General features: G+C 44.9%; 3 protein-coding genes across 17 annotated transcripts; 2 read left to right on the top strand and 1 right to left on the bottom strand.

Annotated features, from left to right (window-relative positions):
- Positions 1 to 80,962: 80,962 nt before the first annotated feature.
- On the bottom strand, positions 80,963 to 86,494 carry MRPL15 (mitochondrial ribosomal protein L15). Its single transcript, XM_004011681.4, has 5 exons — positions 86,361 to 86,494; positions 85,666 to 85,820; positions 84,980 to 85,145; positions 82,673 to 82,796; positions 80,963 to 82,242 (listed from the first exon to the last, which is right to left on the bottom strand). The coding sequence occupies exons 1-5, from the start codon at positions 86,469 to 86,471 to the stop codon at positions 81,905 to 81,907; spliced, it is 894 nt and encodes a 297-aa protein (XP_004011730.1). The 5' UTR covers positions 86,472 to 86,494; the 3' UTR covers positions 80,963 to 81,904.
- A 7,009-nt stretch (positions 86,495 to 93,503) lies between these two features.
- Positions 93,504 to 111,166, top strand: LYPLA1 (lysophospholipase 1). Of its 11 annotated transcripts, none has more exons than XM_060419908.1 (11): positions 93,504 to 93,597; positions 94,281 to 94,388; positions 94,580 to 94,611; positions 98,997 to 99,228; positions 99,877 to 99,942; positions 101,446 to 101,493; positions 103,254 to 103,324; positions 104,529 to 104,602; positions 106,502 to 106,603; positions 107,486 to 107,662; positions 109,405 to 111,166. In XM_060419908.1, the coding sequence occupies exons 3-11, from the start codon at positions 94,593 to 94,595 to the stop codon at positions 109,456 to 109,458; spliced, it is 843 nt and encodes a 280-aa protein (XP_060275891.1). In that variant the 5' UTR covers positions 93,504 to 93,597; positions 94,281 to 94,388; positions 94,580 to 94,592; the 3' UTR covers positions 109,459 to 111,166.
- A 6,676-nt stretch (positions 111,167 to 117,842) lies between these two features.
- On the top strand, positions 117,843 to 142,722 carry TCEA1 (transcription elongation factor A1). Of its 5 annotated transcripts, none has more exons than XM_027972958.2 (10): positions 117,843 to 118,040; positions 127,888 to 127,950; positions 129,442 to 129,547; positions 133,206 to 133,293; positions 134,185 to 134,327; positions 135,441 to 135,497; positions 136,444 to 136,598; positions 138,752 to 138,898; positions 139,535 to 139,606; positions 141,198 to 142,722. In XM_027972958.2, exons 1-10 carry the CDS (start codon positions 117,978 to 117,980, stop codon positions 141,204 to 141,206), a joined length of 903 nt encoding a protein of 300 aa, XP_027828759.1. In that variant the 5' UTR covers positions 117,843 to 117,977; the 3' UTR covers positions 141,207 to 142,722. The 5 variants fall into 5 exon arrangements, with proteins under 5 accessions (XP_027828759.1, XP_014953237.2, XP_060249392.1 ...); XM_015097751.3 differs by having other exon boundaries at positions 134,182 to 134,327; XM_060393409.1 differs by adding an exon at positions 125,657 to 125,711 and having other exon boundaries at positions 134,182 to 134,327; positions 139,535 to 142,722.
- Positions 142,723 to 143,481: the final 759 nt, after the last annotated feature.

Genomic DNA, 143,481 nt, shown 5'->3' with positions numbered 1-143,481 from the left:
CAGACCCCAGGTTTATCAAGAAGAAAGAGGGGGCAAAGTTCAAAGATTCGGAAAAATCAAAACAGGCGAGGACCGGATGGAATTCACTTAAATAAACCCAATGTGGGTTCAATAGGCCTGCTGGTGTTAAAGGTTACATCATTACTCAATTTCAGCCTCCTGAAACAATGCAGAAATATGAATAAAATTACCTACTGGCATAAATCACGCAGACCCAACCCAAATCTCAGGGAGGATGAAGGAGGTACCCACTCGGACAATCAGAGATAGATGAGTTCCCGGGGCTCTGAGCAGAAGCAGTAGATATCAGCTGGCCTTAACACAGAAGCTAGGGCAGTGAGAAAGGGCAGGGGGCTGGAGCTCAGAACGGCCCAGAATGTCCCACTGAAAGAAAGATTTTGTCTGATTTCATATTATGCTACTTTAAGAATAAATGAAAAACTTAAAAGAATATAAAATTCTTTATATGAACTTCCCTGGTGGTTCAGTAGTGGTTAAATCTTCCAACTCCCGATGCAGGGAACCAGGTTCCATTCCTGGTCAGTGAGCTAAGATCCCATACGCAGTGCTGCAAGGCCAGGGGGGGTGGGGGGGAAAAAACAGCAATAAATTTTAAAAAAAGAATATATAATAAATATAAAAATGGATATCCTTTAAGCCAACTGTGTTTTTTGAAGGTAACAATACATGGCTAAATAAAAAATTTTCTTCCCAAATTTCTAACAACAAAAAATGTATCTTTTTCAACAACTTTATCAGCAGTCATTATTTCAAGCTTCTTTCAATGTACAATACAAGTAATATGCACAATTATTAGATTAAAAACTTGGGTAACAAGAACTTGTTTTAATATATTAGTTTTTTCCATGCCCATAGTAAGCGTCCAATAAATGTTGTTAATTATTTTGAGTTTTTTCTCTTATAATTTATTATTTAGAATTTTCAGATCAAAAAGAGGCAATGAACTAATGAAACAAGCTTATACCATAAAGGTGTGACTTACCAAATCATATATGCTTACATAACAGAGACGTTTTTATTTTAGACTACTTTCAATATTACTCTTCAAAAATTCTAAGGAAAAGCAACCATATATCAGCTTTCAACTCAATCTGTGAAGTCGTTTAGTTATTCACTCACAGAAAAGTTAAAAGTAGAAGACCCAGGGACTTCCTTGGTGGTCCAATTGTTAAGGCTGTCTGTTTGCAATTCAGGAGACTTAGTTCCTCCCTGGTTGAGGAACTAAGATTCCCACATGCTGTGAAGTTCAGCAAAATTAATAATTTAATAAATTAACTGATTCTTGATATAAAAGTGGAAGACCCATGAAAATGAGATACCACAATCTACTCATGAAGAATTGATGCTTTCAAATTGTGTTGCTGGAGAAGATTCTTGAGAATCCCTTGGACTACAAGGAGATCAAACCAGTCAACCCTAAAGGAAATAAACCCTGAATATTCACTGGAGGAACTGTTGCTGAAGCTGAAGCTCCAATACTTTGGCCACCTGATGCGAAGAGCTGACTCATTAGAAAAGACCCTGATGCTGGGAAAAATTGAGGGCAGGAGGAGAAGGGGGCAGCTGAGAATGGGATGGTTAGATAGTGTCACAGACTCAATGGACATGAGTTTAAGCAAACTCTGGGAGATAGTGAAAGACAGGGGAGCCTGGAGTTCTGCAGTTCATGGGGTCACAAAGAATTGGACATGAGATAATTAATTGTAATACAAACGAATGAAAGCATCTCACTGAAGGGATGAGGAGATTGGTGGGGGAGGTACTGAGCTAAATGGGCTTCCCAGGTGGTTTGCTAGAAAAGAATCTGCCTACCAATACGGGAGATTCAAGTTCAAGCCTTAGGTTGGGAAGATCCCCTGGAGGAAGAAATAACAACCCACTCCAGTATTCTTGCCTGGAGACTTCCACAGAGGAGCCTGGCAGGCTACAGTCAGGGGTCGCAAAGAGTCAACTTAGTGACTAAACAGCAGTAACAACAACAACTGACCTAAGTAACTTTGGAATGAGTGGAGTCTATGAGACAAAAAGCAAATAAACTGTATAGAGTAGTGTCCTCTGGAAACGTGGTTCCACATGGAGGTGCAAGCTAAAAATTCTGATGCTGCTATACACGTACACTGGAACTGAACAATTAAGCAAGTGGAGGTCAGGCAAGGGGTCATGGTTCTCACTGCTGGAGCCAGAGTTGACAGAGAAACCAGAGGAAGGCACGGGAGTAACCGATGTGGTGATATAAGGAAGTTGGAGACTTCAGGATGAACTCACATTCAGTTTCACTACAGGTACAGACGCTTGCATGGAGAAGTACTTACAGATATATGTACACACACAGCTTAATGTACACATGGCTGTTTCCCTGCTCTCTCAGCTAAAAGGATCCATAAGCAACGAATCGTTGATACCAACAAGCACGCCGAATGCCTGGATCCTAGCTTCTGACTTCTCTCACCAGTACCAGGAACTAGAGCTTCTGGGAGAAACAGCTGCTCCCAGGAGCCGTGGGGCAGGGAGAAAATGAGATAAGTCTGGAGTATTCCATAACACCAGGAAAGCAGGAAATGCCTGAAAAACAAAACACCAAACCCACATTGATGGGAATACTCTAAAGGAGCCCAGTCTAAAGCTCTGGTGGCAAAAGTTTGAACAATTTCAACCATGAAGCAACACACAGTTAATAGAAAGCATCAGAACAATTTTATATCAAAGGATAATAGGGGATGTTGTTTGCTTACTGAAGTAACTAATAAGTTCTTTTCCAGAGACTTTGATACTGGCCAAACACCAAACAAAACAAACCAGCAGACTCAAAGGGCTTTGTTAGATACAGTTTCAAATACTGACCCAAAAATAAGATGATAAAAAAATGTTAAAAATATTGATCCCCTGTCCAGGCTTTGAAGACATCACAGATAAAGAGACATCACCCTCAGAAGAAGGTCCAGAATCCAGGAGAATTTTGTTTCCTAAACTTTAAACTTTTTAATTTGTATTGGGGTATAGCCGATTACTTCCCTGGTGGCTCAGAGGGTAAGGCATTTGCCTACAATACAGAAGACCTGGGTTCGATCTCTAGGTAGGGAAGATCCCCTGGAGAAGGAAATGGCAACCCACTCCAGTACTCTTGCCTGGAAAATCCCATGGATGGAGGAGCCTGGTAGGCTACAGTCTGCAGGGTCTCAAAGAGCTGGACACGACTGAGCGACTTCACTTCTCTTTCACTATAGCCGATTAACAATATTGTGGTAATTTCAGGTGAACGGTGAAGGGACTCAGCCATACATACACATGTCTATCTATTCAGGTGAATGCTTTTAATGAGCTTCCCAAAAAAGACTCCAAGCTGATGTGGAAAGATTTTGCACATAAAAAATAGAAAGTAGAAAAAGCCTTGGAGGAGGATTTTAGGTAACAAAGACAAAAAGTCTGGAGAGACCATGGAGAAAGGGGCTTAAGGGTGGATAGCTGACCAAGATGACCGGCTCTGTTACCCAAACCCAGAGCCGTCCAGCTCACCCACTCCCCTCCATGAGGAACTGTCTTCTCCTCTGCCCCTGTGAACTCATAACAAGATTTTTTTAAACCCACTAATTTCATCATCATTTCTGGCTCTAGTTTCAAGGCTGTTTTCTAGGAGACTTGAGTTTGGTTTTCAAGAAAATGACAGATACACACGTTCTACTGAGGTTCCCTGACTGCCTCCCAGGAGAGACTGTAATGTTCCAAGAGAAGAGTCAGACATAGAATAATCAATTTGAAAGTGGGTGAGATACTTCCAAAATCCAGTCAGTAAACGTTGTCTTCCTTTTTTTTTTTTTTTTTTTTTTACTAAATAACATAAAAGGAGGGAGGGGAAAAGTTCCACAATTCAGTGATTCCTAAGATTTGACAGACTAAAACCCGCATTTCATTTCCATCTAAAGAAGTCTTGTTAACATTTGCAGTAAACATGAAATATTTCTATTTGATGGCAGTTTCAGGATTTACTCAGGTTCAAAATACCAATTTTTGCCTTACAATGGAGCAAAAATGGTACATCAACTCTGAGAAAAAATAGACCTAAACTAGAAAAACAGTAACAAAACAATAACAACAACAACAGTTGAAAATGAATAAGCTGCAGTCATGAAAAAGAAAATTTTCTCTCCCCGTTTCCTACACACTCACTCCACATTGACAGCATGCCTTTTTTAGCCAGGTGGCGCTAGTGGTAAAGAACCCTCCTGCCAATTCAGGAGACATAGGAGATGCAGGTTCCATCCCTGGGTTGGAAAGATCCCCTGGAGGAGGGGATGGCAACCCACTCCAGTATTCTTGCCTGGAGAATCCCATGGACAGAGGAGCCTGGTGAGCTACAGTTCATGAAATCGCAAATAGTCAGACATGACTGAAGTGATTTAGCTAGCGTGCCAGTCCCTACAGAGGTAAGAAACATCTCACTGGGGCAAACTAAATCCCACCTAAAAGTAAGCAACCAGCTTCTGAAACCTGGGACTTCTGCCCTGTGTGCGGCCGGAGCCCCTTGTTTCCCTCCCAGGCCAGTGGTGATGTTCATGCCTCACCGAGTGCTGGGGTAGGAGGCTGGAAGGGCAGAAAGGTCCCTGGGACTGGAACAGGTATGACAGGTTTCCACGGGAACCACCACGGAAACAAGGCACCCAGAGTGAGTCACATCCCAAGGACCGTGCCTCCGGGTCTGGATTTTTAATAGTTCACATTTCCTAGTATTTGCAGGAGTGAATGAGCGCACCAGGCCTGGAGCAGGGGAGGCAGGAGAGGGCAGGCCCCCTGCGGACTGTCTTCCTGGACTAGGTGCCACAGTTCCCCAAAATGATCAGTGACTTCTTCAAGGAGAGGTTGGATCCACTGGAGACTGTTTAAAACTCAAAGAGTTCTCACCATATTGTCCAATGTTTGATGCACGGGCGGGGAGGGGTGGGGGTGGGGTACAGGTGGTGATTAGCCAAGCCAAGAATGGAAATGTCTTTAGAAGAACTGAGCACCATTCTTTGCAGGCTCTAAACAGAAGTCTTAAGATTATTAACATTAGTCTGGATGAGTTGAGTACCTGGACCAGGTTATGGACATCTCTGCCCAGGAAAGCACAGGGCAGTTCCTACCCAGGCATCCCAAATTGATTTGGAATCAAGGCAAACTGTCCTCTGACCAACCTCTTTCCCACCCCCCTAGCCCAGTCCTAATCCTCATTGTTAAGCTTCATTAGCAGGATTTAAACTGTCTACCACCCTTTACTGGGCGGAGACTGCTCTCTGCAATTGCTTTACACAAAATAAGCCTCCATAAATGTTTGTTCTAAAGGTCTATCACATGGTATCTGATCCCTAAATAGTCCTTATCCTGCCTTCATCTCTAGCCAGGTGGTGAGAAAATGAAGTGCCTTCTCAGTGCCTTCTCTTCAGAGGTAGAGGGTCCCTCCAGACAGGCAAGGCTGGTTGATGGATGATGTGGAAAGGAAGCATCTTCAGTGGGGACCAGAAATCTGCACCTGCTGGGGCCCTCCTGGGAGTGCTTGCTTTCCAAATGGGGGCTGAGGGGAGAAGTGGAGCGGGGGAACTCTGAGCTCCCCTGTTCCCAGGAGCCCTGGGTTGATTTTTGCAAGCCTCCACACCTTGCAAAAATCATCTTTTCATCTTGCACCGTAGCACATTTCAAATTCCATTTCTGAGTGAATGAGAATAAATAAGGAACTAAAAATCATCCAATGACAAGGAGACCAGGGAGAACAGCATTGTTTAAATCCAGAGCCCTCAGAGGTGCACGTCTCTGCAGCCTGTAGACCTGGGGCCAACATGGGTGATGTGGACCAAATTGTGAAACCAAAGAAAAGCTTGAAAATGACTCTTAGGTAATAACCTGGAATAACGGCGATATTGTAAACCCCAGTGCTTTGCCCACCAGAGAGATGCTAGAGTGCAGAGTGCAGGAGTGAGAGCAGCTGGCAAACTGCCTGGGTTCCAGTCCAGTCCTGCAGCTCTGGGGCTGTGAGTGGTGACACATCACTTTGTCAGACACACACACACACACACACACACACACACACACACACACACACACTGTCTATAAAGTGAGAAAAGTGGTGGTAGCTGTCCCATAGGTTTGCTGGAAAGATTGATCAAATTAATATATGCTAGCCATTTAGAACTATGACTGGCATTACCTGTGTTTGGCATGCCAGCTTTTTAGTCTGTGACCTTTGTCTACCTGAGTTCTCAGTCTGTTACAGGCAACCAGTGTCATTCCTTACCCAAGACAGCCCGGGTTGCAGACAAATACCTGCCTGGAATCAGAAATCTGCAGCCAGTGAATTGGCATGAGATGTATATCTTTCCCCAATTCTCTGTTCAAAAATACACTTGGATCATATGTGGCTCAGCTATAAAATGACCCTGCTGAAGCTCAGAGATGTGGGAGGAGTGGAGGAGGGGGGGGTTGGTTCCTGAGCAGGAGGGGTAGCACCTGAAGTCTTTAGAGACAGCAGTACTGGGCGATGGCAAGGCCCCAGGACTAATTGGACAGGAGCTGGAAGATGAGAGCTCTGTTACTCTGTACATTGACCTGGTGTAATGACTGACCTGAACCCTAGAAACTTGGAGAACAGACAGAAAACTTTAAAGTCTAGCCTTTTGGTGTGTACAAACACAGAATTTTTCAATGGGAACAGTTTTCCTCTTTGACTTCACAATCATGCAATTGGAGTTCCACTTTAAAAAAATAACCTCTTTTCAGGGAATTTATGAACTCCTTATTGCCAAATTCAGGTTTAAATTGAAGAAAGTAGGGAAAACCACTAGACCATTCAGGTATGACCTAAGTCAAATCCCTTACAATTATACAGTGGAAGCGAGAAATAGATTCAAGGGATTAGATCTGATGGAGTGCCTGAAGAACTATGGACGGAGGTTTGTGACTGCACAGAAGGCAGCGATCAAAACCATTTCCAAGAAAAAGAAATCCAAAAAGGCAAAATGGTTGTCTGAGTAGGCCTTACAAACAGCTGAGAAAAGAAGGAAAGATAAAGGAAAAGGAAAAAAAGGAAGGATACATCCATCTGAATGCAGAGTTCCAAAGAATAAAAAGGAGAGACAAGAAAGCCTTCCTCAGTGAGCAATGTAAAGAAATAGAGGAAAATAATAGAATGGGAAAGACTAGAGATCTCTTCAAGAAAATTGGAGATACCAAGGGAACATTTCATGAAAAGATGGGCATAATAAAGGACAGAAATTATATCAACCTAACAGAAGCAGAAGATATCAAGAAGAGATGGCAAAATGCACAGAAGAACTATACAAAGAAGATCATCATGACTCAGATAACCACGATGGTGTGATCACTCACCTAGAGCCAGACATCCTGGAGTGAGAAGTCAAGTGGGCCTTAGGAAGCATCATTACGAACAAAGCTAGTGGAGGTGATGGAATTCCAGTTGAGCTATTTCAAATCCTAAAAGATGATGCTTTTAAAGGCCTGCACTCAATATGCCAGCAAATTTGGAAAGCTCAACAGTGGCCACACGATTGGAAAAGGTCAGTTTTCATTTCAATCCCCAAAAAAGGCAATGCTAAAGAATGTTCAAACTACCACACAATTGCACTCATCTCAGACACTAGCAGAGTATTGCTCAAAATTCTCCAAGCCAGGCTTCAACAGTACATGAACTGAGAACTTCCAGATGTTCAAGGGGATTTAGAAAAGGCAGAGGAACAAGAGATTAAGTTGCCAACATCTGCTGGATCATAGAAAAAGCAAGAGAATTCCAGAAAAAAAATCTACTTTTGCTTTATTGATTATGCCAAAGCCTTTGACTGTATAGATCACAACAAACTGTGGAAAATTCTTCAAGAGGTGGGAATACCAGACCACCTTACCTGCCTCTTGAGAAATCTGTATTCAGGTCAAGAAGCAACAGTTAGAACTGGACATAGAACAACAGACTGATTTCAAATTGGGAAAGGAGGACATCAAGGCTGTATATCGTCACCCTGCTTATTTAACTTATATGCAGAGTACATCATGCAAAATGCCAGGCTGGATGAAGCACAAGCTGGCATCAAGATTGCCAGGAGAAATATCAATAACCTAAGATGTACAGATGACACCACCCTTATGGCAGAAAGTGAAGAGGAACTAAGGAGCCTCTTGATGAAAGCAAAAGAGGAGAGTGAAAAAGCTGGCTTAAAACTCAACATGCAGAAAACTAAGATCATGGCATCCAGTCCCACCCCTTCATGGCAAATAGATGGTGAAACAATGAAAATAGTGACAGACTTTATTTTGGGGGGCTCCAAAATCACTGCAGATGGTGACTGAAGCCATGATATTAAAAGACACTTGCTTCTTGGAAAAAAAGCTATGGCCAACCTAGACAGCATATTAAAAAGCAGAGATATTACTTTGCCAATAAATGTCCGCCTATTCAAAGTTGTGGTTTTTCCACTAGTCATGTATGGATGCGAGAGTTGGACTATAAAGAAAGCTGAGTTGATGCTTTTGAACTGTGGTATTGGAGAAGACAGTAAGGAGATCAAACCAGTCAATCCCAAAAGGAATCAGTCCTGAATATTCACTGGAAGGACTGATGCCAATCCTTTGGCCACCTGATGCAAACAACTGACTGATTGGAAAAGCCCCTGATGTTGGGAAAGACTGAAGGCGGGAGGAGGAGGGGACGACAGAGGATGAGATGGCTGGATGGCATCACGGACTCAATGGACATAAGTCTGAGGAAGCTCCAGGAGTTGGTGATGGACAGGGAAGCCTGGCATGCTGCAGTCCACTGGGTTGCAAAGAGGTGGACATGACTAAAGGACTGAACTGAACTGAGGGAATTCCCTGGTAATCCAGTGGTTAGAACTTGGCACGTTCACTGCTGGGGGGCCCAGGTTCAATCCCTGGTCAGTGATCTAAGACCCCACAAACTGTATGATGAAGCCTAATAAAGAAATAAATGCCTCTTCCCTTGTCGCTTATATGTGGAATCTAAAAAAATACAACGAACTAGTGACTATAATTAAAAAGAAGCAGACTCACAGATCTAGAGAACAAACTAGTGGTTACCAGTGGGGAGAGGGAAAAGGTGAGGGGCAATTTAGGGGTAGGTGAGTAAGAGGTACAAGCTATTAGGTATAAAATAAGCTGCATGGATATACTGTACAACATGGGGAATATAGCCGATATTTTATAGCTGTAAATGGAGTTTAAACTTTAAAAACTGTGAATCCTATATTGTACACCTGTAACATATAATATTATACAGCAACTATACTTCAATTTTTTTAATTAAAATAAAAAAATAACCTCTTCACTCTGGTACCTTTTCTCTCAACTGGTAAGTGAAATAGTTGAGATTCATTCCAAAAGAATCCTTATATATAAATTCACAGTTTTGTGGGTTTTGCAAACTATTTATTAGAAATTTCCCACATTGGGGGAAAATTGTTTCTTTGCCAAAGTCAAGCCTTATCATTTGATGTAATGTAGTCATAATCATGTCTATCAAGGTGCTTGTTTTCTTTACAAAATTATAAAATCTTAAAGTCCTTTACTGGATGCAGCTAGCTACATTTCAGTCAGTAAACATAAAGTGAAAAATGTATCAAAGACTACTTGAAATAGAGGTCACAAAATAGGCAAAGAAAATAGAGCACTGGTCAAATTCTATTTTATGGAAATATTGCTGCACCAACTATAGTTCCAGTAAATTAAACATTTAGAAATTGGAGGGCTTCTCTGGGGGGTCCAGTGGCTAAGACTCCAAGTTCCCAAAGCAGGGGGCCAGGGTTCAACCCCTGGTCAGGGAACTAGATCCCACATGCCACAACCAAGACCTAGTATGGCCAAATACGTAAATAATTTTTTTTTAAATTTAGACATAGGAACTGTAGTGTTTGGAAAGGTGTGTGGTTCACAGAGGTGATGCGCATGGTGGTCTCTCAACAGTTAGGCAGCACCTGCTAAGTCTCCTCCTGGGAGATTCTCACACACCACAGGTGGGTCCACCCGATGGGGGACATTGTATGGAGACGCAGAGCTAACAGGGCAGGGCAAGCCCATTGTTCGACTCCAGCTGCATCCCAGCCGGGAAACCAGGATCAGACAACCATGGAGACAAGACCCTGCACAATAGCGGTGAAGAGAGGGGAAGTTCACAGGGAGAAGGAGAGATGGTCTCATGGCACCTCCAGCTGAAAGAAAGGCAGATGCCAGCTTCTTACCAGGCCGTGCTCCGCAGCCGCCTTCTGGTTTCTGTGATGGGGAAGCATGGTGACACAGTTAAGTTCGAAATCACTGGTGACCGCGGAGCTGGGGAAGTCGCTGGGGTCCTCACAGGCGGGTTACACAAGTGTGGCAAGATCAGCCCCAGATTTGATGCTCAAAGATCTAGAAGAATGGTAGAAAACCTGCTTGCATCTCTTCAGTGTGGTTTCACTGTGCTAACAACCCCAGCTGGTATCATGGACCGTAAAGAAGCAAATCGAAAATACACAGCAAGGGGACTCCAGGTGGTTACGGCTCCGCACTTCCAATGCAGAGGGTGCAGGTTTGATCCCTGGTGGGGGCATTAAGATCTCACATGCCTCACAGTGTGACCAAAACATAAAAGTTAGGGAGAAAAAAAAAACCACAGGAGGGAAAATCCTGGGATTCTTTTTCTAGGGATATAACACATATGAGCAAATAAAATTAAATATCTCAGTGGAAGATAAACAAAATTGTCCAGTGTAAGCAGCACCTCCCAACTGTACACAGGTTGTTCATGGAACAGTCTTTCCCATTGTACACGGGTTGTTCACAGAACAATCTTTCCCACAAAATTTGGCAGGATTCCAAGCACTTAGGCAAAACACCTTGGGGGACATAGAGAATAATATTTTTCCAGGTCGTATTTTCCTTGATATGAAAACCCTTTGGTATTTCAAAGAAATTATATCTTGTCTCTTCTTAATCCATTCCCCCCCCGCCCCCGAAATCAGTAGATTTCTGTTAGTGTCCCAAGGCTTCACTGCTCAATACTATAGACACATATACGGGCTATTTATACTTAAATTAATTAAAATTTAAGATGACTTAGAATTGTGTTCCTCAGTTGTGCTGACTGTATTAACAGTGCTGCTGCTGCTAAGTCGCTTCAGTTGTGTCCGACTCTGTGCGACCCCACAGAGGCTCTACCATCCCTGGGATTCTTCAGGCAAGAACACTGGAGTGGGTTGCCATTTCCTTCTCCAATGCATGAAAGTGAAAAGTGAAAGTGAAGTCGCTCAGTAAGTGTCTGACTCTTCGTGACCCCATGGACTACAGCCTACCAGGCTCCTCCGTCCATGGGATTTTCCAGGCGTGGCTAGTGGCTACCATATGAAACTGCACGGGTATCCATCAGAACAGAAAGTTCTATTAAATAGCACTACTTAAAAAGCAACTTCTTATGTTTTCTTCTTCTTTTAACCAGAAAGTTACATTTTGATATGAAATAAATAATTTTCAAAAAGCTAGAGGTTTTAAATTACAGATTCAATCTCAAAATCTAAACCAAAGTAATTCCAACTATCAGTTTCCAGAACAAATGAAATGAAATGAAAACAGTGAACTAATACAAGACTTCTCTGTTCCTCTCTGCTGGTTGAGTACTAAGTCATCTTTCAAGGCTTTCACCCCCAAGATGCTGTTGGTTAGTCACTAGTCGTGTCCCACTCTTTAGTGACTCCATGGACTGTAGCCTTCCAGGCTCCTCTGTCCATGGAATTTTCTAGGCAAGAATACTGGAGTGGGTTGCGATTCCCTCCCCTAACGGATCTTCCCAACCCAGGGATTGCACCCACGTCTCCTGCATTGGCAGGAGGATTCTGAGCCACCTGGGAAGCCATAACAAATACAATAAAGACTTTTAAAAATGGTCCCCATAAAAAAAGATCTTAAAAAAAAAAAGAGCATGGACCCTTGATCATTATCCCCCCAACTCACACATACCTAGGAAGGACGTAATGGAAATAAACCAAGGCACTACTACACCAGCCATCAGTTTGTGCCAGGAATAGAACTAACGCTCATTTCCAGGGTTGCGAGTTCATTACAGGAAGTAGACCCACCCTCAAGGAGCTCATAGCAGGCATTTACTTTCTTAAAACTGATTTAAAGTGCTGCTGGCTTGGACAATAAAGAATCTGCCTGCTAGGCAGGAGTCCTGGGTTTGATCCCTGGGTCGGGAAGATCCCCTGGAGAAGGGAATGGCAACCCACTCCAGTATTCTTGCCTGGAAAATCCCCATGGACAGAGGAACCTAGAGAACTTACAGTCCCTGGAGTCACAAAACAGTGGGCACAACTGAGCAGCTAAACAACAGCAACAATGAAAAGTTCATCATTTGAAAATGTTGAGAGTGTTGAAGTCAGGAGTGATTGGACAAAACATTAAGTTGGTGGAACTGGGGAGGCCTTGCGTCTCCCACTCAGAGGTGCACACCAGTCTCTGGGGGAGTGTGTGGAGATGCTCCGGCAGGTCTGGGGTGTAACCCGAAGGTCTCTGCCGCAAGCTCAGTGATGCCACTGATGCTGCCGCTGCTGGTCCCCAAGCAGCACTCAGGGCTCTGCAAGGACCAAGGTGGGAGCCCTTTAAAGCTTTGACCTTTGGGGCTGCAGTCCCTGCTCACTGTCCGCAGCCACTGGCAGGGACCCTGCCAGCTGCGCTGCTCTCTCCGGAGGGACAAACCTGAACTGGACCTGTCCCTACAGGCACACGTGCTCCTGCACACATGCACACACATCCAGGCACACAGACACACACACACACGTTTCCCTGGTGGGCTTCCCTCCCTGTACACCTGTTGCTGCATCTGCAACAGGTGCCAGGTGCTGAGTGAGGCAACCAGACCTGCTGCCCAGAGCCCACCATACACAGGAGGCCAGACTGATGGCGACCCAGCACCCTGAGTAAGATGGGGCAGGCAGGGATGCTAGACCCATGTGCTGCACATGCCCCTTTGGTCCAGGAGACTCAGTCATGCCAGGCCATCCGTGGCACCCAGCATCGTTTGCTAAGTGTTGAGTATCAGCGTCCCCAGAATCACTCCACACTGCCTGAAACTGCGTGAATACAGTGAATGTTTCACAGTGTAGGGTGCAGATCTGTTTGAATTGAATAAAGATGCAAATACTTTGCCTGGCATCTGTTCAGTTATCATAGGAAGGGGGAACCATCCTTAGCAAGTGCCGGGGACAGAGAGTACCCCAGAGAAGCTGGCCTTGAAGCTGAGAACTGAACTGTGGGTGGGTGGCACCCAGTGTGAGCTAGGAAGAAAAGGGCTGGAGAAAGCCTTCCCGTGGGGTGTGGGTGGGGGGGTGGGCAATGAGCTGCTGTAGCACCTGGAGGGAGTGATGGGGGGACCTGATGCAGGTAGCCACCGCAAAACAGAATTAGAAAGGCCAGCCCCCAGGTCCAGTCTCATCTCCCCCACATTCTCACTCATCAACTCGGTTCACAGTCATTTCTTCTTTGACTAAATCTCACATCAATTAACTACAGCTCATGTGTTACCTGGGTTTCATGATTTTTGCAAATGTTTTACGTAGATGGGAAGTCCCTAGAGGAAAAGAGGGTGCTCCATTTTTTCTTTATGACACCAACCTCCCCTCGAGACTGTTACCAGACTCTCTGCTTTGTGCCATAAGATGGCTTCAGCAGGTTTCTTTGCCCTCGAATTTCTATTTCGGCTCGGCCTGTGGAGTGGGACAGAGGAGCGGAGTTGAGGGAATGGAAGAAGAAATAACCGTGAACTGAGCTGATCTGCAGGAATGTGGATAACTGCAGCAGCTTTATTCATGATTGCTAAAACTTGGAAGAAGCCAGGATACCCTGCAATAGGTGAACGGATGAATAATACATGGTGGTTCATCTGGGAAATGGAATATTACTCAACATTTTAAAAAATATAAATAAATGAGCTCTCAAACCAAGAAAAGAATGTAGGAAAACTTACATGCCTATTACTAAGTAAAAGAGGGCTTCCCAGGTGGTGATGGGGGTAAAGAACTCTCCTGCCAATGCAGGAGACATAATTAGACATGGGTTTGTTCCTTGGGTTGGAAAGATCCCCTGGAGGAGGACATGGCAACCCATTCCAGTATTCTTGCCTGGAGAATCCCATAGATGGAGGAGTCTGGCAAGCTACAGTCCGTGGGGTCGCAAAAGAGTCAGACATGACTCAAGTGACATAGCATAGCATGGGTAAAAAAAAAGCCAGCCTGAAAAGGCTACATACTGTATGATTCCAACTACATGGCATTCTTAAAAAGGTAAAATTATGAAGACAGAAAAAAGATATTTGTTTTCCAGGGGTTTAGGGGTGAGTAGAAAGGGATGAGTAGGTGAGCACAGAGGATTTTTAGCATAGTGAAAATACTCTGAATGATATTGTTATAATGCATGTATGTCCTGAGACATTTGTCCACAGCCACAGAACACACACCGCCAACGTGAATCCTGATGTGAGCTGTGGGTTTTGGGTGCTTGTGATGTGTCAGTATCAGCTGTAACAAATGAACCAGCTGGTGGGGAAGATGGATAATGGGGGAGCTAAGGCATGCCAGGGCATTAGTATGGTTAGGATTATGGGGCAAAAGGAGTGAGTGTTCAAGACTATGGTGATCACCAAGCAAAGACAAAATCAAGAATAACTTGGAGAATGGTGAACAGATAAGGGTCTGGTCCAGGGTGGTTCCTGTACCAGCTGCTGCAAGAGAAATGCCCTTTAATGGATTCATCACTCTCACAACAAACCTTTATCGTGCCCAACGTGTGTCGGGCATGGTACCAGCTCCTGGGCTGCAATGATGCTCTGCCAAGGAGTCCGCAGGCAAGTGGACAAGAAACCACAAGACAACGGTGGGCGATCCGCTCGGATTTCCTCCTATTTCCACTTACTGATCCCTGACCCCAGAAGAGAGCTGATCACAGGTTAGGCTTTTAGAGATGTTTCCTCATGAAGTCCAAAATAGCATTAAGAGGATGACAGGACTAACACAAGACTGAGCTCCGCTTGCTATGAAAACATCCAGGGGGCATCTCACTCAGTCTTAGGGAGGCAGGAAGACTTCCCAGAGTGGGTGGCTTCAACAGACTTGAGAGAGATCAAGTACTGTGCCTTTTCAAGTCTAAAATGGACACTTTGTTACTTTTTGACACACCTGAGATTGGGATATATCTCAAATTCACAGTTGAATTGGAAACATGTTTTCCTTTGTCAGAGGCATACACATTTATGGGGCACCTTGTGGGCAGTCACATTGTGAGCTTGTTGAGATGTGGTCCTGAAGCCAAGCCAGAGTCCTTCCAGAAATCTGCATGGCCATTAACATCACGAAATCTCAAATTCCACCTCCCTAAGGACCTTGTGAGGGCTTCCCAGATAGTGCTAGTGGTAAAGAATCCACCTGTCAATGCAGGATTCACAAGAGACACAGATTCAATGCCTGGGTCAGGAAGATCCCCTGGAGTAGGAAGTGGCAACCCCCTCCAGTATTCTTGCCTGAGAATCCTATGGACAGAGGAGCCTGGCGGGCTACAGTCCATGGAGCGACTGATCACACACAAGGACCTTGCATGAACCCACTTCCTCACCAGCCTCTACAGTGGACTCTTCAGCTGCTGGTTCTGCTTCCTCTGAACCTGACCGTGTGCTTTCTCACCTTCTAATTCCCCCTCAATCAGCCACAACTTTCCAAAACCAGGTCTGCTCAGGTGACTTTCCTTCATGACAAAATCATCTCAGTAGCAGGGTGCCCAGGTCCCTTTGAGACCCGGTCTTCACCAGCTGCCTGTTTCTCCACCTCCCCCACTCTTGAACTTGGCTGACTCCCAGCTAATTTTAAGGAATCTAAGACGCCATCAGTGGTAAGTCACACCTTCATTTTATGGAACATTAAGAAAGAAAAAGAGACACTTAATCAACTGGTGACGCGTTGTCTCAGGCCAGGTCCCCAGGAAAAAGCCTCTGAGGAGACATGAGTGCAGAAGGTTGACAGGGAGGGCTCCCCAGAACAATAGTGGTGAGCAGGTGAGGGCCCAGGAGTCTCAGCAGCCCCACAGGGAGCCCAGCGGCAGGTGGGGAGCAGAGGCTGGAACCCCACGTGGACTAGTCACTGAGTGTGGGGGGCAGCCTGGGGTCAGGCAGCTCCCTCCCTCCAGCTGACAGCTGCCCTCTGTCAGCCCCTGAGAGATGAACTTGACAGGGGATGTGGGCAGCGCCTACCTCATCCACTACAGACGCATGCATCGTGAGGTGGTTTCTGATGTGATGTGTTAGGAGATGAAAAACTGGGCATCTTCCAGTTAAACATACTGTGTGGGCAGTTGATTCCTTTTCTACTGACGTTATTTGGAGTTAGTTTTGCTGACTTGCAACGAAGAGTCCTCATAATCCAGGGTAGGAGGGGCCACAGGGGAAAATGATACACCTGTTTTTTTTCATAACATGGCTGTTGCTGTTCAGTTGCTGCCACGTCAGACTCTTTGCAACCCCATGAACTGCAGCACGCCAGGCTTCCCTGTCCTTCACTCTCTCCTGGAGTCTGCTTAAACTGATGTCCATTGAGTTAGTGATGCCATCCAACCATCTCCTTCTTTGTTGCCCCCTTGTCCTCTTGCCCTCAATCTTTCTTAGCACTGGGGTCTTTTCCAATGAGTCGGCTCTTCCCATCAGGTGACCAAAGTATTGATAATCAATTTTAAGTATATAGTTCAGTGATGTTAGGTACATTCACCTTGTTGTACCACCATCATTGCCGTCCATCTCCAGAACTCTCTCATCTTGCAAAAGTGAGACTCTGTTCATTAAACAAAAATTCCTCCACTCCCACCCCCATCCCCTAGCAACCACCACTCTACTCTGTGAATCTGATACTCTAAGTACCTCCTAGGAGTGAAGCTGTACAGTATTTGTCTTTCTGTGACTGACATTTCACACAGCATAATGTCCCCAAGTTTCATCCATGTGGTAGCATGCAAGAGAATTTCCATCCTTTTCAAGGCTGACTTATATTCCATTGTATGGACATTCCACCTTCATTTATCTGTTCATCCATCAATAAACATTTGGGTTGCTTCCACTCTTGGTATTATGAAAAGTGCTGCTATGAACCTGGCTATGTAAATATCTCCTTGAGATTACTTTCAATTTTGGGGGGTATGTGTCCAGAAATAAGATTGCTGCTTCATACGGTGATTCTGCTTAACATTTGGAGGGACTCCACGCTCTTTTCCATAGAGGTTTCACCATTGTACAATCCACAAACAGTGACAAGTTGGCTTTTCCAGTTCTCCACTAACACTTGTAATTTGTGTGTGTGTGTGTGTGTGTGTGTGTTTGATAGTAGTCATTCTAGTTAGTGTGCAGTGATATATTACTGTGGTTTTATTTGCATTTTTCTGTTGATCAGGGATGCTGAACATCTTTTCAAATGTCTTTTGGCCATTTGTCAATCTTCTTTGGAAAAACTTCTATTCAAGTCTTTTGACCATTTTAAAAATCAAGTTATTTGATTTTCTTTGCTTTTGAATTGGAGGAATTCTTTATATATTCTGGATATTAACTTCTCGTAGGATATATGATTTGCAAATTACACCATCAACACTTGAACTTCATACTGTCCTGCTGCCTCAACAGCTCCACAAACAAGCTGTGACTCAGCCCAGGAGACAGGTGCATCAGTGAGATAACGCTGGTCTCTCCCTTAAGAACTTTTCTTACCTTCACTGTGACCAGTGACCTTCACATGCACCAAAGCCTTTCTCTTGTGTACTCCATGCTAACCCCAAGTAGTCTACTTGGGGTCAGTAAGTAGATACACTCACTGTATCTCTCAGCTCTCCACTTGCACTGGTTCAATACAAATATTTCTCCCATTCCATAGGCAGCCTTTTCCCTCTGTTGATAGTGTCCTTTAATGCACAAAAGTTTTTAAGTTTGATGTGGTCCCATTTGTCTATTTGTTTTGGTGCCATATCTAAGAAATCACTGGCAAATCCAATGTTATTAAAATGTTCCCTATGTTTTCTTCCAGAAGATTTATAGTTTGCGGTCTTATGTTTAGATATGTTTCTTATTTTGAGTTAATTTTTTATTCTATGTAAGAAAAGACTCCAACTGCATTCTTTTGCATGAAGACAGCCAGGTTTCTGATCATCATTCATTGGAAAGATCATCATTTCACAGATGAGTGATCTTTGCAGCCTCATCAAAGAATATTTGACCATAAACACAAAAGTTTGTTTCTGGGCTGTCTGTTCTACTCCATCAGTCTATCTGTCTACATCAAGTTTATGGTTCCTATAGGGTAGCCAAAACCTGTAGGTAATTGGTTTGGAACTCAGAAAGTACAGAGTTTGGGACTGACATATATACAGGATGATGTATAAAATAGGTAACTACTAAGAACAGTTAGAACTGGACATGGAACAACAGACTGGTTCCAAATAGGAAAAGGAGTACGTCAAGGCTGTATATTGTCACCCTGCTTATTTAACTTATATGCAGAGTACATCATGAGAAACCCTGGACTGGAAGAAACACAAGCTGGAATCAAGATTGCCGGGAGAAATATCAATAACCTCAAATATGCAGATGACACCACCCTTACGGCAGAAAGTGAAGAGGAGCTAAAAAGCCTCTTGATGAAAGTGAAAGAGAAGAGCGAAAAAGTTGGCTTAAAGCTCAACATTCAGAAAACGAAGATCGTGGCATCTGGTCCCATCACTTCATGGCAAATAGATGGGGAAACAGTGGAAACAGTGTCAGACTTTGTTTTTTTGGGCTCCAAAATCACTGCAGATGGTGATTGCAGCCATGAAATTAAAAGACACTTACTCCTTGGAAGAAAAGTTATGACCAACCTAGACAGCATATTCAAAAGCAGAGACATTACTTTGCCAACAAAGGTCCATCTAGTCAAGGCTATGGTTTTTCCTGTGGTCATGTATGGATGTGAGAGTTGGACTGTGAAGAAGGCTGAGCGCTGAAGAATTGATGCTTTTGAACTGTGGTGTTGGAGAAGACTCTTGAGGGTCCCTTGGACTGCAAGGAGATCCAACCAGTCCATTCTGAAGGAGATCAACCGTGAGATTTTTTTGGAAGGACTGATGCTAAAGCTGAAACTCCAGTACTTTGGCCACCTCATACGAAGAGTTGACTCATTGGAAAAGACTTTGATGCTGGGAGGGATTGGGGGCAGGAGGAGAAGGGGACGACCGAGGATGAGATGGCTGGATGGCATCACGGACTCGATGGACATGAGTCTGAGTGAACTCTGGGAGTTAGTGATGGACAGGGATGCCTGGTGTGCTGCGATTCATGGGGTTGCAAACAGTCGGACATGACTGAGCGACTGAACTGAACTGAACTGAAGAACAGAGCACAGGGAACTCTACTCAACAGTCTGTGTGGTGACCTAAATGGGAAGGAAATCCAAAAACCGGGATATATGTATATGCATGGCTGATTAACTTTGCTGTATAGTAGAAACTAACACAACATACACAGCATTGTAGGGCAATTATACCCCAATAAAAATTTTAAAAATAAATTTTAAAAAGGAAGGCACTCATTAAAGAGCTTTGGGATAATTCTGTGAAAAATAAAATAAGTCAGGAGGGTAATAATTTCACACATCAAATTATGTAAGCTAGGCATTCTTATAGGAGCTTCACATGCACTGACACATTTAACTAATGGATCATAGCCCTGTTTTATACAGGTGGAGATGCAGGCACAGAGAGGCTGAGCATCTTGCCCATGGTTGCGCAGATGCCAAATGGCGTTTGAGGCTTGAACACAGTATGTCTGGCTCCAGAGTCTGTGCTTTTACTCAGGACACTGTGACATCTCTCCCGTGGGAGTGGAAGATCATGGAAAGCTTCGTGGAGGAAGGGGCATAGACCATAAAGCCATGGGCAGGAGTTGGCTGTTTGGAAATAGTCAGGGCATGCATTTCAGCTGAAGCATAGGAGTGCTTTCTGAATGCTACGACATCTGTGACCATCCTAAGGTCTGGGACTGGGTGGTCTGTTTCTTTTGTACGACTGCATGTTGCCAAGTGTCAGGCTCCGTCTCCACTTGAGAAAGGGCAAATAAAGAAAATCTATTGTGTTTTACATTGATTTAAAGAAAAAGAAGGCAGAGGATGGAAACCATAGTGCTCCCAAGAAGCCTCAGGTGATTTCTGCCTTCCAAAAAAGCAGCAGGGAAAATAAATCCCAAAGGAAGAGAAGCTTCTGGATTGTCAACATTTGTCTTACTTCTCTTGTTCATCCACAGAGTCTATGCCCAGTAGTTTTTGTTAAAATCATTTGAGCTGATTCTCCTCAAAGAGAAAAGATAAGACTTTGGTAAATTTGAGGGTAATCACACTCTGTGAAGCAAGGCTGCTGCTGCTGCTAAGTTGCTTCAGTTGTGCCCAACTCTGTGCGACCCCACAGATGGCAGCCCACCAGGCTCCCCCATCCCTGGGATTCTCCAGGCAAGAATATTGGAGGGGGTTGCCATTTCCTTCTCCAATGCAAGGAGGAGGCTCCTTTTCACCCTACTCCTTCCATCTGACCTGGGTGCTATACCCAGTGCCCAGATACACCTGGGCAAGGTTGCCCAGGATGGGCAGCCGGCTGCCCAGACCCACCGAGGTCTGAGGACACGGCCCCAGGACCTGCATTATGACCCAGCTCCCCAGACATTCTTCAGCATATGAATATTTGAAAAATGCTGAACTAGAGCAAGTAAAAGTTTTACCTAAAGGAATTCAACTCAGAAAATAATGATCACCATAGAACAGTAAAGATTCTTCCATAATTATCAACGTACAATCAGATATTAATTCACGTAGTGGAGCATTTTATGAGTGTAGCACATGTTGACTGTTCCTAAGACTCTTATCTCCTCATTTCTGTTTAGATTTTTTAAATGTGAAGCTCATTCATTAAAAAATACAGTCATACAAACCTGCCTTCACTGTGCTACTTACTTTCTCTTTAAGACCGAATAAAATTCCCAACCATGTTTGATACCGTGATTCTCCTACTTGGGAAATCCTTTACACTAACTGTTAAAATCATTAAGCCAATGTCCTCGATTTAATCTTTAAGGTTGACCAGCCAGCATTGAGTCACCGTAATCTTCTAGGTCAGACAGGAAAAGAATTGACGTCGTTACAAAGTACCACTGCGTAAGCGTCTTTGAGAAGATGGCAGCCAAGTGTACACAGTTGGTTAATGAGAGGTGATAGCTAACAGTCCCTGGGCAGGTGAGTCGGAGGGCCTGGCCCCTGGCATTGCAGCCCTCGTGGGGGCATCTGTGACACACTTTCTCTGACATAACACATCTCAGGGAGGTATCAAGATGTTTCCTCTCCACAGATAATCTGCCAGCCTACGAGGTTTGATGGTTTGGCACGTGCTATGCCCAAGGGACTGATGCAGTAAGGGATGTTTCATACAAAGGGGCTTTCACCATGAGCCAGCAGTGTTGATCTGCAGCTAAAAACAGAGATGCATAAAAATAACCCTTCAACTTCTCACCCTGAACAATGAATATGTTTTCCAGAGAAACACATATGATCCAAACAAGCCTCATTTCTCCAGCTTTTACTTTTTAAAAAAGGAAAGATAAAAAAGGAGATCAGCTGACCTCACCGGTTTGCCTCGCTCATCTGTGACACGGACCACCCAAAAGAGAATTATAAACATGCCTGAAAGGTCTTGTCACATTATGTCTAGCTTTCAGCAATAAACAAAGAAGTTGTTCCTAGCCATGAATTTTAATATCCTAATTAGCATAAATACTTCCATGTCACAAGTTAATGTGAGTATTTCTCTCAGTTTTAAAGAAAGATGCCAGGAACTCAGCTCCCTTCACACACCATCCTCTCTGTCGCCCCTTCTCTTCTCCCAACCTAAGTCAGAGGGAGAAGGAACATGGGGTGATTTTTGGAGAACAGAGAGATAGACAATCACAAGGTCCAAATCACCCAGGACCCGTGTTGGGCAAGTCCAGGAGCCAACAGCAGCCTAGGGGACTGAACGCTAAAGACAAGGCTAATGTCAGGTTAATTCTCATCAAAAAAAAAAATTTTTTTTAATCACTCACTCCATTCCAGGGTCCTGATCATAAGACAGGAGGAAATGAGCCTGAGAACCAGAGTTCTGTCAGAGTGAAAACTGTGGTTAAAGAAAAACAGAGAGAGAGCCCCTCGAGGCCCCAGGCAGTGCGGGAAGGATGGGGAAGGTGGGCACCTGACATTTGGAGCAGTGGCCCCCCTGCTGCTCCCCGTGAGAACACAACGGCCCGTCACTGCCACCCTCCTGCCCGTGTCCCCAGGCCAGCTCCATCGCAATAAGTTTCCCCAGTCCCGTCCAGTTTCGTACCTAATGTTTATACATGTCTGCTGTAGAAACTACATTCTACTCACACCTTCCTTCTTTTTCTAACTATAACCAATCCAGATTCAGGCAAAGACAACATCCTATGTGTCTCCAAGATTCGGTTTTTTGGGGGGAGGGGGCTGCGCCAGCTTGGCTTGCAAGGTCTTAATTCCCTTACCAGGGATTGAACCCAGGTCCTCTGTGAAAGCAGAGTCCTAACCACAGGTCTATCAGGGAAGTCTCTTTCAGCCACTGGTCCCCAGGGGTTGGAAGGTGAGGTTTGTCCTGTTTCCCCTCCCTCAACCGTAAATTCACCCCCTACACACACACCCCAAGCCTATCCACAGTGTGAAAGCTCACACCCAGTTCTCCTCACTTCCCACCTTCCTGGGGGCCTCTGACCAGACCTGTGGGTATCAACAGAAATAATCAATAAACAGTCAATCAAAGCAATAGAACAGAGCTTGAAGAAAGTGAAGTCGCTCAGTTGTGTCCGACTCTTTGTGACCCCGTGGACTGTAGCCCACCAGGCTCCTCCGTCCATGGGATTCTCCAGGCAAGAATACTGGAGTGGGTTGCCATTTCCTTCTCCAGGGGATCTTCCTGACCCAGGGATCGAACCCAGGTCTCCCGCATTGCGGGCAGCCGCTTTAACCTCTGAGCCACCAGGAGACCTTAGTTTAGACCTTAGACCTTAGAACAGAGCTTAGTTTGAGCCAAACAGGGACCTCTAGCCTAGGAGACAGAGATTCAAGACTTGAGCTATATTGTACTTGAATACAAAATGGGGGTAGCTTGTAATAAAGAATCTGCCTGCAATGCAGGAGACCCAGGTTCGATCCCTGGAGAAGGAAATAGCACCCACTCCAGTATTCTTGCCTGGGGGATTCCATGGACATAGAAGCCTTGCAGGCGACAGTCCATGGGGTCACAAAGAGTCAGACATGACTCACTGACTAACACTTGTAAAGGCAAAAACCATAAAAAAAAAAAAAAATCAGGTAATGTAAGTTGTTTTTCAAGAATTACACTTGGAGCTGGGAAGAAGCAAGGGTGCTTATTCAGGAAGGATGGGGTGGGGTCTGAAATGGCTGCAGAGCCTGGGAGGGACCTTGGGATCATGAGGTGGCCGCAGGCAGCTGGCCACATGCACTGTTTTGAGAGCGGCTAGTGGTGTCCTTTGATACAATTCAAAGTTCAAGTTCTTGGGAAAGCAGGAGTGTGTCTTGAACCCACATCCACAATGACCACCAGCCGCACACTGGAGTAACTACAGTTACTCCATTAAATATATATGAATCTTTATTTTCAGCTGTGCTGAGTCTTCATTGCGTTCGGGTTTTCTCGAGTTCCCATCTGTGGGGCCTGCTCTCTGGCTGTGCTGTGCATGGGCTTCTCATCGCTGTGGCCTCTCTTGCTGTGGAGCACGGGCTCTGGGTGTATGGCCTTCAGTAGCTGCAACTCCCAGACTTTAGAGCGTAGGCTCAACAGTTGCAGCACACGGGCTTAGTCGCTTCACGCCATGTGGGATCTCCCTTGATCAGGGATGGAACCTGCGTCTCCTGCCTTGGCAGGGGGATTCTTTACCACTAAGCCACTACAGAAGACCCCACAGTTACTCCGTTTTGATTTTTAAATGCATTCTTCTCTTTCATGGTTAAAGCAAATGTATGATGACCATTTAAAAGGTCACAAACTCTCTAGTTTGTTGGCATAAAGCCCGAGTTAAATTGTGTACAAGCCAGAATGACTTCCCCATCCTCAGTGTGTGAACATTCCTATTGTGTCAGGGACAAAGGGAGAGAGCAACCACTGGGCCCATCTTCAGTTCCAGCATAGCTCACCCCTGGCCATGGCTCTGCGGCATGTCTGTGCTGGTAGGAGGCCACGGGAAATGATTCCATTCCCAGGGCACTCTGCTCCTCTGGAAATCCCGGCGCTGCCTGGGGCTCAAGGAAGCTGGGTGGGCAGGAGAGAAGGGTGGTGACTCTACACAGGGAATTCTAGGAAAGCAGTACTTGGGGACACCCCTAGGCAGTGTCTAGGCCAGAACAATTGTCCTTATCAGTGTTGCAAGAATATGAAAGCTATAGTGGCCCTGAAAGTCAGAAACACAAAATGCCAAGTGTCAGATTCCTAAGACTGTGACTCACAACAGCCCATTTCTCCACTCTTATTCATTCTCTCTTGTTAGTTTCTCCTCGGTAAACACTTGCTGGGCACCTGCTCAGTGTCCAGCGTCATGCTTTGTACTGGTTGTAGTGGCTTCTGTGACTTACTTCAACTTGTTTCAGTACAGTCAGTGTGCAAGTGTGTGTGTGTGCATGCACACGCATACCAGCTAGTTGCAGCTCAAATTCACACATATGTGATCAGGAAAGCATGCCCGGGGACCGTCCACTCGCTGCACATCCTAGACACCCCCCCAGAGCCAGTGCTACCAGGCTTCAGCCCACAGATCTCAACTGACACTGAGGATTCGCTTTTCAGCATCCTGACCATCAAAAATAGATATCGGTTGTAGCACTAGTGACTTACTAGTTATCATCATGAATGTGAGAAGGGGCTTTGTACTGGTGAAAACATCCAAGACAGGGAAGATGGTGTAAAAGGTTGAGACATTCAGTCTGGGGAGATGGAAACACGATAGAGGTGGACGGTGGCTATGGTTGCACTGCAGTGGGATTATACTTCATGCCACCAAACTGCACACTTAAAAATGGCTACAATTTAACTTTCATGTTACACATCATTTTTTGCATTTCAATAAAATGCAGTGCCTTTTATCACAAAATTTCTTTAAGGTTTAGACACTGCCCATACTTGCATGATGGCTTCCCTGGTGGCTCAAATGGTAAAGAATCCACCTGCAATGTAGGAGAACTGGGTTTGATCCCTGGGTGGAGAAGGTCCCCTGAAAAAGGGAAAGGCAACCCACTCCAGTATTCTTTCCTGGGAAATCCCATGAACTGAGGAGCCTGACGGGCTACAGTCCATGGGGTCACAAAGAATCGGACACGACTGAACACAACTAAACAGCAAAAAAATCTTGGGGGTCGAGCGGTCAGACAAGGATTTCTGGGCAGGATTATCTGGAAGGATGACTTGGTGTTCAACCAGCAGAGAGGGACAGAGAGTCTTGTATTAGTTTATTGTTTTCATTTGCTATGGAAACTGAAGATTGGAATTAATTTGGTTTAGATTTTGAGACTGAATCTGCCATTTCAAACTATCTGGTAATCTCTAGCTTTTTGAAAATTCATTTATTTTATACCAAAATGTAACTTTCTGGTTAAAAGAAGAAGGAAAAATAAAAAAGTTGTCTTTTGAGTCATGCTGTTTTGAATAATGTTACTAAACAGAAGCAGATTTGTAGACATAGAGAACAGACTTGCAGTTGCCAAAGGGGAGATGGAATGTGGGGCAGAGCTGGGGTGGGAGTTGGGATTGGTAAATGCAAACTAATACTTATAGAATAGATAAACAACAAGGTCCTACTGTAGAGCACAGGGAACTCTATTCAATATCCTGGCATAAACTATAATGAAAGAAAGTATATATATCTATTTGTATAACTGAATTATTTTACTATACAGCAGAAATCAACATGACAGTAAATCAGCTATACTCACCAAGTGAAAGTCACTCAGTAGTGTCTGACTCTGTGACCCCATGGACTATACTGTCCATGGAATTCTCCAAGCCAGAATAGTGGAGTGGGTAGCCCTTCCCTTTCTCCAGGGAATCTTCCCAAGACCTGTTCAACCCAGGTCTCCTGCATGCAGACAGATTCTTTACCAACTGAGCTATCAGGAAAGCCCATACTCACTAAAATAAATTTTTTAAATAAATAAATAAAAATAAAACAAAGCATTCTGCATTAAAGGAGTAAGATCTACAAGAAGGTAGAAATGAGTTTCTCAGAGCGGAGATGGGAGTGCTAACTTTGTTTCTCTAGGAGGTAGTGGATTTCCTGGGGCGCGGGGAGGGGGGGGGGGGGGGGGGGAGGCAGGCACGTGATGGACATGCTAAGTTGTTTCAGCTGCTTCCGATTCTTCGTGACTCCATGGACTGTAGCCTGCCAGATTCCTCTTTCCATGGGATTTTCCAGGCAAGAATATTGGAATAGGTTGCCATTCCCTCCTCCAGGACATCTTTCCAACCCAGGGATCAAACCCAGGTCTCCTGCATTGCAGGCAGATGCTTTACCGTCTGAGCCACGAGAGAAGCAGAGGTGAGCTTAAACCCCAGGTAAAATCACTGTCTGCTTATGTCCCTAATAAGTTTCAGGCACTTCCCTCAGAGAATCTACCCTTTAACACCTTTTTCAGTGAACTAGAGCTAAAAATAAAGGAAGCCTTTGTATTTGTTTATTTGTTTTGTATTTTTTGATTATGTTTTTTCCCTCCTACTTGCCTTAGATCCCAGAAATGGAGAAAATGTATATTGCTGGTATTTCTTTTTGGCACTTCTGATATTCTGGGGCCAGACATTCAAATCCTGGCTCCACCACACACAAGCTGTGTAACCCAGGCAATTTTCTAGTTCCTCTAAGCCTCAGTTTCCACTGTAAGATGGGACTGGCTATGGGGGGAAGGTTGAGAATATCCACCGAAAGCGCCTAGCATCATGGTATCCTTGACTGTTACCCAGGCTGGCACCGCCCTCCCGGCCAGGGCACTGGCTGTTCGGAGTCCTCCCTGGTGGAATGGAGTGGACTTCACTGGAAACAGAGGAGAATGTGCTCTTCGTAAACATATTTGGGGCAGCTTGGTGTATCGTGGGAAGAATGTGGCCTTTGGAGCCCACACTTGGGCTCACATTCTTGCTGTATCTGCTCACTGGGTGACCTTGAATATTAATTAACATCTGAATCCCCATTTCCCCTCCTCACAAATGAATATCTAATACTCATTGGATTGGAGATAAGGCTGGTAGGGCATTATCTGGATGGACTGATTCTTGTTAATTTTCTCCTTCCCCCTTGTAACAGCTTCACAGGAAGGAGAAAAGGTAAGCCTCTCTCTGGGGCCCTTCACTATGCATTCCAGGAGTCCTGAGTGTGTCCCCAAAGTCGGGATTGGCCCTCGGTCCTGGGAATATGGTGGAAGGAAATACAACTTGCAAGAGTAAAGCAGTGTATCCCGTGCAGTGAACTCGATTCCAGACCCTTTGAACAAATCATCACTCCCGTGGGAACCGCCCTCTTATTGGAACATTCTTCTTGATTAAATTATTTCAAACGTTAAAAGTAAAGATTTTTAAAAGCCATAATTCTCCTTCCTGTTACAACTATTTTTGGTTTTAGCTATTACCTTGCTGTCTTTGGCTGGGGCTTCCCAGGCGGCACAGTGGTAAAGAATCTGCCTGCCAGTGCAACAGGCTCAAGAGATGCAGGTTCCATCCCTGGGTTAGGAAGATCCCTTGGAGAAGGAAATGGCAACCCACTCCAGTATTCTTACCTGGGAAATCCCATGCACAGAGGACTACAGTCCATGGGGTCCAAAAGAGTCTTTGCCTACCTGCTGATACAGTTTATTGTAGCTTCTGTCAATACAGTAATGTTTATATTCTACTTTTAGAATATAAAATACGGTATTGTAAACTATATTCTACTTTTCTGTGTAATACTATTCATTTGCTAGCACAGATTTCACATGAGTCTATAAAATACCTACATAATAGAGCTATGTTGTAAAAGTTTAACAAGATTGGATATGAATATTACATGACTGTTTATGCTACAATGGCCTCTTTATGACCACAGTTTAATCTTTTTCATTTTTCTCCTTAGTAGATTATATTCTTTGCAAAAATTATGGCAGCTTTGATGCATTATGGGCCTCCCTGATAGCTCAGTTGGTAAAGAATCCGCCTACAATATGCATGAGACCCCAGTACGATTCCTGGGTCAGGAAGATCCACTGCAGAAGGGAAAGGCTACCCACTCCAGTATTCTAGCCTGGCGAATTCTGGACTGTATGCTCCATGGGGTCGCAAAGAGTCAGGCACAACTGAGCAACTTTCACTGATGCTTTATATCTGTAAAGCAGTCCCCTATAAAAATGAGAAGGGTTCTTTGTTACCAAATAGTAGATTCTTCATCCGATTACAGCCAGGAATTTGTTTTGTTTGTTTAATTTTTATTAGAGTATAGTTGATTTTCAATGTTGTATTAATTTCACATGTATACCAAAGTGAATCAGTTGTACATAGACATGTACCCACACTCTTTTTAGATTCTTTCCCCATATAGGTCATTACAGAGTGTTGAGTAGAGTTCCTTGTGCTATACACTAGGTTCTTATTAGTTATCTGTTTTATATATAGTAATGTGTATATGTCAATCCCAATCTACCCAATTTATCCCCACCTTTTACCCCTTGGTAACCATAGGTTTTGTTTTCTACATTTGTTGTTGATATGATACCTGACTCTTTGTGACCGCATGGACCGTCATAGCCTGCCAGGCTCCTCTGTCCATAGGATTTTCCAGGCAAGAATACTGAAGTGGGTTGCCATGCCTTCCTCCAGGGGATTCCCGACCAAGGGATCAAACCCATGACTCTTTCATTGGCAAAGTGAAAAGTGAAAGTGAAGTCACGCAGTCGTGTCCAACTCTTTACGACCCCATGACTGTAGCCCAACAGGCTTCTCCATCCATGGGATTTTCCAGGCAAGAGTACTGGAGTGGGTTGCCATTTCCTTCTCCAAGAGATCTTCCCAACCCAGGAATTGAACCCAGGTCTCCCCCATTGCAGGCAGACGCTTTACCACCTGAGCCACCAGGGAAGACCTGCTTTCAATGGCAAGCAGATTCTTTATTGCTGAGTCACTGGAAACTGTTTTCTACATATAAGTTTCTATCTATTTTGTAAATAAGTTCACTTGTACTGTTCTTTTTAGGTTTCACATATAAGGGATATCATATGATGCCTGTCTTTCTCTGTCTGACTCACTTCACTCAGTACAGCAACCTCTAAATCCACCCATGTTGCTGCACGTGGTATTACTTCATTCTTTTTTATGTACAGCCAAGAATTTGATCAGTGGGCTGATTTCACACTTGGAGAAACTGGGGTACAAACACATTCTAACAGATCTGCGCTTAGAATCCATACACCAATGTACTTATCTCATTTTATTTATTTATTCATTTTTTTTTGGATCATGCAGCACAGCTTGAGGGATCTTAGTTCCCTAACCAGGATTGAACCCAGACCCCAGCCATGGAAGCACTAAGTCTTAACTACTAGACCACCAGCAATTCTCTCATCTCAGTTTTCAGTGACCAGGAAAAGCAACGACGTACATTTCAGCAGTGGGGCCCTTGACAAATCACCCAGCATTTCCAGAGAGAAAAACCACCCTGGACTCCCTGGAAGTCTGGAGAAGAAAGGAGATGGGGGAGGGGGGCAGGAAGAGAATTAGGACGAATAATCTGTTACACAGACTGTGTGCAGCAAGAACAAACTGAAAGGGCGCCCAGCCTGCCCCAAGGCACAGGATGTAGCTGTCCTTCTGAATGGCTCTGCTGTCCTATCGAGGCCCATTGTCTCATGGAACCCAGGCCTAACAATGTCCCATTGTGGCCGTGCGAAGACAAGGTGGTTAAATCCCAGTTTTCCAGCTATCTGTCTTCATTTTCAGTCTCCCGGACTGGTCCCCTGAGGATGGCTCTGTTCCACTGCCTGGGCTCCATGCTGCCAGCCATGTAAGTAAGGATGATTTACAGGCTCCTGGATCTGCCTTGAGGACAATTATAAATCTCTCATCTTGCTCTGGCTTTTATAAACATGTAAAGATGACAGCACACATTTCCAGGGTGATAACAATGGGAGAAACTGTCTCTGCATTTGCCTACCCGGAGCCTGCTGTCCATCGCAAAGCCACGTGTGTGGAACCATGCGGATGCTTCCCATGGACAGAAGATGCTCTTAAGGGCTTTATACAAATCAGTGACTGGGTCAATACTTTCATTTTAAAGGAAATTTAAGGACCAACTTCAGTTGCAAGAGACTGTTTTGCTTTAAATAAGCCTGGAATGGGTGTTACTACCATGTGGATTTTAAAATCCCTACACTGAAACAATTCCTCATGGCAGCCAACTGTTCTTGTTGCCCCAGATTCTGGGTCATGTGACATCTCTGCGTCGCCACCGGTGTGGAAGGACCGCATAACCAGCCAGCTGCAGATGGTTAATAAGGAGGCACTGGAGTGATGGAAAGTTCCCTGGAAACCACCTGCTTCCTGTGTCACCTCCCAGATGGAGAAGGTACTGGCTTGCTGACGGTGTCTGCAGAGAAATGAAATCCCAGGTGTTTCAGAGAAGGCGAAGCATTGTCATCGCCATATGCTCTGTGGTCCGGCCTTTGTCTTTTCCTTCCTTTCTGGATCAGAGGGTCTTGGTACTGATGGACTTTGCTCTAAGAGCCCAAGCAAGAATGCCCTCTGGGTATGGAGGTGCACAGAAAGAAGAGGCTGATTCCTTGGAGAGAGATGGGTTGCAGGGTCTAAAACGTTCTCTTCTGTATACTCAACGAGTCTGTGGGCTGGACATGGAAGGAAAGCACCCCAGCCCTGACCCTGCGTACACCGGGCAGCCACAGGCTGGCTGCCCCATCACTCTGCTGCCTCCTCTCCCGCCCGTAAGATGGGATGACTATTGCGCCATTCTCACCAGATACAAAGAGATTTAATGCAGGCAGAAGTACCTTATGAAAGTAAGTTCCGTCTTTTGTGTGGAGTAACAAGCAATCAGGGAAGGCTGGTACTTGGCTGTCACCAACAGTGTGTGTCTTCAGGAGCTTTTAGAAACAGGTGTACCTCTTTTAGCAACTCCCCCCACCCCTTTACACCGACTAGCTGAGAACTGCTTTCCATATCTGCGAAGCTGTATTTCCTTCTGTCCTCCACGGGGGTTGGGGTGTCAGGACTACTGATAACTTGTTGGGGCTTAGCAGGGAGCTTGTTAGGTCTAAGCTCGGGGTGAAGAGGGAAGGGGAAGGTGGAAATAGGCTGTGGGGGAGGAGGTTTGGGAGACAAACCATAATCCACATTTTTTCCTAACAGGATATTCATCAAACCTAATTTTGGATAAAAGTGACATAGGTGACATTTTCTAAACTGTGTTACAAATTTCTTAACTTGAAATGCCTGCTTTTTACGTGTTTAGCTGTGCTGTGTGTTGTTAAGACTCTTTGGATCCAGTTTGGGGATCTAAACTCATCCACTAACATTAGAGTGTTGTCCTTTTCCTAGCTGACTGTAAAAGAAGAGAAATATGTGTTTTATTGGAGAAGAATGGATACATATATATGTGTGGCTGAGTCCCTTCGTTTTTCACCTGAAACTGTCACATTGTTAATCGACTCTACCCTGATACAAAATAAAAAGAGAAAAGAAAGAAATGTATATTTTATCTCAGTGGGTCTGAACCTCTTCACCAGCCTCAGTGAATACTTAGGGGGTGGCGTGACTGAAGGTTGCTTGGAACCTCCATCACGAAGTTCGTCATAGAAAGAAGTAAGTTTAGTGATAATCTTTTCTGCAGTTTGTTGGAGCTCTGTTTCCCAGTCTGTGAAATAAGAAGCTTAGATTAGACGCTCCCGTCTGTTAGCACAGAGTAAACAGCATCCTTTCAGGACGATTTTCTCTGCTCCTGCCCCACCTTAACCTTGGGGCTTAGTAAATAGTCAACCCATCCACAGGGATGGGAAGGGGAGGGGTCCTCAAGGGTTCTTCTGGTCCACTCTACCCTCACCCACCATTCCAATATCTACCAGCAGGAAAACCCAAGCTTTCTCCAAGCCAGTTGAGTTCAGTCAGCAATCCTATGGGGACTGATGTACGAAACAGAATCTGTGCTAGGTTCTGGGAATACAAAGCAAGTGAACGCCTGTCTTCCAATGGTTTTTCCATCTTGGTTGGGGTGGGGGGTGGGGAGGACAGAGTCAGGGAGACAGAATAGTGAGATAATAAGGTCAGGGCTCTGCACAGTATGAGCTCAGGTGGGGAGGAGCATGCAGAGGAGGAAAGAGTCCCCTGGATCTTGCCTCCCTGGATGGATCACACAGTAACTCAGAGTCAGGTCTGTGGGGCTCCACAGTCAGCTTAGACCACCAGAGTCCACCATAATGAGCTCACCCTCTGAAGACTACGGAGCCACTTCCAAACATTCTAATATAATCAGAGTTCATCTGTCAGAGGTGAGAGACCAGTGGCGGGAGACCCCCCCCTGCCTCCATCAGTCTTCACACAATGGGCCTGATAAAGCCCCCTCTTTAAACAAAGTGCCGGCAATCACTTTATCAGATGTAATTACATTTTCTAATCTCACAGCAACTTCCTCGAAGCCACTGAGAATCTCAGGTGAAGGATCTTCCCAGAGGTTATCTGTTTAGGTTCTGTCCAGTTTACGTCTGCAGGTCTAAGCTTTATTAAGCATTGTCCTGGCCCCGCAGGTGGTGTCACACCTAAACCCAGACAGACTGACCCCCAGCACTAGGGGCCATTGACTCTAAGTCTGTCTCTGAACCATGTCATCCCTGAGGCACCCAGGCCTCTCCCTCCTGCTTGGGAGGCCTGAGAATGATGGAACTTCAAAGGCATTTGGTGAAATCTGGGCTGAGATGGTGCCTGGTTCATTCAGTGTGATGCCCTGAGTGACACACACCTCACAGGTGAGGTCTGGGTTACACCTGAGGCTCTTGATTGCTGGACCCAAGATTTCATGTGCAAGGAGGCTGTCAGTGTGATGGGTGATTAAAGACAAGCGGTGCAAAAACCCGGTCTGAGATTGTATAAACATCATAAGTAGGGAATTCTCCAGCAGTCCAGCGGCTAGAACTCCAAGTTTCCAAGGCGGAGGGCACAGGTTTGATCCCTGGTTGGAGAACTAAGAGCCTACAAGCCCCATGGCGAGGCCAGGAAAAAAAAAAAAAAACCATAGGTAGACAAGACAAGCACACAGATGCAAAGAGACGACTTATTAGAAAAGAACCGGATGCTGGGAAAGATTGAGGGCAGAAGGACAAGGGGATGGCAGAGGAAGAGATGGTGGGATAGCATCACTGACTTGATGAACATGAGTCTGAGCAAACTCCGGACGATGGTGATGGACAGGGAAGCCTGGTGTGCTGCAGTCCACGGGGTTGCAAAGTCAGACACAACTTAGCAACTGAACAACAGCAAAGACAAGTGACCAGTTTGTCAGCCAGGTCTTCTTATTTGTAACTTGATTAAAAAGAAGAAAAACTTGGGGTGGGGGCAAGGAGGGACAAAGCTGGCACATATTATCATCAGCCCTAAATGCCTTTAAGTTCCTCATGTCTTTCAGTGAGTTCTTCTCTTTTGGGGGGAAGTATTTTCCTAAAAGCTTTAGGATTTCTCATCTCTGACTGTGCTGCTTGCTGAGGACTGATTTGGTCACAGGTTCTCTTATCCTCTCAGCACACAATACAGACAGTCACCACCGCCCCCCCACCCCCACCCCTCCACCATACCTAAGGCTACGACGCCATAAAGCTCAGTTTTTCTCTCTTGTCAAGTTAGAACCTTGAATGTCTGTCTGGTTAAACAGTATAGCCATGTGGGTACGTTCTTCAGAAATAACTGTGCAGTACTTCCATCTCCCAGGCACTCTTTGAAAAGAGTTCTCTGTGATTGTTATGAATTTGCCCTTTTCAGAAGTGATAAATGCCCGTTAATTCAAGTACCAAGAGATGGTAAATGGTGCAACAGTATAAATTAACCACTTGGTCCAGGTGATCAGGGAAGCCTCAGTGGCTCAGAGGTAAAGAATTGGCCTTCAGTGCAGGAGAGATAGGTTGAATCCCTGGGTCAGAAAGATCCCCTGGAGAAGGGAAGAGCAACCCTCTCCAGTATTCTTGTCTGGAGAATCCCGTGGACAGAGGAGCCTGGTGGGCTACAGTTTTGGGGGTCACAAAGAGTCAGACACAGTTGAGCATGCACATGCACCCCAGGTGATAAGAGAAGCCACCCCTGAGGCAGGTGGGGAGCCTGGTATGTGGGGAACAGCACAGCCAGAAAGCTCACCATAGCCCTGCCTGGAAACCAGCTCTGTAACCAGGGGCCCTTCTGCACCCTGAAATCTACCTTCCCCTGAGGGACCTGCTGGTCCAGCGAGAATGGTCCCTTGCGACACCAGGACTTGATCTTGCGCAAGGAACTTCCTTTCTCTCTTGTACCACCTTTAACCCATAAGAACTATTTAGTCTGGTCTATTTAAAGAAAGTGGTGCAATCATGCCAAGGTGAAGACTCTGCCAGAAAAAACAAAATCCTAATCACTCCTTTAAAGTTATATGTATTGCAAGTGCTGGGTAAGCTGTTCACAAAGCACCACAAGGTTAGACCTCACACCAACCACACAAACAGGCGTCACACCCATTTCTGAGATGTGGAAACTGGGGCCAAGAGGTTGGGAAGGTGCTCGGGTCACTCACTGCTACACAGGGCAGCGGGGAGGGATGAAGCCAGACCTCATGTTCTTTACTATTACTCTTGGCAACTAAACTCATAGAGCTTTGAAGAGCATCTTGTCTGGTTAGACAGAGCACATGGGGCTGGGACTGGGGCTGACCTAAAATCCTCCTGTGTTTACATGAACTTGGGTTTTAAATCTTTATTTAAATTTCATTTTACTTCATTTTTCATTTAAATTTCACTTTTCATTTAAATTTCCTTTATAGACTTCTATAGTTAAGTCTGTACGTTCTTGAATGAATCAAAAGAAATTAAAAAAAAAAAGATGGAATCTGTCTGTAGGACATAGGTTGTTAGTCGCTCAGTTCTGTCCACGGCCTGAAGTCAGCCACTCACCTCTGTCCCTGGAATTCTCCAGGAAAGAATACTGGAGTGGGTTGCCATTTCCTTCTCCAGGGGATCTTCTCGACCCAGGGATAGAACCTGGGTCTCCTGCACTGCAGGCAGATTCTTTATCTCTGAGCCACCAGGGGAGCCCAGAACAGATATTATTAATACAAAAAATGTATTCCTATCTACAGTTTTTCTGTATACAGCTTTTCTATACACAGTTTTTATATATAAATGTATTACTATATACAGTTACAAATAGATGGGGGAACAATGGAAACAGTGAGAGACTTTATATTCTTGGGCTCCAAACTCACTGCAGATGGTGACTGCAGCCATGAAATTAAAAGACGCTTGCTCCTTGGAAGAAAAGCCATGTCCAACCTAGACAGCATATTAAAAAGCAGAGACTTTACTTTGCTGGCTAAGGTCCATCTAGTCAAAGCTATGGTTTTCCCAGTGGTCATGTAGTCATTCTCTCAGACATAAAGCTGAGGGCCGAAGAATTGATGGTTTTGAACTGTGGTGCTGGAGAAGGCTCTTGAGAGTCCCTTGGACTGCAAGGAGATCAAACCAGTCCATCCTAAAGGAGATCAGTCCTAAATACTCATGGGAAGGACTGATGTTAAAGCAGAAACTCCAATACTTCGGCCACCTCATGCGAAGAACTGACTCACTGGAAAAGACCCTGATGCTGGGAAAGATTGAAGGCAGGAGGAGAAGGGGACAACAGAGGATGAGATGGTTGGATGGCATCACCGACTCGATGGACATGAGTTTGAGCAAGCTCCGGGAGTTGGTGATGCACAGGGAAGCCTCGCGTGCTGTAGTCCATGGGGTCACAGAGTCGGACACAACTGAGTGACTGAACTGAACTGATATACAGTAGGTACGGACAAACACTGTTTGATTCCACTTATACGAGGTGCCTAAAATAGTCAAAATCAGAGTCAGAAAGTACACTGGTAGATGCCAGGGGCTGGGAGGTGGTGGTTGGGGGAGTAGTGGGGAGGGGAGATGAGGAGTTAGTGTGTAATGGAGACAGTTTCAGTTTAGGAAGGTGAAAAATTTGGGAGCAACTTGATGGTGAGAGTTCACAGCCATGTGAATGTGCTTGGTGTCATTGAACTGTAGAGTAAAATATGGTTAAAATGGTATGTTTTATATTATGTGACTTTTACCACAATCAAAAACATTTTAAAAAGTAACAAAGCAGAAGAAAATGTCAAAGATGCTCATGAGAAGAGGAAGAGTGAGGAATATCACACATGGTCAGAGGAAATGATCATTTTCAAGCTGCTTGAATCAGCTGAATCACCCTCTATTTGTACAATTCACGCTCCTGTCTTCAGGGCATGATGCTTGTGTAGGGTCGGTTCCTGAAGATGTTTTAACCATCCCTCCTGCCTCCACTGCCCTCCTCCCCACAATAAGGCAAATCAAACCGGGGATCCAGGACCCGCCTCTTTAACACTCAGAAGTGGGAGAGAGTTGCATGTGAGCCAGCGAGCTATGCAAGGAATTTGCAGAGGACACAGGAGTTCACGAATGGAATGGCCTCCAAGCTCGCCAAAGCATCTCGTCCCTAATCTTCCCCTGTGTTATCGGACTTGGGTGGAAGCCCACAGCCAGTCAGAGTGGAGAGACAAAGCTCATTCTCCAGGAGGGAGGGGAGGGAGGGGAGGGGAGGGGAGGGAGGGGAGGGAGGGGAGGACCCTCCCCCCGCCCCCCGCCCCATGATGTCCCTTCCTCTCATATTCTTACAAGATGGTGAGCAGCTGGCCCACTCAGCGTGCAGTCTCCCTTAACCGCCTGCTGGCCGCCCTACCTGGCAGCCCACACTGACCTCTCTGATGCCTCCTCTTGTGAGGGAGCCATGGACAGGTGGCCAAGAGAGGAGGTGGGAGGGGAGATTCAGGCCGAGGGAGCAGCCTTGTGCAAAGGCCAGGGAGGTGAGAATAGGGAAGCAACTCAGGGCTCTCAGTGGAAGTCCCTCCAGTCAGCTGCCCATTACCATCATCAGGGGGCTTGGAAGGTGCCCAGGCTCACAGGTGACCCTAGATTAATAAACAGGACCTCTGTGGTCAAGACACAGACATCCACGACCCCAGAGGCAGCCATGGCTGAGCACCAGGGGTGCCAAAGTGAACCCAGAGAAAGGCAGGGGTGAGGCCAAGGGCTGGCATTGGGAAAGTGTGCTGAGTGGATGGTGGGGTCTCTGGTGAACCCCCCATTTCTTAAGCAAGAGGAGCAGAATCGCCTGTGAAGAGGCTGCTATGGCTCCCAGACAGGAGATGGTGGTGTCGGCCCTAATTCTGGATACAGGAAGGACCCAGAGCACAAGGAGGGTTTCAGAGATCAGAGGGAGTTAGGTGGGGAGGGTTGGGGGAGGGGCGGCTACGTAGCCAAAGGGATGAAGAAGTGGGGAGTGGTCAGGAAGACCTCTTTACTTTTTATGTGAGTATAAATATAGGGTATTCACTTATCTATTTTGGCTGTGCTGCATGGCTTATAGAATCTTAGTTCCCTGACCAGTGATTGAACTCGCACCCTAGGCATAAAAACGTGTGGAGTCCTAACCACTGGCTGTGCTGCTGGGCTCAGTCACTGAGTCGTGCCTGACTCTTTGTGGCCATAGTCCACCAGGCTCTTCTGTCCATGGGATTTCCCAGGCAAGAACACCGGAATGGGTTGCCATTTCCTACTCCAAGGGATCTTCCTGACCCAGGGATCAAACTCTGATCTCTTGCATCTCTTGCTTTGGCAAGCAGACTCTTTACTACTAGTGCCACCTGGGAAGCCCGCTAACTACTAGACCACCAGAGAATCCACAAAATAGGGTATTTAAAATAAGACTATTCCGGAAAACCCTAGAGGTATAATTTCTAGACTCAAATATTTCATTGTTTTGTTTACCAAGTATTGTTTACTCCGTAAAAAATACTTTTTTAAATGTTCATCAAAAAGGAGGACATCAGTGTCTGCAGTAATGAGCTTTCTTATTCTTACAAATAAAATCAGAAGTGGTCCTCAACATAGCCACCCAACTTAATTCAGCTCCACTCTGGGCTCTCCATGGTATTTTTCATCACTGGCTTAGTTTTACAGAGGGAACATCAGCATCACCTTCTGAAGTCTTTCAGAATTCAAATCTACACAAAGTTGTTAGGAGAGAGCAAGAAAGGCGAATAATAGAGGAGTTTGGGGAAATGATAAAATAAAAACAAAGTCCTATGAGTATGTCTATAATAAAAAACTTATGTTATCAAATAAAGCTATGAGGAAGATACTCAGACCCACAGTTGCAAATGTAACTAAGCATTTAGCACTCGATCCATTTTTAGGTTTATTTCAGTTGTAGGCACTGAACTGCTTTTGCACTGTGGTGTTGGAAAAGACTACAAGGAGATCCAACCAGTCCATCCTAAAGGAAATCAGTCCTGAATATTCTTTGGAAGAATTTCAGCTGAAGCTGAAATTCCGATACTTTGGCCACCCGATGAGAAGAGCTGAATCATTGGAAAAGACCCTGATGCTGGGAAAGATGGAAGGCGGGAGGAGAAGGGGATGACAGAGGATGAGATGGTTGCATGGCATGACTGATGTGATGGACATGAGTTTGAGTAGGCTCCAGGAGTTGGTAATGGACAGGTAAGCCTGGCATGCTGCAGATCATGGGGTTGCAAAGAGTCAGACACTACTGATCAACTGAACTGAACTGCTGCTGCTGCTGCTAAGTCACTTCAGTCGTGTCCAACTCTGTGCAGCCCCATAGACGGCAGCCCACCAGGCTCCCCCGTCCCTGGGATTCTCCAGGCAAGAACACTGGATTGCCCACTGGTTGCCATTTCCTTCTCCAATGCATGAAAGTGGAAAGTGAAAGTGAAGTCGTTCAGTCGTGTCCAACTGAGCTGAGACACTGGTAAATCATGACACAGAGCACAGTGGGCGGAGCACTAGTTTCCATGGCCTGGCTGTGCCTCCCACTTTGCCTGGGACCCCAGCTGTCCTGTCTCTGTGGGCCTCAGATGCCACTCTATCTCATGAGCCCTTGGAATAAGGAGTGTTTCTCCACCCAGTTGCCTGTTAGAATCCCCTAGGAAGATTTTACACATCAACGCCCCTAGAGATTTCTGGTAGTAGGTCCTTGACATCAATATGTTTTTAAAAAACTCCCCAATACATGGGTTAATAAAACAAATATTGTATTTTAACACATATACGTGGAATCTCGGAAAAAATGGTACAGTGAACCTATTTGCAAAGCAGAAATAGAGACACAGACCTAGCGGAGAAATGTATGGACACTAAGGAGGGGAAGAAGGAGTGGGGTGAATTAAGAGATCGGGACCGACGTATGTAAACTACTATGTACAAAGCGAAAGTGTTAGTTGCTCTGTTGTGTGTGACCCCCTGGACTATAGCCGCCAGGCTCCTCTGTCCATGGAACTCTCCAGGCAAGAACAGTGGGGTGGGTTACTACTCCACTTCTCCAGGGCGTCTTCCCCACCCAGGAGCGAATCCAGGTCTCCTGCACTGCAGGCAGATTCTTCACTGTATAAAATAGGTGACTTGATGGGGAACACGGTGGTGACCAACATGGGAAGGAAATTGAAGGAGAGGGTATATGTGTACGTGTGGCTGATATACTTTGCTGTGCAGCAGAAAACAACACGACATTGTAAAGCAACTAAATTCCAACAACGAAAAAAAAAAAAAAAAGAAAAATCTCCCCAAGTGGTTCCAAGTGGTTCCAATGCATTGCCCAAGCTGGTAATTATTGGATGATCAAGACGATTTCTATGCTCTCTTCTAAAAATCAGGTTTTTCAAAAACCTAATTTCATGGGACACTTCTCCCTCAGTCTCTCATTCCAAAAAGAAAATCCGGAATAGCACAAGCTTCCTTTTGTTTCCAGGAAGCACACACAGGCAAAGACGCAGCAGTCAAAACCAAGGTTTAAGTATGCCCTCAGCACTGGGATGGTTTGGCTGATTTTAAGGAGAAAGTCTCCATAACTTCTGAAGGGGGGTTGCTGTTTCCAGGTGCACTGAGAGGTCCCCAGGTGAGCAAGAAGGAAAGGAAGTCAATGGAGCCCCGGGCCAGCTCTTGGAACCGGCCAAGCCGTGGTGGCCCTCCGGCCACTAACCTTTACGCCAGTGGAGTGAGCCGTCCCTGAACACAATAGAAGCTCTGCCACTTTGAAGATAAGCTCACACAGCCTGCTTGAAACAATAATTCTGTACTTTCTTTCCTGTTTCTAGATTTATTTTAAGTATTAGTATAAAATGTCAGAGCAGCTGATAGCAGCCAGATCAGTTTGTATAAAACTCGACTGCCTGTTTGTGGTATATTATGGCTATATTTGACACAGGAAAGCACTTAATCATGCAGGCTATCAGCAGACCACACCCACCTTTGTGAGGACCCTCCGAGGCCACAAGATTTATCACTGTGAACTTGAACTGGATGGACAGGCCCTAATGGATAACACAGGCTACTTCTGAGAAGTTGGGGCTAGAAGGGTACCATCCACAACCCAAGGGCCAGAAGAAGGTCAGGAGCACAGAGCCGTCTCCCACGAAGGGCCTGAGTGTCTCCCACCTATGCCCTGGCTCTCATCTTAGGCCGTTAAAATCTTCAGAGTGGAAATCTGATGTAGTGGCAATTGCGGCAACCTCCCAAAGCCCCATTTCACTCCAAAATAGCTTTTTCTGAGGCTGCTAACCACAGTTTTCTCTGCACACCAGCTAACCAGTGAACAGTGAACCTGTTTACAGAAAAAGCCTAGCATCTCCATTGTTCACTAGTCTCTTTTCCAGTGGGTTACTCTGTTTGCATATTTGCAGGTCTCAGCAGTTGGGAGGCTGGCACGGCAGGCAGGGGGTGGTGGAGCCCCTTCTCTCCTTTTCACCTACTGGACACCTGAGGCCCATAGGAGAAGTAAGTGAGGGCTTCCCTGGTGGCTCAGTGGTAAAGAATTCACCTGCCAATTCAGAAGACACAAGTTCAGTCCTTGGGTTGTGAAGATTCCACATGCCATGCAGCAACTAAGCCCATGGGCCATAACTACTGAGCCTGCACTCTACAGAGTCTGGGAGCCACAACTACTGAGCCCACACACCACAACTATGACATCTGTGCACCCTGGAGCCTGTGCCCTGCTACGAAATAAGCCCAACACAGCAACTAGAGTAGTCCCTGCTGGCCGCAGCTAGAGAAGAGCCCATCCAGCAACGAAGACCCAACAGTCAAAAATAAACACATAGAGAAAGTGACTTCTTAAAATGTGACTAATGCAGACAGAGAAACTGAACCTTTATAAGCAAAAAGTAAGTGAGCTGGCATGGCGAGGTGTCTACAAGTCTCCGCAATCCAGAAACCCCAGCCCTAAATCCTTCTGCTTGCATGCGAAGCACTCAGGCCATTCCATCTGGTGCTGGCATTTGCCCAGAGTCAAAAACTCTGAATTCCGCTCCTGGTTTCCCCTTTCTGTAGTGGCAGTGTGGCCTTTCACAAGTCACCTGTGCTGTCTGCTTCTACCTCTGGGGGTGATGGTCCCCAGATACCCAGTGTACTGGGATGTACCCAGATGGGAATGTACACCGCAGAGGACTAGTGTCGAATGGATGGGAAAATACTATTATGTTGTCATTAAATATTAATATTCTTAAATACCTGTTTGGAATTACACTCTGGGGCCAGTCTCACCGCTCACAGTTCAGCTCTTCCAAGTTGCTTACCAAACTCCTCCCAGCCTCAGTTTCCTCATCTGTAAGGCAGCAACAGTAGAATCTTATAGCTTCTTTTTCTCATTATTATGGACATATTCTGACATATTTTTAATGGTAGAAGGAGAGGGAGAATCAACTACAAAAATCCGTGCATCATCTAGGCCCAAACATCTTTTCTCTGATTTCCTCCAAACCAAGTCCCAGGCAGCAAGCCTTTTCCCAGTCTCAGGCTAATTAGGTTATGTTTTCTCACATCACCACTGTGCCATGTCACACCCAACAAAATCAACAACACTTCTTTATCATCCAATATCTAGGCCACAGCCAATTTTCCCTGATTGTCTCAAAGATGTATTTTTATCGTTGGATTATTCACTCAGAATGAGAGTAAGGTTCAAATGCTGAACATAGTTACTATATATCTTAAGCCACATTTATTCAGTAACAGTCTTCCCCCACCTCACCCTACCCCAGCCTTAAATCACAGCATAGTTATGTTGGAGAAATTGTATCATTTGTCTCCTGGAATGTTCCACATTCTGGATGAGGTTGATTGCTTCTTTCTACCGATATCTAACTCTCTCTACCCCATCCTTAGTACAGATGTCCTGGTAGGTTTATGGGAAGGATTACATGAGTTGATACCTATACAACAGTGCTATATTCATTTGTAAAGGCTGCTGCAACAAAGTATCACAAACTGGGTGGCTTAAGCAACAGACCTTTACTCTATCACAGTGCTGGAGGCCAGAAGTCTCTCTTTGGCTCCTGGCTGCCGTTTCTCCCTGTGTCTCTTTACCTCCTCACCCTTGTATTTGATTCTGTCTCCAAACTCCCCTTTCCTAAAAGGATGCCAGTCATATCAGGCTGGGACCTACCTCAGTGACCTCATCTCAGTTAACCACACCTGCAACAATTGATTGCCCAATAAGGTCACATCCTGGAGTGCTGAGGGTCAGGACTTGAATATACCCGTTTTGTGGGGACACAGTTCAACCCATAAGAGCACAAATACATAGCAGATGGTAAAATTCCTATAAATATTAGCTATGTTGTCAATAATTCCATCATGACCATGTTATATTGTTACTTATTTAAGGATTCAGTGAGTCAATTCATGTAAAACATTGAACACAATACCTAGCCAGTAGTGAAATTTCTATAAATATTAGCTACGAAGTTGTAATGTGTTACAACATTACTTATTTAGTGATTGTTTCTGTACTAATGTATATTCATGTTAGAGTGTTTCTTCTTTAGTAATTTTGATACCAGTTTAAATTCACTCTTGTTGTTCAATCGCTCAGTCGTGTCAGGCTGTTTTCAATCCCATGGACTGCAGCATACCAGGCTTCCCTGTCCTTGACTGTCTCCTGGAGTATGCGCAAACTCATGTCCATTGAGTCAGTGATGCCATCTAACCATCTTATAAACCTCAGTAACAATGAGCCTCAGGCCAAATCAATTTTACTAGGTAGGGGCACAGGAAAAGGTCTGCCGCTTGGGAGAGAAGAGGGTAAGGGGGAGCCCGCCCATGCCACCAGAGCAGCCGGAAGCCCCCGCTGGGGAAGGTCAAGTCCTGGCTCTCCTGTGTCACTGGCCATACAGTCTGGACACGCTGCTTCTTCAGACTGAAGTTTCCTTCCCTCCGAAGAGAGCAAACATTTGATATTCTCCAAGAGTCTTTCACTTTTGCTATTTCTAGGTTCTATAAAGAAAAGGATGGAAAAGGGCATAGCAGACAACTTCACTTATAACATTAAGAAAGCTATTTCTCTCTGTTTATAGTATCATCACAAAATTTACCAGTTATTAGGCAACTGGTAACTATGTTTATGACCAACCTAGATAGCATATTGAAAAGCAGAGACATTACTTTGCCAACAAAGGTCCATCTAGTCAAGGCTATGGTTTTTCCTGTGGTCATGTATGGATGTGAGAGTTGGACTGTGAAGAAAGCTGAGCACTGAAGAATTGATGCTTTTGAACTGTGGTGTTGGAGAAGACTCTTGAGAGTCCCTTGGACTGCAAGGAGATCCAACCAGTCCATTCTGAAGGAGATCAGCCCTGGGATTTCCTTTGAAGGAATGATGCTAAAGCTGAAACTCCAGTACTTTGGCCACCTCATGGGAAGAGTTGACTCATTGGAAAAGACTCTGATGCTGGGAGGGATTGGGGGCAGGAGGAGAAGGGGACGACAGAGGATGAGATGGCTGGATGGCAGCACTGACTCGATGGACGTGAGTCTGAGTGAACTCTGGGAGTTGGTGATGGACAGGGAGGCCTGGTGTGCTGCGATTCATGGGGTTGCAAAGAGTCGGACACGGCTGAGCGACTGAACTGAACTGAACTGAACCATGCTTAAAGACTTCCCTGGTGGCTCAGTTGTAAATAATCTGCCTGCCAATACAGGAAACATGGGTTTGATCCCTGGGTAGGGAAGATCCCCTGGAGAAGGAAATGGCAACCCATTCCAGGATTCTTGCCTGGGAAATCCCATGGACAGAGGAACCTGGCAGGCTACAGTTCATAGGGTTGCAAAAAGTTGGACATGATTTAGCAACTAAACAACAACAGTTTAAAATGCACCATAAATTTTTTTTTTTTTTTTTTTTGTGAAACTGGTCAAATAAAAGGTCAGCCTCCTTTTGTAAGACAATCTTCTTCACTTTGGTTGATCATTAGTTGTTTTTTGTTTTCTATCTCACGGACCATTTTTATTTTCTTTTAATAAGTGAATTTTCTTTGCTCTCAGTGTTGTGGTTATTTCTTTCTCATTTTTAAGCCTCTAACTAATTACTTTCTTTTTTAACTTTTTAAAAGTTTATTCTGTATTATAGTATAGTCAATTTACAATGTTGCATTAATTTCAGGTGTATAGCCAAGTGATTCAGTCACACATATACATATATCCATTCTTTGTCAGATTCTTTTCCCATATAAGTTATTACAGAGTATTAAGTAGAGTTTCCTTTGCTATACAGGAAGTGCTTGTTGATTATCTAGTTTGTATATCAACTAGCTACTTTCTTTGTCTTCCTTATTCATTTTTTCACCACTAAGCTCTCTTTCCTGATCTGTGTTCTCTTTTACTCCCCTCCTTGGTACGTTTTCTTTCTTCTTCCACTCGTTTCTTCCTTCTTCAGTCTGGAGAAAGGAGTCCAAATTTCTTGATACAAAGATAGAATCCCAGCATTCCAGGGAGAGCTCATCCTGAAAAATCTACTTACTTTTTTCAGATGAGACCAATCACCAAGAAAGCTGCTGCTGAGGAGAAAGCAGCAGGACTCAGGGTAGAACTGCACAGTTCTTCACAGCTTTACACAAGGCTCTGCCTCACATCCCATAGAAAGCCACTGTCCCTGCTGGATAACCCTACCCGGGGACAACTCTCCCAGGGAGCTCAGATTCACTGCCCAGGAGCCTGCTGGGAAGAATGGTGGGCAGGCATGATGCTCAGCCAGGAGGGAGCCTATTGTGCAGCCAAAACACAGCCTTTGAGACGCTGACATCGTTAGAAGAGTGAGGATTCATGTCTGGATCATCAGAAATGATCACTCATTGAAAAGCAATCTGGAATTGACCAAGGGCTCTTAACAGCTTCTCGTAGGTGTACCCACAGCAAGGGGGACTCAGGGGGCAGCTGTGTGGGTATGTGGGGAGAATCGGGCAGTGGGAGCTGCCTAGACCAGGAACCAGCATCCAGGGGTCTGTCCATCATGATGGGCCCTTCATTTTCTGTCCCCACCCATCCACCAGGCAACATGTCCTCCTGGTTTTGCTTCCCTAATAGACTTTTCTCCTGAAAAACACAGTTCCTGTTAGAAAAAAACTACATGACTTTCTGTCTCAGACTAATTTCACTTGGTTGGACAGTACAAGCCAGTTTTTCCCTAAAACCCGATTACCCTGGATAAACTGAAAGGCCAACGTAATACAACCACAGGTCAGCAACACTTGTGACTCGAGGAATAAACAATAAGGCAGGAGTCAAAGTCCGTTTCGAACGTGTAAGTCAGAGTGTGCGGCAGGGTGACACACCACAAGCACAATGAGGTGGAATCACGCGTAATAGCCTGCAGCCTGGCCTCCCCACCGGGGGCCGAGGGTCCCTCGGACACCGTCGGGAGCCTCAGGGCCATATCCCACATCCATGTTTGTCCAACAACGATGTGTCACGTGCCCACTACATGCATGACCCTGAGAACGTGCTACACGATCTCACAAGGATGAAGCACACAGAGCCGAGTGTGCAATATAAGACACTTGTAAGCAGCTGCAAGTGCAAATGTATTGGTTATTTGTACCATGTGTCACTTAAGATGCTGTTGGCAGCAAATACTAGAAAATTACAGCTTCTCATTTGGTTTAATGAATAAAATAATTGTATCATCTCACTGGGGCTTCCCTGGTGGCTCAGACAGTAAAGCACCTACCTGCAATGCAGGAGACCCGGGTTTGATTCTGGGGTCCGGAAGAGTCTGAAGATTCCTGAAGGTGGGAATGGTGACCCACTCCAGTATTCTTGCCTGAAGAATTCCATGGACAGAAGAGCCTGGTGGGCTACAGTCCGTGGGGTCGCAAAAAGTTGGACATGACTGGACACTGACATGCAAACATTATCTCACTAAGAAGTCTAGAAATAGGGTGACTGTACATTGGTTAACGCAACAGCCAAGATGTCCTCCTGGACCAGGGTCTCTCCTTTTCCTTGGCTGCCCGGGACACTGGCCTTGTCCCAGGGCTGTCCCCTCATGGACACAGGAGGAGAACAGTCACTACACATGACACATCAGATGGAAGACCAGGGCCCAGTGTGTCCAAGTGTCAGGTCTTCATTTTTATGGTCAATCATCTTTGGCTCTGCCCCTCCCCCACCCAATGTTTCACTTCTCAGAATTCTCAGAATTATGTCACCAGCCAGACAAATATTAACCTGAGCACCTGGACCAATCAACACTCAACATTCCAGACCTAAGGAAGGAGCCCAGGACGCAAGACAGTGAAACAAAATCTGGACTCTGTTATCAAGGGGGAAAAGGGGGTGGGGGCTGTCAGGTGGACGTCTATGGAAACACACGCCTGGTCACTGGAAAGTTTACTTGAAGCTGTTCAGCCCTATCCCACAGACGTGTAGACAGATCTAAACCTGGACTTCAAGGAATCTGAGGTCTCCCACTGCTTTGCAGGAGAAAGGAAAACACCATGTCTCCCAGAACCGAGGCCGGCGCTGGGGTCAACATAGCTGCGCCTCCTCACAGCCCTACTGTGCGCTGGAACCCGTGTGCAGGTCTGTGCTGAGCATCCCACACCGGTCAGTTCCCTTGCTTCCTCCCAAGTCCTGCTGAGGGAATGTCTTATCCCCACTTACACTGACTAAAGGAGACAAAACCAAAAACTTTGCTTCGAAGAAGTGAAGACATTTGGAGTCACACAACTGAGCGGTGACACAGGTGAGGGTCAGCCCCGCTTCTGGTCCCCACCTCTACTGCATCTTGTTGGGGTGACCGGGGGTGGGGGGAACACAGCCACATGCCCCTTACAGGCTCTGCGCTGTCTCAGAACCTGGGGCTTGGGGCTGGGCAGAGAGAAGCCTCGGGGGCTTGTCCAGGGGGCTTGCTGGTTGTCTGAGGGCCACCTGGGAACCTGGTAGCTACAGAGATAAGGCTTTCCTCCCCTCTCTCCCAGGAAAGAGAGCTCATCACCCTGGTGGCTCAGCGGTAGAGAATCCACCTACAATGCAGGAGACCTGGGTTCAATCCTGGAGTCAGGAAGATCCCCTGGAGGAAGGCATGGCTACCCACTCCAGTATTCTTGCCTGGAGGATCCCATGGACAGAGGAGCATGGTGGGCTATGGTCCATGGGGTCGTAGAGGCAGACATGACTTAGCGAATAAACAACAAACAACATCGCTGTGGATGGTCACAGGAAAAGCAGAGCTGCCTCGTGAGAGGACCGGACGTGTGCCCTACAGCCACATCATCCCATCAGACTTCTCTTCAGGAAATCTGGGATGCCCTCTGCCTCCACCCCAGTCAGCAGTGACACACGTGTGCTATGCTTCGCTGTGCACAGGGTGTCCCCCACATGCCACCTCATCTGATACCAGAGATGAGACAGCCCAGACCAGCGCCGTCCCAGAGAACTTCCCAGGATGGTGAGGAGGTTCCGGATCTGCCCACCCGAGGCAGGAGCAGCAAGCTCCCTGGAGCTGGTGAGCACGTGAGATGTGTCTCCATGACGGAGGAACTGCCTCTTTAGCAGTAACTAATTTTAGTTTAAATTTAGAGAGCCACATCTGGCTGGCGGCTGCGGGGGTGAGCCGTGCAGGTGCAGGCGTGGCATGACTGCTGAGGCTCACTGCTCTAGTAAGCTCCACTCCTCCATTTGTGGTAACCGGTTGTGACCAGAATTCCTCCCTGGTTCCTCGAGTTAATCATCAACCTGATCTCAATGTTGGAAATTAAATTCTGTGACAAAAACTTCTCAAGTATGAGTTCAATAAGGGGAAGGGACCAAGAATAATTGACAAAAACCTTCCCTTATGTCAGGGAGGTCTGAATTTGTTGGGCAATGAGTATATATATATATAATCAGGGCAAATATGTATATACATATATAATCATATAATAATATATATATATAGTCCCCTTGTTTGAGTGAAGTTTTCCACTTGGGTTCTGGGTAATAGGATGAGCTGCTGAAGTCAATAATGCAATACCCCCAAAAAATCTACTGATGAAGGGGCATGGCCATAGCTGTCTTTCCCCTCCTGGGAGAAAAAAACAGAACCTAAGCCTCTGCTGTGAGTCACTCGTGTGACCATCACTTCTAGAAAGTTCTAGGCACCAAACAGAAATCATTATCTGACAGCGGTCCTGCTTGTCATCCCTGGGCAGGCCCGCGAAGGGGACCTGGGGACCGGAGGACAGGAAGGGAGGGACTGCATCAGTGAAGTGTCGTGCTTGAACAGAAAAGAGGCACAAGGGTGAGAGCCTGCCCCCCCGCCTTCCCGGGAAGATTTTTCTTGCCTTGTGAGGCTGTGGGTGTAGCTCCCTGTTAACCTGGACAAACCCTCCATCCTGCGGCGTGTTCTTCCAGGGCCCTGTAAGGTCATGGATGGCGTTTCTCTGACTGGCTCTCTGCCCACTAAGGGATCTTGGAAATGCTTGAGAAGAGCTGCCAATGACAACATCCCCACCCAACCCCCACCCATGGCCCACGGCCTCGGCCTCACTGCTGCGTGAGGCTGAGGCCCATGGGCGTCTCTGGCGTCTCTGCCATCTCCACCACCCACCTTCCTGGACAGAGAGAGGGGCAGCTCAGCCGGGCAGGTGACCCTCACCTCCACCCCGGATCGAGTCCCATGGAGTCAGACACTTCATTTCATCATCATTATTAATAGCTGGGTGTGGGGATGTTTCCTGGAGCACACGATAAGAACCACATGGAATCAGGAGGAAGCAAAGTCATGACTCAGCACTTTCCCCCCTCCCATCCAAGGGCTGGGGAGAGTTTCCTGTTCGACCTGAGGATATCTGGGGGGTCTGGGACGACTGCCCGGTGTCTGCTTAGAGATCTAACATTGCATGGGGTCAGGGTGGGCAGCCGCTGAGATTTGGAAAAATGGCAGCTAGCCTGTGATGGTCACCCTCCAGCCCTCGGGTCTGAGGCCTGTGAGCAGAACCGCCTCCCTCAGTTCATCACTGTGCCAGCTTCTCTTTCCTGCACTCCAACCAGTCTGTCAAAGGGCGGGAACCTAACATATACAGGATTTTGTTCAAGGTCTCTCTGTAAATATAGAGGTATATCAGATTAGCCTCTTTACCTCCCCATGAGGTAAGAAAATATTAACCTGTTTTGTGGGTGTCCCAGGTGGCTCAATGGCAAAGCATCCACCTGCTAATGCAGAATATATGGGTTCCATCCCTGGGTCAGGAAGAGCCCCTGGAGCAGGAAATGGCAGCCCACTCCAGTATTCTTGCCTGGAGAATTCCACAGACAGAAGAGCCTGGTGGGCTACAGTCCGTGGGGTCACAAAGAGTCGGACATGACTGAGCGACTGACACTTTCACTTTAAGGTTAAACGAGGTCATGAAGGTGGGGCCCTCATCCGATAAGACTGAAGTTCTTAGAGAAGAGGATAAGCCCCCAAGATCTCTCTCCTTCCATGGCCACAGAGGAGAAGACTTCATCTTGAGCCAGGACGTTGTCCTCACCAGAATCCTCTCAGACGTCCAGCCTCCAGCATCATGAGAAGATGCTCAGCCCCTGTTGAAGCCGCCCAGTCTGCTGGGGCCACCCTCGCAGACTCAGACACCCAGCTTGGGGCTTTCAGAACTTTCTCTTAAAAACTCTCCACGTTAACACTCAGAAAAATGCCATGCCCTGAAACTATGCCCCACTGCACCTTCCTTGCCACCGACCTGCCTCACCAGCACGGCCAGGACACAACACACACTGTAATTTCCCAGAGACACCAAAAAAACTTAGTAATTAAGATAAATGCCATCTTATTGAAATATTCTTTCAGTGAGTGAGTGTTGCATGCTCAGTCGTGTCCGACTCTTTGCGACTACATGGATTGTAGCCTACCAGACTCCTCTGTCCATGGGATTCTCCCAGCAAGAATACTGGAGTGGGGTACCATTTCCTTCTTCAATTCTTTAAATAAATAAAAATTAATACCAACCATTCCATGAGGCTTTGGCCCCTTCTGTTCGGCCCATAGCTAGCCAGGGTGAGAACTGTCTGTTCTGAGCTCTTCAGGGTAAGTGGAACCCCTGTGGATGAACCCCAGACTCCACTCTAGAGATGAAGGAACAACCACTCTTCCCAGGACAGATGATTGTTATTAAGCTGTTACTGATAATCAGTACCCCTGGGCTGACCACTGGTGTCTCCCAGACTTGATCCTGGGTGCAGCATACTCAGTGATGAACAAGGGGGTGAGGGCTGCCGTCTGCACAGGGGCAGAAGCAGGTGAGGGGCAGTAACAGTCCACAGGGCTTGGCACAGGCAGCCATGTGCCAAGAAGAGAGGACGACAGATGCAGGAGGAAGACACCAAAGCCTGACCGAGGGCATCAGGAATGGCACCTGGGCAGGTGACATCTTAGTTTACCAAACACAGGGGCAAGGTAACATGAGCGTGTGCTGCACAGCAGCTGCTGTTCACTGAAATATTCATATTAGTTGACAAATGGCAAACATCACGGCCCCGAAAACTAAGGATGTCCTACAGGAAATCTGCGCTTCTTTCTCGAACACTCCCATCTAATCCATCAACAAATTTTGGTGGTTTCACCTTTAAAATGCACAATCCAACCACCTCTTGACAAGTCCAGAGACGCCCCCGGCTGAGCCCCTAAAGCCCTGGCTTCCTCCTTTTCCTCCTCACCCATCTCTCAGTGCTGGTTCCAGAGCCATCTTGCACATCTCATCACACCCAGACCTGCCAACCATTTCTCCCTCTTTTCATTTTTTAATTTTAATATATATTTATTTATTTGGCTGGGCTGGGTCTTAGTTGCAGCATGTGGGATCTAGTTCCCTGAGCAGGGATGGAATCCGGCACCCTGCCTGGGTCCTAGCCACGGGACTACCAGGGAAGTACCCAATTCTCCCTCTTACTCAGAGAAGTCCAGTGAGTCAGTGCTTCTGCTGCATGGTTTGCAGGAATCCAGGGGACCCATGAAGAATTATTTATGTCCAAACAGTATCCACCCCTCATTTCTGTACCATCTTGGTTTCTAATAGACTTTCCTATAAAAAATACCGTCATTCTCTCCAATTTATCTGACCACAGAGGCTGGGGCTAGGCCTCCTCAGTTAGTCTCATACAGCAATTAATTAAGGTTAAGACCTCCTGGACCCTGAGCAGTAGAGGGAGGACAGACTGAAGTACAGACCCCAATCATACCCCGCAGGGTCCTGGATCCAACCAGCTGAACAAATCCCACAAACCGTCAGGGTCTCCCTTAGAAATCAAAGTGGCTTTTCCCTTAACTTTCTGTGTTAAGGAAACTTAACCCAATGCAAAAAGGCAAAACGGTTGTCTGAGGAGGCCTTACCAATAGCTGAGAAAAGACGCAAAAGGCAAAGGAGAAAAGGAAAGATATATCTATCTGAAAGCAGAGTTCCAAAGAATAGCAAGGAAAGATAAGAAAGTCTTCCTCAGTGATGAATGAAAAGAAATAGAGGAAAACAATAGAATGGGAAAGACTAGAGATCTCTTCAAGAAAATTAGAGATACTAAGGGAACACTTCATGCAAAGATGGGCATAATAAAGGACAGAAATAGTATGGACCTAATAGAATCAGAAAATATTAAGAAGAGGTGGCAAAATTACACAGAAGAACTATACAAAAAAGATCTTCATGACCCAGATAACTGCGATGGCATGATCACTACCTAGAGCCAAACATCCTGGAGTCCGAAGTAAAATGGGCCTTAGGAAACATCACTACGAACAAAGCTAGTGGAGGTGATGGAATTTCAGTTGAGCTATTTCAGATCCTAAAAGATGATGCTGTGAAAGTGCTGCCCTCAATATGCCAGCAAGTTTAGAAAACTCAGCAGTGGCCACAGGACCGGAAAAGGTCAATTTTCATTTTGATCCCAAAGAAAGGCAATGCCAAAGAATGTTCAAACTACCACACAATTGCACTCATCTCACATGCTAGCCAAGTAATACTCAAAATTCTTTAAGCCAGGCTTCAACTGTACATGAACCAAGAACTTCCAGACGTTCAAACTGGTTTTAGAAAAGGCAGTGGAACCAGAGAACAAATTGCCAACATCCACTGGATCATAGAAAAAGCAAGTGACTGCTTGCTTTTTCCAGAAAAACATCTGCTTTATTGATTACGCCAAAGCCTTAGACAGTGTGGATCATAACAAACTGTGGAAAATCCTTCAAGAGATGGGAATACCAGACCACCTTATCTGCCTCCTGAGAACTCTGTATGCAGGTCAGGAGGCAACAGTTAGAACTGGGCATGGAACAACTGACTGATTCCAAACTGGGGAAAGAGTATGTCAAGACTGTATATTGTCATCCTGCTTATTTAACCTACGTGCAGAGTACATCATGTGAAATGCCGGGCTGGATGAAGCAAAAGACGGTATCAAGATTGTAGGGAGAAATATCAATAACCTCAGATATGCAGATGACACCACCCTTATTAAAGAGATGAAGTGAAAGAGGAGAGTGAAAAAGCTCGCTTAAAACTCAACATTTAAAAAACAGCGGCCATGACATCCAGTCCCATCACTTCATGGCCAGTAGAAGAGGAAACAATGGAAACAGTGAGAGACTTTGTTTTCTTGGGCTCCAAACTCACTGCAGATGGTGACTGCAGCCATGAAATTAAAAGACGCTTGCTCCTTGGAAGAAAAGCTATGACCAACCTAGACAGCACATTAAAAAGCAGAGACGTTACTTTGCCAACAAAGGTCTGTATAGTCAGAGCTATGGTTTTTCCAGTAGTCATGTATGGATGTGAGAGTTGGACCATAAGGAAAGCTGAGTACTGAAGAACTGATGCTTTTGAATTGTGGTGTTGGAGAAGACTCTTGAGAGTTGCTTGGACTGCAAGGAGATCAAACCAGTCAATCCTAGAGGAAATCAGTCCTAAGTATTCATTGGAAGGACTGATGCTGAAGCTGAAACTCCAATACTCTGGCCACCTCATGCAAAGAACTGACTCTTTGGAAAAGACAGTAATACTGGGAAAGATTGGAGGCAGGAGGAGAAGGGAACGACAGAGGATGAGATGGTTGGATGACATCACCGACTTGATGGACATGAGTTTGAGCAAGTTCCAGGAGTTGGTGATAGAGAAACCTGGCGTGCTGCAGTCCATGGGGTCTCAAACAGTTGAACACAACTGAACAAATGAACTGAACTGAATACAAGCCCAAGGCATTAATTCTGGTCCAAGAGAACATGTAGGACATTTTATTAGCCACAACGATCCTGACCAATGAGTGTAGCCCAACTTAACTGGCCTTCAGGGATGCGGTCACAGCACTGACTACTTCAGGTAAAACCAGGGGCAGGTTCCACACCACCTCTCCTAACTGGATGCTTCACACCACAGGAGAAAGTGCCCACAGCAGTGCATAAATAACAAGCCAGCATTCCTCCACAGTGCACCCCTGAGACCCAGCATACAGCTGCTTTGGGAAAGGGCCTCCACCACCATCCAAAGGCCACATGATCTCCTGGTGGTATTTTCCTAAATACCTTCAGGTCTCCTAGAACCACTCCTAGAAGTCAGGCCCCGAGTTGTCATGAAAAAGGAAGATTACCCCTAGGCTTCCAGATTTGATGCAGAGCACTGAGCACACACCAGACCCCTGGAGAGAATGCCCACAGCTGTGGGGGCCACTCAATAGAACCCACATCACCAGGTGAGTGTGAGAGATGGACAAGGCCAATGCAGTGGTATGCTGCTCAGCTGGTACGTCTGCGGGTCCCAGTTCAGCCTGAAAAATGGAGTCTAGCCCTTATGTTTAGAATGACTGGGGACTTCCCTCATGGTACAGTGTTGCAGGGCATGTGAGTTCCATCCCTGGTTGGCGAACTACGATCCCACATGCCACAGGGCGACTAAGCCCGAGCACCACAAGTAGAGCGCCTGCACACTGCAACAAAGATCAGTGCAGCCAAAAAAGCAGGTAGAGTGACTGCCTGAAGAGCAGCCCTTGTAACCTGCGAGGTCTGCACACGTTGCCCGTGGGCAGCCTCCATTCACCCTACTAGGTGGTGCGGCCATGGCTACAGTAGCCAGAAACGAGGTAGGGGACAGGAAGACATCCGGTGGTGCCAACAGTATGCTTTTGTCTTTGCACGTGCGGGCCCCTCCACTGCTGTAAACATGTCTTCTGCTGGCAGCGCTAGAATGATGAGGCTAGGCTCTCAGTTTGCAAGCAGGAGACATGCCTCCTGGTTCTTAATGGTCACCCTGCTCCTCCTGCTCATCCTGGTTACTGCCCTGGAAGCTGAGAAGGGAGAAAATTCCATCCCAGGAACTGAGAGATCCAGTGAGCAAACGGCCTCCCTCAGGTGTGTGGACCAGGAAGAGAGGAGGGCGAACGGTCAGCTTTGGAGGAGGCTATTCCCACCCCCGGCCACACCGGACACCTGTGAGTGGGGGAGAGTGAGCGCCATCCAGTGCTGGACTGTCAGAGCCTTCTGCGTTAAAACCTCACCGTTGTCGAGATGCCAGTGGTCCAGAAAACCAAACACAGATGCGGGTCAGTGTCCCACTGACCAGGGCACCCAAGGGTGCAGCCCACGTGATGTGGCCCCACTTTGTGCAGACGGATGAAGAGGGGGAGGGCACTCACGGCTCTGGGATAGCTTCCTTGAGGCTGACAGAGTCCTCGCACCAAGGAGGCCTGTCTGGTCACCCCTGGAACTGGCCTGAGGACCCCTGGGAGCCCTCAGGCTGGGCTGCCTGCCCTCCATGTGACATGGAGATGGGGTCAGATGTCAGCCGATGGAGCTGGGTCCGCCCACACTCTCTGAGAGCAGAAACCTTACAAGGTGCATCCTTGTGACCCCACATTCCTGTGCAGAACAACAAGAGTCCATAATAAATCATATTATGAGGAGGCAAGGGATTAAGACTGAAGCAGAAAAATAGAACAGCAAAAATTAGGTACAGATTCAGTATGTATCTATATATATATATATGCAAGGATAGTGAATAGAGAAAAGGAAAAGGAGTGTCACACAGAGAATCAAGTTTGTAGTGTGTAAATATTTATACTTTAAAAAGATTCTATGAAGAACCAAAAACCATCTTTAAATCCTGCTGAGAAAGCCATGCTAATCTCTGTAAATTGTTCAGTGGGATCCATCATGTTTTTCCTTTCTCCATAACCAAAAACAGCCTGAGGGACTTCTTCTTTTATGTTTGTGGGACTCAGTCAGGTAGGAGGAGGGTATGGGGGGCCTCCCCTCTCACAGTCCAGCTGGAAAAGGCCTCCCTGTGGTGGGCTGGGGTCAGCATCAGGGTGGGGAGGGGAAGGCAGTGCGGGGTGTGGGAGGCCCAGAGTGACCACTCCATCTTGTCTCATCACCTCCCTCCCTCCCTCCCTCCCTGCACGTCAGTTATGTTAAAGACAAATTGGGATAGAATTTACCCCCGTGTAAAAAATTCACCCATGTAAAATACACCGTTCAATAGTGTGAGAATATTCACAGAGATGTACACCGTCTCCAGGGTCTGAGTTTAGGTTAACGACACCACTCCAAATGTCGAGACCCGTGAGCAGCCATTTCTCCAACCACCCCTGACTCCAGCCCGAGAAAACCGCTGATCTGCTTTCTGTCTCTTGCTCTGCTTGTTCCCAACAGTCCACACAAACGGGATCACACGGTATGTGGTCTTTTTGCCCGGCTTCCTTCATGCAGCTCAGTGTGTTCATGGCTCCTCCGTGGTGCAGGGCATGTCAGCAGGTCATCCTGCTTTATGGCCAAATAACACCTGTCGTGCACCGCACATGGATGCACCCCTTGGTGTGTATCTGCTCACTGTTTAACGGACACTTGAACTGTTTTGTGTTTCGACTATGACGAATAACGCTGCTAAGCACATTTATGTACAAGTTTATGTATGGTTGTATGGCATCAATTTTCTTGGGCACGTACAAGAGGAGGCATATAGTAACTCTACGTTTAACATCTGGATGAACTGCCAAACCACTTTTCCTACCCACTGCACCAGTTTACATGCTCACCTGCATTCTAGGAGGGTTCCACTTTTTCCACCTCTTGGCCAACATTCACTAGTGATTTTTTTATTATACTTATCCTAGTGGGTTTGAAGTGGTATTTCTTTGTGGTTTCTATTCATGTTTCCCTAAATTCCAGAAAGACACCTAATTCTGCTTCATTGACTACGCTAAAGTCTTTGACTGTATGGATCACAACAAACTGAAAAATTCTTCACGAGATGGGAATACCAGACCACCTTACCTGCCTCCTGAGAAATCTGTATGCAGGTCAGAAGCAACAATAACAAACGGACATGGAACAACAGACTGGTTCCAAATTGGGAAAGGAGTATGTCAAGCCTGTTGTATATTGTCACTTTGTTTATTTAACTTATATGCAGAGTACATCATGCAAACTGCCAGGCTGGATAAAGCACAAGATGGAATCAAGATTACAGGGAAAAATATCAATAACCTCAGATGTGCAGATGACACTACCCTTATGGCAGAAAGAGAGGCAGAACCAAAGGGCTTCTTGATGAAAGTGAAAGAGGAGAGTGAAAAAGCTCACTTAAAACTCAACATTCAGAAAATGAAGATCATGCAGTCCCATCACTTCATGGCAAATAGATGGAGAAACAATGGAAACAGTGAGAGACTTTATTTTCTTGGGCTTCAAAATCACGGCAGATGGTGATTGTAGCCTTGAAATTAAAAGATGCTTACTCCTCGGAAGAAAAGCTATGATCAACTTAGACAGCGTATTAAAAAGCAGAGACATTACTTTGCCAACAAAGATCTGTCTAGCGGTATGGGGACTCCTTAAAAAACTAGGAATAAAACCACCATATGACCTAGCAATCCCCCTCCTAGGCATACATCCTGAGGAAATCAAAACTGAAAAGACACGTGTGCCCCAATGTTCGCTGCAGCTCTGTTTACGATAGCTAGAACATGGAGGCAACCAAGATGTCCATTGAGAGATGAATGGATAAAGAAGCTGTGGTGCATATATGCAATGGAATATGACTCAGCCATAACAAGGAATGCATTTGAATCTGTTCTAATGAGGTGGGTGAAACTAGAGCCCATTATACAGAATGAAGTAAGTCAGAAAGAACAATATAAATATCGTATACTGACATATATATATGGAATCTGAAGAGACGGCACTGATGAACTAATTTTCAGGGTGATAGTGGAGAAACAGACATTGAGAATAGACCTACGGACAAGGTGGGAGGAGAGGGGGAAGAAGGGGAGATGTATAGAGAGAGGAACATAGAAATCAACAATACCATGTGTTAAAACAGAAAGCCAATGGGAATTTGCTGTATGACTCAGGGAACTCAAACAGGGGCTCTGCGACAGGCCGAAGGGTGGGGTGGGGAGGGAGTTGGGAGGGAGTTCTGGGAGGGAGGGGACATGGGTGTACCTATGGCTGATGCTTGTTGATGTATGACAGAAAACCACAAAATTCTGTTAAGCAATTATCCTTCAATTAAAATTTTTTTAAAAAAATGTCTGTCTAGTCAAAGCTATGGTTTTTTTAGTAGTCGTGTATGGATATGAGAGTTGGACGATAAAGAAAGCTGAGCACTGAAGAATTGATACTTTTGAACTGTGGTGTTGGAGAAAACTCCTGAGAGTCCCTTGGACTGCAAGGAGATCCAACCAGTCCATCCTAAAGGAGATCAGTTCTGAATATTCATTGGAAGGACTGATGCTGAAGCTGAAACTCCGATATTTTGGCTACCTGATACGAAGAATTGACTCATTGGAAGACCCTGATTCTGGGAAAGATTGAAGGCAGGAGGAGAAGGGGACGACAGAGGATGAGATGATTGGATGGCATCATTGACTCGATGGACATGAATTTGGGCAAGTTCCAGGAGTTGGTGATGGACAGGGAAGCCTGGTATGCTGCAGTCCATGGGGTCCTAAAGATTTGGATATGACTGAGTTGCTGAACTGAACTGAATAAAATGCTAAAGATGTTGAGCATATTTTCATGTGTTTATTGGCCACTTATATATCATCTCTAGAGAAATAGCTGTTCATATCTTTTGCCACCTTAAAAACTATGTAACTTGTCTCTTTGTCGATGTGAAGAGCTATTTTTATATTCTGAGTACTGGTTTCTTATCAGATATATGATTTCTAAATGTTTTCTCCCATTTTGTGGGTTGTCTTTTCACTTTCTTGATACATTATCTGTAGCACAAAAAGTTTAAATGGTGATCTAGTCCAATTTACCTATTTTTTTCTTTGATTTCTTGTGCATTTGGTGCACATCTAAATGGACATTAGCTAACCCAAGGTCACAGAAATTTACTCTCATGTTTTCTTCTAAAAATGTAACAGCTTTAGTCTTGACACTTAGGTTTATGATGTATTGTGACTTCATTTTGTATGTGATGTTAAGAAAGGGGTTAGCGTTCACTCTTCTACATGTGGATAGCCCTTCTCCAGGCACCACGTGTGGGAAAAGACCCTTCTCACTCTATGGAACTCTTTTGTCAGTTTTAAGCAAAAATAATTCTGTTTTGCTCTGACCACAGCCTGAGCAGAGGGCAATGAGACCATTCACATTCCTGAATTTCCAGTCCTGGGTAAGTTGTGACACAAACGTCAGCCAAATGCATTTGTTAACTAAACAAACACAAGAAGCGTACTTAACCTTGCTGAACTACCTGAGAGCTTGAACCACTTCTGTTTGCTATAAATACTCAGCACTGTGGAGGAGGCCGTGTTTCTATTGAAACTCGATCCTGGAGTATTTGTCTGAGAAGCAGGGGGACTGATTTTCCTGTTTTACCCCTGACCCCTCCCAATAAATGCATTTATTAATTTCCATGAATTGTTGTGGCTGCTGGGAGGTGTAGAGCAGCCGCCAGTGGGGGCCCAAAATCCCAGGCTGCCAGCTGAAGGCCACATAGACAGCGGACTTGCTCCTTCTCCACCCACCATGGTCTTAGTCCCTCTGGTTCACGTCCACTTCTTGCCTGACCTTGGTCTTCCATCTGACTGCAGAGAATCTTGGGCACATTCAAGTTCTCCAGGCCAGTCCTCTGATAGCTCCTCAAAAACATCAAATGAAACCTCAGCCTTCAAAGTGGACCAACTCAAGCTACTTGGCCAGCTCTGTGTGCTTAGCGGCTCAGTCGTGTCTGATTTTATGCGACCCTGTGGAATGCAGCATGCCTGGCTTCCTTGTCCTTTAGCATCTCCCGGAGTTTGCTCAAACTCATGTCTACTGAGTTGCTGATGCCATCCAACCATCTCATCCTCTGTCATCCCCCTCTCCTCCTGCCCTCCATCTTTCCCAGCATCAGGGTCTTTTCCAGTGAGTTGGCTCTTCGCTTCAGCTGGCCAAAGTATTGGAGCTTTAGCGTTAGTCTTTCCAGTGTATATTCAGGGTTGATCTTCTTTAGGATTGACTGATTGATCTCCTTGCCTCCCAAGAAACTCTGAAGAGTCTTCTCCAGCACTATAGCTCCAAAGCATCAATTCTTTGGTGCTCAGAAGCTGAGGCCCAGAGAACCCAGGGGCTGGCCTGTGTCACACAGGGAACTGAGGTTTTAGAGAAGGATTGTAAACTTTTGGTGCATGTTAATGTTCTGGGTCAAAAATCACTGATCCGAGACAGTTTTCCAGTCAAAGCTGATGCTTCCAGCATGCCACTGTCCCACGAAAATGATGAAGGTGAGATTTGGATAATCAATGTCAAATTAATTGGGTAAAAGATGGAGGAGGGGGATGGGCAGTCACTGCAGCCTCAACAAACCAAATCTAAATCTGATTCCCCACAGCACGGCTGAACAGAAAGGGCCTTCTCTGGTACATTTTTCTCCACGTGAGATGTGTGACAATGAGAGGTCAGCTGACCTGGGTTCCTGGGATTATGTTGAGATTGTACAAAGAGCCTCCCAGTCTGTGTCTCACAGGGCCCAGGTGCTGGCCACCCCTGAACGTGGGTCCCCAGACCTTACTGTCCACTGCAGCAATTATGCTCTCTCTCTGCAGCTGCAATCGGAAGAGTGCTTTGTGGACCACCAGGCATTTCCTGTGATAGAATATCAGAACGCCAGCGGTGGCTGGGAGGAGGTGACCTCACAGGGCAAAAGTTCCCTTTCTACAATAAACATTCTCAGCGTGGCCATGTCAGAGACTTCCTACACAGACCCCACACCTATGAGCCACTTGTCATCGTGACACTGAAGAGCTGGAGAAAGAAACGCAACCATTTCCAGCAGATTCTCTTTCTGGAAAGGGAACTGGCCTCTGGGTTCTGAGTACATGAGCATCATCCTGAAAACCGGTGAACTTCCAAAACAGAAAGAGACTCAACAAATGTAGAGAACGAACTCACAGTTGCCGGGGGGAAGGGGTAGTTAGGGTGTTTGGGATGGACACGTACACACTGCTGTGTTTAAAATGGATAACCAAAAAGGACATACCACACAGCACAGGGAACTCTGCTCAATGTTATATGGCAGCCTGGATGGGAGGGGGCTTTGGGAGAGAATGGATACGCATGTATATGTATGCCTGAGCCCCTTAGCTGTTCATCTGAAACTGTCACAACATTGTTATAAGAGAACTTCGGGGTTCTGCAAAGCAAACAGTCAGTGGTTCATAGGCGAGGGATAGAGGCCTGAAAACCTATGACCCTAACGCCCTTTAGCATCTTGAGGGGAGAGGATAAGGGGTGTTCGCTATGCCCCACGGAGAGCCTGGGAGCATTGTGGGGGGTAACTAAGGCCATCGACCCCAAGGCTTTATGTCCCCAGCAGCCGCCATGCAGAAGACAGTCACTGAAGAAAGAAGTCAGGGCCGTGAGATGATGCGTCGTCAAACTCGGTGTCCAGGGAAGACATGCCCCGGGGGATGGCAGTCCAGGGAAGGGGAGCTGGCACGCTTGCCCCAGCCTCCTCCTCGGACCCACACAGCTACCACCAGTGGAGACAGCGCCACAGGCCAGAGGGTGACGTTCTCTCCTCTCTTTCAAAGACCTCTCTCTGTGCCTGACTCTGCCTGTGTGTGTGAACAGAGTCCCGGGTCCTCGCCCGCAACATCTCCCACTTAGGGGCTGCATGCGTCCCCACTTGTAAATAAGGAGCATCGTTGTGGACGGACCGGTGTGCCAGCTCGAGAGCAGATGGACCTGTCAGAGCTGAAGGTTAACTTCAACCCTTCCGAGGGTCTTGTGAGGAGCCACGTCCTTAGTGAGAACCCCTGTGAACACACCCACCTCTCTCCAGCTTGGAGCTTGGACCCTGACTTTCACCTGCTTCCAATGAGTGATGCCTCCCACTCATATGACCAGACCCCTCAGTAGCTTCCATCCTTCTTGTAAAACAGGAGGCAACGGTTTGACTAGGCTTGTGTTCTCCTGGGCTCTGTGGCTCCTAGCCTCTCTCTCTCTTTCCCTCACACAGAGACAAGACACACATGTCTAGAGTTCTTCCCATCTTTCTACAAGAAGGTGACCACAGCTGGGTTTGGCTGGAGGCGGGATGGTCAGCTGTTCTCACCTTGTCCTGAGCTCCACTCCTAAGCATCCCTGGGCCCACGTTCCTGAGGTCAAGTAGGAAGCACGTGAGACCAGCGGCACACCCTGCACAAATCTTTAGTGCGTGTGCTCAGTCATGTCTGACTCTGTGTGACCCTGTAGACAGCAGCCCACCAGGCTCTTCTGTCCGCGGGATTCTCGAAGCAAGAACACTGGAGTGAGTTGCAATGCCCTCCTCCAGGGATCTTCCTGACCCAGGGATCAAACTCCCATCTCCTGTGTCTCCTACAGCAGGCGGGTTCTTTACCACTAAGCTACCTAGGAAGCCTACGTATCTTTGCACTGTCAGATTCACCCTAGTTCTCCTCTAGGATCCCCCGTGTCTGAGAAGAGCCCTGAGCTCTGGTCTTTTTCTCCTCCTCGTTCCATGTGAACCAGAATTGTAGGCAGGACGTTGGAGCAAAGTGTTGGCCCCTCTTACACCTTTCCTGAGCCCACATCCCACACAATTTGCCTTTGATGCTACTGCCACTGTGTCTGTCTGAGGATTGGACAGAGGCTCCTTTCAAGACCACAGTGTGGGTGACCCGTGCCCCTAGTCTAGGGATTCTAGTCAAGCTGCTGTTGTCCCAGGGGCAAGGTTGGGGGGTACGCTCGCCCAAGGACAGGGGTTCCAAGGCTCCGATCTAGGAAAAGGAGCTGGCAGGTCCATACAGGAGGAGGAGGGATTTCAAGCTCCAGCCTGATGCAAACAGCAGCTACATCAGAGAAGCCTCAGAGCCAGGACTCTCCACCCAGCAGCCCCAGACAGCAGGCACTGCCTCTGCTGAAGCAACACAACGCATATTCATAGGTCTGGGGAACAAACGGGGCAAAGAGGCGCATGTCTCCCGCTTCTGAGCAGCTCCTGAGAGCTGAGACACTAGCTTTCTGAGCGGGGACTTCCCATCCCTGCCCCACTGCCAAGCAGCCACCAGGTTTTCTTCTTGCTCACCCTGCTCCTGCCCAGGGTGCCCGGGTTCACCCTCAACTCACCCATTGTTCAGTTTCCTCCGTCAGCCTCCTAACCCACGGCTGAACCACGGCAAAGTGACGTTTACAAACACGTCTGTTTGGCTCTAATAAATTGGCACTGACTTCTTCTCTATAGAATATTCAGGAAGGATGTATACAATGGGGCCCAGACAGAGACCCAGGCCTGGCGGATGGAACTAGGAGCTGGGGGTGATGTCATCTGGGTCCCGGGGAGGACAGTCCCTCCCCCGTGGTGACAGAGGACCAGGTGCGTCATCGCCCCAGACCCCAGCCCGCCCTACGTATGTGCATCAGCAATGCTTGATCGAGGGCCTCTGAGGCCCTCAGGCTCTAAAAGTTCGGGTCATGGATATAGTTTCTGAGCACTCATCTGGTAGCAGGCCTAAGACAGCCCAGACTCTATCCCTTTGACTTTGACCTAATGGGGCAGGGAGACACCCAATGAACAATTATAAAGAGAGGAACACTGTGCGCTCTCCAGGTCAACATGCAGTCTGGGCACCATGACGGCGTGGATTTTTGCAGACTTAAGGAACATGAAGAGGAAAGCTACAGAAAAAGCTGGGGTGCATCTCAGTGGGAAATATGGAAGGCCTGATGGTCTCCCCAAGACACGGAACTTGAAGAGAAAACAAAAGCCAAGGGTGCTCTAGCACAGTTCTTACTCCCCATGCCCACAGGGCCTGATCAGTCCAGGTGAATCCACACCAGCCGTCAAGGCGTCTCCATCAGCAGGAGAAGCTGATTCTGGCAGATTCAGGCTCAGCCTACCTGGAGACCCGGATTCAGAAGACTGGTAGGAACAAAGACAAGCCGGACAGCGGGAGGCCAGCCAAAATCTCAGCAGGATCATAGCACACACACCACCCCACACAGTGGACCAGCCTGGAGGCAGGTTGTTTTGTTGGGAAGACCCGATGGAAGAGGAAATGGCAGACCACTCCAGTATTCTTGCCTGGTCCCATGGACAGAAGAGCCTGGTAGGCTGCAGTCCATGGGGTCACAGGAGATGGACCTGACTAAGCGATGAACACCAACTAGCTGTGCAGCCTTGAGCTTGTTGCTTAACTTCTCTGTGCCTCAAACCTTCCTATGTAAAATAACCTTAAAAATACATTGCAATAAGCCTAAAATGTTGCCAATTGGAAGATGTGCTATTTTATGAGCCACTAAGCAGGAAGGAAAAAAAACCACTATGACCTAGTGCTTTCTTATTGTTCCAATTTTTGATTTTATATTTAGTGACGAATCCATCTTATATCTTTTAAGATGCAGGTTTTTACTATGCCACTCTTACACAGGCATTAAAAGGAAAAATAAATCAATTAGGAGACTTCTGTTGTTCAGTCACTCAGTCCTGTCTGACTCTGTGATCCCATGGACCGCAGCACGCCAGTCTCTTCCGTCCTTCACCATCTCCTGGAGTTTGCTCAAACTCATGTGCATTGAGCTGATGAAGCAGGAGATGTCTAGCCTGTTCTCAGTTCGGAGCGCAGCTCTCCACCTTCCCCACGGCCTGCTGGCCTGGCCGTTGGCACCCCGGGCACTGCAGCCCCAGCAGCATTTCAGCAGAGCGCTTCTGCACCATCTCCTCCTGGACTTGCGACAAGCCTCAGACACCACTCCTCCAAGCGTCACTTTCTTACTGCTGCTTTCTTGATCTCCCAGAAGTGTCCAGCTTCCAGAGCACGGCTATGGGCCTTTCCAAGTCCAAGTGACCCCCAGTCCATCCGCCCCCCTGAGACAGCGAGGGTTTCTGTATCCTCCAGGCCACCAGGAACTCGTGAGCATGCATAGCAAGACCAGCCCGGGGCGACCACAGCCGGATGCTAAATGCTGGGCAGGCGGTGCCTTGGGTCCCAGCAAGGAGTCACATTCCTGCTGGGCCCCAACTGAGGGTCGTGACCTTGAGCTCACTTCTTTACGGAGCCCAGTCCTAGTACACCATCAGCACTCAATAGACATCAGTTCTTTTCTGTTTAAAAAAAATTTTTTTAATAATTTAGTTTTAAATTTTCGGCTGCGCTGGGTCTTCGTTGCTGCTTCCTCTAATTGTGGCAACTGGGAGCCATTCTCTAGCTGGTTCTCCGGCTTCTCAGTGCAGTGGTTTTTCCTGTTGCAGCTCCGGGCTCTAAAACACAGGTTCAGTAGTTGTGGCATGTGGGCTTAGTTGCTCCGCGGCACGTGGGATCTTCCTGGACCAGGGATTGAACCTGTGTCTCCTGCCTTGGCAGGTAGACTCTTTACCACTGAGCCACCAGGGAAGCCCAGTTCTTTTCTGCTTTTAAGAAACACTTGCAACAACAGGGAATGATACTCAATATTTTATAATAACCTCTAAGGGAAAACTCTGAAATATACACATATACATATTTCTTCAGCTCTGCCAAGTAGCCTGAGGTCTGCTCTCCTTGGGATGAAGTTCAAAGATGTGTATCCAGCAGCCAGGACTCAGGTCGGCTCAGAGGCATCCCAGCAAGGGAGGCACATTCTTTACGGGTCGGCACAAGTGCATACGTACAGTTTTTTCCATCTCTAATTATTTCAGCTTAGCTCTGTGATTGCGTATGTTCTTGGGAGCCCAGAACAGCCTTGATGGTTTTCTTTTGTGTGATAACGGACTCGGAACACTGAATCCTGTTCCTGACCATGACGGGTCACACACCCTCCCCCATATACAAGCAGAGTGGGAGATGGGAAAGGCCCTCCCCTGGGTGGGGTCCTCGGAGGAGCCTGTGGAACAAGGGCCAGGACACCCTCTTCCAGTGTCCGGTGCCTACTGCATAAGTGACCGGGGGCCACGAGGAGGCAGCTGATGCCCCACTGGAAAAGCCATCATTTCACAATCCTTTGTGAAAAATGGAAGACCTTTGACCCTTTACAACCATCAGTCCCTCCCCTTGCATTTGCCTCTGGTGCAATTTGGTGTTTCTAAGGGAAATACTTTGAAATCTTGATTTGACGAGTCATTAGCTACAGGGACCAAAACTCATTGTTTTGTCTGTAAAATGAGAATCAACAGCACAGGCCTGGGTGGCAGGCACCCAGGAAGAGGAAGGGGAAGAGAGGCACTTGCCTTCCCTTGAAATGAAAGCTATGACAAACATAGATAGCATATTAAAAAGCAGAGATAATACTTTGCCAACAAAGGTCTGTCTAGTCAAAGCTATGGTTTTTCCAGTGATCATGTATGGATGTGAGAGTTGGACCATAAAGAAGCCTGAGGGCCAAAGAATTGATGCTTTCTAATTGTGGTGCTGGAGAAGACTCTTGAGAGTCCCTTGGACTGCAAGGAGATAGAACCAGTCAATCCTAAAGGAAATCAACCCTGAATTTCATTGGAAGGACTGATGCTGAAGCTGAAGCTCCAATAATTTGGCCACCTGATGTGAAGAGCTGACTCATTAGAAAAGATCCTGGTGCTGGGGAAGATTGAAAGCAGGAGGAGAAGGGGGTGACAGGATGAGATGGTTAGATGGCATCACGGATTCAACGGACATGAATCTGAGCAAACTCCAGGAGAGAGTGGAGGACAGAGGAGTCTGGCGTGCTGCAGTCCCCGGGGCTGCAAAGAGCTGAATGCACAACAAAGCATCCAGAGGCCAGCATCAGATGCCAGGTTTCAAGTGTTCCAGCACCACTGACGGCTCAGGATGTGGCTTTGAGCCCAAAACATGAGTATTTGGCGTTTCAGTAAATACCACCCAGCTGTGCCCAGATGCAGTCCCAGCACGGAGTCAGAGAGAGCCAGCTCCACACTTGCCCACCGCCCCCAGGTTCTTTGGTTTTTACTGCATCGTTGGTGAGTGCTACAGGCGTCATGCAGTCATGAACAACTGAACTTCTCGTTTCTCTCTCAGGTTAGGGGGTAAGGCTTCATTTGTATCTTACCCCAGCAGCAAAGAGGTGAATATCCGCTCGGACTGAAGGAGGACCAGTTGCTGATTGAAACTGTTGTTCAGTCACTGATTGTGTCCAACTCTTTGTGACCCCATGGAGTGCAGCATGCCAGGCCTGCACTCAGGTTCATGCCCGTTGAGTCAGTGATGCTGGTAGAAGAGAGCCTCTCAACTCTCCAGGGCAGTTGGGCTCAGTGAGTTGGGAACCTCTCTCCAAGGAACCCGCTCCTGAAACCTTGAGGTGGAGCAGAAAAGTGCTCAGGAGCTCCCAGGGGGCCTAACTCTGCCCAGAGGTCTGGGCTCCCATCACAGGGTGGCCCAGGAGTGCAGGGCAAGCGGCTGCTCCAGGCTTCCTCTCTGTCACTTAGCCCAGCCACAGAGTCCCCGGAGCTGGTAAGCCTGGAATCTCAATTTATAAATTTCTTTGTTTATTCTGAAGGAAAGAAGCGGGAAGTTCATTTTTACCGGTGACCTTGACTAGAAGTCTTTGATGAGGAGGTTTCACGGGTTAAAGGTTCATCATGGTTTATTTATGTCTTGATAAAATGACGCCATCCTTCTTCTTACATTTTTTTCCGCATTTCTCTGATGGATGTACTTCTTGAAATAAACTACACACACACACACACACACACACACACACACACTCACACACTCACACAGGACACCTGTAGTTAAAAGCCAAAATTCTTCAATTTACTATAACTATTTTTATTGTAGCACCATCCCAAACTATCATACAAACAATGTCATGTCATTTCCGATATTTGCCTGGACTTTTAGAGCAAACATTGTGCCAGTCTTTCTAAAATGTTTTAGACTTTAAAATATTCCTTCTCCACAATTATTCCTCAAATACAACTTTATATGTTGTACATAACAGTTTTTGCTACTATATTTGTTTTCTCTTCATTTAAAGAGCAAAACGTTATTTCAGTAGAGGAAAATAACATTATTACAAAAAAAAAAAAAACCCACTTAAAAAAAGACAGCTATGGGTCTAAAGTCACCCTTAAGTATAAAAATCTTGAGGAAATGGCTCCTCCTAGTGGTCTTGACGAGATACTGCAATATGCAAGCTCCGTATCTCGTACCAGAGCGTCTCAAACTTGAAGGTGTACGGAAATCATCTGGGATCTTGTTAAAAGGAAGACTCTTACTCAGCTGAAAGGACTGGAGGACTGGAGATTCTAAACTGCTAACGAGCTCCCTGGAGATTCCAATGCTGCTGGTTCATGGAACTTCCATGATTTTGACGATGTCTAGTCGCTAGTAAAGTGATGCTCAAAATTCTCCAAGTCAGGCTTCAGCAATACATGAACCGTGAACTTCCAGATGTTCCAGCTGGTTTTAGAAAAGGCCGAGGAACCAGAGATCAAATTGCCAACATCCACTGGATCATCAAAAAGCAAGAGAGTTCCAGAAAAACATCTATTTCTGCTTTATTGACTATGCCAAAGCCTTTGACTGTGTGGATCACAATAAACTGTGGAAAATTCTGAAAGAGATGGGAATACAGACCACCTGACCTGCCTCTTGAGAAATCTATATGCAGGTCAGGAAGCAACAGTTAGAATTGGACATGGAACAACAGACTGGTTCCAAACAGGAAAAGGAGTACATCAAGGCTGTATATTGTCACCCTGCTTATTTAACTTATATGCAGAGTATCATGAGAAATGCTGGGCTGGATGAAGCACAAGCTGGAATCAAGATTGCCAGGAGAAGTATCAATAACCTCAGATATGTAGATGACACCACCCTTATGGCAGAAAGTGAAGAGGAACTCAAAAGCCTCTTGATGAAAGTGAAAGAGGAGAGTGAAAAAGTTGGCTTAAAGCTCAACATTCAGAAAACGAAGATCATGCCATCTGGTCCCATCACTTCATGGGAAATAGATGGGGAAACAATGGAAACAGTGTCAGACTTTCTTTTTGGTGGCTCCAAAATCACTGCAGATGGTGATTGCAGCCATGAAATTAAAAGACACTCCTTGGAAGGAAAGTTATGACCAGCCTAGACAGCATATTCAAAAGCAGAGACATTACTTTGCCAACAAAGGTCTGTCTAGTCAAGGCTATGGTTTTTCCTGTGGTCACGTATGGATGTGAGAGTTGGACTGTGAAGAAAGCTGAGCACTGAAGAATTGATGCTTTTGAACTGTGGTGTTGGAGAAGACTCTTGAGAGTCCCTTGGACTTCGAGGCCATCCAGTCAGTCTATTCTACAGGAAATCAGTCCTGGGTGTTCATTGGAAGGACTGATGCTAAAGCTGAAACTCTAATACTTTAGCTACCTCATGCGAAGAGTTGACCCATTGGAAAAGACTCTGATGCTGGGAGAGATTGGAGGCAGGAAGAGAAGGGGACGACAGAGGATGAGATGGCTGGATGGCATCACCGACTTGATGGACATGAGTTTGAGTAAACTCCAGGAGTTGGTGATGGACAGGGAGGCCTGGCGTGCTGCAGTTCATGGGGTTGCAAAGAGTCGAACACAACTCAGTAACTGAACTGAACTGAACTGAGTCGTCTAAAAAGAATTAGAAGGTTATAATTATATGTAAGGACTTCCCTGGTGGCTCAGATGGTAAAGAATTTGCCTGCCATGTGGGAGACACAGGTTCAATCCCTGGGTAGGGAAGATCCCCTGTAGAAGGGAATGGCAACCCACTCCAGTATTCTTGCCTGGAGAATTCCATGGACAGATAAGCCTAGTGGGCAACAGTCCATGGGGTCACAAAGAGTCAGACATGACCAAGAGACTAACATTTCACAAAGACCTTTTCCTGGTAAAAATTCTAAAGTCAGACTCATTTCCTCCATTTTCTACAAAAGGCACTGTATAGTCAAACTGGTGATATTGATTACTAACTGCAGAAAAGCTTATTGCCCTAAGTGAATCCCCATTAATGCTCAACCCTTATTTTGTTAATACCATATGTCCCCTACATATGAACAAGTTCCATTCTGAGAGGATATTCTTAAGTCCAACAATGTTAGCCCAGTATAACCAGCACAATTGGTCATATAGTACTGTACTGTAACAGGTTTATAAGATTTTCCACGCAAATAATACTCAAAAACAAACATAAAAAATAAAGAAAACATTTCAAGTCCCTTTACAGTACAAGGCCCTTCAAAAGTACAATAGTACAGTACAACAGCTGGCATACAGGGGCACGTATGCATCTTTGAAAGTTCAAACGTGAAGGTTCGTGCGCAGGGGACTTACTGTACAACATTTAGAATGCGTTCACTTGTTCCTGCGCCCACGGCCTTACTATGAGCAGCTCTGAGAGCAATCTTTCTGTGTTCTATTTCACCTCCCTGGCAGGCGTCATCGGCGGAGTTATAGCAGGTGCCCAGCCCACTGATCTTGGGAGATGAATTTTCCAGATGAGGGAACTAAAGCAGGTGGGCACACAATGAACCCCTTCTGGCAGGCATGGACCCAGCGAGTGTGCACCTCGAGGTTCTGCTGTGTCACTGGGTCCATCCTCCCTGAAGCCGTCCACCCGATGTCTTCACAAGGATAACGAGCTCCCCTGCTTCCTGGACCTCTCCTCTGCCCACCACCTGCCAAGGACGCACACCTCTCTCTCACAGCCGTCTGAGGAGGGGATCATGCTCTTGCTGTCTTGCAGAGGAGGCTGCTGAGGTTTGAGTTTTGAAGCCGCCTGGGGAAGCAGCCCCCACGGGACCACCTCATCCAAAACCTGTGGCTTTAAACCACTTTGCCACCACGTGTAACCCCAGCTCGTGAGCACACACTTCCTGGGACATCTCTTTTAGGTAGTCTGCAGCCAGCTTTCAAATGTGAGTGAGGATATACAGTCCTAGAAATTAAGAGTTTGTCTATTCCGTACTCTTAAGATGTTAGGAGGTGCTGTGAATGTCGGTGTTGGAAACAGGCAAGCGGACACCTCAAGCTTTACAGGACCTTAGGGAGAGCTGGGTGAGAATCAGAGTGCATCCTTTGCTGCCACTTTGGGTTTGGTTCCCCCTTCCCTCCTCCCTCCTCCTCCTCCTCCTTCGTCACCTACTGCAGCCAAGGAAGAGCTTGGGTTTGCTGTGCCCGCATGCAGGTCTCAATTCCTTTAAAACTGAGGAAGAACCAGAATGTTGGGAGCAGGCTACGTGTGGCACTTTGGGCTCTGTGATTTCATTGCCCCTTCCCTTAGCTCCCCGTTCCCTTCTACTGGTCTGTGTAGGCCAATCACTCCACCTTTCTCACTGTCGCAGCCCCAGTGCCTAGCGCTGTGCCCGCTGTGTGAATGCTCCGGGTGTGCTGAATGCACAGAGCATCAGTACATCCTAACTAAGGAGGACCACACCCCACTCCAGGACTCTTGCCTGGAGAATCCCATGGACAGAGGAGCCTGGTGGGCTGCAGTCCATGGGGTCGTGAAGAGTCAGACACGACTGAGAGACTTCACTTTCACTTTTCACTTTCATGCATTGGAGAAGGAAATGGCAACCCACTCCAGTGTTCTTGCCTGGAGAATCCCAGGGACGGGGGAGCCTGGTGGGCTTCCGTCTATGAGGTCGCACAGAGTCGGCACGACTGAAGCAACTTAGCAGCAGCAGCAGCAAGAAGGACCAAGGTCACATAGGGAAATGCCTGCAGTCTCACATGTGGTCACTAGGTGGCAGCCTTGCTTCATTTCTGAAGGCTAAGGATGTGGGGGGGTGTATATGTGTGTGGGGGTGTATGTGTGGTGTGTGTGTATATGTGTGGTGTGTGTATGTGTATGTGTGGGGTGTATGTGTGTATATAGGTGGGGGTGTGTGTTATGTGTGGTATGTGTATGTGGGTGGTGTGTGTGTATATGTATGGTGTGTGTGGGACATGTGTGGTGTGTATATGTGTGGTGTGTGTGTGGTGTTTGTGTCTGTGTGGTGTGTGTGGTACATGTGTGGTGTGTATGTGTATATATGCGGTATGTATGTGTGGGTGTATATCTGTGGTGTGTGTGTGTGGTGTGTGTGTGTGCATGTGTGTATATGTGGGGGTGTGTATATGTGGGGTCTGTATATGTGTGTGGTACATGTGTGGTATGTATGTGTATATGTGTGGGTGTATATGTGTGTGGGGTGTGTGTGTGTGGTGTGTATGTGTGCGTGTGTGTATATGTGGGGTCTGTATATGTGTATGGTACATGTGTGGTGTATATGTGTGGTGTGTATGTGTGGGTGTATATGTGTTGTGTGCATGGTGTGTGTGTGGTACATATGTGGCGTCTGTGTGTATATGTGGGGGGGTGTGTATATGTGGGGGATGTATATGTGTGTGGTACATTTGTGGTGTGTATATGTGTAGTGTGTATGTGTATATGTGTGGTGTGTGTGTGTGTGGTGTGTGTGTGTGTATGTGTGGTGTGTATGTGTGGGTGTATATGTGTGGGGGGTGTGTGTGGGGAGGTGTGTTGTGTGGTGTGTGTGTGTGTGTGTGTATATGTGGGGGGTGTGTATATGGGGGTTGTATATGTGGGGAATGTATATGTGTGTGTATATGTGTGGTGTGTGTGTGTATATGTGGGGGGGTGTATATGTGGGGGGTATATATGTGTGTGGTACATGTGTGGTGTGTATATGTGTATATGTGTGGTGTATGTGTGTATGTATGGTGTGTGTGTGTGTAGTGTGTGGTACATGTGTGGTATGTATGTGTATATGTGTGGTGTGTATGTGTGGGTGTATATGTGGGGGGTTGTATATGTGGGGGTGTATATGTATGTGGTACATGTGTGGTGTGTGTGTATATGTGGGGGTGTATATATGTGTGGGACATGTGTGGTGTGTGTGGTATGTGAGTGGTGTGTGTATGTGTGGTGTGTGTGTATATGTGGGGGGTATATATGGGGGGGTATATACGTGTGTGGTACATGTGTGGTATGTGTGGTGTGTGTGTGAGGTCTGCAGCAACCTCTCCCAGGTCTGGACACATACCCTGTCTCAGAAACCGCAGCCACGGGTACACACCAGGGGCCCACGTGGAAGCGAGACAGGGGCTCTGACAACAGCTTCTCCAACTTCAAACAATAGCCGGCAGTGCCTGGGCTTTCTCTGGAAATCTTCCCTCCATTCCTGGAGATGTGAGCATTTCGGATGCATTAGAATGGCTCCCTTTCCAATAGCAGGGGATGAGTTTAGTTCCAGTCAATGTGACTCCACAGGGGGACTGGGCTCAGGACCAGCATCCCCAGGGGGTTGAGCTGGGGCCTAATTCTTCATAGATTCTTAAAGAAAAAAAAGACAAGGAGGAAATACTGTCAAATCATTCTATTTGCCTAGTATTATACTGATACCAAGCCAGACCAAGACATCACAAAAATCATGAACAAAATACTAGCAAACCAAATCTAAGAACAAAAAAGCAAGTAGGGTTTATCAATGATCTGCAAGGCTTGTTCAATATATCTGAAAATCAATGTAACACCCCCAAAATAGAATAAAATACAAAAACCACATGATCATTTCGAAGACGCAGAAAAAGAAATGGACAAAATTCAACATCAACTGATGATGAAAACACTCAAGAAAACAGCTGAGGTTTCTTTAACTAATGCCATAAGACCTATTACAAGAGTCAGAACTGAACAAGCTGGCCCTGCAAGTGGTGAGAACGAGCAGTACATGGGATCTTGCTCAGGGGTGGGAGGGGGATGAAAAATGGTTAAAAGACTTTAGACAACAGCCTGGTATGTGAGGTAGGCGTTTACCCATGAGCAAAGGAAGCACACACCCAGAGACTGGTACACAAATGTTCATGGCAGCTTGATCTGTGATAGACAAAAACTACAAACGAGGCAATTACCCTTCTCCAGGTGGATGAGTAAGCAGATTGTGTAATGGAACACGTGTGCTGCAGGGGGAAAGAACCACTACTTATACACACGTCAGTGTGCAGAGGTCTGAAGCTTATCATGATGGTGGCAGGCCATGGCACAGCCACGAGACGGAGAGGCACTCAGCAGTCAAAGGGCAGAACTGCCTGCAGAAACACTGGCATGGCTAAGCCCTCCACAGGCCTTGTGCCAAGTGAAGAAAGCCACCCTCAGGATGCTACAAAGCCCGGGAGGGAAATTCTGGAAGAGGCAAAATCATGGGGACAGAAGCCAGATCACTGGTTGCCAGGTGTTAGGATATGAGGGAAGGAACTGACTAGAAATGGACAAGAGGTAACCATGGAGAGGGTAGTTGAGTGTACAAATGTGTCACAACTCAGTTGGACACCTGAACACCTTTCCTGGACAAAACTCATGTCTCAATAAGCCAGAGTTCTTAGGAAGAGACATTGGCAGTATTTATTGGAGAGACACAGACATCAGCCAGGCCACAGAGGAGGAGGACAGAGTTGACTCTACAGTGGAAAGGGCCCTGTGGAAAGTTTTGCCAGCAAGTCCACAGCTGTGGACTTTGGCCACCTGATGCGAAGAGCCAACTCACCAGAAAAGACCCTGATGTTGGGAAAGATTGAAGGCAGGAGGAGAAGGGGATGACAGAGGACGAGATGGTTGGATGGTATCACCGACTCAATGGACATGAGTTTGAGCAAGCTCTGGGAGACGGTGAAGGACAGGGAAGCCTGGCGTACTGCAGTCCATGGGGCCACAAGGAGTTGGACACGCCTGGGTGACTGAACAACCACAGCAGTGGGAAGAAGGCAGACGGTACACACAAAGTTGTGAGGACACCAAAGGAGAGGCCTGAAGACACTGACACAACACACACACCGCCCCCGACTGGCCTCTCCTGTCGGGGACGAGAATTCCTTTCCTGCAGAGGGACTGTACAACGCTTTGAGCCTGGGTTTACAAGGATTAGCAAGATCATGGCTACTTCTGTGATTGATTCAGAGCAGTGAGCGCTGCCAGGCTCTCTGACGAAAGCGTGCACTGGGGCTTAGGCTTAGTGGATGACAGACGTCTTATCCCAACCCACTTAACCCACCAGGTTTTGCCTTTTGGTCTCAAAAGGATTTATTCTTTGAAAGATGCAAGTGTCTAGAGCTCACTAAAACAAACGGAAAAACTTTCTCTTTAAAAACCTTTTAAAATGCTTTCAATGTGAAAGTAATTATTTAAAAAATGCAACCTCATAAAACCTAGACTAGTAGCATTCAAATTTATTTACGAGATAAGAGATCAGAAGGCAAAACCTAGTATTTCTTGATGTCTTCCAACAGTACCCAGGTTATTCTGTACTTCACAAGGAACTTGAATCCTGAGCCAGAAATGCTGACAACTGCTCTGCACAGTAAATGTGTTTCCCATTTCACATCTGGGGAAACTCAAGTGTCAATACATCCTCTGTGGTGACCAGCATGGAGCAGCATGGGTTAGAAGGTCAAGTGCAGTCTGATTTCTGCCCTTTGGCCAAGTGAGCAGGTCAGGAAGATCCCCTGGAGAAGTGAATGACTAAGTAATATATTTATATAAAAGAAATTAAAATCACTTTGATGCTTATAAAACCAAAAGATATACACAGGGCTTCCCCGGAACCTTAGAGGTAAAGAATCTGTGCAATTTAGGAGATGAAGGTTCGATCCCTGGGTCAGGAAGATCCCCTGGAGAAGGAAATGGCAACCCACTCCAGTTTTCTTGCTTGGAAAATCCCATGGACAGAGGAGCCTCGTGGGCTACAGTCCAAGGCATTGCAAGAGTTGGACCTGACTGAGTGACTGAACAATAAACAATCACATAAGAGGTGGGCCACGTAAGATGCTTAATTCATGAACACTTAAGAGGCACTTCTGTGCCAGGCTCACTGGGAAATGCTTCACACACTGATTTCTCTCAGTCCCAATCATCACTGGATATGTTAGGCTCTGTCATTATCCTGCATTTTTCAGATGGTGAAGTGGAGGCTCAGAGAGATTAAGCAGCGGTCACATAACTAGTACTAGATTCTGAGCCCAGGAAAATTCTCCTGACCAGTTTGCACACTGGCCTCCACGCCTGGAGCCTCTGCCCAGGTGACCGGGTGAGTCTCCTGCCCAGGTAACCCAGTGAGTCCCTAGCCACAGAAGGAGACAGAAGGAGGGGGTGCTGCAGTTAGAGGATGCGCCCCGGGTCAGCTGGCTTCCATGAAAGCCTAGATCAGCACCGAGGTTCACAGACGTGAGGCTGCGCCATGCACGCCATAGCCAATCCCCCGACACAGCACAGGGTCTACGCTCACTGGCGCCAGGGAGTGCGCTTTGCTCTGACACATACTCAGCTGCTGCAGTCGGAGGCTTGCTCTGCCACTGCAGTCTACCCGCAACCCGAAGGACAAAGGGGCGTTAAAAGAGGAAAAGGGGAAAGCCCTGACGCGCCAGTGGTTAGGCCTCCACGCTCTCACTGCCAAGGGGTGTGGGTTCGACCTCTGGTCGGGAAACTAAGAACCCCCATGCCAAGAGGCACGGCCAAAGAAAAGGAAAATAAGCCAAAGCAATCCACAGTAATTACTTTCAGGCACTAAAAGATCTTCTCTAACCCATATAACTGAAGACTTCTCTGCAGACACGCACAGGCCACGTCCGGTGAGAACAGGCTTAAGTCACACCAGGCAGGACTGGGATGTAGACGGAGGGCATGTGGCTTTCCTACTTAGATCTGCTGCTTTGGAAATGACCTGGCACAGGGCACTGTTACATAACGCGGCTCCAGTCTCTCTGCTGACCCGGATGAGAGCAGAGTGGACAGACTCTCTGGAACGTGCCTGCGCTGGCTGAGAATGAGCTGCAGGACTACGAGATTAAGGCCAGGATACAGCTGTTTGTGACTAAGCCCCGTGCCCCGAGCAAGTGCTCCCCAGCATGACGCATCACCGGGCACCTGTTTCCTGTTTTCATTCTTCCCTTTATCGTTCTCTCCTGACTTCCCTCCACCTGGAAGGCCCGAGACCACCAGCTTCAGCAAGTCTGGTGTCTGCCCGCCTCCTCCTCCACTCTCACTGTGGCTCCGGGTAGCTAAGTCATTTACTGGGTGCGGGGGACACTCTAAGGGCCTCTTGAGTACTTCCTGGGGCTGGAAGCTGAGATCCCATCGTCCGCTTGCCCGTGATTACCTCCTCCCTTCACGTCTCCTGAAGAACCGCCTGTCGGGGCCCCTCCAACACAGCTGTGAACTGAATCACAAGCCAAGCTCCGGCAGCACGGCCAGGGGGTGGGGGTGGGTGGTGGTAGTAGCCCACCTACAGCGAGGTCCACTCTGCAGAGACAAGTGGTCCACTCCAGATGGACACAGGACAGGATGTGCTTAAATGTAAGGAAGTTCATTTCTGCACAAAAGGTTGAGGTCATAGAAGCCTTCCTCAGCCCAAGACAACTCAGTCATCATGGTATTTGAGCCTGTGCTACAAAGAGTACGTATCACTACACTTCAGCCAGGCAGGCGAAGGGACTTATCTAATGCACCCTGTGTGAACGGCTTGTTAGTCACTCAGTCCTGTCCGACTCTGCGACCCCATGACCCCAAGTTTGGTCAATACCAGTATCCGGCCAGGCTCCTCTGTCCATGGGATTCTACAGGCAAGAGCACTGGAGCAGGGTGCCATTTCCTTCTCCAGATCTTCCTGACCCAGGGATTGAACCCAGATCTCCTCATTACAGGTGAACTCTTCACCATCTGAGCCACCAGGGAGGCCTATGTGAATAGCTTAGTGAAGAATAAGAGTAGACATCATTTAGAAGTGGACATTTAATTTCCAGATACATGGGGTTTCATACGTTTGATATTAATTTCTCATTTAAATGCTTTCTTCTCTGCAATCACCCTGTGTTTTTTTCAGTCTAACTTCACTGAGGCTTTCAACGGCTGAGTCAAGTTCTCTCTCTCAGTAAAGGCCACATTGCACTTGAAAATATGTGGGTTACTTTTGATATTGATTTCTAAAACAATTCCACAATGACAGAACAGACTGTAATGTTTCAATACTTTTAGACTACGACACTTAACGCACCTTTGTTTATGTCCCTGGATATGTTCCAGTGTCTCCTAGCTTATAGTCTATGGAAACTTCAAATTTGTATCCTATTGTATGAAAACTGTACAAATCTTTAAAACAGACTGGTTCCAAATAGGAAAAGGAGTACATCAAGGCTGTATATTGTCACCCTGTTTAACTTATATGCAGAGTACATCATGAGAAACACTAGACTGGAAGAAACACAAGCTGGAATCAAGATTGCCGGGAGAAATATCAATAACCTCAGATATGCAGATGAGGGTACCACCCTTAGCTACCACCCTTATGGCAGAAAGTGAAGAGGAACTAAAAAACCTCTTGATGAAAGTGAAAGAGGAGAGCGAAAAAGTTGGCTTAAAGCTCATCATTCAGAAAACAAAGATCATGGCATCCAATCCCACCACTTCATGGGAAATAGATGGGGAAACAGTGTCAGACTTTTCTTTTTTGGGGCTCCAAAATCACTGCAGATGGTGACTGCAGCCATGAAATTAAAAGACGCTTACTCCTTGGAAGAAAAGTTATGACCAACCTAGACAGCATATTCAAAAGCAGAGACACTACTTTGCCGACTAAGGTCCGTCTAGTCAAGGCTGTTTTTCCAGTGGTCATGTATGGATGTGAGAGTTGGACTGTGAAGAAGGCTGAGCACCAAAGAATTGATGCTTTTGAACTGTGGTGTTGAAGACTCTTGAGAGAGTCCCTTGGACTGCAAGGAGATCAACCCTGCAATTTCTTTGGAAGGAATGATGCTAAAGCTGAAACTCCAGTACTTTGGCCATCTCATGCGAAGAGTTGACTCACTGGAAAAGACTCTGATGCTGGGAGGGATTGGGGGCAGGAGGAGAAGGGGACGACAGAGGATGAGATGGCTGCATGGCATCACTGACTCGATGGACGTGAATCTGAGTGAACTCCGGGAGTTGGTGATGGACAGGGAGGCCTGGCGTGCTGTGATTCATGGGGTCGCAAAGAGTCGGACACGACTGAGCGACTGAACTGAACTGAACTGATTGTTGTATGAAAACTGTACAAATCTTAATTATGTTGAATTGGTTCATAGCGCTTTTCAGGTCTACTATACCCACTTTTCTGTATATTCTATTAATTTTTGAGAGTTTGACATCAAAACTAAAAATCTACTAAAAAAAATCATAATTATGCAGTGGAATTAAAGCAACTTTGGTCTGTATTTTCCAAGTCTCCTATAAATGTGTTATTATACTTTCATAATTTAAAAAAAAAAAAAAAGAAAGAAAAAAGGTGCCGTTTACCCTAATGGAAAGTGTTTTTGAAACAGTATTAGATGTAACAAGGTAACTGCCTTTATTTGCGGTCTATGCCGTTTTGATTTAAAAAAAAAAAAAAGACTCCAAACAAACCAATGGTTCTCTCACCTCTGGGAGTAGGTCAGGAACCAGTAACAGACAATATGGACTTTCACTTTTTAGACTTCAGTATTACATAATTTCAAAACAGGCATTGGCTATTTTCATGATAGAAAGTTTTTGAGGACCTCTCCCAGTGACTTTAAAAAATGAAAATGTATTCTCTTAATCAATCACTGTAATCATCAAAAACGTTTTCTGTATACCTTGCTGTTTTGCTTTGCAATCTATCACCTCTCTTCTTCCACATACAGTATTCCAATATAACTTTTTAGAATCTAACACAGGAAGCCTAAGACGGCTTGACGGTCAAAATGTTTAGAAAAAGGAGGCATGGAAAAAAGTAGATGGTGGCTAGTTCTTTATTATCATTCTTCTTCAAAAACATCGTTCTTACCCAGATTGATGAATTAATCACTTAGTTTTATAACTTACTGAACAGAACTGTGAATATACCATTAAGCACATGCTTTTGTATGCTCAGTCATGCAAACTCTCTTGTGACTTCACGGACTGCAGCCAACCAGGGTCCTGTGTCCATGGAATTCTCCAGGATAGAATACTGGAATGGGTTGCCCTTTCTCCCTCCGAAGGATCTTCCTGACCCAGGACTCAAACCCACGCATCCTGCACCTCCCTGCGTTAGCAGGCAGGTTCTTTACCACTGAGCCACCTCAGAAACCCCTACTATTAAGCACAGAAATAATGAATTCTGTACTTTTTTTGATTGTCTAATTTAAGTCAATTAACCTCAGGGTTGAAGTTTGGTCAATACCAGGAGGCGTCAACCCCCACTGCTGGTTGTCAACATTTCCACTTGTGATTCAACCATCACAACAGGGTTTTTCAGCTGAGAACACAAGCTGCCAAAGAAAAGACTTCAGCCCCTTGTGTTAGAAAAGGGCTGTAGCCAAGCTTTGGCCAGGGGTATGGGTGTAGTGCAGGTTTTGTGTGGCAGCTTCCAGACTCGTCTTGGGGAAAGCAGCTCCGTGTGGGTTCTATTTGGGTCCTAAAGATGCACCTCTCTCTAGGACTGGGGGAAGCCAGCCACTGAGAGACCAGTCGACCCTACAGTGATTGCCACACTTCACTTGAGAGAACAAGAAACCTGATCTCATTCAAGCCACTGAGACCTGGGGCTCCAATCAGTGGAGCCATATCTAATCCCAACACTGCCAGCTCTTGTCACTGGGTCTCCTGGAAATAAAAGCATGTTTTACAATTGTTGCCTATCCTCTGAAATTCACAGGTGACTATCAGAGAAGGTAATCCTAGTACTGATTCTTATGAGTTCTGGATACTATGAAATGGCTTAATAACAAGCCAAACTAAATAATCCTACATAAACTGAAATATCCTCTTGATATATAAATTACTTCATCAACTAAATATTATACCAGCAATATCTGAGGTAGATAAATTGACAAAATAATGCACTGTTTAGGTTTTTTAAAAAAATTTTTTTAATAAAATAAACAGGAATCATTTTAATTCTACTTTAGAATTACCAGGAATTATTCAAGATTTAATTGCATCAGGATAAATTAAGCTTCCACGTGGTTTAGATACAACAGATATTTGCAAAGCTAAAAAAGCTCACTGACTGCTAAACCTTTTACATTAACAGTTTAATTTTCACGTTACCAACTGTTCTTATTTCTTATATAAGCACTGACCGTTTTCTTCAAAATCATTTAAAATGACTGCAAAACAAAGGTTTCCAAAGTCTAGGAAATAAGTAAAATTGTATCAATTGGAACATTTACCTTCTTCAAAGAAAAAATGTTAACGGCTTGATCATTTTTGACAGCTTTGCCAGAGCTGAGAAAAATGAATTCACTTGGAATTTTCATTTCAATCTTGCCAGCAAATACTGCAATACTTAGAAACTATTCACCAGCCTTAGACTCACATCCAGCAACTTCATCAGTCTGGGTTGAAGGCTTACTGTCTCGACTCTGGGTAAGAGGTTCCTCAGGGCTAACCAAGAGGCACACCAGCTCATCAGCAGCCCTTGGACCCCGACCGACTGAGAGGACAACAAAGCAAGCCCAGCCCATCTGCATTCATTTTGATTTGCAACAATAAGACCAGACCTGAATGGGAAGATGATGGAAAACTCAAGGGGAAATGGTCTAAGAGCTGCCCACTCCCTCGGGCAGTGTGCCAGCGAGCTCAGGTTGCTGAGACACACACAGATCCACATCTTCCACGTAGTTCTTGCTTACTGTATTTTTAATTTTGATTAAAAAAAAAAAGAAAGACGTGATTACACAGAAAACATCATCCTCCTCAGAAACACAAACTGAGCCGATGCAGTGGGAGACACGTGTCACCACCCCTTCCAGTGCCCTCCTACCACTGGCTCCCCTGGACGAAGCTCAGGAGCTGTAGTACTCAAGCAGCTTCTCATCCGTAGGTTTCAGAATCTTCTTGTCTGCCATGTTCACCACCCATCCGGGAGCCAGACCAAAGAAAATCTGCCGTGGATCCTTTCGAGTACTGAGCATTTTGAAGAGTTCGTCTTTAGTGATGTCGGGTAAAATATAGCCATACTTCTTGGCAAGCTCCAGTCTCGCTTCGGGAAATCTGGCAGGATCCGCCAGGTAGCCTCGATTCCTCGCATCAGTGTAATAGGGGACTAATGCCTCGGGGGGGAGCATCCGCTTGGGAATGGGTTGTCCACGGAGAAAGAATGGGATGGGTCTGCATAGAATTTCTAAAAAACATTTTTAATAAAGAGAGAGATGCAAATACTGGTGATATATACACCGGTTTTCTCTTAATGATATTCTTTTAATTATTAAAGTATTTCCAAGATGAGAGCTTAATTCCAAAAACTTTTTTTTTTTTTAACTTAGTAGACTTAAGTAAACAAATGGAAACACTTGATCTTCAAAAGTTTGCATCTTGAAGGTCAAAGTCACTCCTGGGTTACCAACAGTTAGTGAATTTCTAAACATAGGGTATTTGAGCTCCAGGTTTTTTTTTTCTAAAAAGTTTTAGGACATACTAGCTGAGGTGTATCAGAAGACAGAGCCCCACCAGCCACACCACTAGCAGAAATTCCCAAAACAGGAACCAAGGTGTCTGAACAAGTCAAACCCTGGTGAGGCAGTCCACACAAGGCCCCGAGAGGACAAGCTTACCCAGGCTTCGTGGGTCGTAGAAGGCGGTCGTGACGACACCCCCGTTCTTCTCAATGGCAGCGATGGCCAGCTCAGAAGCCAGCTGAACTTCTATGTTAACTTTTGCCTTAAAGGTGTCAGCGCCCTGTCATCCGTCAAAACAAAGTGTGTGAGGCAATGGCTGCGCTGCCAGCAAACTAATCATTAGGGCCTCCTCCCTGCCCTGTTTTCTCCTCCGGAGTGCCTCCAGTGCAGCAGCTACTCCTGCTTTAACATCTCTGCTTTGAGGTCCTATTAAACACCACCAAATCATTCCTCATTTCTTTAGGCCACCCCATCTTCCTAGTTTTCATTCCCTAAGAGCAGGGATGATAAGACTTCCATTTTACATATTCAGCAGGCACCATCGTAAGCACCCATTCCCAACACCTCCTTAATAGCAGATTGTTTAGCCCTCAAAACAACTCTAAACCAACAGAATTACTGTGACTCCAATGCCATAGATGGTGGCACAGAGAGCCTGGGCAACCTGCCCAAGAACATAAAGCAAGGGAGCCTAGTCCCAGTGGCTGTGTTCCTAACCACAACATTATGTCATGTGCTACAGACAGAAAGTTACCGGAAATTCCTGACCTACAAGTAAGCAAGAGGCCAAGAGATGGTTTAAACAGGGGGACAAGCACACTGGAGCCAACGGAAGAACAAAATAGCTGAGCTCTGGAGGGCCAGCCCTCTTGAGCGAAAGAGGCAGAGACAAGAGAAGTAAAAATAGTTCTGAACTTTTTTAACGTCCTGTCTTTGGTCAATTTCATTAGGCCTAATTTCAAAACAGATTCTGACAAAAATAAAAAGATGGTGGCACTACCATTCTTTTTGCAGTGGTAAAAAGTTTTCTGCTATTTTCGTGTGGTTGAAACAAGGTGGTTCCCAGTTTCAAAATATTTCATTAATTATAAGACACATTTCTCCCTTCTCTGATACTGGTAGGGATTTTTACAATCAATGGGGCCTTTGACTCAATAAAACAAGGTCTTGCCATGTTACGTGACATTTCTCATTACTATCCATAGACTGCTTAACCATTTCCCTGTCTCTGGGCACTAGTGTTAGTTCCAGCATTTTCAGTGCTGTAAGAAGCCTATTTAGTATTTCTTTATATCAATTAAGTTTCTTTTATCTTGTTTTACCTTAGGACACATGTTCCTAAATTGGTGATTTTATGCTGAAAAGATCAAAACCATCTTATTTACCCAATATTGACTGCAAATCTGAAATCCAGAAAAGGGCAACTGGTTTACAAAGCTGTAAATGATGAATAACTGTACATACTCAACCAATAGATTTCAGAATGATTTTTGCTAGTTTAATAGACATATGTCCAAAGCTGTTGGGATGTGCAGTTTAAGGTCTCATGAGGTCATGGGTTTTTCTGTTACTTTATAACCATGTTCCTTGATATGCCTAAAGTAGAATAAAGTAGAATACTGAGGCTTAATCCTGTATTTGGTATTCTCTCTTCAAATCATTAATTTGGAAAACTTTTATCGACAAGTTTACTTTTTCAAAGATCTGAAAGGTTCTCCCATAAACTATGCTTCCCTCTAGTGGACGCTAAGTCACTTACACAGCAATCAACTGTGTTATTGACACAGAAGAAAAAGGGGGTGGGGGGGGGCATTAGTTGATTAACAACGTACAGGTTCATCTGCCTATAAAACTCCTGGCCAACTTCTCTAAATAGAAAACCTCTTCCCTACAATCATAACTGGATTTCATTCATCCCTTTCTTCCATAAATACTGAGTGACTATCACAAGCCAGTATTTCCAATGTTAAAAATACAGCAATGAGTCAAAGCACCTGCACTCAAAAGAACTGACATTACAGTGAGGAAGACAATGAAAAATGCCTGCACTGCCTGGTAATAAATATCAGGTGTTCATATATTCAAAGAAAAACCCTTTTGGGCACAATAAGGCAGACCGTCAGATACGAGTGTTCCTTTATAAAGAACATCTCCATAATAAAAATAATTTAAGCCTCAAATAATTTGGAAGGAAAAAAAAAGTTAAAAAGATCCTCCTACTAGGATGACATCTGAACAGAGAACCAAAGAGAGTGAGGGAGCAAGCTGAATGGATACACAGGAAGAACACCCAGGACAAGGAACAGTGGCTTTCTAAAACCACAACTGAATATAACACAATCAACCACTACATAATGGTTACAACTCAAAAGAGATAAAAATGAAGGAGGCACAGTGTTGATTATACGGAAATCAGAAACAGTCATCCATGAAACTTACCAAGAAAATTTAATTCAGACTTACCTCCTCTACCAGCTGGACTCCATAGTCCCTTTTAGATGGCTGGATGGTAACACCTCGCCCGTTGACCAGCTGGGTTAAGTCAATAGGTTGTGTGGGATCGACGCGGCCCAGGTCAATCAGGTACTGCAGCCTATTGAGACTCAAAGGCTGATACTGGCGTCTGAAGCTACGAAAAAAAGCAGCAACAGATGGAAAACTCAGCCAGACTTATCTTCCTGTAAGACCTCCAGATAAACGCAGAGTTCTGTCCCATGCTTTCCTGCATCAATTTAGTTGGTTTAAAATAAAACTCCTACATTTACTTCACTCATTTATACAAATAAATATGTGAAAAATTTAACATACTATATGAATTATGCATTAATGGATCTCAAAGTAAGAGCAGTTACCATTTACTGGGTGACGATAGTGGGCCAGAGTTTTAAACATAAAATCATTCTAAACCTCCGGAGCATGCACCATTACCTCCATTCTGCAAGTCTGGGTGTAACCTCTGGCTTTTTTCCTCTACTAAGTCAGGCTAAACTTCATTACCAAAAATGGTTCAAAGGAAGGGTAGCAGAAGTTTGCTTTAAAGAAGTGGATTTAAATTTCTACCAAGCTATCATTCGGTGATTCTCAGAATCACAAATTTTTACACTAAGAAGCAAAGCAAAAAAATTAAACCACAAACAAAGCAAACTTACCTGTGTCCTTCATTAAACCCGTATTTGGGGATTCGAAGGTAAAATGGAGTCTGGCCTCCTTCAAAGCCCAGCCGGGGCCGGGTTCCTCTCTGCCGTTCTCCTTTGTGGCCCCTGCCACACTTCCTACCTCTTCTCTGACCTCTTCGTCGTCTTTCCTGGAAGGAGAGAAGAATGTTTTATGAGCTGCAGATGCACTTTTTAAAGTATATTTCACCTCTGCGCTGTCAGGTTGGTAAGGCCCTCATTCATCCTTCCAGCCAGCAACGAGCCAAACCCACTACGTGCCAGGCACTATTCGAACTGCTCTGAGGTCAAGACACCAAATTATAAAGAAAACTTTTTTCTTACTTGGCAAAAGCAACGAGTTGATTTTTAAGGTGACAGTATGCCCATAACAGCTTTTCTAGCTGTGTTCAGTGACTTGCAGAACGTAAAATATCTTTCCCCTTAAGATAAAGGTATAATGGAAAAGCACTTCATGCTAACCTAACACTGAATGAGACAACCATCTGCACTTCCTGCGACCTCGCTCCCAGCCCAGGTTAACGCAATTACTCCTCTAAACCCGACCTGAGAGCTGGGACTACCGGGGCAGGCTTCTCGCATCACTCAAGAGCAGGGGCTCACAGGCCCCTCGTTCCCGTAGCGTCTCTAGACCCGCGACCGCAGGACTCCCGCGCCATCCCCCGCCTTACCGGTTTCCTGGAGCCCGGGTTCGGCCTCAGGTTAGCCAGGCTCACACGAGGCAGGGCCCGAAGCAGGTCCAGGGCCCAGGGCCCTGCGGCGCCCCGCACCGGGCCGGCCATGACCCGCTTGCACGAGACGCCGCAAGGGCGCCTGGCACCCAAACCCACGTGACCTCGGGCGCTGCTTTACGGCCGCGGCCCCGCCCTCGTCGTGCAGCAGGAGCGCAGCGCCGCCGGCCTCGGGGCACGCCGGGAGCCGGCCGGGAGCCGGTCTCCATCCAGGCGGCGGCGGGTACGCTAGGCTATCTCCTCCGAGCTGAGCTGGCTTTGTGTTTAGTTCACTGGGGATGAGACCGTATTTTGAGAGATCGTGCCTTGTTCTTGGCTTGGAATGTGCTGCGTTTTCTTTCGCCGCACAAACACCTGTTGAAACCCTGCGCGTTGTAGGACTTGGTGTCACTGCTGAGCTGTCTCACAGTCTGGTGCTTAGAGAGGCAAGGTCTCCGAGCTCCACGTGGAGCCCAGAATAATATACTCGGAGCTGAAGTTCCGGTTTGGAGCTGGGAGCTGGGCTGATTATACGCCCTGTCAACTGAAAAATTGTACAACACAGAGCTGTGAGTTATTTGGGGCAAAACGAGAGCTATAGCCTAGAAGACAACCACTCAGCTCTGAGAAACAGTTCCGAAGTGGGGGAGGGGGGAGGTCGGCTTATGTGTTATTTTAGTGGAGTCAGGAGTCATTGGAAAAGACCCTGATGCTGAGAAAGGTTGAAGGCAGGAGAAGGGGACGACAGAGATGAGATGGTTGGATGGCATCACCGACTGGATGGACATGAGTTTGAGCAAGCTCCAGGAGTTGGTGATGGACAGGGAAGCCTGGCGTGCAGTTGGACACGTCTGAGCAATTGAAATGAATGGAGTCAAGCACATTTTGCAGAGGCTCCTGCTAGTAAGGAGGAGCAGGTGTCCCCATTAATGATTTCACTGCTTTTCTAGACACAAGGAAAGTCAAGAATTTGGGCTTGTAAAATCTGAAAATGTCTGAATATATGAAGGCCTGTTCTGTCAGTTTTTCCCAGAACACAGATGCCTCACTCCTGATCTCAGACCTGAATTCTGAGCTGAGGGGTTTGTTGAAAGACAGGGGCTGCAGTGGCTCCTGACTTCATCCCTGTAGAGGCAGAAAGTGAGTGCCTTTCAGTTGGCAACCCTGAGATATAATAGTACCCAGAGTTGAGCTATTACCACAGGCTGGCTGGTACCAACCTGTGCTTAAGACTCAAACTCTGCACCCCACCCAGGTGCACTTGTGGTGCTCTGACCAAGTCAGAGATGCTGACTTCACTTGCTGTTAATGAAGGAGCCACCCTGGCTTGATTCATTAACTAAACAACCCCTTGTTGGGTAGATGTTATGACCTTTGACAGACTTGGCAAGGCTGGTTCAGTTCAGTTCAGTTGCTCAGTCGTGTCTGACTCTTTGTGACCCCATGAATCGCAGCATGCCAGCCCTCCCTGTCCATCACCATCTCCCAGAGTTCACTCACACTCATGTCCATCGAGTCCGTGATGCCATCCAGCCATCTCATCCTGGGTCGTCCCCTTCTCCTCCTGCCCCCAATCTCTCCCAGCATCAGAGTCTTTTCCAATGAGTCAACTCTTTGCATGAGATGGCCAAAGTACAGGAGTTTCAGCTTTAACATCATTCCTTCCAAAGAAATCCCAGGGTTGATCTCCTTCAGAATGGACTGGTTGGATCTCCTTGCAGTCCAAGGGACCCTCAAGAGTCTTCTCCAACACCACAGTTCAAACGCATCAATTCTTCGGCGCTCAGCTTTCTTCACAGTCCAACACTCACATCCATACATGACCACAGGAAAAACCATAGCCTTGACTAGACAGACCTTAGTCGGCAAAGTATGTCTCTGCTTTTCAATATGCTATCTAGGTTGGTCATAACTTTTCTTCCAAGGAGTAAGCGTCTTTTAATTTCATGGCTGCAGTCACCACCTGCAATGACTTTGGAGCCCCCCAAAATAAATTCTGACACTGTTTCCACTGTTCCCCCATCTACTTCCCATGAAGTGATGGTAGCTTAACCAGATTCTAATAGTAAGCAGCCAGGATTCATACACTGCCTCTTACCACGTAACAGTATTTTTTTTTTAAATGGTAAAAGTTGAATATCTGCAGCCCAAAGTACATTATTTTCACTCAGAAATATCAGCTTCCTTATTTTTGTCTTAAGTGAGTGTGATACAGACCATGCCCCGTTCCTGTACTGTTTTTTTGTTTGTTTCACCCTCTTGCTGGGGGTTTGTTCCTACTGGTGATCACAAGTAGTGAAGGTGGAAATAAAATTTTGGAGGGCAGCTATTTCTATGTTTAACTAAACCTTTCTGAAGTTATTTTAAATCAAGTGTTAAAAAATAAAAGGGGATTCCCTGGTAGTTCAGTGGTTAAGATTCTGAGTTTTCAACTGCTGGGCCTGGGGTTCCAGCTTTGGTCAGGAAACTCAGACCCCACAAGTTGCATGTGTCAGGGCAAAAAAGAAAAAAAACTACAGAAAAAGTTTCATTCATTCCTTTATTTGAGCAATATTTGAGCAAGCTACTTAACTTGTTACAAAAATATACATGGAGGAAGTCAAAAGTTTTGTTTCCAGATTATTTGAAGGTAAGGGAGATCTCCCAAAAATGAGTACTTTTGAAAAGTTTAAAAAAGCCTTTTATAAAGCTAATAGCACAAATACTTTCAAGAGGGAGCGGACATATGTATACCTGTAGCTGATTCATGTTGATATGTGGCAGAAAAAAACAAAATTCTGTAAAGCAATTATCCTTCAGTTGAAAAGTAAATTAAAAAAAAAAAAGAAATACAAATATATGAGTTCCGTAAAACAGTGTGAAGATACAAGACCAGATTCTATTTAGAAATATAGAAAGAAATACAGTGAAAAAATAAAAGCTAGTTCCTGACCTTAACGCTTCTCAGTTCAATATATTTCATCATCTTTCTGTTAGAAATTTCATACTTCTGGGAAGAAAATTGCAAAATATGTTGCCAAATGTGTCCTAATCTCCAGAAAGAAGCACAATTTCCCCGCTTATCTAGAAAAATCATAGTTTTCACTAAGTAATGAGCTTCTGGGTGAGTGTTCATTTCCAATATTGTTTATCATCAAAAAAATTTCTATTGAATAAATGAGATACAGGAAACATAAAACAGTGTGCTGCACTTCTGGGAAGTAGATGCTTTCTGTTGTATAGGTTATGTAATGTTATTGGTGGACATCGGTTAATAATAGTATAAGTAATAATTATTTGTGTTTAGCTGTAGACTCCAATTTATCCCATAGCAACATGTTGACCAAGCATATAAAAGTGAAAATAATTTGATGAGTCTCACCTGTGTTTTAAGAATGTAAAATTAAGGGTGTGTGGTGAATAAGTCATGAGTCATTGATCTTTATGCCTATAGAAGTTTTTCATCATCATTATCATTGCAAGATAATGTTTATGAACCACCCACATGCTTGGGGTGTTGTGCTACCCCTGTTTAAATCACATTAAGGAGACCTTGGAATAAGAAAATGTCTCAGCAACTATTTAAGTTCATCCTGACTCCAGCCCTGGTTAATAGTGACCATTGAGTCATGTAAAAGAATGAAGTGGGACTTCCCTGGCAGTCTGGTGGTTAAGACTCCATGCTCCCACTTCAGGCAGCAAGGGTTTGATTCATGGTGGGAGAAATAAGATCCCACATGATGATCATTAAAAATTAAAACAGCATTAAATATGGATTTTGAGGGGACAAATTTGACAAAATATTAGGCCAGTGGGGCTTCCCTGGTAGCTCAGTTGGTAAAGAATCTGTCTGCAGTGCAGGAGACCCCAGTTCAATTCCTGGGTCAGGAAGATTTCCTGGAGAAGGGATAGGCTACGCACTCCAGTATTCTTGTGCTTTCATTGTGGCTCAGCTGGTAAAGAATCTGCCTGCAATGCGGGAGACCTGGGTTCGATCCTTGGGTTGGGAAGATCCCCTAGAGAAGGGAATGGCTGCCTACTCCAGTATTCTGGCCTGGAGAATTCCATGGACTGTATAGTCCATGGGGTCGCAAAGAGCTGGACATGACTGAGCAACTTTCATGCTATTCAGGTCTATATGATAAAAAGTATAAAACATTACTGACAGAAATCCAACATTACCAAAATTAATATCTATCAGTTCTTAGATTAAAAGTTTCAGTTGTCAGATTTCCTCAAATTGGTCTGTAGATTCATGAACCTCTCAATGAAAATCCCAAAAGCCACACACCCCCTTTTTTTTTTAATCAGCATCAATTTAAGAGTTTTGAGAGCCCACAAAATTTTAAGCACTCAGTTTCAGGACAAGAATGATTGAAAAAACAACAAAAAAAACATGTATAAGACCTTCAACTCAGCATTCTGGCCATCATGTGAGTAATGTGAAGTTTTTTGGTGTTTTAAAAAATCTTTGCTCACTATCTTCCTTACCCTGGACTCCCTAAGGACTGTTAAAAACAAAATTCAAACTGGGGCTCCGTAACAACCTAGAAGCCTGGGATGTTGGGGGAAGGTGGGAGGGATGTTCAAGTGGGAGGGGACATGGGTAAACCTATGGTTGATTCATGTTGATGTTTGGTAGAAACCAATGCAATACTGTAAAGCAACTGTCCTTCAGTTTAAAAGAAAAACACATAACTTCAACTGAGTAAATTAAAAACTAATGGCTTTATGCAACCATTCATAAATTGGGCAGCATCCCATATGGCAAATAAAAAGGAGGTCTGAAGAGCTGCACAGACAGAGGACTTTTAGAGGTAGAAAGAAGGTGGGAACAAGAGTTCAGTTCAGTCGCTCAGTCGTGTCCGACTCTTTGTGACCCCATGGACTGCAGCATGCCAGGCTTCTCTGTCCATCACCAACTCCCAGAGGTTGCTCAAAATCATGTCCATCCAGTCAGTGCTTCACCCAACCAACTCATCCTCTGTCGTCCCCTTCTGCCTTCAATCTTGCCCAGCATCAGGGTCTTTTCCAATGAGTTGGCCCTTCACATCAGATGGCCAAAGTATTGGAGTTTCAGCTTCACCATCAGTCCTTCCAATGAATATTCAGGATTGATTTCCTTTAGCATTGACTGGTTGGATCTCCTTGCAGTTCAAGGGACTCTCAAGAGTCTTCTCCAACACCACAGTTCAAAAGCATCAGTTCTTCAGCGCTCAGCTTTTACATCCATACGTGACTATTGGAAAAACCATAGCTTTGACTAGACGGACCTTTGTCGGCAAAGTAGTGTCTCTGCTTTTAATATGCTATCTAGGTTGGTCATAGCTTTCTTCCAAGGAGCAAGTGTCTTAATTTCATGGCTGCAGTTACCATCTGCTGTGATTTCTGGAGCCCCCCAAAATAAAGTCTGCCACTGTTTCCATTGTTTCCCCATCTATTTGCCATGGAGTGATGGGACCGGATGCCATATTAGTATTTTGAATGTTGAGTTTTAAGCCAGCCTTTTCACCCTCCTCTTTCATCAAGAGGGAGCAGATTAACTCATTTTTGGGGGGAGATGGAAGGGATCCTACCAGGCTCTCTAACACCCTCATGCCCACCAGGAAACTCCAGACTGATTCTGACATCTTCTTGCCAGAGACTGAAACCGACAAGTTCAGGTAGTGAATTTCAGTTTGGTGATGATGCGGGCCTGGCAGAAAGGGCTTGGTTCCATTTGGGGCTGGTTGTTACTCTTTTGACAGATTGCATATATCTTTTAGGGCTTCCCCGATGGCTCGGTTAAAGAATCTGCCTGCAATGCAGGACACACAACTTCACTCTCTGGGTCAGGAAGACCCAGACCTCCTCCTTAGAGGAGGAAACGGGCAACCCACTCCAGTATTCTTGCCTGGAGAATCCCATGGACAGAGGTTCCTGGCAGGCCTCAGTCCATGGGGCCGACTTAGCATCTAGACAACAATATAGCTTTAAATTTCTCCACTAGATTAAGATAATGTCATTTGCCGTCTGGTTCTACAAGAATGAAGTCAACCGTCCCTGACCTTCAATACCCCCTGAAAGGAGTTCAGGGTGGAGATCAAGAATGAGGCATCCAGGGACTTACCTGGTGGCTCAGACAGTAAAGAAGGAGGCATCTGTGTTTCAGGAGAAAACTCAAAGAACAGGCCTTCAGATAGTAGATACTTCCAGGGGAAAATTTTTATGAACCCAAACTGGTATCTTCCCACCTTCAGAAAAGCACCAAAACCGTATTTTCTCCTGACTACCAGAAACCTACAGAAATGCTGCTTGACCATCTCAACACTTGGACCAAAATCGTATAGAAGCTGACCTCGCCCACGCCCCCCTTCCAGAGATGCTCCTCAGCCCTCAGAGGCTGTGTCTCAGGGTACAGTCCTTAGTGAGCTCCCAAACAAAACGGGACCAGAGCTCACAAGTTGTGGCTTTTCACCAGTGGTCAGTTGTAACCTTCCGAAGGTCAGGGCACTCTGACTTTTAAGTGTGCCCATCTCTGCTCCTCCCAGACCTCACCAGGTAGTAGAGGGGCACTGGGCCCCCTCCCGTGGTAGGGTGCCTAAATCAGTATTAACTCCACATCCGCCCACTGGTGAACCGTGGAAACTCGGTGACAACCGTTTCCCTCTCCAGCTGCAGTTTAGAGGAGGAGGGGAGCGGACCCCCGAAGTAAACAGTGGAGCGGCCCCTAAAAGAAACGCCGCGAAAGCTGCCCCAAGTCCGCACCTTCACAGGGCGGAGACCCGATGCCCGGGGTCGGCAGTGACCGCGCGCCCCGGCCCGCCAGGCCCTCCGCCCACATGGAGCATGCGCGGCCCGCGCACGGAGGTCAACTCGGGCAGCCCTCGGCCGCAGCCAACCGGGCGCCACTCGGCGGGACATTGTGACGCGCAGGCAGCGGCGCGGAGGGCGGCAGGGACGCGCGGGGCCGAAGGGCGGCGCGGGGCCGGGGGGCGGCGCGGGGCCGGGGGGGCGGCGCGGGGCCGGGGGGCGGCGCGGGGCCGGGGGGCGCGCACGCGCCGGAGCGCGCGCCCGTGGGCGGGCCCGACTAGCCGCTCGCACGCCCTTGGGCCCGGCCGGGCGCCCGCTCCGCCTTCCGCTTCCGACGCGCGGCCGCTGGAGCCGGTGTATGTGCGGCAATAACATGTCGGCTCCGCTGCCCGCCATCGTGCCTGCCGCCCGGAAGGCCACCGCCGCGGTGAGTGCGGTCGCGGGCGCGCGCCGGGGAGCCCGCGGGCTGGGGGGAGGGGGTGGGACGCCTGGCCGGTGGGTCGGGTGCGGTCGGGCGGGGATGATAGACGCCGCCTGGCCCGGGTGTGTGCGGAGAGCGCGGGGTCACGGCGAGCGGGAGGCTGTTTTCCCACCCTCGAGCTTCCATCCCCATCCTGAGTCCCCGGCCCCGTGTACCCATCCTGAGCTCCTAGCCCAGATCCCCGTGTCCCCATCCTGAGCCCGTGCCCCGATCCCCTTGTCCCCAATCCTGCGTCCCCAGTCCCGATCCACTTGTCCCCATCCTGAACCTCCAGCGCGAACCCCCATCCCATCCTGCGCCCCCCGCCCACATCCAGAGTCCCCCACCCGCGCCCCGGCCCCGGGACCTCCCCCCCCTCGGCACCCCACTCCCAGGCCACCATGTGAGCGGACGGCGCCCCAGCCCCAGGCAGCTCTGGAGCAGGTTTCTGCCTGTCTGTGGATGGGAAAGGCCTTAAGCCCCCAGGAACAGGACTTTATTTTCGCACCTCACACCCCTTATCTCAGAGTTTGAAGGCTTAGTGTCGTTTCCGATCAGGGGTGCCACTGCTTAGGAAACTTGTGCGTGAGGATCTCAAACTTTTACCCCGGGAAGCTCCTTTTTTGTGATGGAAAAATTCTACCGTGTAGGTGAGACTCTCACGGTCTGACCTGAAAGAGACAACTGTGTTCTGTAGAAAGTGATCGTTTGCCCAGAAGCATGTCTAACTGGAACCTCAAGAAGTGCTAAAACCCCACGTAAGTTATCTGAGGAGCTTTAAAGAGAGAAGTTAAGTATTTTTGCCGCTTCAGCGAGGTCTGTGGAGATAATTAACTTGCTGAAGGCAGTGTTCTGTGACTCCTGGTATCCAGTTTAACCAGAGCCCCGGGCTGTGACATTCTGGTGGTTTCTTGGGGTGTTAATCAGTCGTTGCTCTTTTCTCTTCTAGGTGATCTTCCTTCATGGATTGGGAGACACAGGGTAGGTACCATCCTTAGTACCCTGATGAAGGAGGTCATGCACCCCTACACGAGCAAGGATTCACTGTTGAAAAACTCTAGGACTGTAAAAAAAGACTGCTAGTCATATTTCTTACACTTGGGTCATGAGATAGAATCCTTTCTTTTTTGATTCCCAGCCCCACCCCCTGCAGTTTACCCCATCCTCTTAATTTGTCATGCATCAACTCCTGTTTCTGGAACATATTATAACTGCAAACTCCTCCTTGAGTTGCCATGGGTACTGGATGCCAGAGTTGGGAGGTATGTTTGTAGGGCTTGCACTTGAGAACTTTCTGGAGGTGAAATTTCAAGGCAGTTTGAGAAGAACTGGTGGATTTTGTGTTGTGAGATACTATCAATGTGAGTATTCTGAGTGAAATCTTAGATGTTCTGTTCACAAATCAGTTGAAGGGCAGAGGATGCAGTGTAAAGATTTGTTCGGAGGCTTATCAGACTCATGGCTTTAGCCCTGTGGTTTATCTGTCACTCAGCTTTTCTCTGTATTGAGAGCTTTTTTCGGGGGGAAGCCGGGGAGCTATGCCAGGTCTTAGTTGCGTGGACCCAGGATCTTTGTTGCAGTGCGCAAGATCTTCCTTGCTGCATGAGGACCTAATTCCCTGAACAGGGCTCAAACCCAGGCCCCCTGCATTAAGAGCTCCAAGTCTTAACCCCTGGACCACCAGAGAAGTCCTGAGGGCTTTTTAAAATTTAAATCCTGGATTATCTGTTTGAAATGTCAGTCAAGTTGTTGTTATAAAATTGTTACAAAATTACAGAATTGGAGGGAAAGTGAAACAAATAAATTTTGATAAAGGAGCCAAGACACTATTGAGTCTTTACAAGGAGGCACTGGGCTAGATTTAGATTAAGTCTTAAAAGCGATTGATTCCTAGTATCCTTTTAGGCCTCCCAAGTGGAGGTCCATGCCTTACATGGAGTTATGGGAAGGGTTATAGGACTTTATGGGCAACAGGTAGTCCTATGAAGAAGACAGACTTGTTTCCCTCTTTATTTATCCATCTATCTATCTAATCCAGATGTTTAAAGAAGCCCTGTTTCATTACCTGACAGACAGAGAGCATCTTGGTCCCCTGCAACTTTCCCAATAAAGAGCTTTGAGGCCTGAAGAATCAGGCCAAGAGAAAAAAGCTTCATTTGGAGGAAGGTTCTGTGTGGACCCCAGTGTAGCCAGATACTTTAGACAGAAGTTAAGAGTGAGATGGTGACGAAAATGACCACCGTGAGATTATAAAGGCTGAGAGCAGCTGTGACATCTTGACTAAGAGTGAAGTTTATATAAAAAATTAGAAGTCTGAAGGACAAAAATTAGAGGTCTCAGTTCTGACAGTGCTTGGTGGGGTGGCACCAAAGAAAGCTGACATTTAACTGGTTCCATTAACACGTAAGAAAATTCAGCACCAGCCTGTCTGACAAATGGTAATTCAGTGTTTAAGATAGTTTTTGGAGAACTGAAGTTCTTTTGTCAGGTTGACTTGCAGGGTGAAGAGGGTTAAGCGATTCAGTTTGTTGCTATAAAAATGGGCAGCTTTTTTTTTTTTTTTTTTTTGGTTAAGGTTCTTTTTTGCAGGGCCAGCCAAGGTGTGCTGTCTTAACTTGGATCTAGCAGTCTATGTCCTGTAGATTCCTCATGAAAAGTGTTTGGTGGCCAAATGAGATTGGGAGACCTTGTGTAATTCCATAGTTTCTCAATTCCCATATGTCATTTTCCCCACATTTTTATGTTTCTGAGATTGGTATTCATCTTATATGTGTTTATTATGATGGTGATTTTTTTTTTATAAAAAGATTTTTTTCAGTGGTGCCACTTAGATTATGTCTTAGTGTCAAGGGAATATGATATGGCTTATTCTCCCTTTGAAGCTTTACTGTGTGGGCACTAGCATGTTTAAAGCTCTGAAAAGTTCTGCAAGAATCACATCTGACCACATGTTCCTCTGCATAACCTGTGTAATAAAATGTGTTAGTCCACACTATATTGCTTGAGATCAGTTTGCCTTCCAAAATAAAGATAGCTTTTGTTATGATTATGGAAATGTTACATTTGTCTTGTAAAAAAAAATTCAGGTTCAGATATATTTGAGAAGAGAATGAAATCAGTTGAAATCCTACAACCCAAAAGATAAATACTTTTGAGAGTATTTTTTAAACTTTTTTTTTTTTTTTAATACGTTCAAAGATATAGAAGAGTTGCAAGAATAAAGGGGCTTCCCAGGTGACTCAGTGGTAACTGAGTGACCCAGTTGTGACTCAGTCAGGAGTCAGTGATTCCTGACTGCACCTGCCAGGAGAGGAGACTAGTTCGATCCCTGGTCGGAAAGATCCCCTGCAGGAAGAAATGGCTATCCACTCTAGTACGCTTGCTGGGATAATCCCACGGACAGAGGAGCCTTGTGGACTCCAGTCCATAGGGTCGCAAAGAGTTGGACACGACTGAGTGACTGAGCATATGCTAGAATAAAACAGATTCCTCGATTCCTTCTACTCAGATTCACTGAGCTCTATCTAACATGTTACTGTGTTTGCCTAAACTTGGAAAAGTTGCCAGTACCATGACCCTTTACCTCCCAACTTTGGCACTTACCTGCTAAGCATGAGCGCAGTCTCCTGTATAACCACAGAACAGTGTCTGCTTCAGGAAGCGTAGCACTTCTTTAATGTTCTTATCGGTCTACCCTGTTACCTAACAGACCTTGGCAGCTGCCCCAGTAATGTCCTTTGTAGTAATCCTCTCCGCTTGCCCTTCAGTCTCTGCCACGCTGCCCTGAGCAGCTGCAGCGTTTGAGTCTCTTTTAATCTGGGACAGTCCCTCTGCTCCTCTCTGGTGCTCAGGATGTCTACCTTTCTGCACAGATGGGACTGGTCCCTCGTTTAGGTTTGTGTGGCACTTCCTCACATGGAGGTTTAGCCCCATTCATTGCCTCACGCTGGGAGCCAGATGGGGTCCTCTGTCCCATTACTGATGCCGCCCCGGGTCACTCGGTGAAGGCGGTCTGTTCGTTTCGGGCTTCTCTGCCGCCGTATTTTCACTGTGTGGTAAGCGCAGGTCGTGAGGAGGTGCTTTTAGATGATGCAAATCGTACAACGGACTTTCGCCCAGGGCTTTTTGCATGGGTGAGTCTCACTGGAGGCAGGTGTTAGTGTGTCGTGGTTCTCTAACTGCCACTCCCCTGGTGGTTTTGGCTTGACCCTCCTCACTGCTGTCATGTGGACTCATAGAATCACTTAACAGGTTATGTTCCATCATTGTGTAAAATTTTAGCTGCTTCTATTAAAATAACTTTACAGTTACATGAAAGTTACAGAAGTAGTATTTAGAGGTCCATGGCAACCCACTCCAGTATTCTTGCCTGGAGAATCCCATGGATAGAGGAGCCTGGTAGGTTACAGTCCACGGGGTCGCAAAGACTCAGACATGACTGAGCGACTTCACTTTGCCCTTCACTCAGATTACCCAGTTGTTAACATTTCTCACACATTCAAGAATAAAGTTGCAGGCCTGTTGCCTCGTTACTCCACAGAGCCGCAAAACACAGTGTGTTTTGTAAGCAGAAGGCACGGCCATGTGGCCACAGCATACCCATCAGTCAGGCCATTCGTGTTGACCTGAAACTCCCATCAAACCCACTGTCCACAGTTATATCCCTCTGCTCTGACCAGCAGTGTCCTTTGTGGGTCCAGATCACAAGTGAGCTGGTCAGGTTGAGCTGTCAAATCTCCTAAGGCTCCTTCAGTCTGAATCGGTCCATCTTCTTAGCTTTGGTGACCTGGACCCTTCTCCCTGACGAACCAGTTCCTGGGTGGGGTGGCCCTCAGTCGGGTTTATGTGACTTCTTGCTTTTGGTAGGGACACCACAGAGGGTGCCATGCGGGTCCCGGGCCCACACTGGGTTGATTTTTGTGCCTCTGATGATGATTTTATGTTTCACTACCTGGTTAAGATAGTATCTACCAAGTGTCTCCAGAATAAAATTAGTAAGTATAATTGCACTTTAAAAGTATTTGGTGGGGAGATGCTTTGATTTCATAAAAATGTCTGTTTCTCATCCATTTTTCACCTTTGGATTTAGCATCCATTAATGATTGTTGTCTGCATCTGTTACTGTGATGGTTGCCAAATAGTGTTCTTCTAAAACATTCCTTCGTTCTGTGTGTATTCACTGGCGGTCTGCAATATCGTTTCAGCCCTCTCTGTGTTTGCCTTTTCAGTGAGGTTTCTGTGTCCTTAACCCTTTTGGGGAAGGTGGATTAAAATAGAGAAGTAGTTAACAGAAAAGCAGGTAATGTTTATTTCAAAACCATTTTATCCAAAAAAAAGGCTTAAGTTACTTTTATTTTACCCTTTAGTAGAGGTAATGGGGCTTCCCTGGTGGCTCAGTGGTAAAGAATCCGCCTGCAGTGCAGGAGCCACAGGAGATGTGGGTTTAATCCCTGGGTCGGGAAGATCCCCTGGAGGAAGGCGTGGCAACCCATTCCAGTATTCTTGCCTGGAGAATCCCATGGACAGAGGAGACTGGCGGGCCACAGTCCATAATGTCACAAAGAGCTGGACACAACCTAAGCAACTGTGTACACAGAGGTAACATGTAGAAAGTACCAGGTGTAATGTCAGGTGTAAGCAAGTAGGGAGCTGTGTGTTTGTAGTGCGATCCCATTCTTGTTAAATCTGTGTTTACCTCTCCAGTGATAGCATGCAGAACTTGGAAAAAAATATGTTAAAAGATTAACTGTTTATTTCTGGCTGGAAGGATTTTGATGATATTTATATTTTTCTAGTTTTTCTGTTACTCCATTTTAAACATACATATGTCCACATTTGCACAAGGTGCGAGTGTTAAACTTGTTTTACTTTTGATGGTGTAGTAGCAAAAGAGAGATAGCAGACAGTTGCTTTACCCCTCTGAGGGTTTTTTCGTCATATAAAATGAATTATATCATCTATCTTGGGTCTTTTGTTAGACACATGGTTGGGAGATGATAGAGTTAAAAAAAAATACACTTTGTAGATTTGAAAGCCCAGTGAAGTATATGAAAGAGAAAACACTGCTGTCTAGGAAACATTAGAGAGCTTCTCATGGTAAAGCTGAAATCACATGCTTTGGGTTATTTCTAGGTTGGCAATGATTTTTTAAGGGGTGAAAATTTGTCCTTACAAATGTAAGTAACTATTTATTCTGTTACTAATGGGACTGTAAAACAGTATCTAATGGCGTTACTTCTCCACCAGGCATGGATGGGCCGAAGCCTTTGCCGGGATCAGAAGCTCCCACATCAAATACATCTGCCCGCATGCGTAAGTGTTTCCAGTTTTCAGGCTTGCGATTTGGAGTCCAGAGAAGAAGCATCATAATAGCTTTACTTTTCCAGAAAAGCATTTGTATATGTTCAGCTTCAAACTAAAGATTAGTAAGTTCTTTAAAACATAAATGTGACCTGGTTACCTTGATTTTTTCTTCCCCTTTTTTTTTAATTGAGAAATTTAAAATAATGTTCTCTTGGAGATTGATTGAACTCCCAGCCAGGAAAATTCCTGTAGATACACAGATACTGTTAAGTTCTGAGGATATCCATGAGCTGTCTCGGAAGGGGATTTACCTGTCAGGTTTGTGACTACCTTGAAAACCCTTTGAAATTCCATCAACTAGAGACAGTATGATGCAGCACAGAGAGAACACATACTTTGGAGTCTGTAAGATTTGGCTTTGAATCCTGAAAATATTTTTAGGTGTCCAAAAGATACTAGTAAGTTTTGAGCAAATTCAGAAAGTCCCTGAGATGAGCAGATCTTAGATCAGAGGGTGCTGAGGAGTGGTAGCCGTGGAGAAGCCAGTGGGATGAGACGAGTGCTGACAGGTCAGTAGTTCAGCCTCGGAAGTGGTCATAGCAGCAGAGTGGATAAATATGAAAGAGGAGGAATATCTGAGTCTAGGTAAGAAAAGGTTCCCTCCTCTTCTTATCCTGTAGTACAGGCTTCATCTTAACCGTTGTCAGCGACAGCTGCATAATGTGGCCAGAGTTGCTGTGTGCTTCTTAATGACTCAGGCCAGAGACAGGATTCTTGATGCTGTTGGAATTTCTGCTCTATTGTTATTGGCCCCCAGATTGAATTTGGTGTAAACCTATCTTTGAACCTAGGGAAGCAAGTTTATGTCCTCAAGGAAATTTTGCTAAGATTTTGTGACATCTAAGGTGGACTTGTTCCACAAGTAAGAAGGATGGTGGTGAGGTGTAGTTAGAGTGTGTCTGTTTTCCCCTTTGGTACCTGGCTGCAGGCGGGTGGTCCAACATTGTCAGCACAGAACTGAGTTGGGTATAGTGGACACTGAGGCAAAGCTTGTGTTTTCCTTATTTATTTAGAGGTCTTGTAAGCAGGTAAGAACTAGAAAATCAGCACACATGTCATTTGAGCCTACGGGAATCAATGTCACCTTTTCTGTGCAGTAAATTGCTTGCATCCCTTCCCCCCTGCCCTTAGCCAGTCTGACATTTCCAGCCATGTTGGCCACTGTTTTCTTTCTCACGTCTGGTCTGAAAGTATCGAGTAAAGGTGTAGATAAAAAAAGATATTTGTTTGCCAACTTTAGTCCATCCCAGTGGCCGCTCTTGTCTCAAGAACCATTTGGAGAGTGTGGAGCACAGAGTTGTACAGGTGTGCATGCAGCTAAGCAGATCATCTGTTTAAAATTGCACACTCGATGTTGTGTGAGCCTCAAGTAATTATCTGCAAAAGATGGTGTTGACTAGGTTCTGTGCTATGGTGTAGTATTCTTGTTTTTCTTTTTTCTTCCCCATGTAGGCCGGTTATGCCTGTAACATTAAATATGAACATGGCCATGCCATCATGGTAAGTAAGACTCCACTAATTTACTAAGAACTTTTTACTTAGGGTTTTCTTTGTGTGTGTAAATTTTTCTTTTTTTTTTTTTGTTTTAATCAGAATTGCTTTTTCATACATCAATTTTTAATGAACTGTCTTTAAGTTGCAAAGTTCTAAAGTGAAATGTAACCTTTATTTCACTGTCTTGGTTCTCATGATTTAGATTCAGGGGTAAACTTAAGGAGCTGCGACAGCAGGTAGAGGAAGAGGAGGGAGCGGGTGGATAGAAATGCCGCAGAGTCTCTCTCACCACTTGACACACCTTTGCTCACTGCCGTGACCAGACGGGGCGTCCACCTCCCGCCTCGGCTTCTTGGCAAGCTGGCGGGTGTGTAGGGAGACCACTTCCTGATGAGCCCTCTGGGGGTCTTCAGGGTGCCAGGCGTTCCCCATGTGCTTCACAGTCGCTCCTTTGTTCTCTGAGCCGCGTCCAGGCCACGTGTTCTTCCTGCTGCTCTGAGAGCCCTGCCCTCAGTTCTGCTCAGAAATGACGACTCCGACTCCCGGGTCCTGTTTTCCTTTTTCCTCCAGCTAGCTCCTGCCGACGTCTTACCTTTCTGGTGACCGGGGGATCCAATGTCCATGGCCCGTTCACAGCCTTGAGTGGCTGTTGCCTCCAGGACTCTTCTTTTCCCGCTGACCTTTTCCTCTCTCAGCCTCAGGCACCCACATCTCCCCTGGGCTCTGCCATCTGGAGCTGCCCCATCTCTGAAGGCACTTAGCTCAGGCCTAACCAGCAGGCATACTTGCTCCCCTGTCTCCACACTCCTGTCAAGGCATCGTGGGGACTCTGGTGTGTTGCCACCTTATCCTCTGCTTGTCCCCACCCCCTCTAACCCAGCTGAATGTTCATCTGTGTCTATGGGAGATTCCTTGGCAACTCTCACAGATTCCTGCCCACAGTGGCCTCTGATTCTTCTGTCTTCCCTCTCTGACAGCATCCCTGTCTGGCACCAAGACTTCCACCTCACATTGCTCCTGACCTTAGTCTGAGCATGTAGTAGATAGCGGGGCAGACCCAGATTCAGGGTCAAGTGGTGATAGGCTCTCCAGACTGTGGTCAAGGCGGCCCGAGGGCCTTGTGCAGCAGGTGCAGGCCTTGCGCGCGAGGTGCCGCACTGGTGCAGGGCTCTCCAGCCAGTGTGACTAGGAGGGAAGTGAGGAGATGGCATCTATTCGGGTGTCTCAAGGGCTGAAAATTCCTCCCCAGGTGTCAGGTTAGCCTGGGTCATTCTGCAGGTGTTTCTAACTTTAAATTATGTGACAGTGACTTTCTAATAGCATCTGCATCTACTTAGTGCAAAAGGAACTCACAGGATATCAGATTCACATGTTTAAATTGACTCTCTGGCCTGCAGAGACCGTTGTTATTTAGTCATTAAGTTGTATCTGACTCTCTGTGACTCCATGGACTGCAGCCCACCAGGCTCCCCTGTCCTTGGAATTCTCCAGGCAAGAATGCTGGAGTTGGGTGCCATGCCCTTCTTCAGGGGATCTTCCTGATCCAGGGATCAAACCCATGTCTCCTGTGTCTCCTGCATTGGCAAGTGGATTCTTTACCATCTGAGCTATCTGGGAAGCCCAGAAACAGTTTAGTTTTGAATTTAACATTCTAGAGAATATTTCTGGTTAGCGTTTTTTCTCTGAAGTTACCATCAAAGGTAGTTATCAAAGGTAGATATTCTTAGAATCAAACAATTCTTTTAGGACTTTGCTTTGTTTTCCAGGTTTGACATTATTGGGCTTTCACCAGATTCACTGGAGGATGAAACTGGAATTAAACAGGCAGCAGAAAATGGTAAGTAAGGAAAGTTTTATAGTAGATTTGGTTGATGTATTGCTGTTGATGAAAACTATGCAGCTGTCTAAACTCAGGTGGTGGCACTATGCCACTCTTTTCTGATCACTCTTACCTTGTTGGACTGTTAATTATGGTCCATGAAGATGAGGTGGATGGGGAGGAATGGCGTTTTATCAAACTTGAATGCTGTCAGATGCATCGTTTTGCTTTCATTGATGTAGGCAAACAGAAAGTCACAGAATATTTCATACTTGTGGCCAGTTAAATTTGGAAATTTTCATCTTAAAAAGGTGAAACTCTTACATATATATCAAAAGTGAAAGGAGGTAAATTTGTAAAAGGTGCAGTGATTCTCATAGTATTATAAAGAAAAATGGAATTATAGGGAGTTACTGAGTAATATAGTTAGTGGCATGTGTTAAAATATTTTGCGGAAACAAAAGAATTCATCTGTTTCCCCGCCCCCCCCCCCATTATTTACTGGCTATAGGGAAAATTAATACTGTGTGTGGGGGTTTTAAATAATAAGGCAAAGTATTCAAGCACTGTAAATCACGACCCGCGTAAAGTACTTAACTGTCTATGATTTTAAAATAACAGCTTTTAGGTACAAATGCCCATGGACGGAGGAGCCTGGTAGGCTGCAGTCCATGGGGTCACTGAGAGTCGGCCACAACTGAGCAACTTCACTTTCACTTTTCACTTTCCTGCATTGGAGAAGGAAAGGGCGACCCACTCCAGTGTTCTTGCCTGGAGAATCCCAGGGACCGAGGAGCCTGGTGGGCTGCCATCTGTGGGGTCACACAGAGTCAGACACGACTGAAGCGATTTAGCAGCAGCAGCAGCAGCAGCCTGGGGTTCATTGGAGAGAAAGAACTATAGAATGTATATGAGCAGAATGGACCGTGGATAAAGGAATATTCATATCCCTCTACACTGATGAGAGAAAAAACTGCTTTACAAATCACGTAACAAATAATTGAATAGTTTTAGCAGTGCCTACGAAATTGAGTTCTTGAAAATACATTCTAATTTTGTATTTTAAGAGAGTGCTTCAAGTTGTTCACTTGTTTTGACCTTTAATACACTGATACAATTTAAACAGGAAAAAATTAATAATGGAAAAGCACATCAGTGGACTTATCTTTGAAAGTATTGGTGATTTAATTTTTGGTGATTTTATTTTTTATGTTGTTTTTAGTAAAAGCTTTGATAGATCAAGAGGTGAAGAATGGCATTCCTTCTAACAGAATTATTTTGGGAGGATTTTCTCAGGTAAGATAAAAGTTTGCGTGGTGTGTCATTGGTGTATTTGTCTAGAAGTCTCGATCCTGTTTTTATGGAAGTCCTGTTTTTAGAAGATGTTACAGAATATGATGTACTCCTTACCTTTAATGCTGAATTAAGTTTGATTGGACTAGAAAGTTCTTTTTTAGTTTTCTCTGTCAGTGATAGGCTTTACTCTAAAGATTACGACTTGAAAGTCAGTTTATTTAAGGAAATCAATTGGAGCCTGGAATGTGTTTTTCTTGAGTAACCACAGCGCACACGTAGCTGTATCTGTTAACAGCTACATGATAACAGCTCTACGAGGCCCTGTCCCAGGAGATGACTGATGGGAAATAAGGTCAAAGAAGAGAAAAATCCCTTCCTTCTTTTTCTCACAAATTCCCAGGGGTCGAGCCCCACGGACCCCTGGAATCCCAGTCGGGTGGGATCAGAGTAGGGGCCCCAACAAAGGGGACCCCAGTTGGGGGCTGAGCCAGCCACTTGACCACCCCTGCGTCTGTGCTGGTCCCAAGGTCGGGGCTGCTCCAGCCACACCCTGTGTTCGAGAATCCCTCTGTGGTTCCCATTCTGGAGTAGATGGTTCTGGTGAGGGGAGCCAAGTCAGTCTTGGTGATGTCATTCTGTCCTCTTTTTTCTTGTCATGCAGAACAGGTTTTAGATGAAAGTGTATGATGTTTACTTTTGGCATCTTCTCTTCCTGTACTTTTTCTCCCACCTGCAGTACTTTTTCTACAGTTATGACATACTGACATTTACATCTTAATTTCAGCTCATCACCTGTTTGCCATGTCACCCCCCCACCCCCTCAAACTGCCCTCACTGCCAATCTGTAAATCCTCCAAGGCAACAGTTTAGTGTCCAGACGACCTGAATTAGGGCAGTGTCGGAATTATGGAATCATTTAGAAGTTAGAATTCAGTGGAAACATAGGTTGTTGATATGATACAGTAAAAAGACGTGCTGTTGATGTGGTATTTGTTGGAAGTCACGGGTAATGTACCCTGTAGTGCACACAGTGTGACATAAATGTGGTTATAGGAATGAACACTTGGTTCAGACAGGAGTCTGTTAAGGAGATTCGTAGATTAGAGCAGACAGAAACTAAATCCTAACATCTTAGGCAAGAAAGAGTAAGTTACGAGTCTGGGGTCACGTCCCAGAAGCCAGCGATGAGAATGAAGCCAGGCTTTCAGAGGCAGCTCAGACTCAGGTAGCTCTCCCCTGGGGTCTGCCTCTCTGCCGGTCGGCCTCACTTGCTTCGCCATCTGTGGTTGGCCTCTGCTTCCTCTCGCTTTTCCCATTCTTGAGCTTACATGTTACAGCCACATAGACCGTGATAGTCACTGAATTTCTCAGATGAGAAAGGCTCTCACATCCTTGTGTGGCCCTGGAAGCTGTGGGCCAGAGTGAATACAGGCTTTGGGCGGCGGGGGCGAGGTGGGGGGGGCGGTTGTGAGCTCCCAGCCAGTGCTCCTGAGGTGTCCCCCGAGACAGTCCTTATCATCCTGAATTCTTGGTTTGGAAAGTAATACCAGTTTAAGACCAGATCTGATTTTCTACCCAAGACTTTGCAGAGAGGATAGTGACTATAAATTTGGACTACCCCTCAAGCATTGTCAGGGCAGCCATGAACTCTGCTGTTCAAACTGCATCTTGGCTGGTTGGGGCGTCACTGGGGTCTCACGACTGTCTTCAAGGTGGAGAGTCAAGTCCTGAAGGACGTGCTGCTCGGGGGTGCGTGTGTTTCTACCAGGTTGCCTATTTCATTAGATGTCAGCCATCCAGTGTGACTTTTTTCCTAACAGATGGTATTGATAACAAGAATCACTCCCACCGCTCTTGGCAGTAGATCCGCCCCACTGACTCTGCCTGTTGTCTCTCCAGGGAGGAGCTTTATCTCTGTACACGGCTCTGACCACACAGCAGAAGCTGGCCGGGGTCACCGCTCTCAGCTGCTGGCTGCCACTGCGGGCTTCGTTTCCACAGGTGCCTGACGCATGCATGCAGCGGGGCATCGCTGAGCTCTGAGATGGCAGATATTGTTGAGAATAGCCCCATATTAGTAGTAGTAATATACTTAAATTTTTAGGGCGGTTTTAGGTATACAACAAATTGAACTGAAAGTACAGAAAGTATCTGTTTACTTTGTGATCTATTTATTTAGACTTTATCTGCACACTACACTGCTTTTACTGTGGATTGCAGAAAATGTAAGAAATGAGTGAGTCCTTAAGAAAGAAAGAAGTCCCTGCTGTCATGAATTCTATATTTGATGTCTTTGGTACACTGTAAGATTTATATCAAAAATTAGGGCTATTTTTAATACATAGAAATAATGTTTTTGGAATGCTCAGTATGCTCACTGCTTAACAGCAGAATTTTGCCAGAGAATGTTAGTTTTTAAATACTCAATATGTAAAGCAGTACATAATACACAAAAAGGATAAGGACATTTTCAAATTCATCTTTAAATCTAGCATTTTCTTTTTTCCATGGCACTATATAGTAACTCTTTGGTGTCTTGCACATAGTGTTGTTCATTAACCTTCTTATTTAAATCAAGTAAGAGCTGAGAAGAACATGATTCAGCTAAAACATACTGAGTCCAGACTCTGGACATATGACTAGGATACAATGTGCTTTGAGGAACTGATTCATTAGAACATTTAATATAAGCAGGGTGATCCTATGTCCTTTAAATGAAGAGGTGGGGGGCACAGGGATGGAGGGAGTTTCATTTCTGTGGCCAGATGTCACCTGTGATGTAAGAACATGCCGTATGATACGTGCCTGTCTCTGGTTGTACGTGCCTGACACAGCACGCCACCCCTTTGAGTGAATAACACAGCTCTGTCGTGTTGTCTGCAGGGCCCTATTGGTGGTGTGAACAGAGACATTTCTATTCTTCAGTGCCACGGGGACCTGGATCCTCTAGTCCCCCTGATGTTTGGTTCTCTCACTGCTGAGAAGCTGAAGACATTGGTGAATCCAGCCAATGTGACCTTCAGAACCTACGCAGGCATGATGCACAGTTCATGTCAACAGGTAAACGACAGGAAGCAGTGATGACAGGCATACCTCTGCAACTTTTTGCATTTGATATTTTTAGGATAAATAACATTTGATGGCTTAAGGGTTTAAAAGAAGTTAATGAATGAATTCACATTGAACCATAGGTTAGTAGGACTTAGATCAAAGTTTATTTCGTTTAATTCAACATTCATTCATCAACTTCCCACTTGCAAACATTGTACGTAATTCAAGGACAAAAAACATTCCTTTATTAAAATCTAAAGTAGATTAACTCAAATGAGAATTTTTTTTTTTAATTTTTACTTTATTTTACTTTACAATACTGTATTGGTTTTGCCATACATTGACATGAATCTGCCACGGGTGTACATGCGATCCCAAACATGAACCCCCTCCCACCTCCCTCCCCACAACATCCCTCAAATGAGAATTTTTAATAGGGGAGAAGAGTATATATCCAAGTGACTATATAGCGAGCAGACTGTGATGTATGTTATGTTAGAAGTTCTTTAAAAGTTCTCTGAAAAGCTGAGAAAGATGATCGCTTGTTAAGAATGAACCTATCCTGACGAGGATAGGTTCAGAGGCTCTAAAAGGCCGAGACTAAAAACTGACTGCTCAGCACCAAGGCAGTCCAAGTTATCATTTTTTGCACCTGTCAGCCTGGCTAAATCATCTACTTTTAAGGGCAGGGAAGGCAAGTAGTAAGATTTATCCATAAGGACGGGGGACCTAGGACTCTAGGTGTGACTGAGAAGGCAGTTGAACCCCTGATGACGTATCAGATTTGGCAAGGCTGGCAGCCAGATCCCAGGAGGGAGGGGCTGCAGGTCGAAACCAGTGGTCTTCACAGCAGGCATCCTGTCACAGGTGCCCCGAGCTTAGCACACACACCCCCAAGCCAGGACCCCAAACTCAGTGCCTCTGGGTCAGCACACTGAGGACTCGGGGGTGCACCTGGGCACTTGTGTTTGTGTGGAGGGGACCTATGCACTAAATGGGAGGACAGTGGATGGACAGCTTGAGGCAGAAAGTGAGAGGCGGTGGGGCTGGAGGAGGTGGCATTGCAGGGACCTTTGGGACCACAGAGGATGTACAATAGGCTGGAGGTGATACCAGTGAAGGGTCTTTGTGTGCTGGGGTTGGATCTGTGAGGTCAGACACCAGGGGTAACAGCAGGGAGCCTGTTCTGGGGCAGTGATAAGGTGGAGCCGCAGGTAGGAGGCATGGAGCTATGTCCTCGGGGATGGGCTGTCTTCCACGGCTCTCTAGGCCTGTCTTGGGCACCTGCCCTCCCTCCTTCAGGTGGCTGGTTGTGTGTGATTCCTCATGAAGGCACAGAGTGTTTGGTGCTACTGGTATAGCATCATCGTTTTAGTGGGGGTGTGTTAGAAGCACTGATGCTTAGTTGACAATAGTTGTGTGTGTGTATCATGTCTTCTCCAGGTGGTTATTGTCACTTCTCAACCCCCCTTCCCCCGACCCCCAGCAGAACAAAGTGCATACCATTTTCCTGGGACTTCATAACACGAGAGCAGTCATTGAATGTATTAATACAATCATCACTATCATCGTAGAAAGTATTCCCAGATTTCTGTTGGTGCTTCATTTCTCTGTCACCACTTTTTATGTAACTGTAGTAAAACTGTGGTTTCACCTTATCTGTGCACACCATGGATTTAGTTAGCGGAATTTAGTAGGGATTTCATTTCTGATTTGTGTAACTGCTTATCAGACCTCTTTATTCCAAACAGGAAATGATGGACATCAAGCAGTTCATTGATAAGCTCCTACCTCCCATTGACTGACACCGCCAAGAGGCCTTGTGTAGAAGTGCACACCAGCATCGTCCAGTGGAGCACACACTTCTTCCTGTGCCCGACCTTGAAACCTCTAATGTTTGCAGTGTTAAAACGTTTTGCAAATATACACCAATGACACAGACTAAATAAATCTCCTCGTGGGAAATGTATGATCTTTGACATTTCTCTATATGTATTTGTATATGATCCAGGATACACTAGTATTAAAATAGATGAAGCAGCCAGCTTCTTTCTCCCAAATGTAATTCAGCAAAATCATAAAATACTGCAACCGGACTTTTTTTTACTAGATCACTTGAAAATTACTAGTATGCTTAATGAAAACTTGTTCAGGTGTAAATGAGGATTTAAGACATAAAGGGTTTATACGTGCTGTGACTTAGGACTATGGTCATATCCCCAAATTACATAGTCACCATGCAGTATCCATATTTTTATATATGTGTTCTTATATACTTAATGATTATAATATTAAGAATGAGGTGTTATTACATTATTTCTTATAAGAGGGATAATGCTTCTAAGTGTCCATAAAGAGTAATATTGCTCTCTAGAATTAATGGCCCTTTTATTTTGGGGACCAGGTTTTTCTTTGCTGAATATGATTTCTGTTCTATTTAATATTCTTTTTCCTCTCTAGAAATATGTTCTTTCTTTTTATGCTTCATAACAGACCAAATATTGCCTCCTTGCCATAGACACTTGCAGTCAATATATGCTGTAATTTGACATTCTGAATCACAGAAGAGGTGGAGTAAAAATGTATTGATACTTATAGAAAGAAACCTGACTTCCCTTCAGAGTTTGTACACTACTTCCTAAACTGGAGTTTAGTCCACATTTTGGACCTTCAGAGTTACTAGAATCTTCAGTGCAGGAAATGAAAATAATTCTGTGGTTGTATTTTCCTGTAATTAACTGAAAGAATAGTTAGTTCATATTCTAGTATGTTCTGGAATATTTAAAACTGATCTTAAAAACTGTAATCTCTAAGATGATTTGCTCTAAGGTGATTCTCCTCATAGCATAGAATTTACTTATTCTGCACGTTTGAAACCGACTGCTGTAGGAAATGAGCAATCATTTCAAAAATTTTGCTTTATTCTTCTCTGTCAACAGACTCATTTAAAATTTTCACTGTAGTCAAATGATATTTTTAAGTTAGCTTTTGTGCAAATGTAAAAATAGCAATTATTTGATTTTAAATAATCAGATTTTTCAATCGGTTAAAATTACTTGAAAATAAATTTATGGGTAACAAAAGTTAGTCAGAACTCAATACATGTGGTGTAGTTACCACACAGTTTAATACATACCAAAAATGTACACTTGATATTTCTGAGTTGGTCGTTTTTCTGCTGTATTCCAGCTGACTAGGACAGTGTTAGGATGGCATCTTCATAAATGGGTGCTATTTGATGATGGAAGTGACTTGGTATGGACTACATAGAGCATGTGAATAATGAAGCCATATGTTTATGTCTGGATTCACAGTTTTTAAACAATCATTTACTAAGTCATTCTGCTTTACCTTGAAGAATATAAACTGTTGTTTCACTGACACAAATCAGCAAGATCTAACTTATGGCAAGAAATAGTCCATTGAAATACTGTGCTATAACGTGGGAAAATGTAAATCTTTTTCACGGTTTCTATCAATGTGAAATAAAATTGAATTCTGACTTTGCTGTGACTGGCTCTTTGGAATGTCTTTGACTTTTGAATTTGCCTTGGAATGGCTGTATGGAAAAGGAGGAAGACAATGATGCAGTTACAGGAATACAGGTGGAGAGAGCAGATCGATGGTGGAGTGGAGTCAAGTGGGAGCCAGTGTTAATGAGCTAAAAAAATCTCCAGTTTGATCTTAAGGGTTCCTGGACTATTGAAGTTTTCTGTGGTGTGTCCTTCTGTCTTCTCCTTTCAAATAGTTTCACGGGATTTTAAAATTAATGTCATAAATCAGTTATCCGGGTGGTTTTTTCTCCTTTTATTTCACTGCTATTTCTTTCTTTTCCCTGTAAAGGAATCCTGTCTGCCTTTTAAACAGTCCTTTGGCTTTTGATTTTGAATCAAGTGACCAGCTCACCTTTTTGTGAGGCTGCTTGTTCCATTTGAGGGTGGCCTTCCTGCTTAAGAGAGTTCTGTGCTGAAATCTTGTCTCCAGCTTTAGCTCTTTCTTAGATTTATCCTTCACAGCAGTGGCTTACTTCATGTCATAACCTTTTATTTCACCATCCTTTTGAAACTCTTGGTTCAAAAATAGGTGTGGTCCAAGCATGATTTTAAATCTATCTACAGATAACAACAGTGTTTTACTAAAACTTAAGTGCTTAGTCTGTTCCAGGCAGGCACTGTACTAGGCATTTTATATCCTTTACTCATATAGTCCTCACATCAACCTTATCTTCATTTTCCAGAAGAGGAAATATACTTGGAGAAATGAAGTGTTTGCCCCTGGTCCCAGAGCTGATATGTGTAGAAGCCAGGGTTCAAGATGATGTGTTTTCCTTACCCTGTAGTCCCCTATCATGCTCTGTGCCCCCAGGAGGTAATTTACATGCTTCTAAACATTAAAAAAAAAAAAAAAAAAAAAACCTTGTTTCATATCATTCAAAACACCAAGTAATGCCAAATAGACTGGGGCAAAATTCAGCTTGCCCTAAATAAATTGCATCCTCCAAAGCACAGAAAGAACAGAAAAGGAACCTAAACCCCACAAGCCACACCTAATTTGGGGGCTCAGAAATAACTCACCATGATGAAACAGGCATCCTTTCAGGGGCTCCACTCTGTCACCGGGTGAACCGGAGAAAAATCTGACTCCTGGGAAGGGATAGGAGGAATTTGTCTGTCTTGGCTTGGGCTCTGACAGCGAAAAAGAGGGGAGCCCTTTCCTTGAAACCACAAGCTTTCCTCACAGATATCTGGATTCTGAATTTGTACTGTTAATGTGGCCTAGAAACACGTAAGCTTCTAATGAACAAGAATTTCCCTGGAAAGGTCCATGGTGGTTCAGTGGCTAGGACTCTGTTTTCACTGCCAGTGGCCAGGGTTCATTCAAATCCTGATCAGGGAACTTAGATCCCACAAGCCTCAGGATGCAGCCAAAAAAAAATTTTCCTGAGACTGTGTCTGCCCCTCTGGTACCTGGAAGAGGCAAACAGATTCTCCCATAGACAGTGACGTATTCTCAGCCCAGGTTGGTTAGTTAGCCCTGCCAAAAGTGAGCTCAGCACCCCTAAAGGACAAACCTGATGAGAAAACTACCTGCACAGGTGAGTACCAGGTGACACAAAAGGCAGAGGGATCACTGGGTTCTGAGGAACGTGGAGAAACTAATGGTATGAGAGAGTTCAACCAACCAGAGAAAAGGACAGACAGGTGAAAGCACACAGTATCAGAAAAAGCAAACTTGTAGACGTACAACATAAACACTCCAGTGAGAAATCTTCATGGAAAAGGATTATTTATGATGGTATTTATGATGGGGTAAAATACTTGAAACAACCCTATGTGGAATAAAAGTCGCCCAGCTAAATAAATTACTCTTCACTTGTACAATGGCTTGTTACACAGCTGTTAAAATTAATTTGGGAAAGATTCAGAATACATTACTGATAAAGAAGTATGAAACACAAAGGGGTGGAGAAAATAACACCGATATATTTCACTTGGCTAGGATTTGCATGAAAAAAAAAGAAACCCGTATGTGAGAAGGATGTGAAGGATCTGATAAAGCAGGTTACACAGCATGACGGGCAGGGATGCAGCCGGTAAGGACAGGAAGGGAGCAGGCCAGGCTTGGATATACTTTTTTTTATTCTTCAGATTTTTTAAAAAATTGTGGTTAAATATAACAAAATTTACCATTTAAACCACTTTCAAAGTATACAGTTCAGTAGTGTGTGCAACCATCACCACCGTACACCTCCAGAACTTTAATCAGCTTCCCAAACTGAAACCCCACACTCCTTGAGTTTAAATTATAATATATGACCTAAAAAAATACTCAAATAGATGAGTTAAACTGCATATTAAACACAGAAGACTTGTATGCATGAAACTGTGTATGAAAGAAACTCATTAGAAGAAATTCGAGGGAGCAAAAGGAAGGGTGAGAGACTGGAAAAGCAAAATGAAGAGGTCCAACATAAAGTTTCATGGAAGCTGCAGAGCACAGAATGGCAGAGAAGCAATACTTGAAGATAAAATGACTTGACATTTTTCCAGACTCCAGGAAAGGTAAGAAATCTTAGATTCAGGAAGCAACATGAGCTACTAACAGAAGAAACAAAACTAACGCTCTAGGGGCTTCCCTTGTGGTCCAGTAGTTAAGAATCCGCCTTTCAACGCAGGGGATGTGGGTTCCATCCCTGGGCAGGGAGCTGAGATCCCACATGACACACGGCCTGCCTGTGTGCCAGAACCAAGACCCAGTGGAGCCAAAAGAGAAAAAAAATTAATAAAAAAAAAAAAAAACAAAGTTTCTAAAGAGACATTTCATGGTGAGAAGCAAAACTGAATACCATAGAAAAAGATTCTTTTTTTTTTAGAAAAAGATCTTAACAGCAACCAGAGAGAGCCTACTTGAAGAGTCGCATCACACTTTAACAAAACACCACCACCAGAGGTCAGAAGATAAAGGAATAACATAAAAGTGGAAGAGAAAGGATAACTGATAAACTTAGAGGTGAATTCATTTTACAGTGAGGGCAAAAGAAAACCACTTTGATATAGAAAGTTTATGAGAAAAAAGAAAAAAATGAATTAGAGGAAAGGAGAGATGCAAAGAATGGGCAGAGTGATAAACATTTGGGTAACTCAACAAGCAATGGCTGCATGAATCTAACTAACTTGGGAGCTGAAACACAGTTAAAAATGACCTAAAAGTCAAGGAACTAGCAAGGAACATGTGAAATCCAAAATTAAAAATACAATACTATTTACCATTGCCCAAAAGAAGAAAGAATACCTAGGTGTATACCTAAGTAGAAATCAATGATGAAAAGATAATTTTAAATCTAAAACGAAATAAAGAGAAAAGGGCATGGTTCAAATTACTCTTTCACCCAAATAACTGAGCTAGAACAATATCTGACATCCTAGTATAGAGGAAACATTATTAGGTGGTGAGTTTTGATTAGTGATGGTTAAGTTGGGTGTGGGGTATGTCTGCAAACTGCACGAGATGGTTCAGTTCAGTTCAGTGGCTCAGTCGTTTCCAACTCTTTGTGACCGCATGAATTGCAGCACGCCAGGCCTCCCTGTCCATCACCAACTCCCAGAGTTCACTCAGATTCATGTCCATCGAGTCAGTGATGCCATCCAGCCATCTCATCCTCTGTTGTCCCCTTCTCCTCCTGCCCCCAATCCCTCCCAGCATCAAAGTCTTTTCCAATGAGTCAACTCTTCACATGAGGTGGCCAAAGTACTGGAGTTTCAGCTTTAGCATCATTCCTTCCAAACAAATCCCAGGGTTGATCTCCTTCAGAATGGACTGGTTGGATCTCCCTGCAGTCCAAGGGACTCTCAAGAGTCTTCCCCAACACCACAGTTCAAAAGCATCAATTCACCGCTCAGCCTTCTTCACAGGCCAACTCTCACATCCATACATGACTACTGCAAAAACCACAGCCTTGACTAGACAGACCTTTGTTGGCAAAGTAATGTCTCTGCTTTTGTATATGCTATCTAGGTTGGTCATAACTTTTCTTCCAAGGAGTAAGCGTCTTTTAATTTCATGGCTGCAGTCACCATCTGCAATGATTTTGGAGCCCAAAAAAAGAAAGTCTGACACTGTTTTCACTGTTTCCCCATCTATTTCCCATGAAGTGATGGGACCAGATGCCATGATCTTTGTTTTCTGAATGTTGAGCTTTAAGCCAACTTTTTCATTCTCCTCTTTCACTTTCATCAAGAGGCTTTTTCGTTCCTCTTCCCTTTCTGCCATAAGGGTGGTGTCATCTGCATATCTGAGGTTATTGATATTTCTCCTGGCAATCTTGATTCCAGCTTGGGTTTCTTCCAGTCCAGCGTTTCTCATGATGTACTCTGCATAGAAGTTAAATAAGCAGGGTGACAATATACAGCCTTGATGTACTCCTTTTCCTATTTGGAACCAGTCTGTTGTTCCATGTCCAGTTCTAACTGTTGCTTCCTGGCCTGCATACAGATTTCTCAAGAGGCAGGTCAGGTGGTCTGGTATTCCCATCTCTTGAAGAATTTTCCACAGTTTATTGTGATCCACACAGTCAAAGGCTTTGGTATAGTCAATAAAGCAGAAATAGATGTTTTTCTGGAACTCTCTTGCTTTTTCCATGATCCAGAGGATGTTGGCAATTTGATCTCTTTCTTCTGCCTTTTCTAAAACCAGCTTGAACATCAGGAAGTTCACGGTTCACGTATTGCTGAAGCCTGGCTTGGAGAATTTTGAGCATTCCTTTACTAGCGTGTGAGATGAGTGCAATTGTGCGGTAGTTAGAGCATTCTTTGGCATTGCCTTTCTTTGGGACTGGAATGAAAACTGACCTTTTCCAGTCCTGTGGTCACTGCTGAGTTTTCCAAATTTGCTGGCATATTGACCTTTTAGAACTAACACCCAAAAAAGATGTCCTTTTCATTATAGGGGACTGGAATGCAAAAGTAGGAAGTCAAGAAACACCTGGAGTTAACAGGCAAATTTGGCCTTGGAATGCGGAATGAAGCAGGGCAAAGACTAATAGAGTTTTGCCAAGAAAATGCCCTGGTCATAGCAAACACCCTCTTCCAACAACACAAGAGAAGACTCTACACATGGACATCACCAGATGGTCAACACCGAAATCAGACTGATTATATTCTCTGCAGCAAAACAAGACCAGGAGCTGACTGTGGCTCAGATCATGAACTCCTTATCGCCAAATTCAGACTCAAATTGAAGAAAGTAGGGAAAACTGCTAGGCCATTCAGGTATGACCTAAATCAAATTCCTTATGATTATACAGTGGAAGTGAGAAATAGATTTAAGGGCCTAGATCTGATAAAGTGCCTGATGAACTATGGAATGAGGTTCGTGACATTGTACAGGAGACAGGGATCTAGACCATCCCCATGGAGAAGAAATGCAAAAAAGCAAAATGGCTGTCTGAGGAGGCCTTACAAATAGCTGTGAAAAGAAGAGAGGAGAAAAGCAAAGGAGAAAAGGAAAGATACAAGCATCTGAATGCAGAGTTCCAAATAGCAAGAAGAGATAAGAAAGCCTTCTTTAGCGATCAATGCAAAGAAATAGAGGAAAAAACAGAATGGGAAAGACTAGAGATCTCTTCAAGAAAATTAGAGATACCAAGGGAACATTTCATGCAAAGATGGGCTCGATAAAGGACAGAAATGGTATGGACCTAACAGAAGCAGAAGATATTAAGAAGAGGTAGCAAGAATACACAGAAGAACTGTACAAAAAAGATCTTCACGACCCAGATAATCACGATGGTGTGATCACTCATCTAGAGCCAGACATCCTGGAATGTGAAGTCAAGTGGGCCTTAGAAAGCATCGCTACGAACAAAGCTAGTGGAGGTGATGGAACTCCAGTAGAGCTATTTCAAGTCCTGAAAGATGATGCTGTGAAAGTGCTGCAATCAATATGTCAGCAAGAGACGGTAGTCCAGGGTATTAACTGGGCAAAGATCTACGGAAGGAGCCTACACTCTCCAGAATTGATTATTTCGATTTTCTACCTCGGTTTTGGGTTGTTAGTCATAACTTTTTACATTTCAACTTCCTCACTTATCTTCAGAGCAGGTGAGACGCCTTCATCAATTTCCTTGATGAGAACGTTACTGTCAACGACTATTCTACTATATTCAAGGTACAGCGACCAACATTCTGAGTCAGGAAACAAACAAGATTGGGTCCCCGTCCTCACGGCGTTTACAAACGACTTTAAAGAGGAAACTCTTACAATGCCACATCCTTACAACAATCTATTCAGGGGGATGGAGAATCCAATTTCCAGGCAGCGGTCGACAGCGGGAAAAAAGCTGGGGTTCTCACCACGTCCCATCCTCCAAAGCCGCCGGGGGGACCCCGGGGGATGGTCTCTGCAGGCGCCACGGCTCGTGGACGGAAGACCAGCAGACCAGGGGGACTGGAGCACCAGGGAACCGCGGTGGGGGGGTGGGGGCGGGGCCGCAGGGCGTGCGAGCGAATCTCCGCGGCGCAGCCCGCCCACTTTCACGACAGCCGGCGAAGACCTGCGGCTCGTCGGGCCTGTAGCCCAGCTGGCCTCTGTCGATTGATGACGCCTGCTCGGCGCGCGCGCCGTTCGATTGGCTCTGCCTGCGGGGGAGGAGCGCCGCCGCCTCTGCTGCCGCCGCCGCTGCCGCCGCCGCGGGCTCGGTCGGTGAGGAAGCGCCTGGGCACGGCCTGCTGAGGCGCCTCGCAGACGCCTGGACTCGCCCGCTGCCCGCCAGCTTCGCGTACTTCCCGTCCCACACGGCCGGGCGCGGGGCAGGCCCGCCGGAGCCATGGAGGACGAAGTGATCCGCATTGCCAAGAAGATGGAGAAGATGGTGCAGAAGAAGAACGCGGTGAGCGCGGCGGGCGGCGCGGGCGGAGCGAGGCCGGGTGGCGGGCGGGGACCGGACGCGGGAGCCTGGCGGCCTGACGGGGTTCGCGGCCCGCGCCGCCCGCCCTCTCTGCTTGACACCGGCGAGGCCTCGTCCTGGGGCGGGGGCCCTCGAGGGAGTCCTGACCCGCGTCCTGGGGAGAAAGTCCCGGGGTAGGGGTCCTGTCCCGCGTCCTTGGTAGGGGAGGCCTGGGGAGCGAGTTCTGTCCCACGTCGCGGGGAGGGGGTCCCGGCGTGGGAGTCCTAACCCGCGTCCTTGGGAGGGTGTCTTGGGAGCGGTGTCCTGTCCGGCATCGCGGGGAGGGGTCCCTGGAGAGGGAGGTCCTGCGGAGGTGTCTTGTCCCGCATCCTGGGGAGGGGTCCCGGGGCGGGAGTCCTATCCTGCCTTCTTGGGAGAGGGTTCTGGTGGAGTGGGGTTGTCCTATCCTACATCTTGGGGAGGGGGTCAGGGGACGGGAGTCCTATCCTGCGTCCTTGAGAGGGGTCTTGGGAGGGGTGTCCTGTCCTGCATCGCGGGGAAGGGGCCCTGGGTGGAGTCCTGGGGGGTGTCCTGTCCCACGTCCCGGGGAGGGGGTCCCGGGGCAGGAGTCCTATCCCGTGTTCTTGGGAGAGGGTTCTGGTAGCGGGGGGTGCTCTGTCCCACATCCCGGGCACAGGGTTTCGGGGGTGGGGAACTCCATCCCGCGGCCGAGGGCCCGGTCTGAGCGCTGAGGCCCCTGGGGCTGGTGCAGCCGGGTGAACTTCATCGAGGCGTTCTCACTATAAACTTGACGGTGGCCGAGCCTCTTGGCTTAGCCCAAGAGTACAGACAGCCCTCGCCGTTTGAAAGAATCCGTTCTCATTTTCCGGGCTCGTTGGCTAAAAACAAGAAAACTTCGAACAGCGGTTTGTGATCTGTTTCAGACACGAAGCTGATAAAGCAAAACGTGAAATTCCCGGATCTTTTTTTTTTTTTTTTTGGAAAGGGCTAAACATGCCGTGGATTATCTCAACTGCCTTCCATGTTTGTTTAGCAATTAAAAAGGTAAACGATGCCAGTGTGTTTGGCAAGCTGCTAAACTTCTTTTTAAGTGGATCTCCTTAGGCAGTAGAGTGCAGAAGGGCTGTGTCTCAGGCACACACCCTGACGAGAGTGTTCTGCTGGGCGGGTTTGCACAAGTGTCCTGGCTGGGCCTCTCTGGGCGCTTTACTGTTGATGCCAGCAGTGTTTTCTGTCACTGATAACATGTTTATGTGGATGTGTTCTCTTGTGGTTTGTATGAGATGTCCCAGTTTCTGCATTTCTGTCCACCTGCCTGTGCCACTTTCAGTCCCTTGCTTCAGAGCTGTCTGTTCTGTCGCTCAGTTGTGTCCGCTCTTTGTGATCCCATAGACTTCAGCACTCCAGGCTTCCCTGTCCTTCACTGCAAAGCCGTCTTTTTTCAGCTAAACTGAATTCTCAAACTAACCTGGTTTGTATAGCACTTTAGAGAAAGCACTTTATGAAGCATCTGTGCAGCGGCATTTTGGGACTCCAGACACAGCTGTGCTGCATCCATTTTACAGAGTAAGAAACCAAGTCAGGCCAAGTAGTTCCCCAGCTTCCATGAAGGGTACACTGTGGATTAAGCCAGGAGCTGAGTGTTCTGCTGGACTGCATGCCAAAGCAGGAAGCAACCTTAAACACCGAATTCTTCAGGCTTCAAACTTAGTCTCTTCCTCTTTTCCTTTCACAGGTGCATTGCCTAGCATGTGATTTCATAGCCTGTTAATCTGCATTTGCAATTTTGGACTTTTAAAGTATTTCCTGTTTGTTTTCTGTTCTAGACAGTTGCCTTTGCTATTTGTTTTTTCACAGGCCATTCATTGCCTGATGCAAGTGATGAATTCTGGGTATTTCATTGGCTGAACATTTCTGTTATTTTGCTTAAATTGGCAAGTTTTTTTCTCTGTCTGGGGAACGCCTCAGTTCAGTTCAGTCGCTCAGTCGTGTCTGACTTTTTGCAACCCCACGAATCGCAGCATGCCAGGCCTCCCTGCCCATCACCAACTGCCAGAGTTTACTCAGACTCATGTCCATCGAGTCGGTGATGCCATCCAGCCATCTCATCCTCTGTCGTCCCCTTCTGCTCCTGCCCCCAATCCCTCCCAGCATCAGAGTCTTTTCCAATGAGTCAACTCTTCGCGTGAGGAGTTTCAGCTTCAGCATTAGTCCTTCCGATAGGGAATGCTGTTGCTGTTAAGTCACTTCAGTTGTGTCCAACTCTGTGCGATCCCATAGACGGCAGCCCACCAGGCTCCCCCGTCCCTGGGATTCTCCAGGCAAGAACACTGGAGTGGGTTGCCATTTCCTTCTCCAGTGCATGAAAGTGAAAAGTGAAGTCGCTCAGTCGTGTCCAACTCTGTGCGACTCCATGGACTGCAGCCCACCAGGCTCCTCCGTCCGTGGGATTTTCCAGGCAAGAGTACTGGAGTGGGGTGCCATCGCCTTCTCCGACAATAGAAGCGTAGCCTAGGGGAAAAGGCTGTTAGTTGGATAATTGTTTTCTCTGACTTGGGCTATATAATCTATCCTTTAATCATCTAGTGATGCTTGTGTTTGTTTCCTTTCCTTGTAATAGATATTTCCCAAAAATGAGGTATTTCCTAGTGAGCAAGTATTGAGAAGACCAGTTTATGCTTATCTGCAGTTCTCAAATTATAAGGACATAAAGCGTCAACAGAAGAATGAGAAGTATCACAAATAAGCCTCAAGTCTCATTTTTCTTCTCAAATCTTCTATTTTTCTGGTAGTACAAAACTTTACCAATATAAAAACTTGCCCCCCCCCCGCCCCGCCCTCAAAGAAAGGTAAAATTGACTGGCTCTTTTACTTTTTTCCTCTCTCTTTTCCTGTCTGTGTTACAGAAATTCAAATAGGCAGATGAAATAAAGAAAGGGAAACAGTCTAAATGACTCTCCCTCCCGGCCCACCAGCAGCCCATGAAAGCTTTTTAAGTTGTTCAGTAATTTAACAGAAGCTGTTCTGGGGAATTGTAGGATTATGATAGATTTGTTTATTTTTCGTGTGTGTGGCTCCCAGATTTTCTCTACAAGCTATTTTTTATACTGTTTTTATACTATGAAAAAATGGACTTTGCTAAAAAAATAATAGTTTTCCTCTGAATTGAAGTTTAAGTGCTGTTGTTAGATAGTGCTTTACTATCATAGTAAAAAACATAGGTGTCGCTTTTAAGTAATCGTAAAAACAGCTTCCATTTATTGAGCTATTACTCTGAGCTAGGAATTCTTCTCAGTACCTACCTTATCTGATTTATTCCTCAGACAGTTTATTGAGCTAAGTCTTAATCTCTATTCTAAAAATGAGGAAATTGGGCTTCCCTGTCGGTTCAGTGGCTGAGACTCCATGAGTTTGATCCCTTTTGGGGAATCTAAGATCCTACATGCCGTGCAGTGCAGCCAAAAAATAAATAAAAATATATATTTAAAAAAAAATGAGGACGTGAAGTATTTAGGCGCTTGAGTGAATTCTCAAGTCTAATAGCTACAGAGTGGCCAAATGATATAAATCTGAATCTGTTTTGCGTCAAAGCCAGTACCACTCTGTTCAAGCATCTACCACTCCAAGCATCTCTCTAGAATCTGGGTCTTGAACCTTGTCTGGGTACATTGGGCAACGAGGGTGTTTGCTGTTGTGGGGCAGACAGGTTTCTCTAAATATCCCCGCAATATCTTGACCCTGGTGCTGCCCAGAATGTTGCCCTGTCTGTGCACTTGATCTTAAACAGGGTGCACTTTGAGGCCATGATGAATCATGTGAATTAGTTCTAAATTTTCAGATATTAGCAATTTTTTACATAGATTTTCTTTTTCTTGCCATTTTGACTTAATGTCAGTAAGCAAGTCTGTCTCCTAATCTTGGTTCAAATTCTGACTCTTCTGAACTTTAGCTGTTAGGGTCTAAAATGTTTTTTTGGTAGTAAATTGGATACAATTTAGTAAAGATTAGATGAATATAAAACTCTTGGCAGTACCTAGGATATGAAGGACTGATGTTGAAGCTGAAACTGCAGTACTTTGGCCACCTGATGCGAGGAGCTGACTCATTGGAAAAGACCCTGATGCTGGGAAAAATTGAAGATGGGAGAAGGGGACGACAGAGGATGAGATGGTTGGATGGTATCACTGACTCAATGGACATGGGTTTGAGTAGACTCTGGGAGTTGGTGATGGACAGGGAGGCCCGGCATGCTGCAGTCCATGGGATCTCAAAGAGTCGGAGACGACTGAGCAACTGAACTGAACTGAAAAACATCTTCTGGTTTGTCTTTGTAAAGGATTTGTATCACTAGACTTAGAGGAATCAAGTGAGAACTTAGAATTTTCAAGTTCAGGGACACATTTAATAATGTGAGTGATGTTGAGATTTGTTTATTTTTTCCTTCACTGAAGGCTCAGGGCTGAGAAGAATTAAATTGCAAAGAGAGAATCTAGGTGCAGGGATACCTGAAATATGTACATTTCTAAGTCTTAATCTTACCTGGGTTGGGGAAAAAACAAACTGTGGTTTCCATATCAGGGTTAGATTAATTAGCATAAATCAGAATTTAGAATGACTACCCAGTCTTTGTGCTGCTATTCATGGGATTGCAAAGAGTTGGACACGACTGAGCGACTGAACTGATATGAACACAATCTTTTATAACAGCTTTATATAGCCGTACAATACAGTTCACCCTTTAAAGTATACAATTCAATGGTTTTTAATATATTCTCAGAATTGTACAGCTATCACCACTATCTAATTTTAGAACATTTTCATCACTCCGGATGGAAACTTATCTGTTAAATAGCCTCTTACATAGTCACTATGTCTGCCCCCAACCACTAATCTACATTCTTTCTCTCTTGATTTGCTTATTCTGAACTTTTCGTGTAAATGGAATCATACAATAAGTGGCCTTTTATTTTTTTTCGCTTGCTGTTTTCCAAGTTCATCTGTGTTAACAGCATGTCAATACTGTGTTCCTTTGTGTTGTTGAATAGCATCCCTTTTTTCTGATGGATGTATCACATTTTGTTTATTTACTCATCGTATGATGGACATTTGGGCATTTTCCACTTTTTTACTATTATGAATAATCTAAGCACATTCTTGATCAAGTCTTGGTGTGGACATATATTTTAATTTCTGTTGGGTGTATGCATTTCTGTAGGAGTAGAACTGCCAAGTCATCTGATAACTGTGTCTATGTAGCCTTTGGAGGAACTTCCAGACGATTTTCCAAAGTTGAACTATTATTCTACATTATCACCAGTAGCGTGAGGGTTCAAATTTCACCACATCTTTATCAGTATTTGTTATTACGGCTTTTTGATTATAGCCTTCGTATTGAGTATAAAGTGGTATCTCATCGTGGTGATTTGCATTTTTCTGATGACTAATGATGAACATTTTTCAGTACTTGGTGCCCTTGCATATTGGAGAAATGTCTGTTCAGATCCTTTACCCATTTTTTAAATTGAATACTTGTATTACTAAATTGTGAGAGTTCTTTATATTCTGAATGCTGCTGCTGCTGCTAAGTTGCTTCAGTTGTGTGTGACTCTGTGCGACCCCATAGATGGCAGCCCACCAGGCTCCACCGTCCCTGGGATTCTCCAGGCAAGAACTCTGGAGTGGGTTGCCACTTCCTTCTCCAATGCATGAAAGTGAAAAGTGAAAGTGAAGTCTCTCAGTCACGTCCGACTCTTAGCGACCCCATGGACTGCAACCCACCAGGCCCCTCCGTTCATGAGATTTTCCAGGCAAGAGTACTGGAGTGGGCTGCCATTGCCTTCTCCATTATATTCTGAATACTAGACCCTTATCAGAGATAGGGTTTGCATATATTATCTCTCATTTTGTGGGCTGCTGTTTCACTCTCTTAATAGTGTCTTCTGAAAGATAAAAACTGTTGTTTTTCTGGCTGCACTGTGTGACTTGCAGTATCTTACTTACCCAACCATGGACTGAACCCAGGCCACTCCATGAAACCACTGAATCTTAACTGCTGAACCACCAGGGAATCCCCCAAAGCTTTTAATTTTTATAAAGTTGAATTTATGTATAAATTTTGTATCTTACCATACATCTCTCATATGTCAGGCACTCTAATTTGATACTTCTTAGGTGTTACATTACCTCATTTGATCATCTTAACTAAAGTTTAGTGTAATATGCTCATCTACACATGAAGAAGCTGAAGCTTGAAGAAGCAAAGTAACATGCCCAAGATCTGACAGTTAGGAATTGACAGAGCCTGGATTTTAATCTAGACCTACCATGTACATGTGTGCTCTTTGTGTTCTGTGTTGCTCCTTCTCTCCTCCTTGAACAGAAGGCTGTTTGGATCCTGTACAGTCTTGTATATACTGGGTTCTCATCATACCATATTTTATAAAGCACATCTCTCTGATGACAGGTAGTAGTACCAAGGGTGTAATAAAGTAGTCTGTAGCTGTTTATCTTTTAGCCAGTACTGTGAACTAAATTTAACTCTGGAAGTTGAGGCAGACTCTTTCTTTCTCTTGCATCATTGTCTGTAGGAGATGCTGCAATCGAATAGACTTGACTTTTAGAAGCAGGTGATGATTAGGGACTGTTTAGTAGTGCTGTTTGCTGGAGCTCACACGGAGCAGAACTGCCCCAAGGGTGGGGCTGTAGAATGGACAGAGCAGTGAGGTAAGGCCAGGAAACTGGGCTCTTGTCCCTTTGCAGTACCCATCAGTATCGCCTCGGGCAAATTACTTACCTTCTCTGAATTCAGGGTTTTGGTTGTTTTTCTTGTTTAATTGAGGGTTTGAAGTGGAGGCTCAAAGATTTCTGCTTATTTTTAGATTTCCTGAGGTCATTGCTGTGTCCTCAGCACAGCAGAGAGCTTGGCATGTGGTGTAAATGGGTGTTTGTTAAGGGGGAGTGTGTCATTTGACAGAATGGGGTAAATCTCACTTTTTCTGGTTAGTAAATCATGTGACCTTGTGCAAGTTTCTTAACTTTTCTGGGCTTTTAATTTCTCATCTGTAAAATGAGAATAATAGGATTCCTGCTTCCATAGGATTCACTGTAAAGATGAAATGAGATACTGTATACAGTGCTTGGCACATGGTAACCCTCAAAAAAGTTTTTGTCACTGAATTAACATATGATTGTCTCTTTTTTGCCCTTTTCACCCATCCAGATCATCATATTAATAGTTGTTTATTTCCGAAAGAACCTTGATTGAAATACACATCTTATTTGGTTAGAACACACTGTAATTCTGAGAAAGGTCATACTTTTATCCCATAAGTGTTATTTAACTTTTCCTTCCTTCCATAGCCTATATCTCTAACCCCAGTCTCACCAAAGAGATCCAAGTGAAAAAGGAGAGTGTGATGAAATTAATGCAAATCTGTTGCTTCCTTCTGCTTGAAAAACAGCTTAGACCTTAAGCCACATTGCTGATGTGTTAGAAGAGTCAACTTTATATGCAACCCAGCTTTATGTAAACCTAAGGAGACCCTGCTTTTTAAGGGACTCTTATAATTGTGATTCTCTTCACTTTTAATTGATCTTAGGTCAGAAGTTTTTCAAAAAGACCACAGAGACTTGAGTAGAAGAAAGATATCTACGGTAGATAAGGGTGCAGGCAAACAGTCTCGTAATCAGAACCTTCAGAGTCTTTGACGTATTTCAGAATTCCAAATTTTCCAGGTTTATAAAGGTATTGGTATAGTACAAACATCACATATTTCATAGTATCGTCAGTGGGAGCTGGGCAGTTCCCGGTAATCAGACATTGGCATTTCTATAGTGAAATGTAACATTCACAGATTAAGTAGGATAAATAGAACTAAATAGCTCTGTACATCTGTTGAGATTAGATGTTACTGCCAAATGAGTTTATTGAAAATGTATGGGAAATATTTTGGTTTTTAAAGGATTTTGGTTTGGGGATTTGCAGATACAGGATTAAAGACACTTGCTCACAAAAATGGCACGCATATAAAAATTCTTGATTAACAGTAAATTTAAAGTCAGTGTTTTATTTTTTTAACAACTCTAATGTTTTACAATTTTTACTTGTCTCTAAATAAAAAGAAATTATAGAATTTATGGTCAGGAGGAATCTCTAAGAGGTAGATCCTTAAAATCCTTTATAATGACCTGTTTCATAATTTCTATTGAACTTGTTTTTAGCTAGGAGGTTCTGGGTTAAATTAAAAGGATGTATCTGTTGCCAGAAGAAAATTTAATACTGTTTTATTCTCCAGGGCCATATCTGTTAACTTTAAGTGGAGGAATTATCTGGCTAGAAACCTTTGCTTGATTTTAAACTTAAGAAATAGGGTGATACCATGAGGTTCCATGCTTCTTCCGTGCTCTGGGCCTTCTGTTTTCCCAGGGTGTGGTGTGTTTCACTGGTTCATGGAGTGCCTAGTTTTCATATTTTAACATTTCAGAAAGCAGAATGAGTTACACGTGTTGCTGGCCAGATGGATGTTGAGATGTGCTTTCACAGACAGAACATCCAGCCCAGCATCGACATCGTGGAGCAGGTGTCAGTGACTTGGAAGGAAATCTGAGAGTAGCGGGGTGCTCTTGGCCCCCCGAGAAGCCAGTGGGAGAAGAGCAGTTTGGTAAAGGCAGCAGGCTCACACACCCAGAGCCCACCCTGGTGCCTGCAGAGAGCTGATGGTTCAGAGCTGGGAGCTCTTTTATGGATTCTTTTGTGAAATGTTGTGTTACTAGTGTTTTGACACAGCTTTTTGTGGGCTAAAATCCGATATTATGGAATCTGAGTCAATAGGCAATTCATAAGTGTTAAACTCTGCAAAATAGTTTTAGAACCACCACCTTAGCTAGTTTTGATTATATTTCTCTATATGTAAAAGGTAATATGACAAAAATTCCAAGTCTAAAGGAACTGCAAAAGTAAAAAGAAGTGATAAGAAAAGTTTATGATAGTTTAGTAGTTTTTTTATTAGTGGTATGTAGAATAATGATCTGTCCAAATATTAAGTCACTATTAGACTAAATGGAATATGATTGATTAAGTTAAATGTATTAGATGAACTGAACGGAACTGAACTGAAATGTGGTTGATTGAATGAGTATCACGTTGGAAAGTTGGCCACAAGCTGTAGGTGGCACTGTTGCCTCTCAAGAACTTCCAGCCCCCTTAGCTGCAGTGCTAAGTCGCATGTCATCAGCTGCATGGGAGCCTTTGATTCTAGATGGGAATCAGAGCCCTGGCAGAAGATGGGCCTGCGAGCTTAACAGAGACCTCACTTCTGGATTTCCTTTCAGAATTTGCTTCTTACCTTGCAAGAACCAGGTAGACAGCAGTGTCCTTGAGTCTGAGCTGTGAGGTGCAGAGGCATGGTGAGAATTGTAGAGAAGCGGTGCCCCCACCACCATTCTCCCACTCCTGCTTCCATAGCTAATTGCCCTGCATGGAAGTCTGGGGGTATTGTACCACCACAGTGAGAAACATTGCATATTTCTAGTTGGGACATATAAACAAATACTACTGAAAGTAAACTTTCACACGACAACACGTAGGTGCTGGTTGTAACCCAATAAATGGATTTTATGATCCTCTAGTGAGTTGCAGCCTATTTGGAAAACTCTTTCCTCTCTCTTCTTTTCCTCTTTCATCTGTGTATCTGTATCTCTATATACCATTCTCCTCACATGAATAAATGACTCTCAGTGAATTGTGGATAGGAAAATACACATTTAAATCTCTGGTTACTCTTTGCTTTACTCTCTGGAGAACTTAGTTTGAAATTATTTTATTTTATAGGCTGGAGCATTGGATTTACTGAAGGAGCTTAAGAATATTCCCATGACCCTGGAACTATTACAGGTATGTGCTAACATATGTCATAATTTTTGAATAGGTAATTGTCATAAAATAACTGAAACATCTTCAATACCAACGTAAGTTTTTTGTATTTTCCTCTTATAGTGTAAAACATTATTAACTTGTTTTTGTTTTTTTTAAAGGTGGTAACATAAATTAGTAATCTACTGCGTTACCATCGTAGAAAAATGTTGCCTGCTTTTTTGAAAGGTTTTCTGCATTCAAGTGCATGCCCCACTGGCTGAGAAGGCAGTGCTTTAGACAAGTTGTAAAGCATTCTAAAGTTCTAACAGTTTTTCTTCACTGAGAAAAGTTCTTAGAACATATGTCTTCTATAAGAAAGGAATCACTTTCTGTGGGGAAAATGTCCCCCAAATGCTGATCTCAAACCACCTTGGGGTTTTAGAGTGGTGAATCCCCTGTCTGTGTTTGCTGTGGAAACTTCCCCCCGCTGTGCTCCATTCTCCGAGAGAGAACACAGGACAGTCCAGTCAGATACATATTCTAGATTCTTCAACAGCTGCCCTACATCTCTTTGTTGAGTGCATTGAATAATTTAAAAGGAAACCTTAAGGATCCATTTATTTCTCAGCTTTAAAGTTTATAGCAGGGGCTCCCTTTTGTATCTCACTAACAGTTCCTTTTGTTATTTTATTTCTTTCTATAACCATATTTTGAAAGATTGTCTACTGACAACCTGAATTTACTAATTAAGTCACCATTTTTTATCTATCATCCATAATTGGCCATCAGAGCCTTTATGTTCTCTCAGCACAGTTTGAAGACAGTTGATGTGTGGGAAGAGAGCATGGATTTTGGAGGCGACAGACCTGGATTAAAATCCCAGTTTTGCCATTTAGTAATGGTGTGCTGCTGGCCAGGTTATTTATTGACACTTCCAGTCTCTTCATCTTTTAAAATAGGGATGATGATCTCGATTTTAAAGGATCTTGGGATGGTTGATGAATATGGGCGTTCCCAGCACGCCCCTGAGCACGTATGTCACCGCAAGTTAAGTTTTCTGTATTCTGTGAAGTCCATTTTTAGTATCTGTGATCGTGTGCTGGTGTTTAATCTCGTGTGGACGGTAGTATTTGTTTAGGTGTCCTCCTTATAAGGTGCAGTGCGTGATGCACATAGTCATCTGTACAGAAGAATGTGAAGAGGCAAAGTGGGTGTGTGAGAGCCATGGTTGCATCCGCCTGCCTTGCCTACACACACAGACACTCTGTTCTGTTCTCTTGTGAGAGAGACTGACTTCATCTTACTCGTTGACCAGCCTCACTTCAGTAGTGAGTTAACATGCCTGCAGATCTCGGTGGTGAGACCCTTGATGTGTGTGTCTTACGTCGACAGTCTACTGCTAAAAGAATTGATACAGTTGATGTTTTTTCTGTTCTAAAATGAAGAGGCATCTGGAAAACAAGAAAATCAAACAACGAATTGCCTGAAATAAAATTGCTTGTGTACATTTTTTTTGTCATTGCCTTGCAGTCCACAAGAATTGGAATGTCAGTGAATGCTATTCGCAAGCAGAGCACAGATGAAGAAGTTACATCTTTAGCAAAGTCCCTCATCAAATCCTGGAAAAAGTTATTAGGTATCTTCCCTTATATATATTTATGATCTGGTTTATTCAAACATTGAGTTGTTGAATTTTTTTTTTCTTTTAGTGAATATAGGTGTTTTGAAATCTGTACTTTATAATCTGGGAGGGGGCTTTAGTCTGACCTTGAGGGTTCTGCTTTTTAAGCTAGTCAGATTTAACTTTCTTGGTTTTTTTTAATACTTATAATTGGATGGCCTTTTTTTCTTTTTTTTGCCACTTTATTTTTTAATTGAAGGATAATTGCTTTACAGAATTTTTTTTATTTCTGTCATACATCAATAAGAATCAGCCATCTGTAGACCCATGTGCCCTCCCTCCCCATCCCACCCTTCTAGATTGTCACAGAGCCCCCGTTTGAGTTCCCCAAGTCATACAGCAGATTCCCATTGGCTATCTATTTTACATATGGTGTTGTAAGTTTCCACATTACTCTCCATACTTCTCACCTCCCTCCTCCCCTGGATTGCCTCTTTAAGAAGAAAATTTTTCCCCGAGGGGAAGGTGTCCCACTTTTTGAAAAAAACTATTTCTAACTTAGAGAAAGTTTTCAAAAATAATAAAAATAATTCACGTGTCATTTTTCTAGGGCATTCATCTTTACTATTTGCCATGTTTCTTTTGTCATAATCTCTTCTCATTTTTCTCTTTATGCTTACACTTTATTTTTTCCAAACTACTTGAGAATAGGTGGATCTCTCTTCTTTATTGACTCTTTAAAACTTAAGTGTGTGTTTTCTTGGAACAAGTTTATTTTCTTACGTAATCCTAATACAGAAAATTCGGGCAATTTAGCATTGGTACAGTTACCTTAATCTGCAGCGCGCTGTCGTTCCAGTTTTGTCAGTTATCCCAGTAATTACTTTTCCAGCTTTTTCCTCATCCTTGAGCTTTTTTGTGTCTTTTAGGACATTGACTTTTGAAAACACATGCCCCCTCCTCCCCTCCCTCTGTTGCTGTGTGTAGGGGCTTGTCTGGTTTTGGCCTGCCCAGTGCATGTTGCAGGCTCTTAGTTCCCCAACCAGAGCCTGGATCTGGGCCCACTGCAGTGAACGCGCTGAGGCCTAACCAGGACCGCCACGTTCCCTGTTCGGGCTTTATCTGTCATTTTCTCCTGACTAGATCCGGTTGTGTGTCTGTAGTTGGGGTGCTGCGCATGTGTGTCATGTCCTTCTGGGGTGTGTGGTGTACAGAGATAGGACGGTGTTATTTCTGAGACTCAGCCAAGGTGTACAGTGCATCACTGATGATTTTTCCTTGTGTCTAATAGGAGTTCTGTGGGAATCACTTTAAGACCCTGAAACTATGGTGCTCCCTGTCAGACCTTCCCCCACCCCCATTTGGTATCCCCCGATTACTGCCCAAACCATTCTTCGAGTGACAGTTGCAAAATTATGATTTTCTAGTTTTTCTACTTTTTCTGTTTTCACACATCCTCATTCTGTAAGAAGAACCCTCTTCTTGCCTCCCAGTTCTTTTTCTGTTGTGAATGTGGACGCATAGGTTCCTGTTCTATATAATGGATTATAATCCATTCCTGCTCATATTTATTTTGATAGTTACATTGTCCTAGGTTTGACCAGTGGGCACCCCTGCAAACTGGCTTCTGTGTCTCTTTGACAAGCTCCTTGCTCTTTTTTGTTGTTGTTTTTTAACCTCTTTCCTGCATTCTGGCACCATGCAACATGCTGGGCTCATCTGTCCCAGCCCTGGAACCAGCCATCTCCTGAGCAGTTACCATTCTCATGTGGAGGAGAAAATAAAAGAAGTGAAGCTTTTAAAACTTCATAGATAGCAGCAGTAATAATAAAAGACCTATAACATATAAGAGCTTGGAAGCTAGTAACCAAGAATTATAAAGCCTATGAAATTTAGAAAGTTCAGCCTTAAGAAAACTAACTAAATAGACGATCCTGTATTAGATTCCAAACCAGAAAGCATTGCCGTTTAGGTTGTTAGCTAGATTTCTGGGAGATTTCCTACTGCTTCTGGTTAGCACAGTTCTGAATACTTAAGACACACTGTGTGTGGGCCTGTATTAGTGCACTTAGTCCTCCCAGCTGTCCCGCGTGCTCGGGGCTGCTGTAACCCAAATTCGTGCTGAGACAGTCGAGGGGCTGCTGTAACCCCACTTTGTGCTGAGACAGTCGAGGGTCTGAGAGATCAGGTGCCTTGTTTGTGCGCAGTAGGAGGGGTGCTGACTGGCTGAGCTAGGGAGTGGTCTGAGCCCTGTGAGCCGAGCTTTGCTGCGTGGCTCACCATCCTCTGCTCAGAGGTTGGAGTGTTTTTATGACCGTTCCTGCCTCTTACTGCCCTGCCTTTTCAGAGGGCCACCCTAGTGCTCACTGCACCATGGCAGCGTTACAGCTCCCCCACCAGCACTGGACCTTGTTAGATGGTACTGCCTGATTGTATTACCTGTCCCTGGTGGCTCAGATGGTGAAGAATCCACCTGCAGTGTGGGAGACCTGGGCTTGATCTCAGGGTCAGGAAGATCCTGGGGGAGGAAATGGCAACCCACTCCAGTATTCTTGCCTGGAGGATCCTATGGACAGAGGAGCCTGGTAGGCTGTACAGTCCATGGGGTTGCAGAGAGTCGGACACAATGCATCATGTGACCTTTCTGAAGCCTCCTACCCGTCTTGGGAACACGTCTTGGTCCTTGCTCTGTTCTGAAATGTCATCGCTGATCCATGCTTTCTTCCTCACGATACCATAGCATCTTTAGGCCTTCCAGGGAATTATAGAGTAAAGGGGACAATACAGTTGGTCTCTGAGAACTGACATGTGTCATGAGGACTGATTCCCATGATAGTTCTGGAGTTGTGCTTGGGACTGTCTTCCGTCAGTCAGTCCTGTCCAGAGTGGCATGTTAGCGTCATCTGGGGACGCTCAAGCCCCCTTCTCCTCCTGGAGCTGGATGGAGTGTTGGGGTGGGAGCTTAGAGCTGCCTGGGCAGTCCTGCCTCAAGGGTGAATGTTCTTCCATGTTCTGTACAGAGGGCAGTGGAGAACTGAGTTATTCATGCAGCTCTAGGACTCGTGTACGGATCAAAAAGTAGACCAAACTGGGGTAGTTCAGGGGCCAAATATTACTGAACCCAGCTTCACAGCTGTTTTGGTTGATATAAACGTGAATGTTTCTTTGCAGTGTTGCCTTCACCCAACCTATTTTATGTACTTTATTTTCCCATGTCTGATGACTCACTTCTTTAAGTCTTAAAGCTTATGCTTTATTAGTATTAATAACCTGTATTAGTTTTCAGATTGTTTAAGATAGAGGAGATGCTAAGTAGGCCTACCTCATAATCCTGAAGTATATTCTATGAAAATCTTCTTTGTTTACTATCTCTGAAATATTTATTTGTATTTTGAGTACCACCTCAAATTTTTTTACTTCATGAAAAATTATCAAAACAACATTGTTATATATACTTTGCACTTTAATTTTTTTTAATGTGCAGTGTTTTTTCCATGTACATTGGCTAATAGAATAGCTTGCGTAAACTTCATTTACTTGTTAAAAGCTTAGGATTTTATTGGGTTTTTGTTTTCTTTTTTTGCTTGCATAAATAGCTTGATAACATGTAGTAGTCCTGTTTTTTGTTTTGTTTTATCAAGTGCTGAAACTTAGGAATTTCATAAATTTTCAGATGGACCATCAACAGATAAAGACTCTGAAGAAAAGAAAAAAGATACTGCAGTTACGTCACAGAATAGCCCTGAAGCAAGAGAGGAAAGGTATTTCACTTCATGGAAGCTCATGTGTTTTGGGAGACAGGGGTCATGGAGGCTTCAGAAAACACAGGACTGACCTTAGAAGGCCTGTGGAGTTGCCGCCAGGTCCATGCAGGCTGTGTGTGGAGGCCCGCTGGGTTACCGGCAAGGGCAAGGGGCTGCCTGCCGGTAGGGAGCACCAGGTGACGTCCATGGAGTGAAAGGCAGGATTAGTTTGGCAGAACTAATTGGCGGAAATCTTTACTGTGGTAAAAGTTAACTGACACTAGTCCGAAAATATTTCAGTAAGAATCTAACATAGCAAGTTAAATCAGGAGTGTTTGAAGTGATTAGGTTGACTGGAAGAGTTATTAATTGTTGGAATGGTATTGATGTTTTTAGGGAGATATTAAGAGATGTTTGTATTTTCACAACTCCTCACTCCATGTGGTTTTTATCCTGAAGTGGTGTCTCATGTATAAGCCTCACTGATTGTCTGATTGGAGCAGGGTTTGCCAGCGTTTCTCTCTGGCTTTGGTCGAGAGCAATCATAGTCTTTGTGCCCTCCCCTCCCACCTCTGCTCATAACTGAGATCCCGTCTTTTCATGTGCTGTATTGAGGCGTAACATGTATTTTCTGTATTAAAAATATTGTTTAACATTTAAAAGGAGGATCAAAGTTAAAAAAATAAAAGACTTGTCTCATCTTTACTAAAAGTTTTAACTTCTTTTTAATCTATATACAGGCAGGTTTTTTCTTTTTCCATTTAAGAATCACTGGAATATTATTTCATTTATTTAGGCCCAGAATTACTGTTTTTAGAGAGTAATGGTAATGATACTCACTTTAAGAGAGTTTTCCTGACTTCCCTTTTTGTTTTTTTTTTGTGTGTGTCTGTGTGTATATTCTAGCAGCTCCAGTGGCAACACGAGTAGCAGAAAGGACGAGACCAATGCCCGGGACACGTACGTCTCATCTTTCCCTCGGGCGCCGAGCACTTCTGATTCTGTGCGGTTAAAGTGCAGGGAGATGCTCGCTGCTGCTCTCCGAACAGGAGGTAAATGTTGTTGCTCAGTCCCTTGACCAAGGCCGCCGCTGCCCTGTCCATCTCGTTTCATCCTCTGGGTGGGACCCCGATGGTCGCTGCCCCTCACCGCCCAGCCAAGGGAGAGGCTGTTGTGCCGGACGTTACTGAGAGCAGTGAGGCGCAGGCATCCAGGCCTCTGCTTATTACGGGTGATTCTCAGAAACAGTAGGTTCCTTCCTTCTGGCGAATGTTCCCCTGAGTCGTCGTTATTTAAACTCTTTTTCACAATCCTTTTTCTCCTCACATTTAATCTGCAAACTCAGTATCTGCCCCCCTCAGATTGAGAGTTAATGATACATATTATTGTCCTGTTGTTAAATGTTACTATGACATATAATAAGTTTTATATTCATAATTTCATTTCCTACTTTTTTAAGTGGGAAAGAGATTTTGGTTTATATATGGGAGCTCTAATTTAATCTGGAGGTATTCATTCCTATGTAAAATTTGGCTTTAAAGTTTCATATATAGGAATATATATTTATTGTCTTCTAAAAATGCATCCTTTTCTATTATCCTGAGCCCTAGTTAGTATGACCTATTTTTCTTCTTACTCTGCCTTTTCTTTACTCTGATTCCTTTATTATCTCTTTATGTATATTTTCTTGTTTCTTTCTAGTTTCTTTTTGTTCCTTCTGTCGCTTTGAATGTTTGCCTAGAAGTCTTTTGAGTGTGTCCGTATATGTGATTGGCCGATGAAATGAATGGTTTCTTCGCATGGAAGTCTGAAGCGGGAAGGAGACAAGACAGTACTTTGCATAAGTTTCTCTGCTCTCTGTGGGAACAGCCAGAATTTCTGGAGTTGTGAAATGAGGGTTGCCTGCTGGATGCGTGACTCCCCGACTCCTGAGGGATAAGGCATCATCCATGCAGGAGCCCTGTGGACACTAGCTGAATCCAGAGGAGGAGCCGAGGGAGTCACAAAGAAGACCAGATTCTAAGGAAACTATACTGAAAGGATTCTTTGTACAGGGCAAGTGGGGCTGAAGAAATAGGAATACAGTTTAATTGGCTCTGTACTGAAATTTTCTTTTAATGTGTGGTAATCATTCATTCATGACACTGCTCTGTGTCTGTGTTTAGATGACTACATCGCCATTGGAGCTGACGAGGAAGAATTGGGATCTCAGATTGAGGAAGATATCCTTTGCGTGTATATTCACAATGGTGTCAAGAATCCACTAGATTATTTTTTCTTCCTGTAAAGAAGAGAAAATCTTATTCTACAGTTTTTGTCTTGATTGTTTTGGTGGGAAAGGGAAAGGCTGTCTATGACATGTTATTCTTGTTTTCCTCTTATGCAAAAGTAAGACACGTAATGGTGATAGTGCTTTTATTTTTCCGCCTTGCAAATTGAGACTGTAACGTCTCATGGACACGTGCTAGCGAGTGTAAAGTGGGGTCTCACCTTGTGGAGAGGGGGGCCCTCAGCAAAGCATAGAAATCGCCTGAGCTTGTCATCCTGTGTGTTCATGCTGGTTGCTTCAGAAAGAACTCTGGTTGGGGAGAGGGAGTCTTGCACATGGGTCCGGCAGCAGGGACCATCTGGTGACAGGTGACAGTGTACTGCAGGCCTGTCCTGGCTGAGGGGTGGCTGCTCTAGGGCTGGGCCTCTGCTGGAGCCTGTCCCATTGAGAAAAACCTCCTGCTAACCTGGCTTCTTGCTGAGCCGGAAGGAGATGAACCTCCAGGCCACTACGAACTGGCTGTGTGGTCTTTTTGAGGCTTTTAGGATCCTTGGCGGAATGCAGATTTGGGCCAGGGAAAGCATGTATAAGTTCAAGCTCTTTTTCTAAAGTTTTCTTACTCAGATTGAATACCTGAGTTACATTTTTAAACCCTTTTAATCTGTGTCACTTGGCATTAAGCATTGAGAAAGTTTAATAGCATTCATAGCATAAAATCACTTATTTTTTGCCAGGTACTGATCAGGAAATCAGGCCTTATTAGGAAAACAGTGCCTTATTAATTTAATCTGAATTGGAAATACTGCTTAGAAATTTCAGGAATTCTTATCGTGGCAGAATTTGAAAAAAATGATCTTAGGACCTTTATAATTTAACCTTTTTCCTTAACGGCCTAGTACCTATCTATCAAGAAATAAGGAATACAGACATGAAATACAAAAATAGAGTACGAAGTAGGATATCAAATCTTAAGGATGCCAAAAATCCAAATTTAAGGAAAAACGTGCTGTGTGGGAACATTCCTCCTGACTTGTTTGCTAGAATGACAGCAGAGGTGAGTGTATTTGAATAGAACATTTCTGTGGTGGTATTCCATGATGTCAAGTGTAAAGTCTGTTTAAATCATGAAGTACTGAATAAATACTACATCTGTAATAGCTATCCTAGTACACTTTTATACACAGTATATACAGTATACTAGACAAGAACTTAGGTGATTGAATCTGTTAGCATTAGTACTTTGTCCCTTTCATAACTGTACCGTGATCTTTGAGTGGTTGCCTTATTAAATTATTATCAAAAAATAAAAGTTATTTATTGTAGATTCATGTAGAATCAGAATTAAATTTCTAATTGCAAACAGACTTTGTAACCTCTAAGCTCTTTTCTTGGTTAAATACTATAAGATTGGCTACATCTTACTGACTATCCTTATATTTATTTAGAAAGTGATGCAGAAAATGAAATTCATTGTTTGCTTTTTTAGATGTAGCAGTACATAGATATAAGCTGAAATGTGTCTACAGTTTCACTGTCTTACTGAGCATCCAAGTGAATTTGTCTTTCTGTATAACTAATGAAAACTATATTTATAAGATTCATTTTTTAAAACCTCATTTGAATAATTTTAAACTTTCCCAAAGTACAGAGCATAGTGTAATGAAGTCCTATTATCTACCCATCACCGAAGCTTCAGATATATTAAGTAATTTGTCACTTGTTTATCATCTGTCTCTTCTGTTTTCCTTCTTTTCCCCTGAATTATTTTCAAGCAAATTCCAGACATTGTATCTTTCCACCTCTCTATCCTTCAGAGAAATCTGTAAAAATCTGACATTTTTATGTAACTACACTCATAGCATCACTGCATCCAGCAAGTCTAGTGATGATTCCTTGGTGTATCTGATACCTGGTTTATAGTCATTGTATGTTCCTGGTTGTACATTTACTTTGTATCAGGATCTGAAGTCTAGATGTCACCTTAAGCTTGGTCTCTTAAGGCTGTGTATGAACACAGTTAAGTCTCCTTTTCCAGCCCCCTTTTCTTCTATGACATTGACCTATTGAAGAAACTGGTTTATCTCTTGAGTATCTCACACTGAATTGCCCATTTCTTCCTCATTACACTAATTTTTCTGTCTCCATTCTTTTCTGTGAACTGGAAGCTAGTTTTGTAGCTTAGATTATATACAGGTTTAACTTTCCCTGCACAAATGCTTCATCAGTGGTCCTTCTTACTTCATACTGCATCACTTCAGGAGACATGTATCTTGCTCTCTTCGGGTGTGGAAATTTATCAGGGATTTGTGTACAGACAGTCTCATCCCTTCTCTGTGAGGTTCTCCACTGGCCTTTCATCTGCTTGTTCACCCACTGATGATCCTTGCCTGAACTGGTGATGTCATTAGGAACTGCAAAACAGATTTCTAGAATTCTGAAAGTCCTTTCACCTTTCTTAGCTAGACTTCTTTGATAAAGGAGCACTTGCTCTGAGTTTAAGGCCATTGGTTAGGATAGGAAAGGCAGGTGAATGTGTAATTCTTCCCTTTGGTTAACAGTTGTCAGAAGGAGTGGTTGGCGCCCCAGTAACCCCCAACGGGGGCTTTTATTGCCATTTTTGCATGTGTTTGTGCTCTACTTTTTTAAGTGTCGTTACAGACTTGTGACTTTATTTATCCAGTGGGGTTGATCTTTTCAGTGATTTATCATGGTGGCTAAAGAAATTATCCTCTGTCTGGTCAATGGAGCTCTGTCACGTAGCCCCTCTGTCCAGTGATGCGCTCACAGTGGTCAGGCAGCTCAGAAATGTGTGTTCTTTCCTTATTATTTCGCTTCCTGGCACAGGACGATACTCTGCCTTTCTTGTGCATTCCTTGACTCAAAACTGGAACCAAACGTTCCTCTGAGGCCCCTGGTTCCTTTTCCGGTGAAGGAGGTGGGTGTGGTACTAGAGTCCATGGTCTGGATACGCTCATCACTATAGGATTGCATTAAATGCAGCTTTCACATACAGACTTCTGAGTGTTTGGGAAAAATGTAAGAGTAAACAAACTGATGAGTCCTTTGAGGAAAAATATGATATTTCACTTTCAAAATTTTAAAAGTTGATTTTGATCCTGTTGTTGTTTAACTGTTAGAGCATAAACAGCATTCTGCATGTATGTAGAAGGTGCCTGTAACTGGGTGGTATTGCTGTCCTTGTGATAGGAGATGGCTAGTGATGAGCTCAAAGAGATGCGGAAAAACTTGACCAAAGAAGCCATCAGAGAGCACCAGATGGCCAAGACGGGCGGGACCCAGACAGACTTGTTCACGTGCGGCAAATGTAAAAAGAAGAACTGCACTTACACCCAGGTTTGTGACTGTTAATAGATGGACTTTCATACTAAGAGGCTTACGACTCCTGTTTCAAGACAAACACCAACGTATTTTCAGTTAGCTGGATTTGTTGTTAGTATTAAGAATGCATCCTTCTACTTGAGATCTCTTTCAAAACATATCAAAGTAACTTTGTGTTTCTAGTTACAGTCTTATATTAGAGCAGATGTCAAGTTCCTCAGTCACAGAGGATGGGTATTGAAGGCTCTTGTTGCTGTCTGACTTTTAGAAAGGTTTTGGCAGTTTTTGTCAGAATGAAGTATTTGTAATTTTTACGTTTTTGCAAATTTGTAAGAAAACAGAGGTCTTTTAATTAGTATTTCTGTGCTGCTTATGATTAAAATGTTTCATATTTGTTAGCCATTTGTCAGTAGTATAATGTGCGAGTTTAGATGATTTTCCCACTTATCTGGGATAAAGATGAGAAGACAAGGACTTTTGTTTAGAAATGTGTGTTCTTTCCTTATTATTTCGCTAATTTGTTAATAGCTTGTTTTAGACTGTTACACATTTTATAGTGCTACCATTGTAGTTGATGTAGGATATCCTAATTTAAGTTGGATTTTCTGTAGTGTTGTGAAAAGCAGTGTTTTTCACCCAACTTTGCCATAGGTACAAACGCGGAGTGCTGATGAACCCATGACAACGTTTGTCGTCTGCAACGAGTGTGGAAACCGGTGGAAGGTAGGGTTCCCGGGGGTTTCCTGTTTCACCCGGCTCTGTGGGGTGGTTTCTCCCTGGGGTGGTTACACTGGCTCTTCTCTGGGGGCTGTCCCGTGTGTCCCATGCTCACACTGCCCCATGCTGGGGAGGCTAGGGCTGGCGTCTGTTGTGGATCACACTATTTGGTACTCTGCTAGAACTAGGCAGTGACTTCGGACACTGCCCTCTGCGTGGTCTTGGTGCAGGAGTCAAGGTTGGATCTTAGAGGTGTAGCTACTGTGTCGCCATCCTGTGCGCACGCTGTCCTTTCAGGCGCTCCCATGCTTGTTCTTCTGGAACACATACATGTGTGTATGGTTGCATAAATGTTTATCCTGGAGAAACTGCTGTGCCTCATTGAAGTCCAGCCCACTGGTTTCAGTGTTTATTCTAGGAAATCCAGATGAGCACTGCCATGATCTGGTAGGCTTCTCACGAAGCCTTTTGTGTTGCCTGTGTTCTCCTAAATTAGCCCCACACAGGCAAATAATGTTACATGAATGATCCATCCTTCAGTGATTTCTGTGAGCCACAGAAACATCACCTAAAACAGAGGTAGGGACACGAGGAGTGTGTGACTGGGGGCTCCCACAGGAGGAAGGTGGGCTTTGGAGCCAGACACGCTTTCGGCTCCTTTGCCCCTTACTGTTGCTGAACTGTGATATTCTCACAGACAAATATAAATAAGACCCACATTACAGGTCATGCTGAGTAGTAGAAATGATAGATTTAAAAGTGCCTGGTCATTGTTGATACTCCAAAAATGCTTTCTATTTGTGATTAGTTTTATGTGTGTGTATGAAAATTCTACAAGCTTCTTTTCAAGTTATTCTTACCTTAGACTTTTCCTTACTTTAAAACAATCACAGAGGTTAAAGCATTTCCTGAAATCAGAAGTGAACAAAAAAGACAGTGGGCGGAGGGCTCCAGCAGGGTTCCAGGGGTGAGGCCAGTGCCTGTTACATTACACACAGAGATTCTGTTCTTGGGCCTGAAGGTTATGGTGCTGACAGTGTCTTCATGGCTTGAAGCAGTGTCTCCTGTCTGGAGCTGGCAGTTTCTTTAACTGGTCTACGGGAGAGATGTTCATGCTGTTCAATCCTGTTGGGCAAACCCGGTTTTTCCAGCGCTCTGCTGGATTTGTTTAGCATCAGGAGGAGGAGGAAGACTGGGTATATCACAGTTTGTATTGAATACAGGCAGTTTGCTGCAAAGTGCTGACACAGTTCCTGTTGGATTTAAGAAAATTCAATGTAATGTAGAAAGCTGATGCCTATGGTGGCTTACTCTGGAAGTTCAAATTTGGAATTAATTTTTTTAACCTAAGAATTAAGGAGAGAAGTGCTTAATAAGAAAATATTTTATACTATTTCTTTATGTATGCTTAGCAATTCTAAATTGGAAGAGTCAAACACAATATAGGTGACTGTTCATGTCTGGAAAATACAGCATATTTTTTAAAAATGCCTGTTTGTTTAGCAGTGTCATGTGTATGCTGTGTTGAACAGGGAAGGAGGTTCACCCCATTGTCTGCATTTAAAGGTCTCATAAAATATTTCTTCTTTTTTGACAGTTCTGTTGAGTTGGAAGCATTGGCAAAACATCTGGACCATTAAGAAGATGGATTTTGTAATTAATTAGCTTTAAAGACTAGGTCAACTAGCTAGTTTTCCTGCAAATCAGATTTTTAAAGTAACTTGCCTCCCTTGGGTTAGTCTCTGGTTTTGACATAGTGTCCCTTCCTTAAACGCCTTCTGTAGTTTCAGGTCAGTAGGGAGACCACATAATGGTATCTGTTTCAAAACTTTTTTTTTTTTTTCATTTTTATAAACTTTTGGCAGTTAATTTTTACCTTTTTTTTCTTCTTAAAAGAAAATGTAACAACTTTTATACAATATAAAACATACGCAGTAGAATGTTACTCTTCTCAGTTAACACGCAAGTGGAAATTACATTTTTTTTCCTATATTGGCATGTACCTGCAAATATTAAAAAAGGATAAGAGGCAGTGTAATTATAAGTTTATCAGACATGGTGTGTATTCAAGTAATACTTGACCAGCTTATCTAAATTGTATATAATATTTGAACTAGCATATGAAATTGATTTTAATTATTCTGTTCACAAGTCTGGGATAATTAGATATTATTTTGCATTTGTAACTAACTGTGATCCTCATTTCTTGTAATTTCTTGTACATGTGTATTACTTGTTCTTAATAGATTTTAGTTTTTGGAAATATGACTTGACTTTGTTGAAATCAGTTTGGTTTGTTGTTTATTTACCTGTTTGACTTTGTAGTGTATTTTAGTTTTACAGAACACCGTCGTAATTTGGTATGCTTTTCATAAATCCCAGACAGGCAAAGAGTGGAAAGTTTGGACCATTTTTACCTTTTGTAGGAAGACACACTGGGAGGAAGATGTTAGCATTTTAAAATAGTGTGGTTCCTGTGAACAGTTCCTGACTTGACTTTGATTTGGAAATCTGTCCTGACTGAGGACTTTAAGGCTTATATAGATCATTAAGCTGTGGTCTTTCCATATGGAGACTGATGGAGCACATTTCTGTCCTAACTGACTTGCTGCCTCTGTTACACAGGAGTAAGGCTGAGGGACAGACGAGTGTGTGGGCTATAACATGGCCCACGTTTATGGGACGGACCTTGCAGTTAAGTGTGTGCCATCTGCTTGGTTGGGAATAAGGAAGAATGATCTCACTGGCTGTAGCACATCTTGAATCTCCAATTATGAGGACCACATCTCATCCTGCTCCATCTCCCCTCTCCAACCCCTATGGAAAGACTTCAGCACCAGCTTGCATGCCCCTCCTCCCTCCCTTTCCCCACTGCTCACCGCAGGCCAGTTTGATGCAGTAGAGAAAACATCCAGAAGTCCACATGAAGACACCACATGTAAGAATTGGCCACTGGTGCCATCCCACCTCTACTTTGTCAGGTCACAGAGTAACCTTTTATCACTTGGAAAATAACATGAATTTTTGAAAGAATGAGTGTAAGAAGATTAAAATAGTCCCACTTTTAAGTGAGCCATTTTTAAATTTGTAATTCAATAAAGTTTCTTGTTATTAAACATGTATCACATTTTGTCATTTTATTTGGATATCTATACTTGCTTTGTTTTTTGTTTAAAAAGTTCTGCTTTCCCAACTATTAAGGTGTTTTTAAAGTGCAGTTTTAACTAATGGTTGCCTGGTTGTAGGTATGAAGGGACAGGTATCGAGCAGTGGTGCAGAGCACGTTTGTTGTCTCCTCCCTGGACCCCAGAGAGGGATTCAGGCTGGTTCAGAGCAGAGTACATGCATGCATCCTCTGTGTGCACTCAGTGTGATATGAAAAACCAAACAGGGAGTCTTAGATTGGAAAACGCCAGCCAGTTATAAAGTAACTGGAAGTAAACAGTTCTCAAGGGTAATATCTTATTATAATGTCTATTTCTAGGACAAAGCAACTGTGTTAAATTAACATAGAGGAAGTAAGATGTTGCCCAGTCGCTAAGTTGTGTCCGACTCTTTGTGACCCCATGGACTGCAGCACGCCAGACTTCCCTGTCCTTCACCATCTCCCAGAGTTTGCACAAATTTATGTCCATTGAGTCAGTGATGCAATCCAACCATTTCATCCTCTGTCACCCCCTTCTCCTGCCTTCAGTCTTTTCCAGCATCAGGGTCTTTTCCAATGAGTTGGCTGTTCATATCAGGCGGCCAAAGTATTGCCGCTTCAATGTCAGTTCTTCTAATGAATATTCAGGGTTTATTTCCTTTAGATTGACTGGTTTGATCTCCTTGCTCCTTCTCCAGCACCACAATTCGAAAGCATCAATTCCTTGGAGCTCAGC

Source organism: Ovis aries, chromosome 9, assembly GCF_016772045.2.
Source record: "Ovis aries strain OAR_USU_Benz2616 breed Rambouillet chromosome 9, ARS-UI_Ramb_v3.0, whole genome shotgun sequence".
In the NCBI taxonomy this organism is placed as follows: domain Eukaryota; kingdom Metazoa; phylum Chordata; class Mammalia; order Artiodactyla; family Bovidae; genus Ovis; species Ovis aries.
Note: the sequence above shows the minus strand (reverse complement) of the source record. Positions and strands in the feature narration are given on the sequence as shown.

What these genes read in the sequence shown, in the direction of transcription:
- MRPL15 (XM_004011681.4), bottom strand. Translation starts at nt 86,471, where the DNA reads ATGGCCGGCCCGGTGCGGGGCGCCGCAGGGCCCTGGGCCCTGGACCTG. An exon ending in GGGTTTAATGAAGGACACAG is followed by an intron (nt 85,146 to 85,665) that starts GTAAGTTTGCTT and finishes TTTTTTTCGTAG; the next exon opens with CTTCAGACGCCAGTATCAGC. An exon ending in GAGTCCAGCTGGTAGAGGAG is followed by an intron (nt 82,797 to 84,979) that starts GTAAGTCTGAAT and finishes GACGGATGACAG; the next exon opens with GGCGCTGACACCTTTAAGGC.
- LYPLA1 (XM_060419906.1), top strand. Translation starts at nt 98,933, where the DNA reads ATGTTTATTTCAAAACCATTTTATCCAAAAAAAAGGCTTAAGTTACTT. An exon ending in AACATGGCCATGCCATCATG is followed by an intron (nt 101,494 to 103,253) that starts GTAAGTAAGACT and finishes TTTGTTTTCCAG; the next exon opens with GTTTGACATTATTGGGCTTT. An exon ending in TGCACAGTTCATGTCAACAG is followed by an intron (nt 107,663 to 109,404) that starts GTAAACGACAGG and finishes TATTCCAAACAG; the next exon opens with GAAATGATGGACATCAAGCA.
- TCEA1 (XM_060393406.1), top strand. Translation starts at nt 117,978, where the DNA reads ATGGAGGACGAAGTGATCCGCATTGCCAAGAAGATGGAGAAGATGGTG. An exon ending in TGCTGCTCTCCGAACAGGAG is followed by an intron (nt 134,328 to 135,440) that starts GTAAATGTTGTT and finishes GTCTGTGTTTAG; the next exon opens with ATGACTACATCGCCATTGGA. An exon ending in TTGCTAGAATGACAGCAGAG is followed by an intron (nt 136,599 to 138,751) that starts GTGAGTGTATTT and finishes TCCTTGTGATAG; the next exon opens with GAGATGGCTAGTGATGAGCT.